The 144,179-nt window shown below is 43.9% G+C and overlaps 2 protein-coding genes across 2 annotated transcripts; both read left to right on the top strand.

Moving 5' to 3' along the window:
* Window positions 1-7,207: 7,207 nt before the first annotated feature.
* LOC121447220 (E3 ubiquitin-protein ligase RNF183-like) lies at window positions 7,208-9,937 on the top strand. The gene has a single exon (XM_041650350.1). The coding sequence runs from the start codon at window positions 7,340-7,342 to the stop codon at window positions 8,354-8,356; it is 1,017 nt and encodes a 338-aa protein (XP_041506284.1). The 5' UTR covers window positions 7,208-7,339; the 3' UTR covers window positions 8,357-9,937.
* An 18,660-nt stretch (window positions 9,938-28,597) lies between these two features.
* On the top strand, window positions 28,598-121,482 carry Pax3 (paired box 3). Its single transcript, XM_041650555.1, has 9 exons — window positions 28,598-28,691; window positions 29,818-30,053; window positions 31,288-31,417; window positions 32,535-32,669; window positions 90,195-90,400; window positions 101,281-101,446; window positions 102,243-102,457; window positions 120,508-120,754; window positions 121,245-121,482. Exons 1-9 carry the CDS (start codon window positions 28,607-28,609, stop codon window positions 121,277-121,279), a joined length of 1,455 nt encoding a protein of 484 aa, XP_041506489.1. The 5' UTR covers window positions 28,598-28,606; the 3' UTR covers window positions 121,280-121,482.
* Window positions 121,483-144,179: the final 22,697 nt, after the last annotated feature.

The following is a 144,179-nucleotide window of genomic DNA, read 5'->3' as shown; positions in this document are numbered from 1 at the left end:
TAATTATGGGAAACAAAGCTGTAAAAGGTTTCTGCCATCATTGTGAGTACTAAATTAGCATTTTTGATTGTATTTTGTTTTAATGTTTATTTTAAAACTTGCTGTTTGAGTTGCTGATGATGTTTTTCATGGGTTTGATAGGTGCGGTGGTGCCCTCCTTTAATCCCAGCCCTGGAGAGGCAGAGGCAGGTTGATCTCTGAGCTCAAGGCTAACCTGGTCTGCAAAATGAGTTCCAGGACAGCCAGGGGTACACAGGAAAGTCCTGTCTTGAAACCTCCTCCTTAAAAAAAAAATATCCATGGGGGGAGAGGGAGAGGAGTGGGGAGACGGAGAGAGGAGGGGGGGGGAGGAGTGGGAGGCTGGGAGGAGGCGGAAATTGTTTTTTTCTCAATAAAACAAAAAGAAAGTTAAAAAAAATATATCCATTAAATGGGGGTTGGAGAGATGGATCAGTGGCTAAGAGCACTGGCTGCTCTTGGAGAAGACCCAGGTTCAATTCCCAGCAGCCACAAGACAACAACTGAATCTTCAGTTCCAAGAGATCACGCCTGTTTTGGGTCTTCACAGGCCCCGGGTACACGACATACATATGGTACACAGACATACACGTGGAGGAAACACCCATGCACATAAAATATAACAAGGGTTTTTAAATTTATTTTTATTTAAAATTTTTTAACGTATAAGTATTTTCCTGGTATATAGCATGCATATGTATGTATGTGTGTCTGGAGCTCTCAGGAACTAGAAGATGGTGTCAGGACCCCTGGGACTGGAGTTACAGATGGTTATGAGCTACCATGTCAGTGCTGGGAACCGAACCCGGATCTTCAGCAAGGGCAGCAAATGCTCTAAACTGCTGAGCCATCTCTCCAGGCTGAAATAAAATAAATTGAGTTTGGATTTGAATGCAGGCAGAATTTTCAGCAATTTTTGAAATGGTCCTAAACATGCCTCTGAGATTTTGTGGTGCCTATTTATGAAAATGGGTTTCTCAGCAGCGAGTGGGATACAATCAAAGATGATCAGTCCTGGGAAAAAAATGGAAGATGTTCTACATCCTGCAGTGTCTAATACTTAACTACACTTAAGTTCTTTATCTAAAATTAAACAAACATATTCATATCATCAATTTACAAATTTGCTTTTGACAAACATATATATATATAACGATATTTGTCATTTGCTAGATGAAAAACCTATATATATAAAACAATAATCTTGTATGCAATTCTTTAGAAGTCGTGGTACACACCTTTAAGCCAGCACTCGGGAGGCAGAGGCAGGCAGATCTCTGTGAGTTTTAGGTCAGCCTGGTCTACAAAGTGAGTTCCAGGACAGTCATGGCTACACAGAGAAAGCCTGTCTTTAAAAAACCCACATATGTATTCTTTATGATTATTCATAGATGATTGGTTCCTATTCCTCTTTTGTGCACGTACATACACAGGGTTGGGGGTAGGTTGTAGGTGGAACAAGTGTAAGAAGTCCTCCTCTAAGCAGAGGGACGCGAGGGAGTGACTCAGTGTTGAAGCAGCAAACATGAGGAAATAGGATGTACTTATTGAATAAGTGATAAAATCCATCTGCTCTGTCTTTACTAAGAACTTACTGAGAGAAAATGAAAAATAATCGATAGGAAAAGAAATGACCTGACCACTTATGTATACATGAAGAAAAGGAAACAATACTTCCCGCTTTATGTAAGAAAGTATTTTCCCACAAACTTGAATGTTAACACATTAAAGGCTTGTTAAATAAATGAATGAATGAATGAATGAATGAATAAATAAATAAATAAAACATTTACATTTTTGCTTGTTTTTTGAGATAGAGTTTCTCTGTGTAACTCTGACTGTCCTGGAACTATTTCTGTAGACCTGGCTAGCTTTGAACTCACATAGATCCACCTGTATCTGCTTCCCAAGTGCTAGGACTAATTATAATTTTTTAACTAAATAAAAAGCTTGAATTGTCCAAGAAAGTCCACTGTGGCTGTGCACACCTTTAATCCCCTCACATCTCCCCTAAGGCTGGGCTGGCGGGGAGTAGGGTGGGGGACATGAATCGCCTGGGGCTCTAACTCCTAATCCCCTCTCTAGAGACCCACTCCTTCCAGCTGGGAGCCCAGACACAGCTTTCTAAACCAGCGCTAGGAGCTGGGGACCAAGCATGGTGTCAGGAGCTGGGGACCAAGCGTGGTGTTAGGAGCTGGGGACCAAGCGTGGTGCTAGGAGCTGGGGACCAAGCATGGTGCTAGGAGCTGGGGACCAAGCGTGGTGCTAGGAGCTGGGGACCAAGCTTGGAGCACATGTGCACTCAGATCACAGCAAAAACTCTGGTCTTTGGAGCATCCTTGAAAACCACCCTCACCACACAAGTGAGTCTTGTCAGCTTCACCTCAGATGGCTTGCAGAATCTCAGTGACCTCATGGATGCTCTGCTCCCTTGGTCCTAGGCACCAACCTCATGTATTCGTCAGCAATGATGGGGACAGACAGTGGGTGCTGAGGACTGAACATATGGAGGCAGACATTCTAAGCAGAGGCTGAGTGATATAGCCTCAGTCTTTTTTTACATTTTATTTTGAAACAGAGTCATATTCAGTTTCAAGCTGGCCTTGGACTTCTCATCCTCCTGCTTCAGCCTCCCAAGTAGTTGGGTGTTTCCGTAGGCTTTTCTTTTGCTGTGATAGATCACCCCGACAAGAAGCAACGGGGGGAATGAAAGGGTTTACTTGGCTTGTACTCCCAGGTCACAATCCATCACTGAGAGAAGCCGGGGCCGGGACTCAAGCAGGAACTGAAGCAGAAACCATGGGGAAATGTTGCTTACTGGCTCACTTAGCTTGCTCACCTAGCTTTCTTAAATGGTCCAGACCCACCTGCATAGGGATGGCGCCACCCACAGTGGGCTTGGCCTTCCCACATGAATCAAGACTTGGCATGACCATAGGTCAATCTGATGGGAACAGTTATTCATATGAAGTCCCCAGATAACTCTGGTTGTGTCAAGTTGACAGCAAAAATAACAGGCACAGTTTGACCATAGCAGGCAACATCAGGACCAGGAGTTTTTAAGTTTATTGAGACAGCATCTCACTTTCTAATCAAGGCTGTTTTCAAACTGAAGACAATCCTCCTGTCTTTGTTTCCTGGGAGCTTGGTTCACAGGTGTGAATCACCTCAGCCAGAGTGGTTGTCCTTTTAAAACCTAAATCAGATTCTGTACTTCTCAAAACCCTTTAATGGTTTTCTTTCATTCTAATTTAGACTAAAAATCATTAAAAGGATTTGTAAATCTCTACATGATTGTCCTGATTCCTGTGTGGCTCTCCTGTGCTTTCTTCTAATTTACTCTGTTCCTGCCATTAGCTCCAGTGCTGTGTCTACAACACGAGAACATTCACCTCAGGACCTTTGTGTGTGCTGTCCGCTGTGCTCAGGACCATCTCCCCTCAGTCACATGGGTCTGCCCCTCACTTCCTTAAGGACTTGTTCACTTTATTAGATGGGATGTCCTGACTACCTAAAATCAAGGCCTTAAGACAGACTGTTCTGTCATATCTTGAACAACTTTCTTTTTTCTTTTTTTTTTTTCTTTTTGGTTTTTCAAGACAAGGTTTCTCTGGGAAACAGTCCGGGCTGTCCTGGAACTCGCTTTGTCCATCAGGCTGGCCTTGAACTCACAGAGGTCCGGCAGCCTCTGGGTGCTGGGATTAAAGGTGTTCACCACCACCTCTCCCCTCCCCTGCCCCGCCTCTTGCTCTACTTTTTAAAAAATAGTATCTTTGATTTAGTTGTTGACAATTTCATACTCTCTCTTTCTCTTTCTCTATTTTATACACACACACACGCACATTGTATCTTGATCATATCCATTACACACACATTACACACACACACACACACACACACACACACACACACACACACTTCCCTTTCTTCCTTCAAGCTTGTTCCCACCGCTGATCCATTGGGTTCAGTGATGCTGACTGGCCCTGTCGACTCCATCCTGCACAGAGGACCATAGCTCTGTGAGTGCAGTGGCCAAGTCAAGTCCAGAGGACAGCATTTCCTAGCTCTGCTCCCTCATCCTCTGGCTCTTACAGTCTTTCTGCCCCTTCGTCTGTGATGTTTCCTGAGCTGGACAGGCAGGACTGTTGATGCGGATGTCCCTTCTGGGGATGAGCCCTCAACTGTCTCAGCACTCTGACCAGTTATGAGACCAGCATTAATGCCACCCACTGCAGAGAGAAGAGTCAACACAGGCTCAAAAAAAGCAACAGGCCAGTGACCCAAAGTCTCCCATACTAAAAACCAAGGCAAACCTTTTTCCTTTATAATTTGCTTATCTCAGGAATTTTGTTACAGTACTGTAAAGCCAACAAACACAATTCTAGAAATATATATGATGAAAATTAAACTTACATTTATAATAGTTTTAGATTTACAGAAACTTGCAGAGATTCCTAGGTATGGTCAAAATCACCACATCTAGTTTCTGGTTATTTGTACCTTACATTAATGTTCTACATTTATCATAATCAAAAGCCCAGTATTGATACATTATTGCTCACTAAAATCGACACTTTATTCAAAAATTCCTAGTTTTGTTACCCGTGCCCCTTTTCTGTCTTAGTGTCTCCTCTAGGATAGTCACAGCACAGTCGGCTGTCCTGTTTTCTTGGACTCTTCCATTGAATTCTTGGTTGCCAGAGGCCAGGCATCCTCACCAGTTCCAGTGTCTTCTGAAACAGGACCTGGGCAAATGCTGAATCCAATCGGCCCAATTTCTATTTTAAAATGTCAGCTATTTGATGGAATGATTTAATACTTGCTTCTGAGTAGCTTTATCTACCTAGACATCTATCCCTCTGATGTGAACAGTGAGATTCCACTTGGCCCTGAGGTTTTATGAAGGGCTTTGTTTATTACAGCTGACAGATCTGTAGGGCAGGGCTGACTTCATAGGAACCGCTGCTACCTGTGTCTCATCTTCGAGTGTCAGAAGAGCTGGGTGACAACTGCCTCATCTCCTTTGGCTGCTCCACCTTGGTCTGGATCCCAGGGACATCTGTGAGGATCCCTAGATCAGATACTGGAACCCGAACATAAATAACGATAAGTGCTACCGGAGGCTGGAGCCTACGATTTTATGTTACATATATAGCACATCTGATCCTTACAATGTGCAATAAATAAGGATGCAGTGATGTACTTTCATCCTAATTTTGGTTTAGGAAACCAAGGCACAGAAAAGGTAGCCTGGAAATACACTAAGGGTGAAAGACAGACCTGGAACCTGGGCTCAGAACTGCCAAGGCACCTGTTCTGTGAATGAACATCCCTAATCTTTTGTCAAGACAGAGACTTCTCAAACTAGAAGATTGTTTGGATGGCCGAGGGAGGGACCATAGACAAAACATCATTGGAGAGCATGACTGTTTCCCATTTACTTGGTCCTCAAAACTTAAGTAATCCAGCATCCAGTATCTGATATGTTCAAGATATGAGCAGGGTTCCGGTAAAGGCCATTCAAATCCCAGAATGAATACTGAGCTACTCCTGGCCAACTTAAGGCCCAATTCACAGAGGCAGGAAGATCTCTGTGAGTTCAAGGCCAGCCTGGTCTACAGAGAGAGTTCTAGGACAGGCTCCAAAGCTACACAGAAAAATTTTGTCTTGAAAAATGAACAAACAATTACTCAATTCAACACATTTTTCCTTCTAGGGAAAGTCAGGTTCCCAGAATGACCAAGTTTCCATGTTTACTCTTGCAGGTAGCATGGCTGGTCGCTGGGTATTGTGGTCCACTAGATCTAGTGTCTATGGCCTACCTAACACTCTCCAGGTATCGCCAACCCTCTTTGTGGCACCAAGGAAATCCTTATAAGACATTTTATGAGTCCTAGGAATTAACATCTGTCCCCAAGTTATAAAATAATTGAGGTGTTGGGTTCCTTTGAAAACATTATCCAGACTGGTTGTGTTGACTCATGCCTGTGATTCCAATACTTGGGAAACTGAAACAGGAGAATTGCTGTGTTTGCCACCTATGAGTTCTAGGATAGCCTGAGTTAGAATGTGGGATACTGTCTGCCCAAATCAAAACAAAAATATTAGCTATCCAAGCACAATATATTTAGTTATTGTTAACCAAAATCTGTAACTATTTATAGAAAGCATTGGCAAAAAGTTATAACCGTGTCTTTCAAAGACTGCTCCATTTTGGGACCTAAACTACCATGACCTACACAAGAAACATGGGCACAATGTGATAAATACCTTGGGGATGTCATTTGCATACTCTAGATAAGAGCTGGAAGATCTGCTTCAGATCTCACTTAGAGCAAATCTGTTTCAAATCTCACTTAGAGATGTGTCTGAAGGTCCACAGCCAGGGATGGTTTCGTCCTCAGGGGATTGTTATGGTTGTCACAATCTGGGTGCTTCGCTATTGACTTCAGATGGGTAGAGCTGCACTCTGCTCGGAATCAGTCTCCTCTCCTTAAACTCAAGAAGCAACCTTTCGGAAGAGGAAAGGGGTATTGCCCGGTTCCCAAATTTCCTCCAAACGGTGGAGGGAAAATGCCCTTCTCCTCTTCCACTCTGAGATGAACACGTCTGCCTGGGCCCTGCTAATAAAAGCGCAAAGCGTAAATGGCTTGGGGATTATTGGCTTTCGCCCTTGGACTGAGACGTGAGATCACGATTTTCAGCTGGGGGAAGGAACCGCCTCTACCAGGCTGAGAGGCCGCCGCTTCCCCTTCCTGTGCGGGTCCTGCATGACATCACGGTGAGCTCTTGCTGGTAGGGGGAGAGGCGACTTCTCCCGGGACCTAACCCCAGACTGGTTTTTAAAACCAGGTTTTAAAAAAAGGAGAGGTGGGAGGAGTAATGTCGAGGAAGAGGAAAACAGAAAAAGCGGGTCCCGGTACCACAGCATCTTTAGCGGCTGTGTGTACAGGCAAAAAGGAACAGCCTTAAGCAACTGCATCCCCAAATGTTTTTCTGCAACATCCCCCAAACCCATCTTTACCTTACTTTTAAGTCCAACATAAATCGATACAGAAAGCTGTCTGGAGACCTGGGTGGAGAGGATTAGGGGTACCTCGGTCAGGGACCGGGAAGGACCAGAGCATCCACACTGGGGTGGGGTGGGGTGGGTGGACCGGAGGGCCGGGCGGGGGCGCAGCAGCCAGCGGTTACCTCCCCCGCCAGGCGACAGCAGTCAGAGGGGGGAGGCAGAAGCGCCTCCTCCCCGCCCGGAGCCGGGGCTGCAACGCAGGGGGAGGAAGACGCCTGACCTAGCCCCCAATGAGGGGCGGATCATGCCATGGCAGCGCTTGCGAACGACAGCGGCGGCAGCACCCAGAGCCGGAGCAGCAGCCCCGGGAGCCGGGAGGGAGTTGGGGGTACTACGGCGGGAGCTCGCGACGATGGGGACCTCGCAGTCCGGGACACCTCGGCGACCGCCCCCAGCCTCCCTCTTCTCGAGGACTACGAGTGCAAAATCTGCTACAACTACTTCGACGCGGACAGGCGCGCCCCCAAGCTGCTGGCATGCCTGCACACCTTCTGCCAGGAGTGCTTGAGCCAGCTGCAGCTCCGCGCCGCCGCCTCCAGCGCGGCCCCTGAGCGCGCGCCGCGCCCGCCACCCTGGCAGGGCCCGCCCGGCGCCATCGCGTGCCCAGTGTGCCGCCACCGCACGCCGCTGCCGGACAGCCGCGTGCACGGCCTGCCCAACAACACCAAGCTCGCAGAGGCCTTCCCGCTGGCTTTGCGCGCCGCGCACGATCCGCTACCCCAGGACCGGCTCCCGCCTCTGGCCTCCCGCCGCCCCGCGCCCACCGCTGCCTCGCCGCCAGCCCCCACCCCGCAGCCGCAGCAGCTGGCGCCACCACCCGCGGAGGACACCGCCCCCGGGCCTCGCGGCCGCCCAGGCCTCCGCGCCCCGGGAGCCTACGAGAGCTGTCAGAACTGCAAGCGTGCAGCGCTCACCGCCGGCTGCGTCTGCGTGGTCTTCTCCTTCCTTTCCATGGTGGTGCTGCTGTTCACCGGTCTCATCTTCGTCAACCACTACGGCGGCGGCGGCGGGGGTGGGGGACCCCCGGGCAGCGGTTCGTCCTCTGGTCCCGCCCCAGCTCCCGGAGGATCGCCCTCGCCCTCGCCCGTAGGACCCATCTGTCTGTCAGTGGCTAGCATCCTGGCACTCTTCTCGGTGGTGGTCACCTGGATCATCTGCTGGCTCAAGTATCGGCCCGAGGGGGCGGCCGCGGGCCCGGCAGCAAGCGGCGGGAGTGGCTCCAGGGCACGGGCAGCTGCAGCTCCCGGCAGGAGGAGCGACAGGTAGAGGGGGCGACACGCCCGGCTCCCCGTGCATTGCCTACCCTGAGAGGCCCCAGAGGACCTTGCTTCTGGTCTCAGAGGACCTCAGTGCGCTGGGGTTTCTGCTCCCCACCAACTTCGTCTGTGACCATGGGCCAATACCGAGCCTCAGCTTCCCGCCTCAGTTTCCCATCTTTCTGTTCCCTACTTCACTGGGCAAGAGGGATGCCGGTGTGTGTATGGGAGGGCGGGTCTTTTACCCAGATCTCTGCTTTATGTGCCAGCTCACCCTGACCAGAGTGTGTGGCTGTCCCTTCCCAAAATCTGGGAAGGTGCCGAAAGCGGATTGCCTCTAGCGCCATTGGACTTGAATTGCCTAATGGAAGACTGACTGCATTGTAAATGCAAATGACCTTTCTGCGTCTCAAAGATCCCCGGAGGGGAGAAACTGTCGAACAGCCGACTCTGCACACAGAGGGGTGAACGTCTGGACCGACTTAGCACTAGTCGGCTTCTGAGCTATGCTGGGCAGGTGCTCAGCGCGCGTGCGTGTGCGGTCCAGGCCATCTCTGTTCTCCCTCAAGCTGGCACGTACTAGTTGGTGATCCGTTGCTTTCCGCCTGGTGGCTGGAGCCGAGCCCAGAAGTCCCATCTCCTGGAGGCTTGCGGTTGTTTTATTCACATTGCTACTGCCAGGAAAGTCATTTTCATCTTCTGTAACCGGACTCGACTCAGGGAGCTTAAAGAACTTGACCTCCTTTCTCTCAAAACTGACTGACTGTTGCCCCCACCTGGAAGATAATGAAAGCTATTTGCTCAGAGTATAAACTATAGGTTTTCCCTTTTCCTGTGACCCTCCTCCCCCCATTTCACTTAAAAATAATTTATTTTTGAATATGTAGATTTGGAAGTTTTGCACATTGAGATCTCTGGAAGCCGTTTTGAACGGCTTCATTTCTCTGTTACCTCTCATTCAAATGCATTTCAGAACCAGAAGCCGAAAAATCAAGGAGTGTTAGTAATTCATTCAAGATTTTATACTGTGAAACAACTTTCAACTCTATGAAAACACAGACTAATGCCCAAAGATGAAACTCAAAAGAGCCTCTGTCTCTAATGATTATCGAGATATTGTACATTTATCATATCTTGAGTTTGGCTTTTTGCTGTCATGGAAATCATTGAAATGTCCACACCTGATGGGGGAATATACATGTCTACCTGATTCTGAGACTAACGGGAATGATTTGTGAGTGCGTACTTGACATGGTATAGCTGCCTTTTCCAAAGAAAAACATGGATCTAAGTGTATTTTGTATGGAAACAAATGTTCCTTCTTTTGGAAATTGGAAGGAGATAGTTTTCATGGTTTGAAAAAAATCAGAGATGTCTCTTGGGGGTGTGTCATTTTTCCTTGTGTATTGTGTAGTCTGCATGATGCCCTGACACCATGTTATTAACTGAAATCGAATGAAGCATTTATATCTATCACATGAACAAAGTAATTTATTGGCCATCCCTAAGTAGCGCGGCTACAATTTAGGAACCACAATATGGTGTGTTAGATGTCTATGTTGTCTTAATAAAAATAGGAAGTGTTTGTAGAAAATCAGCCACACTGGTTTTGGTGCAATTTTATTTCATGGTGGAAATGCTCCAAGCTATTCGCACAGCCTTTCTTTGCCTTGCATGCACATTCCCAGCCAGGTCCCAGCTGCATGTTTTGAATGAGAAGTAACTCATACTTGAGAGTGTGGTTGCTTAAGATGAGCACTTTGTGTACTTCTGGGCTTCTTTTCTTTTAAAGGAATGTTCCTATTTTGTAAAAGATGTGTGTGGATGCATGTATGTCTCTGCAGCCTGTGTGATCCTGGTGCCTATGGAGGTGTGAGAAGCCATTGGGGGTCACCATGGGGACAGTGGGAGTCTAACACTGGTCCTCTGCTGCTCTAACCATTGAGCCTCTTTCCCAACCTCTGTTTCTGAGCTTTTTAATAAGACTCCCCAAAGACTCACTGAGGACTGTTGCAATCCTTTGGAGAGAGAAGACTTTAGTCCCTATGGCTATGACACCCCCAAAAAACTAGATTTTGATGCCACACTGCTTTTGGTTTCTGTGAGCTATGTCAAGTCCCAAATAGGAGTCACACTTCAGAGATGACTTGTGATTTATTTATACCACAAACAGCTTGTGCTGCTTTTATATTTACTTATATTTTATTCACCTCTCTTTACTGCGGTGCAGTCATTCTGCTTGTAATCGCTGTGACCGAGGTTTATCCACACATGTATGTTGTGTGTATGTGGATATACACGCATGGCACATGCGCACTAGTAACAGACCTTGGCTTTGCAGATGTGCCCGTGAGTACACACACCAAACACAAACATGTGTTTGCTATTTCATTCCCTTCAGCAGGCAGCCAGTGCCTAGAGTGTCTTGGGGACTGGCTTGCTTCTTAGAGTTTATGCCCCACAGAAGTGAGCCAGCGATGTAGGCTGAACCGTTCCTCGTTCCTCCGTTCCTCCGATGGCAGGAACGCGCCTTTGAGGTGCCTCCATCACAATGAGAGCCACATTTTGCCTCTTTCACGGATTACACATGTAAATGTCTTGTGAAAATTGAGTTAAAACTGTTGAAAATCAAATAGATATCATTAGAGAATCAGTACTTAGAGATATTTTTCACCTCGGCTGGCCCTTGCTTTGGTTACTAATTTCTAACTTTGTCACCAGAAATGGAATAGTGACGAAAATGTGTGTATGCTCCTCTTGCCTTCAGATGTGTGAGCCCCCTCCCATTTGGCAGATTCAACTTAACCATACACCTTTTGCTACTTTTATATTTATACACATCCTTTATCCATCTTTTTTTTTTATTTCCCTCCAGTGCAGGGATTGTAATTGCTATAGCAAATTGCATCTCCACCTGTGTATAAGTTGTGAATATGAAAACATATGTATTTATTTATTTGGTTGGTTTTGGTTTTTCAAGACGGGGTTTCCCTGCAGAACAGTCCTGGCTGTTCTGGAACTTCCTTTGTGGACTAGACTGGCCTCAAACTCACAGAGATACAGCCTCTCAAGTGCTGGAATCAACGGTGTATACCACTATGGCTGACTTGGGTGTGTCTTAAATATGCAAACTAGTAACAGAACTTGGATTCCATATATTTTAAGATCTGACAGAACATCATCTTAGACAAAGCAAGAGTTTCGAAAGACATTAAAATCATATCTGAATTGTCTAGAAGGCTTCTGGGATAATGGGAAGCACCTTCAGATTGTCCCATGACAATTCTCCCCTAGATCTATCTTCCTTCCTTCCTTCCTTCCTTCCTTCCTTCCTTCCTTCCTTCTTTCCTCCCTCCCTCCTTCCCTCTGCCTCTCTTTCTTTCTTTCTTTCTTTCTTTCTTTCTTTCCTTCTCAGGTTTTCTAAGACACAGTTTCCCTATGTAGCCTTGATGGTCCTAGAACCTGCTGTATAGACCATGGTGGCCTCAAATTCAGAAAGATTCACCTGCCTCTGCCTCCCCAGTACTGGGATTAAAGGCATATACCATCATCTGGAGTCCCCTCACCATTTTAGAAGAGAGTGACTCAATCCTGGACACAGGTCCATCTTAAGAGTAAGAAGGTCCGGTAAAATTCTATCTGGTCTGCCTTGCACAGCCTCTCAAGAACTTGGAGATCTCAGCATCCACTTGTGCTTGAGTTTAAGGCTGCAGGTTATTCTAAATTTCAAGGAAAAGCTTTTATCCTTGGCCCCTGAAGGCTTCCTGATTTGATGAACAGGATCCTCCTCCCAGAAAGTGCATTTGCACCTGCAGTCAGGAGAGGCATTCAGAGGATTGCTTTCTCCTTACTTGGAAAGACCTCAGGCTCTTCATCTGTAAAAAGTGAGGCTAAGTTCATCAGTGACCCACCTCTGCATCAAGATATTGGCAGGAGGATTTGTACTCTTAGGAGGACTAACAGTTAAAATGTCCCGGAAATTGAAGCTTCCTGAACCCCATGTTGCTGCTTTCATTCAAGAATTTAATGTCCCTTTCACAGAGAGTTCTGTCATGTCTACTATCTGTCCCCAGACACTGGTACACTGTCTATCTTTCCTGATGTTTAAAACTGCCTACAGAACTTTTGCTTACTTGCCCTGTTGGGTGAGGAGAGAGTACTATGATTTGTAACCAGAATGTAAAGTCGAGGACAGAAATCCTGCTTTTCTGGTCTTCTCATAAAGCGTGTGTGAGTTCTCAGTACAAAGTAAGTGACTAATAAATACAATGGTGAATTGACAGAAGGAAAACTCTGAAATAAATGTTGGGCAGCTTGGTTCTTCCCTGACTCACTCTGCCAGTCAGTAACTCCCTCCTGAGATCTGAGGGCCAAAGGTGAGAGGGAGAGGAGAGAGAGAGAAGGGAGGGGGCTTCTCTACTTCATAAGGATTTTTTTAAGGGCCAAGGATTAGCAAAGAAGGCCCAGGTCTAATCCCCAGCCTAAAACCCGAGCACAGTGGCACATGGTGCCCTCCTGTGGTGCCAGCCCTGGGGAGGTGGAGGCAGAAAGATCCGAAGTTCAAGTCATCCTCAGCTCTTACGTAACCCAGGCTATATGAGAAAATCGGTCTAAAAACAAAACAAATGCATAAGAAATAGATTTACAAAAAGCACTCTGGGTCCTGAGGGAAAATGAGACCCTGCAGGGGAACTAACACTGCATATTCAACAACAGAACCATCAAGAGCATTTTGGCTTTTGTTTCTAAGCATTTCTGCATTGTGACATTAGGATATGTTTGTACCGTGTGTTCTATAGCGAGTGGCATCTATAAGCTTGAAGGCTTCCCACAACACCAAGAATCGGTTCTGTTATGTTCCCCTTTATCCGGTACTCCCTGTTTTATTATCAGTCCCGTTCACTAACCTGCTAAGTTTATAGATCTCAGGAGTTCCACCGTCTGATTACTCTGGTTACCAGCCGGTATTCTCCCACACAACTTACTTCCTAATTGTTAATGTCTTTTTTTTTTTTTTGCTAATAAACAGATTGTTACTATCCTTACATTTCTGCTTTCACACAAACATGAGTAAATTCAAATCGCAGGCAGGCATCCTCGTTGAGTATACACCTCTTTCTCCCTTTGAAGTCATGTTTTACTGAGAATGTTAGAGTGTGCCTTAAAAGACCTTTTATTTGAGCTGCTACTGTCTCATCTCTTAGATGAGTGCTAGAAGCAACTGGAGTCGACCTTAGCTTGAAGTTATGTAGCTGAATCAAGCGCAGGGAAGATTGTATCTATAATTCACTAGGTCTCTTGATTGTCTGTGGAAGATAAAGTTGATGAGGATTACCCCATCACTATTCCCTTCCATCAATTTTGATCCTGAGGTTTCGGCTCTCTTAAGCAGACCTAAAACTTGTCAAAGAGAAGCAATTTTGTTTCCGTGATAAATTTGCAGCCATTCCTGATCATAAGACATTTGGGGAAGTGAGTGTTTATAATCCAATCACCAAGAATATTCCTAGGATCCTCGGAAGAATGCGCACATTTCCTTTACAAAAACAGTTGTCTTTGCATGTAAAATTGGATTATCTTTGGTTTAGAAATGCCAATTTCCAGGGGGTCCAGTGTGCGCGGGAGGGGCTGCAATGAGAAGAGAAAGGGTGGAAAAGTCTTCCTAATCTATAATATTTCAAAACAAACCCCAACATAAACTTAAGAAAGTGTCTAATCTACGCGGAAAGACATTGATTTCAACAGCTATTTCAGAAACCATGAATTGTGGTCCCCTCCGGCACCGAGTAGTCTCCATCACATATAAATGAATATTTCTTTTTGTTTGTTTGTTTTCCCGAGACAGGGCTTCTCTGTACATAAATTAATATTTCTATTGTGTGCTCGTTGACAAAATAATTTTTCAGTCGAACTTGAAGGATCCAGAAAGGGTATTGCATCTGCCCTGACGGTTTGGGGGAAGGAATTACAATTTCCAGTGAGAATTATAAAGCTTTTGGCTGAAGGAAAATCTGGGAGGAGCAACCCCGACAAGGAAAATGATTTGTCTTCAAAAGCCTATTTTTTATGAGACACACAGAGCGAACTTACTTCTTGCTGGGAGTCTTCTCTTGCAGATTCAGAGTTACCTGGCGGGCTGGGAGAAGTATGCGGAAGCTCCCGCCCCCAGAGGCTGCTGTTGATTGGCCAGTACCAGGAGGGGCGGCGCGGTGGTATTTCTAAAAGGCGCCCCAGGTGATTTTCTAAGCTGCTAAAATTGGGAGCCACATATTTCACACCTTATTGAAACGCCACTGTCTCCCTAATCTCACTTTAATGAACTCGACCCTGCCACTTTTGTTTTGTGTTTTGGTTTAAACAGAAATTTCTTAAAGGAGAGGGGCAGACCTTGGATTAAGTGGTTATACTTTGGAACCAGAAGGGGACCACTTCACAGTTGGACTGTTGCTTTAGCGCGCGCTCTTTCTCCCTCTCTCTCCCTCTCTCTCTCTCTCCGTGTGTGTGTGTGTGTGTGTGTGTGTGTGTGTGTGTGTGTGTCTCGGGGTGTGCTGTGATTATTGTAACCTCGGTTCAGTGCCTTCTAAATTGAGACTTTTCCATGAACTTTTCCGCCGTCGTCAGTGTCCGTGGTCTTAGATACTTAGAAAAGAAACGGAGGCAGGAGAATCTCTTGAGACCAGGAGTTGGCGACAAGCCCCAGCAACATGGTGAGACCTCATCCATAAACAAGCAAAGATTTGGGGACAATTTCTGAATAATCAGGAAAGTCTTGCGGGTAAGTGAACAGACTCCAACGGACGCGTGCAGCCGTCCAGCCGAGGCCAGCGACAGCCACGGGCTACATCTAGCTCCTCTGGTGCTGGGGACAGGTGCGGATTTTGGCTCCAGTTTGGGTGTCAGAGCTAGCTAGCTGAGTCTTTGAAACAATCACCGGGAGAGCGGTTAGGTTCCTTTAGGAAGTTCCGCCTGCACATTAATTCCATGCCCTTGGAACCACGTGTGAATAGATTTGCCCTGACACAGACCCGCCTCCAGTCCTGTGAAGCAAGTCAAGCCTTGGTTCTTCAGTTTGAGTAGTCTCCTGTGGTGGCTCCCGCTGGACCTATAGACTAGGGAGAGCGAGTAGAGGCTGGCTCCCTGATGCGCACAGGAGTCTTCTGGAAGACCCCGGACAGCCAGCCCTTGCAATGAGGACGGCTGGAGTGAGGAGTGGGAGGAGAGGGCGGTTGCTGCTGTAGAGTCAGTAGAGAAGAATCCGGTACCCTGGGCCTAGGGTCTTCTCTAGCCTCCCACCGGCCTTCTAAGCAGACATAATCCCTGATGTAATAGGAGCGCAGACTGGAATCTGCAAAGCCCCTATTTCTAGCCCAGGTACACGTGCGTTTGAGATCCGGAAAGGAGAGGACCAGGACAACTCCAAGGCTCCGAGGTACAGTCCAGAAATGTGTCTCAAAGCCCCGCCTTTTCTGCAAGAGATAAAAAGGGAAGGGAGAGGAGAGGGGGAGGGGAGGAAAGAGAGGGAGAAGAGAGAGAGGAAAGAGAGAGACAGAGACAGAGACAGAGAGTCTCATGTACTAATGTACTTGCCTTGCTTGTATTTTTTATTCGGTGCTGAGGGTAGAATCCAGGTCTTCCTACCTGCCAAGCAGGCGGTTTACCAATTAGGCCACACCCCTTGCCCTGTTTCTGTGTATTATCCACTAACCCATTCAGATCCCCGGTTAGCTACAACATTGCTTTCGCCTCTCCCTGCCTCCATGGCTGTAGCCCAGGCCTTCCGCCGCTAAGCGAGAGCTCTCCCACAACCACCCCCATACCCTCTTTGGATAAACTTGGTTTTTAGCCCCAGATCTCTTTGGTGACATTTCCCGACTTCAGGTTCTGAAGAGTATTATTATTACGAATGATTAGAACTTTTAAACCCAGGAATCCAACTAACCACCCCTACATCTCGCCAGAAAGTTCACGTCTGTTAGAACTGGCAGAAACATCCAAAGCAGGAGTGCGGCGGCGCGGGGAGTTGCTTTCCTTGGGTTCTCCTGCTAGCGCGGAGATCTAGGGTTGTGGAATTGCTATCACCAGTGGCTGGGAAATCAGCCTTTGGTGAGTGCCCAGCTTCAGTTTTGTGTCTGCCGCCTGACAACTGACCACGAAAGAAGGACTGCGGGGGCACACCGGTAGTTCTAGGGCTCGGGAAACACGGGCAGAAGGATGGTATACAAGTTCACAAGGTGGAGTGTCAGACTGAGGTCCAGTGTTTGTCAAACGGGAGCGCAGTGGGGAGATGCGGATGGGACTCTTAGGATTTCCGTTTATAAATTACTCCTCAATCCCCAAAAGGGTCGCGTCTTCCCGCTGGTGCCTAAGGGCATGGTCCTCTGAGTGCCTCAATCCTAAAGTGCCACCCTTGCTGGACAGTGATGCAGAAGTAGGCAAGGAGGTGGCGGCTAGCAGGAAGGCCTCAGGTGATCAGCGCCAATGAGGACCCACCGCTCCCTTTCCACACCCAGTGCTGTTTGCTTCAGAGAGGCGAGAAGCCTTCGAAGTCTTTCTTTCTGCAAATAGATTTGTGCCTATTATGTGTCTCGCCTGCCTACCATGCATCTGGCTAGAATTCTCAAGTCCGTCTTGGAGTCCCCAGAGAAGTAGAAATGCTTGAGTAAACTTAACAAAAAGTTTGTAGTGGCTATATATCGGGAGATGTGTTTTAGAAGATCACCAAGACTAGATAAATTTGTGAATTCTTTTCTATTGAAACGGAGCTAGCTTCATGCTTTCTCGAAGTATCAAATGCAACCTTTGGCTGAGGGTTCTGTGCTACCTTTGGAATCCTAGGAGTAAAGACAGAGACAGGAAGTTGCTGAGTTCAATGCCAGCTTGGGCTACAAAGCGAGTCCCTCCCCCCCCTCTAAACAAACAAACAAATAAGCAAACAAACACCCAAATAAATGTGTTGAGAATTGTTTACAGCCAGAACAAAGCAAACAAGGAAAAGTAACAATTTTAGGTAGCTTCCTTATCTCAGTTCTTATAGATTTGATTGGGTTGAAAATTGGGGATTTCTGGCTACAGAGATCAGCAACTAATTGTTATTCTGAGTTCAAAATACTGCCTGAACTTTCTAGTTGTGTAGTTTTGGGCAGACCTATTAGCATCTCTGTGCTTTTTCTTTTTCTTTCCAGACAGGGTTTCTCTGCGAAACAGTCTTGTCTCTCCTGGAACTCGCTTTGTAGACCAGGCTGGCCTTGAACTCACAGATATCCACCTGCCTCTGGGATTAAAGGCGTTCACCACCACCACCTGGCTCACTCTTATAAGTGAAGTAAGGTTGTCAGCACGCATGGATTCTCCTAATTCTACTGCAATGGTTAATTAGTTTGCTAGAGGAGGGAGATTAGGCAGCTGGACCATGGAAAGTTCAGGCTGTCTGAGCTCTTAGGCTGTTAATGCCGAGACTGCAGACATATCCTTTGAGTCTTATTAGAATAAGACAGAGGCTAAGACTGGTTGACAGAGAAGAAGGCAGAAGAGGTGGCTTATCAGGTTGTGGTTTTGAAAAGAAAGTGGTGGTCATTTTCTTCTGGAGTCTCCTCTCTGACACGTCCTTAATGCCTATTTTGTTACTTATTTTTAAAAATAAAAAAGACTCGACTTTTGTTGTTGAGACAAGATTCCATGGAGCCCAGGTTAACCTCAAACCTAGCTCCCAATCACACCTGCTCAGCCTCCCTGGTGCTGGGAATACAGGTATGTGCCACTACCCTGGGCTCTATAACCTCTCCAAGAACAGACGCCATCCACAAGTTCTGTACAGTCATTCACATGCGCTCATTTCCCCCAAGAGCCTTGGATTTCATGATTTGAGATGGCACCACCCGACCTCTATCTATCCTTCAACTTTTTTTTGAAAGGAATTTCACAACCTTGAGAATGAAACAAATTGAATTATTAAGTCAATGCTAAGTGAAGAATCTGAAGGCACAGTAAGGGTATCTGTCATGTTTTCCTTCTAGAAGGCCCTGTCACCTCAGAGTTCTTACCATTCCCAGCTGCGCATTTCTTGGGCTTGCAGGAGTGGTACTGGGACTCAGTTCCTATCTCCAGATACTCGTGTGTTCTTCCAGCCATTAATTGTCAAGCCATTCTGTCCTGCTGAGTGTGATCCTTCCAGGATCTTCCCCTCTCGGGTGAGAATGGTCTTCTTCTTCTTCTTCTTCTTCTTCTTCTTCTTCTTCCTCCTCCTCCTCCTCCTCCTCCTCCTCCTCCTCCTCCTCCTCGTCTTCCTTCTCGTCCTCCTCCTCTTCTTCTTCTTCTTCTTCTTCTTCTTCTTCTTCTTCCTCCTCCTCCTCCTCCTCCTCCTCCTCGTCCTCCTTCTCATCCTCCTCCTCCTCCTCCTATTATTATTATTATTATTCAGCTTTGAACTAAGAAAGATCTTGCTTTCTTTTTCTCAGTCTGATCTGGCACTCTGCTTCTGAGAGCCCCGGATCTGTCTCCTGTTTTCCTGGGTTCCCTTGAGTGGTTCTGACTCCTGTTTTCCTGGGTCCCCCTAGTGAAGCCATACAGTTTGCTGGGCTCTTCTTACGTTTGGATCTCTAAGCTCCACCCCCTAGTATGATCTTGTTCAGTGCCACAGAGAAGTCCCTTTCCATGACAAGCGGTGACACTTGTGTGCTTGTTGTGACAGGGCTGCTGATCCCTTGAGACTATGTCCAGTTTTGGAGATCTTACAGTGATTACCTTTCCACAGGGACTGCTACAGCTCTCTGTTCTTCCTTCCGATATAGGACCCAGATATTGAGACATTTTCCTTAGTTAACTTAATTAACTGTTGGGGACAGGTGAGACTGCTGGTCTTTAGGTGAACTGTGACAGTTCTGAGAACTTGTGAGCCACTTTCCAAGCTCCCAGTGTTGTCACCTTTACTTCCTCTTCCTTGGTCCCAAACTCCCAAGGCTTTTAAAATATGATCTGGCCAGGAGGTGGTGGCACACACCTTTAATCCCAGCACTCAGGAGGAAGGCAGAGGCAGGTGGATCTCTGTGAGTTCGAGGCCAGCCTGGTCTACAAGAGCTAGTTCCAGAACAGGCTCCAAAGCTACAGAGAAACGTGTCTTAAAAAAAAAAAAGAACACCGAAGAAAGGGACTGGAAAGATGGCTCAGAGGTTAAGAGCACTGACTGCTCTTCCAGAGGCCCTGAGTTCAAGTCCCAGCAACCACATGGTAGCTCACAGCCATCTATAATGAGATCTGGTGTCCGCTTCTGGTATGCAGGCATATATGGAAGGAATGTTGTATACATAACAAATAAATAAATATTTAAAAAGATGATCTGATGCCAAAGTCTTTCTGTTAATAACTGGTAGAGCTCTGTGTGCAGTGTTCCTCCTCCCACAGCTCTCCTTGGGTCTTTTCTGCTTGCCTCAAAAATCCACAATCCAGGGGAGGCTGGCTAGCTCTTTAGAAAATCTATCTCCTCTGCTTTTCTGGAGAAAATTTTCTGCAGCTTAGTGGATGAGAGCAACAGGTCCAGGGGAGTGAGGACCTGAACACAGTATTTTGTTTTCTGTCAAATAAAAACTCCATTTACAGTCAGTGGTGGCCGAGATGAAGGATGAAGATACCCAACTGCCTGTGGTTCTGGAGGTGACCTGTGAATGAACGGGATCCCTTCTTAAGAGCTTGCCAAGGAAGTAAAAGAAGGGACAACAGCCCAAGCGTGACCTGGGCGGTGAAGTGACTGGGAAGAGGAAGGGAGGGTAGTGCTAGCTCTGGCTACTGCCCCCACCCTCTATCCTGCCCCATTCTTCTCCCTCCTCCCCAGCTTTTCCAGCTAGTGTCTACTGAAAGCAGACCACAGGGTATGTTTCTCCACAAGACACCGAAGACTGTGGGCCAGGGTGGGGCAGCCCCCTGCAGCCCCTCTAAAGAAAGCCAGACTTTTCCACTTCTGAGAAAAACTCCAAAAGGAACATTGGGCTAAACGGGCACAAGGAAAGATGTAAGGGCCCTTAAGCAATCCTTTAAGGCGGGGGATACACTGCAGGCTGTACTTCCAAAGCTGAGCTTCATATAGTGTTTACAACTGGGTTGTGAAGCCAGGTGGCCAACTAGGAACAGATGAAGTGTCCCTCTAGGTTCAGGAAGAGGGATTTGCAGGTCATGCACCACCAGTTGGGATCTGGGAGGTCATTACTGTGGATTTGGGCACTGCCACCCTACACGCCCTTTAATTCTTACAGACATAGGGAACTTTCAGACTCTACTGTCTAGACTCAAGGAACCAGGAGGGAGGTGTTGGACAGATGGGGTTCCAGTGGGAGTAGGCAAGGATAGGCCAAGGGGCGAATTCTGGTCAGGTCAGGAGGCATGTTCACACCAACTACTTGCCAGAGCATCCTTCCATAAACACCTAGAGTCTCTGCTTTCCCAAGAACAGAGAACCATAGGGGTAAAGAACCTGAAATTATCCCCCAACCTCCAATCCAACCCCACTTCTCCACCCCCACCCCCAGCCCACCCCACTTCCAGCCAGCTTTGCACTGAATGCCTGGAAGCTGAGACCTTTCTCTCTGCCAAGACCTTGAGTGCCTCTGCTTCTGCCCAGGCACCTGGCCCAGGCGCTATGTCCTTAGGGGACCAGAAGGCACTGGATCCTTGCACATCTAAAAATCTCACCACCTCACTATTTATGGAAGATCGTATAGATGTCATGGAGAGGCAGGCTGGGCTAGGCTTCTACTTCCTTTTCCTACCACGAGGGCCGAGAGATGACCGGAATCTGGCAGGATTGAGCCTTGGAAGAATTGGACTGCTGTCAGGCTCTTCTTTGCACACCCCTAGTTGGAAAGACAACCGGGAGTTGCGGGAGCCAAGAGAGGACACACACGGGTGAGGGGTATGGGCAGGAATGTTCCTGAACTAGTTGTGCGTGCAAACAAGCGCACCCATGTAAGGGATGTTCTTGGGCGGCGGCTTTTCCCCAGCCGGGTTTAGGCAGCGGGAGCCAGGCGCAAAGAGGATTTGGATGTGTAGAAAAGGCCTTCTCACCAGAGCTGTGTCCCTCTGACTGCCGCTGCGGGGACAGCCCAGAAGGATGAAAGCAGTGGTGACATTTCGGCTCCTCCAAAAGCGCTCTGGGAAAGGGATCTGGCGTACGCGGTACTTTCGCTTTGGGCATGATTGATGCGAGCTGCGCTCTGAGGACTGAGTAATTAATAAAGATTACACTCGTTTTGTCGGAATGTCTCTCTTAATTAATGGAGAAGGGGGGTTGCCGAGGGTGATTTATTTGCATTGGGAATGTTCTCTAGGCAGGGCGAGCTCGAGTTCCTGGTGGAGGAGGCCAGTAGCTCTCAAGACTAATTGGCAATCAGTAGGTGGAGGGGTTCTTGTAGGGACTGACGTCCTCCACCTTCTTGCTGTCTAGGAGGTTCCTCCAACTCTCACCCGGGCCCTCTATTCTGATGGAGCCTCCCTTTCTTCAAAAGAGGAGGCCTGCCTGGAGGGCACTCGCCAGCTTCCAGTGGAGGACACTAGCCTTTTGAGCTGCCTCCGACCCACCCAGAAGGCACGAGCTGGATCCCTACTCCCCAACCCGGATCACCCACTCCTGGCTCTTCTCAGGTCTTTAGTAGGTGTTCTGGGAGCCTAGGCCGAGGTGGGCAAGCGCTGGTTCCCTGTTGTTCTTAACATTAAGGTTTATACGGAAACCCACCCCCTATATGTTAGCCGCCTGTGTTTCTAGGTTTCCTGGTGTGATGAGCTCACCGCTGACCCCCTCCACTACAGTCAATTTTCAGACCAGCCCAGGAGAAAAATAAAATGTCCTCCTCCCGCCTATAACCCTGCTGCTTAAAAATCCTCTCCAGCTCTAAATGTTGACTCTTCTTGACGTCCTCACTGGCTCTGCAGTGGAACAAGCCAGGACTTTCAGTTCTGCCTAAGGTGTGTGTGTGTGTGTGTGTGTGTGTGTGTGTGTGTGTGACGGAGTGGCCCCTGGAAGGGCGGCAGAGCCAGGAAGCAGCTTCAAAGGTTTCAGTAACGACTCTTCGGCCTTTATTTATGTCCCTATTAATACAATATCCATCATATGCAGATATCGATCTTTATCCTTTAAACTGATACGCTGGGAATCAATTAGCCATGCAGATTACATTTCCTACGTATCCGAATGTTAATCTTTCAGACTCAGAGCTGGTGATATATATTTTTGCAGCCAGATCGTATTAGATTTCGTTTGGAAAAGAAAAGAAGAAAGAAGAAAGGCTCTCTGACGCGCTTTCCTCTTGGGGCTACTTGTCTTGACTCTTGACTCTGTGCAGGGAATTGGAATACCCCCTCGTGAAGCTTTTTTGTTTGTTTGTTTGTTTGCTTGCTTTTCCTCTAGAAGGGGCAACCCTTCCACAGTGACTTCAGTGAGTTGCCACTGTGCGGACCAGGACAGCTATCTGCGAGATGACTTTGAGAGGGCCTTGCCAGCGGCGAGAGTCTGCTCTGCAAATTGCGCGGGCTAAATTCTGGCGTCTCTCTGGCTGCTTCTTCCTTTCGTTTGTCCAAGATGGTCAGTTTTCATCTGTTTGGAGTTACCCTCGTGATTCTCCTGTTCCCAAGCTTGGGATTCAAAATAATCCTGCTCCCACTCTCGTCTAGAGAAAAGAAAATCGTATTTTTAAAGCGGACGGACATTTTCCTCTGACCGCGGCATGGGTGAGGGTGTGGAGAGAAGGTTAGAGATAGAGAAATGGTTTAGAGTCTAGGAAGGAACTTAACACTTAGTCATGTCTAGCGATTCCATCACGGCAGGGTGATTCTGGTTTGCTTCTTTTTGTTGTTGTTTATTTGTTTGTTTGTTTTTTTCTAGTTCCATTTTTCCTTTTCTCCGCCTTTTTCCGTTTTTCTCAGTATTCCCTCACCTTATTTTTTCTTATTTTTCCTTCTATCCACCCTCTTCACTATAGAAAGTCTTAGGATCCTGAAAACAGCAGCCCCTCCCTGCTTAGCCAAGTTGCCTACTCTGTGCACTGAGCGCACTTTCCCACTGAGTCTCTTCCAGGCAGGTGCACAAGGCAACTTCCGGTTGTCCACCCCTGGCTCCAGGCTGGCTCCCCGCAGGGCTTTGGTCAGTTGATTCAGCGTGGAGGACAGGAATCTTGTCTCCTCCACCTGTTGAGATTTCTCTGCTCAGCGCGCTGCTGTGTCTCCTGCTCCACTCCTGCCTTTAAAGTCCCCAGTCGCAGAGCTGGGGGCACACTCGCGGCCCGTGATCTCCAGCTGCTGCCACGACTCCCAGGTAACTAGCGTCCAGGCTCGGTGAGGGGCACCCTGCAATTGAACACTGGCTTTCTCCCTTTTTGTTCCTATTAATTAACTGACCCTCATCCCTCCGATAGAAATCATCACAAAAATCTCCCGGAAGTCGAAGGGCTCGGATCCAGAGGAGTGGTGTCACCTATTGCTCTGACGCCTGCACCGGGATGACTCAGAAACAGGTCTGCACTCATTCCAGCGACAGGCCTGTCGCCTCGCCAGCCACGTCACCACTGCCTTGCTACTCCACCATTTTGTCAGCCCCTAGAGCAGGATTCACAGTCTCCCTGGAACAGGAGCTCCTGGGAGGGTCATTTTTCTACCTTTTTGTTCTAGTCAGCAGTCCATAGAAAGTTTGTAGACCTTGCTTCTCTTACTCACTCCTCTTAATCACTGTTGGGGCGCCCGAGACTCAGCTTCTCTGCCTGCCTCTGCACAAAGGCAGCCCAGACTGCTCCCGGTACCAGTCAGTCAGTCCTCAGGCTAAGGAAAGCCCTTTCACCTTAGCCCCTAACCACAGATACACCAGAGTCAGATCTATGAGCACAGGCAGTCACGAAATTGGCTCTTTTAGAGATCAAGTTCTCCTCTTCCTCCTCCTCCTCCTCCTCCTCCTCCTCCTCCTCCTCCTCCTCCTCCTCCTCAGTTTACTCCCATTGATGCGTGCAGAGGATTAATATATTATTATTGTTATTATTACTATTATTACTGTTACTGTTATTATTATTATCGTCATCATATTTTGTAAGACTCCTCCGGCTGTGGCAGATGACCATCTGTGTTTATTTAAAAATAAATCTTGCAAATGAACTTCTGTAAGACTACAGAGATGCAGTTTCTGCCTATTCTGTTTTGTTTTTAAAAGATTTCTCTTTGTCTCTTTTCCTTTCCTTTTTCCTTTTCCTTTACCCTTTCTTTTCCACAAACCATATGTTCTTTATTGCGAACCCGCTCTCAGCTCCCCAAGGACCCCTCTGCTACAGGGGCATGACAAGGACAAACCCGCTGTGGCTCACCCAGACATTTCAAGATCCGCATCTTGTTCCTAAATCCGAGCTCACTCTGCCTGATTTTTTTTTTTTTTTATGAAGAGAAGAGCGGCGCCAACGCTTTTGACAAGCGACTGTGGAGCTGGGGTGCAAAATGACCGTCATTGATGCTGTGGTGGGCGTGCTGCTCCACGGGTTTAACCCACACATTCACCAGTAGGAAACTAACACTGTTGGTTGGGAAGCTCACGACCTGGAATCTAGAGTTTCATTAGACTTCTTTTTGTAGAACTGAAGATTCTTACGCAGTTGTCCCACTGTATCCTGCCGCCCAGCGGCGCAGTCAAGCAACCTCTACCTCCCACCCCCGTGGGCTGCCGGTCCCTGTCTCAGCGTCTCTCCCACCAGCCCCAACAGAGAGAGCCCTGGGGGCCTTCACCACCACTATACTTCCCTCCCTCTTAACATTATTTTGCATTAATTATAATTCCGGGTTGAGACTTCGGTAACGAGGTCATCTCCGAGGATCCTGGAGAAGCCCATGCATGAACCGCCCCGCGCCAAGTGAAGAGGATACATAGAGAAATGTCCCAGCAGAAGCCACTTCAGGCCTTTGCGATGTAGAGTCCCAGATCCATATCCACTTGGGAACTAAGAACTAAGCACAGTTCGCTCAGGCTTGGATTGTCAGTTTTATCTACAATACCCGAAAGACCTCTAAAGTGTGTGGGTGTGAGGGGTGGATACAGGAGTCAACCGCAATGTTCTCTTCTTCAATCCTCATTTGTCACGTGGGCTAGATAATACTATTTTTGTCCTCAAGACTCAAATTTCATTTTACAAATATGTGAACTTCAGGAATGGGTGCCAGGGTTATTCACGGGATGGTTGCAGGCACTTCTCTGGACACGTTTGAGGTTCACCCTGGGCCCCAAGGAGGAGTGCTGCTGTCCAAACCTGGGTTCTCCAATTAGTGACCGTACTGTGGCTAGATTGAACGCCTTGTCTTGGTAGCCCAGTGGCTCCTAGCTGGGACAAGCCATATGGGTGGAGACTCCCCTGTGCAGGCTGTTGGGATAGGGTGGTTTCAGCTTCCAGACACATTTGGTGAAAAAGGAAGACCCCAACAAATTTTCTTCGGGAAACCAGGGCTTGTCAGACCGGGCAGTAACCTGTTGTGTGCTTCTTCCAAGTTGGCTTTGCCTGATTTGGTTTGGCACTGGGTGCCACTCTCAGGAGACCCTCAGCCTTGGCCTTCACCAGGGGTTTTAGAAATGGCCCATCTGCTTAATCCACTCAGTGCCCTCAGGACCCTGGGGACTTCTGCGCAGACATGAGTTGGCCTTTGGTGGCATGTGGACCGGAGAGCGCTGGGCAGGGGAGGGAAATAGCACAGTCCTTGACTCTTCCCTTACCCCATCTCCTCTGCCTGGACATTTTCCTAGCAGGTGGCAAGTATGAATGTACCATTGAACTGGCACCCAGGAGCTGTTCAACTGGCAATACCTCGGTGGAAGTGTCCCAGAGGACTTTCTTAACCCAGAAAGGAATCTGCAGCCACCCATTACAAAGAGGTCACCATTGCTGGCTCTTCAGCAGGGACAGTCCTCTGGAAAACTGGAGACACACCACTGAAGTCTTGAATTAAAGGCTCGGCCCCAGCGGGGCTCTAACCCTCAAAAATGGACCCCTTTTCACTGAGTATACAGCCTTAGTTTACCCTCTTGAAGTTCACCTTGGGTCCTTCGTCCTCCCATGGATTAAAGTTGACCTTACAAAGTGGGAAACCCGGCTATGCTCAGCTATGGGGAGACAAAAACTTGGGAAAGTCTGGCTCCTCGGTTGCTCTGGATGTGCCAAGGTTTAGAAAAAAAATACCCAGACTTTGAAGGACCCCGATTCTGAAAAAAGAAGTGAGAAAGTTTTGTCCCTTGACAACTTGAATCATTTAGTATAAAACTTGGTTAAGCAGAACTCCAGGCAAAGAGCTTTTCGGCTTTCCACTGGGAACTCAAATGCTCCTCCCTCAAGTGTGGGTGGGTGGGGGTGGGGTGTCCAGACATTTTCTGGAGTCCCCAGAGGCCTCTCTCGCCTGCTCCCAGGGTCAAGGAAGCCTTTTGACTTCAGGGGGGGCACAGAACTACCCAGCTTTTCCCACTGGGAGTAAACTCTTAAAGGGCCAGCTCCTGGACATTGAACAGTTACCCGCACCCTCCCCACCACCAATCTTGCCTCTTGAGTTTGCCTTAATTAGGGCTGGGCAAGTGGGATTGGGGGCCTGAGTTCACGTCAAAACTGTCAAAGGAGATGCGGGTAGAGGGATGTAGAGAGGGGTGGAGGACTCAGGGGCAGGAAAAATTCAAATATCATAAAAGGAAAAAGGGGAACTTGAAGCCCAGAAGTCATTGTTTCCTTTATTTCAAAGGGAAAAAACCTGCCCGATTCTCATCCTTTTGATTGATTAAGGCCCTGAATACCTCTCGGCCCCAGAGTGACAGTCCCTGAATAGACTTGAGGGAATAAAGAGCGGTGCAGAACGCGGGGCTGGCACTCGGGGGTGTAAAGGAGGCGAGTTCGCTGGCACTTACCAAGTTATAAATAAAAGGCTATGCACAATGGTACCTTCTCTAAGGACAGACAGTCTTTACAACACTCCTGGCGTCATATCCTGCTGGGGACACTTCAGCTCCTAGCCAAGACTTTGCTCCTTTTATTTTTCCAGCAGTTTAGTCTGAATGCCATAATAAATTCCTGAGAACAAACGCTGCAGCCGAGCAAAACCTCAACATATAGATGCATGAGCATCAGGGATCGATTTGTATGTGTGATTTAGAGTCCCCGACTTCCCAGAAGGACTTTTAAACGGGGGTGGAGGAGGGGGCATAAGAGTTGAATTCCCTCGTCCCAGTTTGCAACTTGTAGTTCGGAGGCCTAGTCATGGCTGTCTATGTCTAAGGCTACTCCACCTATCAGTCCCAGACTAAGGAAGACAAAGGGACCTTCTGGGCACATCCAGGACTCTTCCCGAGAGGAGCCACTCTTGGAGACTCCCATAGCGAGCCCTGGCCCAGGGCAGACCAGAGAAAGGAACACTAAACACATCCGGGACTCCTTCAGCCCCTCCCCACCCCCATGTTAGTAACCCCGAAGAGAAACCCACAGGTGAAAAGTAGAGACAGTAAGAGAGAATAGGAGACAGATAAGAGCAAGCCTCTCCGAGAGAGACACAGAAGACTTAACAGACAGACAGGAATGGAAAACCAAAGAGATCAGAGGGACAAACACGTGGAGTGACCGACAGACACAGCGAGCCCTTCTCCAGCCTCAGCCGCTCTCATCACCCAGGCTGCCTCTTTCAATTTCAACCTGTCTATCCTTTTCTCTTGGGGAAAGGGGCACAGAGCTGGTCCCACTCCGGGTCGGTGGAGGCCTGGGCACCGTCAGGGATGGGAAGAGAAAGTAGCCTCTGTCGCCCAATCAGCGCGAGTCTTCGCCACCCGGGACGGTCTCCTCATCGGCCAATCGCAGCTCAGGGCTCCTGACCAAGCTTTGGGCGAAAGAACTAATAAATGCTCCCTAGTCCGGATCCGTGCACTCGGTGTCACGACGGGAGGAGACTCGGGGCCGTGCTCCCACCTCGTCACCACCCTCCCGCCCCCATTTTCGTGGCGCCTTGAGCACCCTTGCCAGTGGCCCCAGTTGAGGGGCCTATCTGCCAGACTCGCACCAAACTTGTTCGCTTTGGGATTAGGATCTTTCATCTGGGGACTCCTCTAGAGCGGGTGGACTAGGAGCTAGCAGCCCCCCTTCCCCGCGCCCCGCCTCTCTCTCCTCTCCAGTCTTCTTTTTGGGGAGGAGCTCTCCGCGATCTGGAGAGTTCCCGAGGGTCACCCGCCTCATTGCGCTCGCTTTTCCGTCTCGCCTTCACCTGGATATAATTTGCGAGTGAAGCTGCCCCCAGGATGACCACGCTGGCCGGCGCTGTGCCCAGGATGATGCGGCCCGGCCCGGGGCAGAATTACCCACGCAGCGGCTTCCCGCTGGAAGGTACGTTAGGGCCTCAGCCCATCCGGATCCCGGGGCCTGGGATTGGCTGCCGCACCCCATTCCAGGTTTCCTGGGCCTTGAGTCGTGCGTTCCCGGGAGCCTCTTCCTCTTTACTTCCCATCCTAAGAAGCAATAGTGGGGAGGGGTTCTCGTGGAGGGGAGAGAAGCCCCATTTCACTTTCTGGGGGCACAGACAGCTTCACACTCTCTACAAACCTTCGGAACTTGCCTGACCTATTCCCGCCTGCTCCACTTGGCTCTGTTGTTTGGGAGTTGCTACGGTGAGGAAGGTGGACAAGCTTCGCAGCAGCGGAAGCAAATTCTCAGTCTGTTCGCCCAAAGTTGCTAGGAAAGTGTCCCAACTGCGTCCACTTTTGATAAATTCCTGCTAGTTCGGCAAGAATTTTCCTGCTGTCATAATAGGAAGTTTTATTATTGATTAGTTAAATTCCATTCAACTCAAGAGGCATCTCGAAGTTTCCTAACATGTTTAGAAATGCCTTTTGGTTTGCTTGGAGAGGCAGACATTACTGCAAACCCGAACCCTACCAAACAATTTGGGCCGTAAAAGCACAGCCCTTAGACCTCGGTCCAGAGTAGACAGTAGAGCAGTAACCTGGGCTGTGGTGGCCACAGCCAGGCTCACCGCCGGTTTCATTTATAAGGCGTAACAGGTGATGCATGCTATCACCTGTGTCTCCTTTCCGCAACTTTGCCTACTACTCCCTGGTTCGGAAACACTAAAGGCTCTCTGCTTGCTCCAGACCCGGCCAGATTCTGTGGCAGTTATTGCAAGACAGTCTAGGCACCAGCCCTGGTTCTTTCTCCGACTTGCACTACCCCCTTTCTCTCAAAAAGAGAAAATACAGTTTCTTCTGCAGGAAGTTATCTTGCGGCAATTACTCAATTTCCGAAAGATTATATGCCCCTGCAGTGCGTAATTATTTAAACAATCATAACCGTAAGGGTCCCGGACTGGGAGTCCAAAGCTTCGTAGCTGGTGTTTGAGTGACATAGGAGGGCTGGCCGGAACGAAGCAGAGTTAGATTCTTTCGTCTTTCTGCTGCTTTCTTTCTATTCTAAAATGACTTGAGCCTGGGCTCTGTCTTTTGCATTCTCTTTCCAGTGTCCACCCCCCTTGGCCAGGGACGGGTCAACCAGCTCGGAGGAGTATTTATCAACGGCAGGCCTCTGCCCAACCACATCCGCCACAAGATCGTGGAGATGGCCCACCATGGCATTCGGCCTTGCGTCATCTCTCGCCAGCTGCGCGTATCCCACGGTTGTGTCTCTAAGATCCTGTGCAGGTACCAGGAGACAGGCTCCATCCGTCCTGGTGCCATTGGAGGCAGCAAGCCCAAGGTGAGTCTGGGGCCTAGTTTCATGGAGGCAGGGCCCGTGGTCCAGCGGGTGGGGAGGAGACACTCTCTAGCTCGGAGTTAGGGACTTTCCAAGAGAGGTATACCTCATATCTAGGAAGAAGTGTTTTTGTGCGTGTAGAACTCGGTTGTTATGGCTGCTGGTGGTCCTTGAACACTGGAGAAAGGCTAGCATTTTTAGCAAAGGGAGGTAACATTAGTTTTTGATGCCTAAGAACCTTGAAAACCTTATCAAATTATTTCGATAAACACCTAAAGCAAGCCCACCCATTGTTGATTTTCCCCAACAGTCTTCCCAGCCCCCTCTCATGGCAGCATCCTAGAACGAAGCTAAACATTCCAATTTGGTTCTTGAACAGTTTCTTTCCCAGCTTTGGACCGCACCCCCCTCAACCTCCAGTCGAATTGTTTTCAAGAAGCCAGAACTATTAGTTTTCTTTATAATAAGCCTCTTGACTCCATTTTTGAAAGGTAGTTTTGTGAGATCCTTAAATTATGTTATTTTTTTTAAAATAAGCAATAAAGTCCTGCAGGCTAGAGAGTGGGAGGAGATAATATGGGGTGCTGCCTTCTCTTTGAGTTATGCAGAGAAGCCAGTATGATTTTCTGGTTGTCAGAGGTGGGTGTTAAAAATCAAGCGGACGCTGAAGACTCCCAAACACAGTTCCTCTCTCGCCCCGTTTTCTCACTTAACCTGAGAATCTAAGGAGACAGTTTTATTTGAGTGGGTGAAAGAGTCATTCTTTCAAGTTATCTATGTTTGTTTAATTAAAAGCAACAACACTAACACAACCTAGATACATGGCCTTGGAAATCTCATTTTACTCCTTCCATGGCTCAGCTCTGACCTCTTCGGAACTGACATAATTTGATTTTTCTGTGGCTCTTTTCAGCATTCTCCTTTTAGTTTCGTTTTTGTGTGGATTCCCCGCAGTTTCTGGTGATCAGAATGTACAGCCCTTATGTCCAAACTTAGTTTTTTTTTCTTAATTTAATCTGGTTGCTCTAGCGTCTTTGGGCAGGTGGAGGGTCTCCAGGCTGCCCCAATGGGATAATTTCCTGTCTGCTTCTATCTAAACTGAATTAAAGTCATTTGGCTAAGCAGAGGGACACTCCCAGAGACTACATGAAGGGGCATCCAAAAGACCCTGAGGTGGGGGCACCCCATCGGGCTCACAATACTGGGTACCAACGCACCACCCGCCTATCTCTTAAAGCAGGTGACAACGCCTGACGTGGAGAAGAAAATTGAGGAATACAAAAGAGAAAACCCGGGCATGTTCAGCTGGGAAATTCGAGACAAATTACTCAAGGACGCTGTCTGTGATCGGAACACTGTACCCTCAGGTACTGGGTCCATTAACTTTTCCCGGAGGCGCGACCGTAAGTCTCGTACTCCAATGGGACACACCAGCCATAAAAATCGCCCCAGTTATCTATCGTGGCTATTAAGAGACTGCCCTGAAATATTTACAAGCCAGACATTCTTGATGTTTTATGGAGCATTGGGTGAACTGCTGGTCCCCAGGGTGGCGGCTTGGGGGACGACCTGATGTTTCCCCGCAAACGGATTTCTACTAAGGGGCGGAAATGCAGATACGCGGCGCACAGGCCAAATGATTATTAGTATTGATGTTCCCTTCTAAAGAGAAACCAATGTTTTGGTAACCTCCACTGAAGGGAGATCCAAGCCGCACCGGTGGAGAGTTGGCTGGGGCAGTAAAGGGGGTGAAAATTCGTTTGGACGCGATTTCCCCAGGAGTTCCAGAGTCGGTCCAGCATCCTGGCAGCTTGGGAGAGGTGGGGGATGTGGGAGGGGGGCGGAGAAGGGCCAGCGCTGGCCCTCCGCGCGGGAAGAGTTTGTTTTTAATTAAAAGGAAACTCCCTTTTTCCCTCTGTGAGAACGATATATTTCAGAGCATGGATTTGTTTACCAGACTGGAATCTGGAAAAAATAAATCGTAGAGAGTGCGTTTTCTTTTGATTTTTACAATAGGGAAATATTCTGCTGTTGAAATTTAAACCCTTTCTATCCTGAAAACAAGTTGATCTGCAGGCGGCAGGCCCTCCCAGGTTCTTCTTACCAGGACTTTGGGACCCAGTGTGGGGAGGGGTGAAGGGTGAGCTAGTGGAAGGATCCTCTTAGGGTGTTCAGAGGCAAGTAGCCAACCTCTTCTAGGAGAGGGACAGAGGTAACACTTCTAGGTTCTAAATTGGAGGTGCTTGGAGATTTCTAGTTTCCAGTTCCAATCTAAGCAATTAAAACTTCACGGAAGTGTGAGGGGTTTTTTTAAGACCGGAGAGAATGGAAAAGGACTGGGATGCCACCAGAGGCAGGACACAGAAATGATGGTCCCTGCCCAGGAGGGGTTGAGTGCCTGGGCTGGGCCTTTGAGGTCTCTCCTTAGGGACCGTTCCCTAAGTTTCTCAAATTTGTACGCTCCCCTCCTCCTCTTATTCCCAGTGAGTTCCATCAGCCGGATCCTGAGGAGTAAATTTGGAAAAGGAGAAGAGGAGGAGGTGGATCTAGACAGGAAGGAAGCAGAGGAAAGCGAGAAAAAGAGTAAGCACAGCATCGACGGCATCCTGAGTGAGCGAGGTAAGGGGCCCCACTGGGCCGTGCCCACCGACTAGCAAGCGCTGGTTCTAAGACTTGTGGGTCTGCGCAACCGCAAACCGGCCCTGGCTCTTCTCAGAGCCCACCTCCTGCCTCGGTCACAGCTACTGCTCTTGGGAAGGACATTTACGTGAAAGACCAGCAAGGTACTTGGTATTAAACAAATATCTTCTCTATTCTAATTTTTATTTTATTTTCCTGGAGTTCGAATCCGGGACCTCATGCATACTCAGCACGTGCCACCTCCAGTAATACTAACGCTAAGCTATTGTGAGTTTTACTCTCCACCATTTCTAGCTCCTTGGAGTCGAGAAGTCGGAAATGTGTTGCAGGTGGACGCTTTCTAGATGGCAACTAAGCTTCTCTGAAAATAACTTATATGGGCTAATAATGCGGGGGTTGTTAATTAAGTCTTCGGAGCTTGAAGTAGATTTTACACTCTGGAAAATACTGTGGTGTGGGTGAGAATTAATGAGAATATGACTCTTCTGGGCAGTGGGAGCCTAAAGATGCCCCACCCCTGCTGCCTCATACACGTGTGAGACATGCATGTGTGTACGTAAACTGGCTACGTTTCAATTCTTTTCAAGTAGGATGAGGGATATATAACCTGTATGTGCTTGACAACTGACGGTGCCCAAGTCATAGCACTGTAGGGATCTGGGTCAAAGGGATCTGTGTTCTTGAGCCCCTGGTGTCGTCACCCTCCGTCCCCCAGGGGTACAGACCACCCACTCCATGTTGGCTGTGGCCTGTCAGCACCAAAAAGAAAAATCTCCCACCGGGGCATCGAGAATTACAGGCTGTTTCACTATTACCTGCTTGGAGTCATTCAAAAATAAAGGTTTACAGAAAGGAAGAACCGTTTTCTACCAGGGCTTTATGGGATGAACTGGAAGATGGCTCTAGCAGACAGATTGCTGTTGGGACAAATGCTGGCTATCCAGGAAAGCTGCCTTCAAACCAATACAAAAGGCACCGTCGATATTTAGAGTTAGATGTTAGCAACCAAGTGCCTGACTTCTAATATATGGATGTTTTTAGGGCACACATATAATCAAGAAAAGGCACCCAGAATGGAAGGAAGTTGAGCAGGGAGATGGGCATGCGGTTACTTCTGTGTTTACAGCAGGGGCTTCTCTGAAATCTGTGTAAGCCTGGACAAATGTATTTCTTGTCCCCTCTGGTTTATTTTCCAGCCCTAGCTGCAGTCTAGAGGTACTAGGGTGAAAGAAGGAAGAGGGCTGAGGACCCAGACTTCTCCCAGACCCAATGCGCTCCTTGAGCAGAGGCTAGAAGAGAGGCTCTACTTTAGCATAGCTATGGGAGAGGCCTTGCCAGGATCCATGGCTTTACTACTTGTTGATCCGAGCTCGAAGTGGCAGCCAGGCAGAGCAGCCGCTCCCTCACAGCCGCAACAACCGAGGCCCAGGAGACAAAACGTCCCAAATGAGCTGGTCAAACATTTGTACAACTTTTCCAGCGTTTACAAAGAAGGCCTTCTCTACACAATCTACACTTGGAGATGAACTTGGGAGACAAAGCCTGGAGAGTCCATTGAAACTCACACTTTAGCTTGGCCCAGACAAAGCTCCAGCTCCGAGCAGCTTGGTGTGAACAAAGGAAGGCAGCCTTTTTATAATTCAAGGAGAAAAGAAGAGAAAACAGCCCCACAAAGGGCCCAGAATAGACATTATGGGCTTGCAATGAGGGATGAATTATTCAATGAGCCCCAGTAGCTGCTGAGCCAGGAAGTTTTATGGACTCTCCAGCGTGGAAAACGTGGCCATTTCACCTACAAAATGTTCCGAATCTTTTGGGTCGCCTCACTGGGCCGGCTGCCATTCAAGGGCAATTGCTACCATTTTTAAAAATCAGAGTGTTCCCCCAGTGGGGGCTGTGTCCTTGAAACACACACACACACACACACACACACACACACACACCCCTCAGAGGCTGAAGTCTAATTTAATTTGGGGTTGTCAAGGAAGGCGTAGCCTGGGTCCCTTCAGTGCCTCCAGCTTCCTTTCCGGATGAACCCTGCAGGGCAAGGGGGCCCAGAAAGAGGAGAGAGGGAGATGCAGTTTGAAGTCTAGAAACCTCAAATATCCCGCTCCGTTGTTTGGCCATCAAAAGTCTCAGGCGGTCCCACTTGTAAAATAGAATGGATGTTGAGAAAAAGCTCTCTGAGTCCTGGCAAAGGGGAGGGAAAAGCTGGCGGAGGAGGGACTTTCGGGAGTCCCCACCACTGCTGTGTGCTCTTGCCAGATGGGCCTGGTACCTGCTACTGAGACTGACTTTGCTGGACACAAATTTGGCTTGGGGTCTGCTTGACAGACGCTTGGATGCGGGGAGAAAGGAACCCAGACAGAGGTCAGAGCCACCCCACCCCCAAGATCTTGTCCTTTTTCCTAAACTGTCCCTTTTGTCTTGTCCAATTTTCCTTCTTCCTTGTCCAATCCAAGAGTTGTTCACCAAATACAGCGGGTGCGTCCTGCCCTGTGCTCCAAGGGAACCCTAGGCTCTCTGCACTCCTGCTGAGACCATCCTTCCTGCTTCAACACATTGGTGAAAGAAGAGCAATGAACGGCCAAGGACCTTCCACCCTGTCCCTGGCCAGCAGTGCGGACGGAGCAGGCGCAGCCGGACCTGCGGAGTCCTAACTCAGGCACCCCGGGCTGCGGCATCTCAATGGGCGCCTCTGTTCCTCCCCCGGCGCAGCAGAGCGGGCCCGCGGGCGCCGCCACAATAGCCAGGGCCCCCGCTGCTGCGCCCTGCGCCAAAGCGCCGCGCCGCCCCTCCCCGCGCTCCGGCCGGCCCGCAGCTTAGCTCGCCGGGCTGCAGCCGACTCAATTGCCTCCTTTATGTCCCTCTCACTTTCATCTAGACACAGCCCGCCTCCCCCTTCTTCTCCTCTTTTTTTTCCCTCCCTAGCCTGAGGCTCACATTAGTGAAATTTCTGCAACCTCCCCCATTTTTTTTTCTAATTTTAAAGAAAGCCCTTAACACAAAAGCGGTGACTAATCGATAGAAAGTGCTCCTTCATCATCCTCTCCTTCTCCACCTCCTCCCCTCCTTCTTTTCCTCCTCCCTCTGCCTCTTCCTCCTCTTCCTCCTCCTCCCAACCCCCTCCCTTTCTCTCAGCAGGGTGACGCTTTTCCTGTTTGTGAGTTTTGGGCAACATTTTTGCTTTGTGCCGTAATGGAATTACCGGACAGACGGGGACTGTAGATGGACACGCGACGGAAAGACTTTCCGCTTAAATATTTAGATGTAACGTTACAATTACGGACTTGTTGCCGCGTCTTTGAAGTGGCCGTGCGGGAGCGCAAGGCGAAAGAGGCCAGATTGCCAAATTGATGTTTTGAATGGGACTGGAGACACACTTTCACAGGACTCCCCCCCCCCCTTTAAAAATAAAATTTCAAATAAGCGTGGGAGGTTTGCAACAATTGCAGGGATGAAACTGAGAGGATTCGGACACAGGATCGCTGAGAGCCTGTATTCTCTTCACATTTCTTCAATTTGCGGAGAAAAAGGCCCTTTTTTTTTATTTTCAGAAAATGCGAGTGTTTTCCCCGGCCCTTTTTGTGTATAAGCGCATACTCTTTTCTAAAATTAATGACAAATGACGTCAGATTAAAAATGTGTGTCTATAAAGATCAAAAAAAGGGGGGGATAAAGTTCTTGGGATATTTCGTTTGCAGTGGATGGTTTGGAAAACTCTTTCGAATGGAGGGGTCCCGCTGTGAAGAGGAAAGGCTTTTGCTTCTTCCGTGTCGGTGAGGAAGGGAATTGCTGGTGTCGGCTTGATGTGGTGTGGAGGCACAGGCTGAGCCGTCCCACATATTAAAATAACGGGGTGTAGGATCACAGATTTCTGGACCCAGATCTTTTATTACTGGTCGCTTCCTGACCGTTTTCAAGTCCACTCGCCAGGACAGGAGTCTGCCCTCAATCGTATTTGGACTTGGAGATTAATTTTAAAGTTTTGTGATTCTACTCAAGAAAAGTGTCGCATTTAAAGGAAGAAAATGGTTATGACAGTGGGCCACCACACTGCAGTAACATTCTCTAGACAGGACAATGAAGAGGTTGGGGAGGGGGTTTCTGTCCCTTGGCACTTTCTTTTTCCTCTTGTTTGACTGGGGTAACTGCTGTATGCTTACTCTGTAGCTTTATTGAAAACATGCAGATTTTCTAATTAATGCTTGAAATCATATGTTTATTTTGGGGTTTGATGTGATTGTTGATAGCACCGGAACAGGAGGTAGGGGCTTCCAGTGTGTAATAATTACTGAAGGGTCATTTAAGAGTCCCGAGGGCTGAGTCATAAAACCCACCCAGGCGGTGATGCGGAACCAGAAAGTGTGCCTCGGTTCAGGCAAGTGAAATATACAGAAATCAATCAAGTGAACAGGACCGTTGCACCAAACCCTCGTGGTTTCCAGATCCATGAATATTCTGAGGACCAAAAAAAAATGTTCCTAATCGTGAGATTAAACATTTATGTTATGCAGAAATAAGTGGGCAGCAGAATGAGATGCTCAGTGATGAGTTGCCTGGCCTGGGACCCAGAAAGTTGCAGTTCAGTGGGACCCTATGACAGGTAACTTATTCATTCGCTCCAGTAAATGAAGATTAAGGAACTATTAAGAACAAGAACCGACCACATAACTCGCTAGCCACTAAACGGCAATTAAGCAGTCAGCTTGGTGCCTTATCTCATTGGCTGCTCTCGGGGTGTTTTACAACCAGGAATTAAAATCTGAAAGGAGCGTTTTCTGCAGCTCTGGCCAAATATTGATTAAGTAGCCGGTTGTTGATACCATTGTCATCCATTAAAAGGCCAGGAGCTCAGCCCCTCGGTGGCCACCTACTTTTGTGAGGGCTTCGTAAGCACAGAGATCAATGCAGGATCATTTCAATTTATCTGTCTTGGAAAAAAAAATCCTCCTTTTCCTCTGAAATCTCTAAGGAGGAACTGACCAAATTCCCCTTCAAGGAATAGGAACTGAAACCAGTTCCGTGTTGTCATCTCAGAGAGAAGGCTCATGGGGTGTTTTTTCAATTATCCTGTGGCGAGTTTATGTTCAAAACTGAGGCTGAGATAGTGATTTTTATCAAGTTGATTCACTCTTTGGGCTGGGGCAGAGGAGGGCTGAGGGCGGGGGGGGGGAGGCTGGGGGTGCAACTGTCTGTTATGGCAAATTTTCTAAATCTGAATTTGTCACTATAATTGCCTCCCAGGCTGGAATGTTATGTGGAAAAGATATCAGATTTTTATGTCGAATTAGACGGAGAATAAATTACACAGAAGACTGTGCGGTAGAGTGGCCACATCTCTCTATAGGTGGCATTTCCATAATTTGGTGTTTGTTTTTAAATCCCTGTAATAGAGGAGTAGATATGTGTTTGTGTGCACAATGTGTGCCATGAGGGTTTGTTTACAAACTGGTCTTCAGGAATTAAGTTGGCCCTGGTGTATTGTAAAGGTGTGTTATCCTGCAAACTGTCCTAGAGGTCTCAGAGTTGGAGGCAGCAGTGCAGATCTTAGTCCGTTCCCACATGGTGACTGCTGGAGAAAACACCTGAATCCCATCATGGCTTCTGCTGTTGTTGATTTTTAGGTCAACTATTAGATTTTTGTTTGTTTAAGAATTTGCTATATTTGTATTGGTTTTTCCTTTCTTTATGACGGTAAAAAAAATCTTTCAAGGGCTCCTCTGGAAACAGAGCATTTCTGTGCTTAATTTCCAAATTCCAGCAAATTACTCTGAGGTTCCCCTCTTTGTGCCAGAGTCAGGCTTGGGATAGTTCCTTGTACACCATGTATGTGCTGCTGTATGGAACTTTGCGAGCGCCCTTGCAGTGTGCATTTTGATTCTAAATAATGATTTTATAAGGGTTTATATTTTTTATTATTTACTTTTTCTTTTTCATTCTTAAACAAGAAATAAGTCATTGCTGGTTGTATTTTCCTTATAAGTATTTCTAAAAATTTCATGCAATAATCCCTTATATTAACTCATAATTAATGAGCTCATTGATGATTCATCTATGTTCAAATACCTACTAATATAACATAGCGCTAATAAATCATTGCAATATAGCATGACTGCCCAAAATAGATTAGGCTGTAAGTTAGAGTCTGCTTGCATGTGTGAATATGCCTTAGCTGGGTCAGGTACAGCATTATTTTATCCTTTCTTGCATATTTTACATGTACATATATTTTTATACACGTACATAGTCAAAGCAGCTTTCTCCTCTTGAATGTGTGCTCAAACATTGCCAGGGAGACAGTAGATCCCAGTTCCAAGTTGGGCCAGATTTTCGTCCCAAGGCCAGTTTGCTAAGCTAAGAATGAAAGCCTCTGTCTGGGGAGTTGTGGCCTCAAAGGAGGAACGCTCCTACATTATGCTTTATTTAAAATCCTGCAGCAAAATTCAAAATGCCGCAAACTTTGCGATTTGTTACATGAAGAGAGAGAAAGCAAAAGGGAACTTGGACTTTGCCGTTCTTCCTGGAAATGAACACCAGGCTGAAAGTGGGTGCTGTCCTATGGCTCCCCATGTCCTACAGGAGTGCTTCTCAACCTTCCTAACACTATGACCCTCTCATGTAGCTCTTTCTAAGGTGATGGCCCCCAACCACAAAATTATTTTTGTCACTACTTCATAATTTTTGCTGCTGTTATGAATTATAATGTAAACATCTGATATGCAGGATACCTGATATGGAACCCCTGTGAAAAGGTTGTTCCACCCCGAAAGGGTCATGACCCACAGGTTGAGGGCCACTGCATTAGGAAGTTGACCTTGGTGAAGGGAGACATGAAAATGGGGCCGAAGGCAATCACACAGGTTTATGAATTCTTACCTTCGATTTCCTGCTTTCCTATTGTTCCTGGTAAAAAGGAACAGATCGCTATGTAAATGGCCACTTCTCTTTTGATAAAAGAAGAAATTGTATTTGCGATAAGGAGCATCTGTGCAAAATTTAGAATTTGATTTGTTACACTTTTCTCCCAAAGGGGAAAATGTTGAGAAGGCAAATTAGTTTACAGGGCAAATAGCAAAATAGTTTTCCAGCATTTACAGTTCTGCTGTAGGTAAAGCAAAAGAAAGGAACACACATCCCCTTCAGGACAAAGCAACTTGATGTAAGTCATCTGAAGTTTTATGTCCTCCATCTATGCACTGACAAACGGCCTTTTCTGCAGCAGCTAGAAATCATGACAGTCAAAAACCAAACTACTCTCTGTCTATGTCCTTAGACATATTCGGTAGTTTACTGGCTAAAGTTTCCTGTGGACTTTTAGTGGTCTAGTTTTGTTGGGTCTATACTAGCATGTTAACACCAATTCTCAATTCTTGGGGCCAATTCTTCTTGTTCTGGATCCAATCCAACAGATTCCATTCAGAAATAGTTGATTAAAATGCTTCACAATGAGCAAGGGAACCCCTTCAGCACTGACCAACAAGGTGGAGGGAGGGGGCTTGCAACTGTATCTTCAGCGTGCACCACTCATAATATCATAGTAAAAATTAAAAAGTATAAATTTGTGGAAACTTAAATGTAGATATTTAAAAAATAAAATCAAGAAGTATGGCTCTAGAAAGAGCTGCAACATTAAATCTGCTTGGTCTTATACCATTAGATAGACACCACAAGCAAATTAGGGTAGAATAGCTAAGTAAAAAAAGTTAATTACTTTTCATTTTGTATCAGAACATAGAATTGACTTCATTTATTTTTGTTATTATAGTGAATGTTGATGCAGTCACACACTAGCATTTTAGTAGACAGTCAGCATTTTTCTCTTATGATTTTTTTAATGAATGACATAGGTATACCATACCCCTCTTATTTCTTAGTGAAAAGTTCTGGAATAAACACGCAGCTTGTTTGTTTAATTCCTCTGATGCTAGGCACAGAACCCAGGGATCAACATGCCAGGCATGCATTCTCTTATTCGGGGCATCTCCCTGGAGTCTCAAACATGTATCCTAGAATTTAATATTTAAGTGTATTGTTATCATTAAGAAAAACTGTGTCCAAAGGGCAAGTGTGTTTGTCTCTCTGAATTTTCATAGCTGAGCTTAATTTGAACTAAAGAAAACTAATTGGTGTCATTTATTTTATTGTAAAGAAAGTGGAAGAGTGGACTGGACAGCTTCCCGGTTGAAGGTTGTTGGGGCATTGAGTGTGTTTGTCCTGTCTGCTTTAATACTTTCCTACATGTTTTTGTGCTCCAAAAGAACACAGTGCCCAAAGTAAAAGTAGCCCGTGCTTACCTTACCCATGAGGCTCTGAAACGGTGACCAAGCACACTGTTCAGATGTGACCTCCTGAACTCCATTTTTGGCACTTTTAAGATGAAGTAGGTAAATACTAGTTTCCAGGGTTCCTGTGAGACTACCATGAGAAGCTGCTTGTGTGTAAATTATATCCATCCTAGCAAAACTCACAGTCCTGGTGGAGTAGGGGGCACAAACTCTGAGCATGCTGAGAAAGTGACCAGCCTACAGACTAGCAGATGGGCTCAGCCCAAGGGCAGATAAAAGCTTAATTCAGGGCTTAGCAGCAACAATGAAGACCAAACACACACTCAGCCTTCACACACACACACACACACACACACACACACACACACACACACACGCTGCACTCCACATCCCTCATGTCAGAAATGTGAGTTCACAAGCAGTTATTTCAAGACTGATTTCATGGATAAGAAAAATGATAAAATTCTCAAACTTTCACCAAATGTCAAAGGATGTGTCTTCACTCCTTTCCTTCCCAGGCTCTTGGTTTTCTCTGCTAGATGAACTTGCTGTTTGCATACTTTTGTTTGTTTGTTTAGTTTGCCGGTCAATGATGAGCACACTACTTGGTGAAAACTGATCTCAAACTTTGGATCCAGCAACTCTGGAACTTGCTCGTTTGGTGGAGTTCTCACCATTTCTCAGTATGCCCCGTCTTCAGCCCGCCCATCCTTAAATATCCTTGCAGTTCTGCATGTGGGATTACATGCATTCTCCGTTTTTTTGTGGTGTGCGGGATTCTTCTTAAGACTGCAGCTTAGACTTGTTGAGGAAACCTAAAGTAGCCATCCTAAGCGGGAGGATAAATTACAATGACCTTTTAATTTGATTTCCTTCTATTCAACCCCACCTCACCCAAAAGTGGTGGTGAGGCTGTGTGTGTGCCCTTGTGTGTCCTGTTTTATCATCAAGTGCTGTGAATGAAGCAAGTACTTGCTCCCGAGGCCCTGGGGACACAGAACTCCTGATCCTGTCTCTGGCTTGAGCTGCTTGCCAGTGCAGGCCCTGGCTGCAGGGACGCTTGTTTTCTTATCCCCACATGTGCAGATCTGACCTGTCTCAGAGATAGGTCAAGCTGGGGCATGGCCGGTTTATGCAGCTGTTAAGGCTTAGGCAGCACAGCAGGCAGTCTCTGCTCCTTGGCTGCCAGGCCCCAGGAAACTGATAAAAACTTATTGGAGAGCATGCCACTTTCCTTCTGGATGCCCCCAGCCCCCTGAAGGCTTTCAGATGTGAAGGGACTTCTAGATTCTGTGAGCCAGCGCTCAGTTCCGTGGTCATACTGAGGATCACGTGCTCAACAAGTCAACCCTTCAAATGACATAGACTCCCAGTTAATTGTAGTTTTTGAATTTTTCTTTTATTTCAAATTTGGGGTGGATAAAACACTTGATTTGCACAAAAGTGAAAAGCTATGATTAGGAGCGGGGTAACAGGTTTTTCCCCTGTATTCTAGTTATCAGTCAGTACCTTGTCTTTTTAGGAAACTATACACAAACATGCAATTAACTCCTATGCCCCCAGCCTATCTCTCATGTGTGTAGGTATGTATACAATCTTTTCACCTCTTGTAGATATGGTAATCTTCTATATCAGCTTTTCCGTTCCCCGTTTGTTTTTTCATTTTAAACTCTACATTATGTCCCAGCAATCCCTCTTTGCCAGAGAAGGCTTTTTCAGCCCTGTTCCTGTAGCCACGGAGTGTTCTGCTATATTGGCAGAGGGTGGTTTATTTTACATTTAGAATGTTTCTAATGTAACAGCACCATTTGGCACAGATGTGAGTTTATTTATAAAATAAAGGGGATGGCATTTGTGATTTTTGAGAGCTTTGCTGGAATTTGGGTTCTGCATGGAGAGCAAATGGTGGAGGAGCTGAGCAATTGAAAGGCAGGGCCCTGTTTGCCTTGTGGGGGGGGGGCCCTGTGGCACGCAGACAGGGCGCTTTCCTCTATCACAGTTTGTGAGGGGGAGCTTTGAAATCACTGCTAAGAGTTGTTCCATTAACAGTGACTGCCTTCTAGAATCTTCTCCAATGTTCTATTCTTTCTCCAGGTGGAACATCTTCTAACTCTAAGCCAATTTTTTCCCATCTAGTTACTGGTTCCTCTAAAAATTTCTTTTTTGGTTTAATTTTTATTTAATTTCACGCCTATTCAAAACAGTCTCCTGCTGTAAAAGTAAGCAAAAAAATGCTTTTTTGCTTACTTTTATTTTGTGCTTGCGATATTATGGGTAGTTTGTATAATTTAGAAGCAACTTATTCTTACCATTAAGCTATAAAAGAGATATTATCTTCCAAGTACCCCAAGGTGGGTTCGAACTAGTAAGTCATAGAATATCCTGTTGTATTCTGACTCTGAGCCATGCTGATGTGGGGTTTCTGTGTCCGGTAATGGCTGACTTGTAACGCTGCACATTTTAAGGGAGTTTGTATTCATTCCCTTCTACTGCACAAAAGACTGGTTATATTTTTCCACATACCTTACCTCTTGCTACACATTTTGGCCTATTTCCCCTTAAATCTGATGCTTGGGAACACAGTTTCTAAGACCCAGCTTATCTAAATTGGGAGATAGAATCCGAACTAAACCAGAAAGAACTGTGCTCCAACTATCCCAGAAAGACAAGCCACTTCCAAGCCCCAGAGATGGGGAGCAATGATAGGAGTTCATAGGTACAGAGTATGAAGCAGATATTTCAAGCCACCATTCCTTAGAAGCAGGCCTTCCGGTGGTGGGAGAAATGAGGCTAGGAATTGACTTCTGAATATTAAAGCCTTAGCTGGTGAAAACAAAAACTGAAAAAGAAAAGCAAGACTTGTCTCTTGACCATTCTCGTTGCCATCCCGAGATGCTCAACAGCACGATGTGTCGGTGCAGACGGGAAGGTGCCTGTTCTGTAAGCTGAGAGAGGTGCTGCTGACTTCTTGGATCCCCTTTCAGCTTTTCTTTTGCCTTGCCTGTGACATCCGAAGTGGTCAGTGAGGCGATGTAAACAGGCTTGGTGTTAAGAGCAGCTGCTGAGAGCTGGGAACAATCCAAGCAGCCTTTCCCCCTCTCCTGCCCCGTGTATAATTTGGACTGAATCAGGTCCCTAAAGTGTGGCATCTCATTCTTACCTGTTAGAGGATCTGGTTCCCTAGGTAGGAGGGAAAGTCTAGGGGTGGTTAATCCCAAAGGAAGATCCTGATATGTTTTCACGTTGCTGCGAGGTTGTTCTCAGCGGAAACTTACACCATATATTGTAAATTGTTTCAGGGCTACTATGTACAGAGTAATGGAACCCTGGATATATGACGTAGCCTCATAGTGCTTTATTTGTAGGGAAAGAAATGGCAAATAGAGTCAGTATCTAGGGGACTAGATTCATAGCCCTGAGCAGATGCCTTTTGGAAGTGCTTCTTCTTCTTCTTCTTCTTCTTCTTCTTCTTCTTCTTCTTCTTCTTCTTCTTCTTCTTCTTCTCCTCTTCCTCCTCCTCCTCCTCCTCCTCCTCCTCCTCCTCTTCTTTGATTCTATTATTATTTTATGTATCTAAGTGTTTTACCCGCGTGCATGTATGCACACTGCATATTTGCCTGACGCTTACAGAGGCCAGAAATGTGCTCTTGATGATCTGGGGCTGGAGCTGAGGATGGCTGTGAAGCCACATGTAGCTGCCGGGAACAGAAGCCATGTCCTCTGCAAGAACAAGTGCTCTTAAGCACCGAGCCATCTCTCCAGCTCTGGGGATCTGGGGAGAAATACTCTTTCACTTTCAGTGTGTGTGTGTGTTGTTTTACATGTTGCATATATGCAAATATTCTGGTACATGCTCCCATGCATATGCACTCAGAAGCCAGAGCACAACATATGTGTCTTCTATTATGCTTTACCTATTCCCTTGAGACAGAGTCTCTCATTCAACCAGAAGCTTACCATTCAGGGAGGTCAATGAGCTCTTAGGGTCCACCTGTCTCTGTCCTTCAGTGCTAGGGTTATAGGCATACATAGCCACATCTGACTTTTAAAACTGGGGATTCAAGTTCAGGTCCTCATGCTTACAAGGAAGAGCTCTTACTCACTGAGCCATCTCCACACCCCATTCCCAGAAATTCTTGAAACTAGTAAGGGACTCCTGAACCCATTTGGGGGGAGGTGCATTTCATGATTCCTCTGTAGGTGAGATCTCAGTGCCTGGAAACTGCCGTTTTGGAATGTTTAGGGCCTTCTGACATCCTGTCGGACTGTTTCTAAAAGGCCTGGGAATCCATTCCAGGAAGGAGAGCAGTTGAAATGGCTGGATCCTCACAATGCCTGGGGTAGACTAGTAATCTGCCAAGGCAAAATAGGACTTGGGAGCTCATCTGGTGTGGATGCTTTCCGGGTGGTGAATTGCTCGGTTTTGTGCAGACAGGACACTCCATAGCACACGTCTGTGTGCAACACACGTTTATTACAAAGCGGCAGAAAGGCAACTTCTATAGTTTCTTACTTGAAGCCAATGTCTGCTTGTGGTCACCGGTCCTGCCAAAGTCTGAATACTTGCTGAGTGTTTGTCTGGGAGAAGAGGGCAAATGGATGACTTGGGATAGTGTCAGGTCAGAAAGCCCAAAGAAGCCGACTCCAGTGTGCCTGAACTAACTAGAGAAACGCCCCAGAGCTGGGAGAGCTGCCGTCAGAGGGTGGACATCGCTCCAGCAGAAGGTCAGGATGGCAACTCTCACCTATTGGCCATCAGTTTTGAGTTACTCAGCAAAGGTTTGCTTCTGTGTCTTCCCCTTGCCTATGCTGGTCTTTTTTGGGGATCCTTGAGGACAAAGCCAGTGGATACTTGGGATGTAGGAGGTACTACAAATGTTCAGTGGAGTGGGGGGTGGGTGGGTGGGATACAGGTTCTTTTTTAAAGATATATATATATATATATATATATATATATATACATATATATGTGTATATATATATTCTATCTGCATGTATGGCTTTATGATAAAAGATGGCATCATACAGGGAATACAGTTTTTACATGCATCAGACAAGGCTTTTATCCCTTACCCTGCATCTCCTGGTCTCCTGTTGTCTATCTTTCTCCAACCTAAGCCAGGCATAGTTTGTAATGGAGAGCCAGCATATATTTCGGTCAGGAGAGAGAGGAGTCGTTTCCTTGTTACAAAATACACAGGACTGAATTTTCTGCACCTTTGTTGGATCATTTTCATTATTTTATTCAATTACTATAATTTAATGTCACCCAATTTAATGATTTCCTCCCCCCCCCCCCCCGAAATGAATCCCTTCTGTTTTCTAAAAGGGAAACCAAGAGGAAAGACAATGCCTATCTTTCACACTGACATTTCTGTACATGGAAAATTCTTTTGGAAAAACCTTAGGGAAAAGGAATGAGCTGTCACTCAGACAGGTCTTTATAGAAAATGATGTCTCCATAACAAGCTTAGCTTTTTCACTGATGGTTTTGAGAATCTCCCTGTCCTCTAACCTCATCCCCAAAGACGTTTGAAAATGCCTTCTTTCCTCCATTGGCTTGTGGGTTGACCTTGGATAGGGGGAGTGGTCATTTCCTGGGCTTTTCCCTTCTCTTCACTCTCTTCCTTGACTTCTCCCTGCTGCTCCTGTGAAGCCCTGTCACACACACAAACACTTCCACACAGCTTGCCCTTATTCATATAGAAACTCAACAGCTTCGTCTGTCAAGGGCACTGTCATTTTGCAAAGGGATTTTGGGACTGGTCAATTTAGTATGGAGGAAAGGTGAGATTACAGGTGTCCATGGAGACAAGCCGCTGGAAGAGGCAAGGAACAGGCTTCTGTTGCTCCTCCATTAGCCCTTAGCAGATCCGGTCTTGAATGTGTGCATACAGGATCAGCCAGGAAAGTCCTCCTTGTTGACAGAGAGAACCAGAAGGCAGGGTGTCCCGCTGAGCTATCCAAGAGGAGGTGAAGCCAAGTTGGCCTCAAAGAATTCTCCACTTCACACACTCCATCTCCCACTTCTGCAGCAAGGAAGGGCCTTGGTTTTGGTGTTCTGGGTTCCTTGGCAAATACCGAACCAGAGAAGAGCATGCAGGTTCTTTTTGGTTCAGAACCATAGATGAGGAATGCATGTGTGGGCTCATCTTGTCTCTAAACTGAAAGCTTTTCCATGGCAGCCAAAGTGACCTCTGGGACATTTGTCAAAGATCTGAGGAAACGCATCTGCCCTCCTCCAGAGGACTCTAAGATGTGAGGGGTATTCTTCTTGGGTGCACCAGCTGAAGGGGCTCCAATGCCCAGTGCATCTAGAATCTAGAGTCTGGTTGTTGGGTCATGTGGTGCTGGGGACTGAACCCATTGCTTCATGCGTATTAGGTAGTCATTTTATCAACTAAACCACGACCTCAGGTTCTGGAAGCCTTGAGAACCTCAGAAGTTCATCACTTTGAAAGACATAAGCCAAGAGGCTCGAACTGAACAACTGGGCTTTATTTTGTGTAATTTTAATTTTTGTACTATTAAATTTATCATAGTCCCCTATTGGATCTTAGAGTTGGTACTTAGATTCTGTTGATAGTATATGAATAGTGAGTTACATCATTGGATATAAGACTTTAAAAGGAATCCACTTCTGTTAGGAGGGACGCTTGTCAAAAGTGGGTTCTTTCTATTTGTTGTTGTTGTTGGTTGCTTGTTTGTTTGAGACACGGTTTTATGTAGATTAGGTTAGCCTCAAGTTTGCTGTACAGCTAAGAATGACCATGAAAACCTGATTCTCCTGTACTTCCAGAGTGTGGGGGTTACAGATATGCACAACCTGGCTTATGAGGTGCTGTGGACTGAACCCCGGATTTCGTGCACTCTAGGCAAACACTCTACCAACTGAGCCACATCCCCAGCCCCCAGAGGGGGTGAGTCGGCCAGCATCTGTATGTGACATGGGAAAATGGCCCAGTTGAGAACAGATAAACCTCAGTGCTGATGTTCTGGTCCCCTCCGTGTGTCCTTCGGACCTTTGAATTTCCTATGATCCTTTCTGTTGCATGCCTTGTGTTGTTAACTCAGGGGGGCAAAGTGTGAATCAGCCTGCTTCCCCACCTGACTTTCCACTATGTAGCATCCTTGGCACTCACAGAGAACTCCTCTAAAATATCTGGGACTGACACCTCACAAGTAGAGGAAAGAGGGTTCGCTCACTGGAGAACAGGTAGGCAGAAGCCTACTTTGCCAGGATCTTAGTCCCCTCGGTTGTCAAGGTGGCACGAAGCACTATGTAGATGCGTCTAGGAAGTCTCGGGAGATATTTCTGTGACTCTCTGGCCCTTAATCTCTTGTCCTTTGGAGCACACAAATACAAGGCAAAGTGAAAGTCAAAGCCTTTAACTTGGGCAGGCAGTGGTGGCTGTCGCAGTGTTCCTCCACCAGTAATTCTGGCACCCCCAGGCAGCTTCTCTAGGAAACAGTGGGGCCACAAGGAGTCCCAGCATTCAGGACAAGAGTGGGCAGACTCTGGTTTGTTTTTGGGGTAGGGGCAAGATCGCTTTAGGTACCAGAGGATGGTGGGTAGGACCAGAAACCTAGAAGGTACATCTGTGTATGCTCCTACAGGTGGTCAGGCAACACTGCCTTCTCCACACAAGGAATGCATGTTTTCTTGGTTCTTACTGACAAAGCTTTGGCTTATAGAAGAAGCTGGGAAAGTATGGGGTGTTCCTTTGAGACTGCATACAATTCTGCATTTCTATAAAAATGTTACTGCCTTCTGTAGAATGGTAGTGATTTTTTCATGTTTCCAGAAAGGGAAATAGAGCTGTCTGAGCACTGACCAAATAAGCATTTGAAATGATCTTGAAAGCAAGAAAGGGAAAGAAGGAGAGAGGGAGGGAGGAAAGGAAGGAGGAAGGGAGGCAGAGAGGCAGAGAGAAAGGGAAGGAGGGAGGGAGAATATTAGACAAGGGTGTACTTCATTTACTCTGATTCCACACACTGTTTTAAGTGTAGGTTAAGTAAGTGACTAACTTTCTCACATCTGGTACTGAACAGTTGTCAGAATTAGAATTGGCCAAGGAAATTTTTTTCCTGGTTTTTTTTTTTCCGTATTTTTTTTTCTTTTCTTATTTTGCCTTGAGGTGACATACAAATATACATCCAAAAATTCTTTGAAAATCTTGTTTGGGTCAATGAATGTTTTTTTAATACAAAACAATTTGAGAATTTTTTGTAAAGATTAAACAAGAAATCACTTAAAATCTGGAAACTATTCTTTTCTCTCCTCTCTCTCTCTCTCTCTCTCTCTCTCTCTCCTTTTCTTGAGACTTGCTGTGAGCATTTTAGAAGCTTGGAAAGAATGTAAGACCTTTTCCTTTTAGACTGAAAACAACACAAGGCACAATGTCATGGTCTATCAAGAGGAGATTTTATTAAGTATTTTTCCCCCTCTACCTTTTTACTGTTTTGTTTTTATGGAAATTTATTTCAACAGTTGACATTTAACATATGGACTTTTAAGCTGTATATTTTGAAAATGGACAGAAATTCATTCATGTATTTCAATCCTTCACTGTGAAGGCTGAGTGATAAAATTAACAACACACGGTGCATTCTGAAATTTTAATATTTACGTGCAAAACTTTTTAATGTATCGAATATCTCTGGTTCAAATTTTGTCGTAGATTTCTTTATCTTAAGTAGGTTTGTGGAAACACATGTAAGCGAATGTTGCCGTATTTACTAATCTTTTGAAATCGAGGCTGAATGCTATAAAATGAGACTACTAGGAGAAGAAAATATACCCTTGTACAACCAGAATAATAAGCACTACCGTTTACCATATGAAAGAGTTTATTTCTATTTTTCTTACTGATTATCCCATACTAAGATCAAATATATTGCAATTTTGAGCTCTGAATTGCAAATTAAAAAAAATTTTATTTGATAAGAGTGAAAGGCAGTGCTCGACCTTTAGATTAAAGAAGAAATCTGATCTTAGCCACTTCTAGCCAACGCTTGACTCTTTTTTTTTTAAAGTAACTCCATACAAATCAAAACAATCAAATGTATTGAACTTTTTTTTCTGATTCACAAGCAAGGCCCTGCCTTACACCGATACAGGGAGCAGCTTCCAACAAGTTGTTGGGGGTTACATTTGTGAGAGTTAGGCATAAATTTTTTTTAATATAGTTTGAGTAGCAAGATAACCATAGAACCTTTAAAACGGCAGCCTTCATAACGCGGTGCCAAGTCTGGGGTGGCGCACCATACTTGATCTGAGTATTTGATTTCCTTGACTTAATATTTTTCTTTCTTTTTTTTCCCCTATGTTTTCTTAGGGAAGTGCTAGTTGAGCTTCGAAGAAGAGTTGTTATTCTGTTTAACGATATAAAAATACTAAAACATTTTAGGGAATGCAAAAATACATATGTTTCAAATTAAAATATTGAGACATCTTGGATATTTTAATAACGTTTCCACTCTAAAGTAGCAAAAACAGACCTTTTCTTTCATTCCTTCTTCTCGTTTTCCCCCTCCCTTTAGACAGGAGGTACATTCTGACTAAGGCAATTGGAACACCTGGGGGGAGCACTTTGACGACACTTTTTTTTAAAACTTTATTGGGAAGATGCACTTTGAATGTTAATTTTTGCTCTCAATTATAAATGCAGATATAAATTTTTACCCACTAAAGAAGTCAGCAAATGTTAAAGTGAGACTGTAGGATGATGTGTTCGGAGAAATATATCTATATTTGTATCTGTTTCCCCAAGGTCATTCGTAGTTTGTTCAACAACTCATTTTGAATATTAGAGACCTGAAGAAAACTTACGAGCAGAGCAGAACCCAGGGTGGCCAACACTTGCTTCTAAACGTTCTCTACACACTGAGGGGCTCTGTATATTTTTGTCTCATGAGCCTTTTTGTGAAATAGATTTCTCACATCAGATTTAAAAGGCCTTCTCCACAGGAACCAAATAAATACTTTGAATTTCCTTGCAGGGCAAGTAGCAGTTTCGATAGGCTTCTGAAGTCAGCGTGGTGGGGACTGCTCAGTGAGGGGAAATGAAGCAAGCAGCAACATTTTAAGATATCCCAGCACCTGCTTTGATTTACTGAAGTTGTGTTTCTTCTTCTGCTGTAGTCCTGAGACTTGTTAAATTACCTGAAGAGCATAATAGTTTTCTCAAGAGACACCCAAGTAAACGAACAAATAAGGAAAGAAAAGGAAATTAGCCCCAAATGCTAGAACCACACACCAGCCTTCTCTGCTAGGCTTTGCATGCCTTTGACTATGAAGGAATATTAATTTTATGCGAATGAGCTGCCTTAAAAGCGCGGGTGGACCGGGAGCTGATTTTGGCATGCCTTCATTTTCTGCCCCCACATTCTTTTGTTCACTTGACACCCAGCTTTTCCTAGGCCCCTCTGAAGCAGCAGCGATCACTGGACAGTCTGTGAAAGCAGGCTTGGGGAGTTTCTCTAACCAGCAGCCAGAGCTTTAGTTACATAGTACCCTGCCCACCTCAAGCAGCCGAAGAAACAGTTGTTGCCATCAAGGGACTGATGAACTTAGGTTCTCTGGTGTTAATCAGGCAAGGGATGTTCTTGCTGGTTAAAGAGAAAGACCAAAACAAAACAAAAAAAAAGAAGGGAAGAAAAAAAGAAAGAGAAAGAAAGAAGAAAGAAAAACCCCTCCCCACAAAACGCCAGTCATGTGGTTATTATTACTGTTCGAAATGAAAAAGAATCATAACCCAACAGTTATGTGCCTTTCGTCTCGTGCAGAGGATGCGGAGGTTGAAGAAATTATTTTGTCTGTTAATTCCGCTTCCATGTCCTGCTCGGCTGGCTCAAGAGAAAGGAAAGAAAGGTGTAATTTTAAGCACACCCTGATTTGTTCTTATTACATAACAAAGGTCCATTTCTTTATCATGTTATCATTCCGTTAATAAAAATTAGCTACAATAACAGCATCAACTTTAAAACCCCTCCAAGTCCAGGGGATTTTCTTTCACAATGAACATGAATACTGTTCAGAAATACAAACAGTCAGAGGATAACTTTAGGTCTGAAAGAGAAACCCGGCGAGGGTAATTGAATAAGCCTGGGTCCCCTGACCGTGTCATGGTGAGGGCAGTCAACATGTCATAATTAGGTTTATTGAGGGCCATTCTGACAATCTGCTCCTATTCTCCCTTCCTTATTGTCCACAGCTAGGCAAATAGCCAAGGGACAAAGGAATCAAGTGCTGACAAAACATGAAAGAGGAAAAAGGTTTAGCTGCTTTTATCAAAGAAACTGAGAAGGACTTTGTGTAAATAAAATAAGTGGCCGGCCATCCTGCATTTAGGCAATGCCGTTTTCATTAGAATTAATTCTTGACATATTGGAATAGTTCCAAGGAAGGATTTCTACTTCTGACAAGTTTAATTTGTAAATTAAAAACAGTTGGTTAAACATGAGCCTCCATCAACAAAACTTAACCAAAGCCATACACGGTAGAGGCCTAAGCAGGTGAAAGAGAGAATGGCTTTGAAAACAGTCTTCCCCCAAATTATGCAAATTCTTACTATTTCATAGCAAATGTTGCCCATTGAAGCCTACAGCAGGATACCTGCTCCTGGAGCTCTGCAGAGACTCGGGGTTTCTTCCCCTTTAAACCTCTTGAGTTGATGTAACACTGATTCCAGTGCTTGGATGATGTGGTAGAGAGGAAGACTTAGGTTTTAAAAGGAACAGGCCAGTAGAGCTTCGGTTAGTGTACAGACTACTGATAGTTCTGTCATTTTCAACAGAAGTGGAGGGGATTGTTCTGAGTGTACCTTTAAATCCTAACTGGAACAAACCCTGGGCAATCGTTGCATAGTCCTTGATCCCAGGTCAGTGTTGACCACTAGGCACATGCAAGAGCTGAGACACAGGGATGTGGAGAGAGCCGAGTCCATTATGAGAGGTCCAGCAGGGCCCGGACAAGGCTCGCACTGAAGTTTCAAAGTCTTTTATTCCAATGGCAGCTGCTTGTGAAGTCCACACCGTTCCGCTGCATGCTTCCCGGCTTGCAGGTTGAGTTCGGTGGGCTGGGGGAGTATTTTCTGTGGGGCTTCAGAAGCCCTTTCCATACTGCAAACTGGGAGCCCAGCTGGAGAAGACACAGCCATCACCAGGAATGATTTGCACTTTGGAAGAATAAAGTTTACTTGGCTATCAAATGCCCCTCAATTTTATTGATAGTCACATCGGAGATAAATGCATGATGAGGGTAGCTTCCCTGAGTAGGTTATTCAGATTTACAGACTTTAAATGGTTATTTCATTTGACATTAAGTTCTATCACCCCATCCTTCTGCACTTGAAATTAAAGTGAAAAAAATTATTTTCTCAACTCAAGGAATCAAAATGATGTCAGATACTGGGTATGAGACTTTTAAGTAATGCAGAGCTCCCCAGGGCTGAGGATGTAACTCAGCTGGTAAAGTGCTTGCCTAACCTGGAGCATGGGTTTGGTCCCTAGCATGAAATAAAAGGGATGGGTGGTGTGTGGCTGTAATCCCAGCACTTGGGAGGTGGATGCAAGGTCACCAGGAGGTCAAGGTTATCTTTAGTTACGTACTCAGTTTAGGGCCAGCCTGAGCTGCATGATGCCCTGTCTCAAAAAAAAAAATATGATGATGGCAACAGCAATGAAGATGATGATGATGAAGATGATGACGATGAAAAAGAAAAGAAGAAGAAGAAGGAAAAGCAGCAGCAGCAAGTGCCTAGACAGACAGATGTAAGTTCTAATCAGCAGCAATTCAGAATCACCATTATCAACAGCCATGTCATGTATACATGGCTGCAGTGTTCCGGGTAAGCATTAAATATGTGGTCCAAATACTTTTCTTGTGTCTCATTAAGCCGGATTTGCAGTGCTTTTGAGTGTGCGCCACTTGTGGATTTTGGTAGAGAAACCACAGAGCATCGGCTGCCAGCGTTTACTTTTGCGTTAGTGGAACTCTGACTGTGAGCCGCTGGGCTGGAGACTGGCCTGTGTCCTCCTCCATCCTCGGACTCCCTGCCCCTTCTGAGCTGGACTCCCCGAGGAGAAGGATGACAGTGTCCGCGCCCCCGCCAGACATGGTTGTGATGTGTTCATGACCGCAGACATGTGATAAACTCTGAACAAATAGAGTTGCTATTTACTTGAGACCTTCTGTTTCTTTTTTTTTTTTTTTTTTTTTTTTTTTTTTTTTTTTGGTTTTTCGAGACAGGGTTTCTCTGTGGCTTTGGAGCCTGTCCTGGAATTAGCTCTGTAGACCAGGCTGGCCTCGAACTCACAGAGATCCGCCTACCTCTGCCTCCCGAGTGCTGGGATTAAAGGCGTGCGCCACCACCGCCCGGCCGAGACCTTCTGTTTCTTTTGGCATGTACTGAAATAAGATTTGTTCCCTGACTGATTGATTTACCTTCATACTTTTCTCAGAGTCCAGTTTAACCAAGGTTAAGTAGCTTTTCTCCTGGTTAGTTCAAAATACACCGAACTAATTCTCTATGCTGTAAGGATGGGAGCTTGCAGCTATTTTATTACTGCATTCTAAAGCAATAAGCTGGTGTTCAGCCTGCAGAACACTGAAATGGGAAAAGCAGCCATTGAGAGTCTAGATTTGGGCAAAATAAGTCTTTTGCTTTGTACCGTGTTTTGATGTTTGTTGGCCCTTGTCAAAAGATTGGAAGGCCCAGCAGGGCAGGAAGGAGTTTCTTGGGATAAAGTTGGAAACTTCAAGAGATTGGCTGGCTGACTTGCTGACATTCATTTGCTGTCCTTTCTGACTCTCTTTTGGCAACTCTGAACCAGATAGACAAACTCATGGAAAATAGAGCCACTGAGGAAGAGGTGCCTTTGATTTCCTCTAAGATAAGGGAGCTCTTTCTCCCTCTCTCTTCTATCCTTTAGTATAACACTGGCAAGCTGGTGTGCCAGAATTTAAAATTGGCAATATACTTTTGGGGAGGAATTGAAGCATTGGAACAAGGTTTTTCCTTGTGCAGCATTGAGAGTCACATAAACTCTTTTCCCAAGGCATCCAGGAGGAGACAAAGGTCTAGGCCTTGGTCAGTCTCAGTGTTATATCTACAAGAGGCCAACTTGGGTGTAGCTGGGTCCCCGGAATGCTGGTTCAAGCTATGGCTAAGACGGTAATTCCCCAGGACTGGATTTCTTCCTTAATCACCAATGCCTTTAGAAGGAGGAGGAGGGAGAGGAAGGCTGGCTTACTGTTTCACTCTGTAATCATGATGATTTGAGCTGAATTTTACCTTACATTGACCTCTGCTGCTGTGGGTTTGTGCATGCCTTGTATAGTTGGGACTGCAGTGCTACCCGGGGAAACCATGACAGTGGCCACTAATTGTTGATTTCTGGGAAAGAAATGTAAAGTATGGGCCAGGTAGACAGTCAGACAGACATAAGTTTTAGTATTTTAGGCTCAAATTGAGTTCTCTGTATAAAAGAATCAAATATGAACTATTTAAGCACAATTGCTCATATCAAAAGTCACTCTATCTTGAACTTTGGGATATTTTTTACAAGAAAAATTACATTTTCTCAAGTTCTTAAGGCAATAAATTTATTTTTACCCTGTGTTACTCATGGCCCCGGCTTTCAGAATGACAGTACTCTCAGGCCTGTTTTTTGGATTTCAATGTTGATATATGGGATTGAAAATGTGGATGGATTTGCTTATCAACTGTAGCTTTTCTTTCTTTTGAATGGATCTGTGAGAGGGGATTGCAGTTTGGGATTTCAGCTTATATTTATTTTATGTTGTCTCTGTTTGTAGACTTTTTTTTTTAAATTTGTTTACTCTTGTTTGTTTGAACTAATCACTACTTAAGGAAAAATCCTCTCAACCTCCCCTTCACCGAGCCTTTAGCCGTGGTGACCATTCAGGCATAAAAACGTGCTTATCTGCAAGTGAATGGCAGTTCTTTGCTTCATTAAAGCCCCTTTCTCTTTTGGCACTCGCATTGTGACCCTTTGATATTAATTCAAAGGCCAATTAAAGAATGCGGCCCATCTTTGAAGTAAGGCATTCAGGGCAAGGGTAGGGACGAACCTGGGCCTCTGATGGACTGCACATTCAACAGGCCCTTTTCAAGGCAGTTTGAAGAGAGTCAAAGAAAATGGGCAGGAGAAGGTCAAAGAGAAAAAAGGGGCTAAAGAAACAGTCTGTATTTGTTCGGAGTATTAGCCAAGCAAACTGCAAATAGCAACAAAATGAAACAGTTAATAGAGCAGCTAGACAGAGCCATGTCAATCACTTAACTTGAACAGCCTTAGGCTTACGAGCTCCTTCCACTGCCTTACCTAATTATCTTGGGAAAGGCAGTAGCTGGAAGTAATGGTATTGTGTGTCTTTCTGCTTACTGCCCAGAAGAGGTGATAAATACCCACTACTCTATAATTATGCAACATATATACATAAAGGAGTGGGAGGGGGTGGGAGGGCGCTGAGGCTGAGGAGGCATTGAAGTCCCTAGTCATAGGTCCGAGGATGGCACATTCAAATGTTAGCAGGCTGGAGGAGAGCTTAACTCATCGCATCTGGAGCTGGCTGAAATGTGCACAATCTCTGCTGGAACAATTCTTAAAGGCAAACACCTTTATCCTTCTAGAAAAGTTCCTTCTGGGGAAACAAAAAGCCATGCTCCAATCATAGAATGGACTTGGTGAATACATCCTTTCTGCCATGGTGGCAAAGAGATAGCGAGGGAAGTAGAAGACTCAGTTCTGAGTGTTGCTCACTGTGGCTGGCTTTGGGGACAGGCAGCTGGAGAACCCTGCTGGCAAGTGAACAAGGTGGCCTACGTGATTTACAGATAGCGGTGGGGAGAAGGAGGGCCAGGGGCCCTGATTGAGATCTGATTGGTTAGGATGGACATTTTTGCATTCCATTTTTATTGGTCATTAGGATAGAGCAAAAGAACAGCGCCAACCCAGCATTGCCTTGAAAGTGTGAGCAAACAGATTTGCAAAAATGATTTCCAGACTTCCCCAGGGGCGTCTGGGTAAGACAGAGGCAAACACTGGAGTGTCCCTATGAATGTCTGCAGATAAGTCGAGTGTGTTTCTGTAATTGCAGACCGCAGTCTTCTGAAAAGGCCCCTGCAGACTCTGCTCAGATGACTTGCCGCCCGGCTGGTGAGGAATTGCTGTTTGATGTCACATGTGTGCATAATGAGAGGGACAGTAATAGAACACAGGGGTCTGTTATGCAGCTTTTGACAGGCTGTACCAGAGTGCAGCTATTAATACGAAAGGCGGTCTTTGCAAACATGTATGTCACTGAAGTATATATAACAAGATGGTCTGCGTGTTCACCCACCTACTGTATACAAGAGTCTGAGATGTTCTTTTTCTTATTTTAGGGTGAAAATATTTTGATTTTAGGGTCATTCATGTACATTGACTATTAAGTAATGAAAACAAGTTATATAGTTATACCTCAGTTGCTCAGTAGGATTGGCCAATACATGATTCCTCCCTCCCAGTTTAGCAGAGCAATCAACCAGGGCTAGACGGTGTGGCTGTTAGGGAAACAGGTCACAGACCTGTAGTGGGGGAAACAGTATCACAAAATTAGCCCAGGTAATTACAAATGCTGAACAAGGAGGTGTAAGACAAGGGGAAATAAAGCTGGAAGACATAGGATGAGGTAGGGTATTTTCATTACCAGTGAGCATGGAAACCTCCTTGTTTAGAAGAATACATCTATTTATTTATTTATTTTTATTTTTTTATTTGAGTCAGGGTCTCATTAAGTAGCCCTGACTGTCCTGGACCTCACTATCATAGACCAGACTGGCCTCAAATTCACAGAGATCTACCTACCGAGTGCAGGAACTAAAGGCATATGCCACCATGCCTGGCTTACTTTTAGAATAGTAATTTGGATTTATTTATTTATTTTCTGTATCCAGCAAAGCTGTGGATTAGACTCAGGACCACGAGCATGTAAGCATTTCCTCTACCACAGAGCCATATACTCCCCATGTTGTCCTCCCACCTCCTCTCTTCTCCCCGTTTTAAAGGATGACCGAGGATCATAATCTCTGGGAAGATCAGAAGTGCCCCAGTCAGCAATGTGGGAAGCAAGGTGCAGCTTCTGCAGAGTCACCTTCTGGTCTTCCGCAGGGAAGAACTGCCAGCTGCCGTCACCTTTTAGGCCTCTGTCTCAGTTCCCCACACAAACCAACATTGTTTGCTGTAAGGAGGGGAAGCTAGGAAGAACACTTGGCTCTTCTCTGTTCCCTGTTGTTTTTACCCTCCTCCCCCAACTGCTGTCTGAGAGGACAAACGCTCTTTGGGAGAGACTGAGGTCAAACAGCCTAGCTGTTTGTTCTGTTGGTGGTTTGGTGAGTTTGGGAGAAAGTGGCTACCTCTGGCTCACAGAAGACACTTGTGATCACTGCACACGCAATTTCTGCCATCTTCAGCTTCAGCGTCATGTGTTTTCAGGGGTTTTAAACAAGACAAGCCAATTCTCCCTTTCTGTAAATGGCTCGTTTACAGAATGGAAGTGCATGAGAAAGTATGTCCTTGGCGGGGGGTTATGGTTTTAGTGGGTCTCTCAGATCGGAGTGGGATAGAGTTTTCTCTATCTCCTACCTTCTTTGGATGTAAGTTTATCATTAGATCTGTCTGGTAACCCTTCTATTGCCAAGCGATAACAGTAACAATGCAGGTTCTTGTTCACAGCCAAGGAAGCAGAAGACAGACAGGCTGATGATCACACCTAGTGAACTCAGAGTGAGATGGGAGGCAGAAGGCAGAGGTGCCTGAAGATAGCGCGTGCGCCACTCACTGCCACATGATATAATTGCCTGGTGGCTTCTGGGAAGATAGTTGGCCTTAAGACAGCTCTTTGGAGGGACTGTAGGAGGGAGTATCCCTGAAGCCTTCATAGCTGGTACACAAAGAGCAGAAATTACTGGCATTCGTCTGAAAAGTTACGCAAAAGACCCTGAGACAGTTGGCAGAGCCCTGGAGAGCCGCTCTGCAATGCCAGGTTAACTTTTCAAGGAAAGGCCTCGGGGGTGAGTTGATTTCTCGGGAAGCTAAAAAAGCTTTGACTCGGAGGCTCCTGCACACGTGAGTCCCGGAGAGCGCTGAGAGTTTGCTTGGTGCTGTGGAATGTTCTAGATGGGAAGGAGAGGCCAGGATGTGGACAGGAGATGTTTCAGAGGAACAGTCCCTGTTTGTTTGTCTCAAGAGATGCACAAAAGCCACTAAAAAGCTTTGCTGTGCTTTTACTCCCATTGTAAACAAATATTCAATTTTCTTTTTTAGAAACACGAGAGAGAAGGGGGGTGAAGGGGGGGGGGAGAGCCGGGGGTGGGGGTGGGGGTGGGCATACGTGTTTATCTGGAGGTCAGAGGACAGCTTGTGGGAATCAGTTCTTCCTTTCCACCATGTCAGTTCTTGGGATCGAACTCTGGTACTCAGGTTTGACAGCAAGCACCTTTTCCTGCCAAACCGTCTTGCAGGCTCCAAATACTCACTTTTTGAACGTGGCTTGTGTTTTTGAATCTATATTAATTTTAGAGTTCCCCCAAATTTTACAAGTTTCTAGACAAATAACTCTTTGATCTCCTAGGAGCTGCCCCTAGCACTTCGAGGTTGGCCCTGCTGGGAATACTGAGGCTGCTTCTGATGGTGACTAAGTGGTTGGTTAAGTGTGGTTTTCTCAAAGGCATTAGTGGAGAGTTCTCTAACGAGGGTGTTGGATTCTGCGTGTATGTGAATGACTCAAATCTACCACAGTCTTTGGGAGCTACTTGCAGCTTCATTTGCTGAGCGTTGTAACATTCAGTATTTTTTTTTTTCCAAGACAGGGTTTCTCTGTAGTTTTGAAGCCTGTCTTGAAAGTCAGTTTGTAGACCAGGCTGGCCTTGAACTAAGGGAGATCCACCTGTGTCTGCCTCCCAAGTGCTGGGGTTAAAGGTGTGTGCCACCACCACCACTACACTTAGAATCTTGAAAGAAGGCGAAACCTTACTGTGAGTTTTAGATGGAGATCCATAGCAGGCGAACTTAGAATCGCTGAGAAAGCCCAGAACCTGGGTAGCCAGGGTTTAGCTTAAAGCAATGGTAGTGGAAGTTGTGAATCAAGGAGAGACTGGGCCCAGATGCCAGCACCTGCTGTTTTAACGAAGGTGTAGGGCAGTCCACAAACCCACTGGATGTTCTGAAAGCCTATGCCATGCCAGTTGCGGGAGAGAATAAGGATGAATGAGCTTTGTTTCCTCCCAGGGTCTGTAGCCTGGAGGGAGGGAGAGGCAATCACATGAGCATCTCATGGCAGCTTCCACGGTTCAGTACTTTCAGAGCCTGAGGCACCATGGGAGTTCAGGGTAACCTCCCATCTCCACCCCAAGCTGGGTCCAGAAAACTGAGAAGAGATGTTGGAGAAAGGCCGCTTGTTGGTTCCCGGCTGCTCAGCAGCTCAGACCCGAAATAATCACACAGAAACTATATTATTTAAAACACTGCTTGTCCCATTAGTGGCTAACTCTTACATATAAATTTAACTCATCTCCATTAATCTGTGTTTTGCCATGTGGCAGTGGTTTACCAGGTAAATTTCCGACTGGCTCTGGTGGGGCTCCATGGCTTCTCTCTCATTTTACCCTTCTTTCTCCCAGCATTCAGTTTAGTTTTCCCACCTAACTAAGTTCTACCCTATCACAGGTTCAAGACGGTTTCTTTATTAACCAATGGTATTCACAGCATACAGAGGGGAATCCCACATCTAAGAGATCTCAGACCTCAGTGTGAAGAGGATGGCCAGGAATTACCCAGCCCAAGAAAGGCTAAGGAGGAAAGATTTACAGGCTGAGGGAATAGGATGGGGAAAGGCCTAGAGCCATGTTCTCCTGTACTGTGGGAAATGTGTGAAACTAAAGACAGCAAGGGGGCTTGCCCTCAGGTTTCTTAATTTTTACAGACAAAATAAGTCCCTCCTTTTGGGCCATGTTCTACTCTGTAATGCATTCTAAAGCATGCTTTCAAAAAACTGTACCTGCAGCTCTAAACACTTGCCATTAGCCAAGGGCTGTTTGAAAAGAAAATAGAGCTCACAGGCATACACACAGACAATTGAATTTATATTTCACGGTGCTGAGACTCGAACCCAAGGGAGTGTCAGGCTATGGCTCTATGACCGACTGAGCTGCCTTCCAATGCTCCTTCGACTCTTCTTACTGTGGACAGGGCTTTTCTAAGTTGCCCGGGCTAGCCTTCACCTTGAGATTTTCCCATTTCAGCCTCTAGGGTGGCTTAGATTACAGGTCCACACCACCAGACTTAGTTCTTTAAGTTTTTAGAAACTTGGGACAGGAACCTCTCATGCTGTAAGGATCCTGTGACATTTTTGGGTGGGAAATCCTCTGGAATTTGACAATTTAACTCCCGGTCTTGACTTGTGCTGTGTTTAAGGTGATAATCCGACCATGGGGGTCACAAACTATTACTCATTTTTGTTAACTATTGGCTTCTCATGACTTTAAATTGATCTTTGGAAATGATCATTGTGAAACTGACTTTTTGGATTATATTGTATTATAGTGAGATTTGTGTAACATTAAGCATTTTAAAGCCAACAGTGGGCTTCAGATATAGTTCTGGTGGTAAAGGGCTTGCCTGGCGTTAACAGAGCCCTGGTTCAGGCTCCAGCACTGTGCTTGGGGTCACATACCTGCAATCTCACACCAAGCAGGTGGAGGCCAGAAAATTATGAGTTTGAGGTCAGCCTGGGCCACAAGACTATGTCTCAAGAAATAAAACAAAACACGAACCTCAACTCTTTCTAGCCATTTTGTATATTCATGGTGCTGTACACCATGAGTTCTAAGTCCAAAAGTATTTTCATTGTTCTTAAACAAAGCCTCGTACATTTAATCAGCTGTTTCCTAAGCCTCCGCTGGTCTCAGACAAGTGCCAGTCTGTGTTGTTCCTAGGAACTTAACTACCCCGAGGAGCTCAGAGAAATAGACCCAGAGAGCATGTGATCCTTCCTGATCAACAAGATCATCCTTCTGCAGGCACTCACGTTGGGGCCTAGATCGGTCCTTCATTTCTTCCTATGGCTGAGTGCTATTCCATTGGATACTATTTATGGATTCTAAATTGATCACCCATGTATCTGTTAGAGGATATTTGAGTTGTTTTAAAATATTAATATTTATGAATTCCAGGAGTCATTGTCATAATGACATAGTGTCACATTGACCTAAGACAGAGGACAATTCCATCACATCGCACACATCCTTAGCCCTGAGGAATGGCTTATTTTGTTCTGAGAGTATGGTACGGAGTCAGTCATGGTGTACACATGACTGTCCAAGACCCGCTGCTGTCTTCAGTGTAAGTGCCTTGAGATTTGTCTACCTTCTGACTGTCCTAACAGTCTATCTTTTTGATTGGTGGCTAGTATTCTGTGTGTTGGGGATGTGTCCCGTCATTTTCTTCTCTGCTGAAGAACAAGCGAGTTATCTCCAGTTTGAGGTCATTGAGGGAAAAGTCACTGCGCACATCTCTGAGGAGGTTCTGTGTGAACACACGCCTTAGGAGTGAAAGCTTCAAGTCACATGTTAACTGTGAAAAACTTGTGAATGTTTTTTTTTTTTTTTTTTTTTTTATCTAACTGGGCCATTTGTTTTATACGGGTAACACACGAGGGCCAGGAGTTCACGATGTCAGTCCCAATCCCTGCTCTTCTCAGTAGTTTTCACTGTGACCAGTCTGACCTACATATGGCTGTGTGTGGTGGTGGCTGTCATTCGTGGTTCCCAGTGGGTCCCAGTGCAAAGCATCTCCTGTGCTGTGCTACCATCTCCTGCATCTTCTTTGGTGAAACACATGCTTTATGATTTTGTTTTCTGGTGTGTTTTATTTTTATTTTCTGAGATGCAGTCTCATGGTACCCATTCTGCCATCAGACTCACTATGTTTGCAAGGCTGACCTTGAACTCATGATTCTCTGGCCTCTCCCTTCCAAGTGTCGGGGTTACAGCTGTGCACTCGTGTGCCCAGCTCTTTTGCTCATCTAAAAACTGTCTGTGTTGCTGAGTTCCGAGAATTCTTGTGTTCTTACTACCAGTTCTTCCTTAGAATACATGCTTTGCAAATGTTTTTCTTAGTCTCTACCTTGTTTTTACATCCTTTGAACAGAAAGAATGAATCTGAGGGCCATCGAGAGGGCTCAGTGGGTTAAGGTGCTTGCCGCACAGGCAAACTGACCTGGGTTTGATCCTTAAAGCCCATGTAAGGGTAGGAGGAGAGAACTAACTCCACCAAGCTGTCCATTGCACCACACAAGTTTTGTGGCATGCGTCTTCCCTGCATTATGTACATACATAATAATAATAGTCATTAAACTCTAGAAAGCAAATGTGAATGTGACTTTCCCTTTGATAAAGTCTAACTTGTTGAGATTTGACATATGCGCCGTGGTTTTGTGTCTCAGCGTTTCTCCCAGCCCTGGCTCCGAAGGCTTTTCCTGCACAGCACAGACTTCGGGTCTACGATGCACTGCAGTTGACTGCTGTCTGCAGTTAGGCGGATGGCGGAGTCTGTCCATGCATTTTCGTGTATGACTGTTTAGTTTCTCCAACACCGTGTACAGAAAATGATTTCCCTGCCTCACGGATTCATTCCTGCGTTTTTTGTTCAAATTAACCGGTCTTGCTTGTGTGAGTTTGCTTCTGAGTTCTGTGTTCTGTTTCATTGTTCACTTCTGTCTGTCTCTGGAAATATGAGTTTTCTCATTTTATTCTTGTTTGAAAGTGTGTGTGCGCTCGCACGCGCGCGCGCGCACACACACACACACACACACACACACATTGTTCATGCACGTAAGTGCCTGTGGAAACCAGAGAACTTCCACTACTGTTCCCTAAGAATGATGTCCACATCATTATTATTATTGTTGTTACTATTATTTATTTATTTTGATAGTAATGACTTGAAGCTTCCCAAGTGGGCTAGGATGGGCAGTCATGGTGCCCCCAGGGTTCCTGCTACCTCCGGCTCCCAGCACTGAGATTACAGGAAAATGCCACCACCTCCAGCTTTTTTGCATGAGTTCTGCCAGTGGAACTAAGGTCCTCTTGTTTGCACAGCGAACTTTTTCCTAACTGAGTCATCTTTCCGGCCCCTGTATTCACCTTCTTCAATTTTTTTTAGCTATTTGTAGTGCTTTTGCTTTTCTGCATGTGTTTTAGAGTTAGTTTGTTGATGTTTACGAAAGATCTTCTGTGCACAATTTCCTTAGTTAATGTTCCAGTGCTGGGGAATCAAACCCAGGGCCTTGCATATGCAGGCAGTGCTCTCCCACAGAGCCCCAGTATGTTCACTGACTTTTAATTGATGTGCATGTGTTGTGGGGGGGCGGGGCTGTTTGTGCTACAGTGCACGTGTGGAGGTCAGAGGAAAACTTTTCCAGACTTGGTTCTCTCCTACTATGTGGGGTTCTGGGGATCAAACTCAGGTCATCAGACTGGCAGCAAATGTCTTTACCCGCTGATCCATCTCCTTGGCCTCACCGTTTGCTTTTCAAAAAACTGTGTTATTCTGCTTTCAAAGAGATTGGAAAGCTTTGAATTTGTGTTCTGATAAAACGAATCCATTTCTATCATCTACAGAATTAATAAAATTATCTACCAAATTAGGGGTGTCATTCTATTACAAATGTTTCCCCGATGTAACTGTTCTCTTTTAGTAAAATGTTTGGCTGTAAGTCCCAGAGGCGGAGCGAAGCCGTGATATCTACACCAGAGAGAAACCTTGGATTACCACGCGTGTTTAACCCTCTTTGCTCATTGGTCATGCAGTACCCAAAGTCACTCTCCGAGAACAAGGAAGGCATACACCAAACGTTTAATGTGCATTCATAAAGAACAGGCCAGCTTGCTCATGGCTTTTATACCGTTTATTTAATTTATAAAGTTTTAAGCACTTGGACCCTCAAAAGCCTTTGCAAATGTGCAGTGTTCTAGGGTTTCAGGGCAGCGTTCTGACCTAGGATGGAAAAACTAGCCTATCGGAACTTACAGAAGGAGTGGGAAGGTAGGATGTTTTGGTTTCTTTCTGCTAAAGTCAAGGAAGAAATCCAGCTGCTGTTCTGCCTCAGAGAGGAGCAGTTAGAGAGATGGTCCGGTCATCCTTTTCCTGTGTCTGGAGCATCAAGCCCAACATTCTGCGCAAATGACACACATGCTAGATAAGATTCCTTTTTGCAGGGCGGTGGTGGTGCACGCCTTTAATCCCAGCATTCGGGAGGCAGAGGCAGGCGAATCTCAGTGAGTTCCAGGCCAACCCGGTCTACAGAGCGAGTTCCAGGACAGGCTCCAAAGCTACTGAGAATCCCTATCTTGAAAACAAAACCAACAGAACAAACGAACAAAAACCAAAACCCAAAACAAAACAAAACAAATCTCCAAAAGCAAACAAGCAAAAAGATTCCTTTTTTCCACCTCTGCCCAATGAATTTGCTAGATTTGACCAATTACTAAAGTTCAAAAAGACAAAAATCAGTGTGAGGGTTAAGAAAAGAAGCTTAAATTATTACCAAGAATTCAATGGGTTAGTCTCAAATTTGGCAAAGGTCCCCAGAGGACACTCCCTGCCTTCAAAAGCAGGGTGTTTGTTGCTGTAAACACACCTTGGCAGGCTGCTGTGTGCAGGCTGGCTCTGGCAAAATGATGGCTTGTTGCTATCATTTTGGAAACTCCTTTGAAACTGTACATAGAAATGAGCATCAAAGGCTAAAACTGATTTGTTATAATGTAAGAATTCTGGCCTGAAAGTGTTCTACATTAGAAAAAATGCAATACTGAATATATCTGACTAAAACTTAAATTCTTAATTATTTATACCAAGTCTTGATGATGTGTGTGGGGTTTTAGTATTGCTTTGCTAAAAATAAATTTTTCATTCCTCGACCATGACCTTGGGGTGTTGAAATAAAGGTACGTGCAAATGAGAAATGATTGTTTCCTCTCTCTGCCCCTCCCTTTCCCTCCACCTTTCTTTTTTTAAGATAGAGTTTCTTTTTATAGCCTTGGCTGTCCTGGAACTCACTCTGTAGACCAGGCTGGCCTTGAACTCAGACATTCTCCTGCCTCTGCTTACACTTACCCTGTATGATTTTTTTTTTATTGGAAGTTATGTAGAAAAATTATTCATATTCTGTTGCGAACTGGCATGTTTTTTTTTTTTTTTTTTTTTTTTTTGAAACAGGGCTTCTTTGTAGCTTTGGAGCCTATCCTGCAACTCGCTCTTATAGATCAGGTTGGCCTCAAGCTCACAGAGATCCACCTGGCTCTGCCTCCCAAGTGCTGAGATTAAAGGTGCCACCACCACCTGGCTTGTTTTGCTTCTTCTTCTTCTTCTTCTTTTTTTTTTTGGTTTTTCGAGACAGGGTTTCTCTGTGGTTTTGGGGCCTGTCCTGGATCTAGCTCTTGTAGACCAGGCTGGTCTCGAACTCACAGAGATTCGCCTGCTTCTGCCTCCCAAGAGTTGGGATTAAAGGTGTGCGCCACCACCCGGCTCTTTGTTTTGCTTCTTAAAGCGTGGTGTGGTCCTTCATTCCTATGTAAATCTGCCAACAGAATGCAGAAGGCTGCTGCTCTCCCTAGTTTAAACTCAAGAAAGTGAGGATGAGAGAGGTTGGTGACCTGCCCGAGTTTGGGTAGGAGCTGGCAGGGACAGAGCACAGAAGAGCCTCACACTCCACTCTGTAGCAGAAGTGACTCTCCACAAAGAAAGAGAATGGACGGCTTCCAACCTCTGCCCTTCATATGCTAAATCAAAACTCAGTGGAGTAAAATAAAACAGAAAAATTAAGATAAAATTGCCAACACCTATGGGCTCAGTGCTGGGTTTGCAATGTTCCAAAAAATATAACTACTTGGGATTTTTCTTCTTTCTCAATTTAATTTCTCTGTTTGGACCAATAGTTCTAAGCATTTACTTTTGATGCTCTTAACAGCTGTTGATTGGTATAGCACAGTATTTGGTCTTTAGTTGCTCGATCACCTTATTACCTGCGACGTACTTATTTATGCTTTGCACAAACTCCCAGTTTTACCTTTCCATCTGGATATAAAACAGGCAGAAACAATGTGATCTCTGCCGCTAAAGAAACACGAGTCCAGGAACTAGGATTTTCCACCTAAGACTGTATCAGGAAGTGGGGAATGGGCTTATTCAAACAATGGTGTTCTGTTGGCCAAGTTAAGTTCATTGCTTCCAGGTACTGCGTGTGCTTGCCACGTGTATGTGTGTGCACGTGTGTATGTGTGTGCGCGTGCATATTTGTCTCTAAATAGTCAGAACAGACTTTTCCTGTTACAAGAAGCCTTTCTTGGAAGTTAGATCTGAGCTGCTGTAAATGAGGTAAAGTATAGAACACATTTTATATAGGAAACTTGACATATTAAGACTGATTAGAACCCAAACAGGATCCACAGATCTCAAACTTGAGAATCCTCAATTGGAGACTTTATAGCTGTGGGCCATGCAGTCAGTCTCAGATGTGATTTAACTCCAGAATGTGAGTGAGTGGTGTGTGTGTGTGTGTGTGTGTGTGTGTGTGTGTGTGTGTGTGTGGTGTGTGTGTGTGTGTTGGGGGGTAAATATCAGTGTTACTAGAAAGGCGATAATTTAAAAATAACTGAGTTTCAGATTCACAAATTTAGAAAAATGTGTTTAGTGCCTGGTCAAACTCATATTAAAGAAATTCTTCATCTCCTCAAGTACCCTCTCACTGCAGACGATACACAAGGTTAAGGAATCAAGTCCAGAGGGGGAAGGCTTGCTGGCTAGCCAGCGAAGGAGGGGCGAGAGAGATACTCTGAAGCATGTCAGTTTCCTGATTCCGGGGTCAAGCTGTTCTTCAAAGGAACAAGGCTCCATCACAAAAAGTGCGATTATCAAACACCCGGGTCAAAGTTTATCTCTAGGTCAATGAGAAGGAGTGTGCACATATGGAAGGGAGGGGGTGGGGTGGGATCATTCCAGCTCTGAATATAAGCTCTGTATTGAAATAAATTTGCAGCCAAGTATTCAGGTTAGAAAAACCCAAATTCCCCTATCAGGCTTATTAAATATTATTTAATAATATTCAGATAGAAACACAAATTACCTTATGAGGTTTGTTAAATATTATTTAATAATAAAAACAAAAATGTTCTCATGTATAATAATCTAATAAGAGGCAATAAAAATAAAATTTCACATGCATTATATAATTTAACCCTCACCACAAGGCTGAAGTAAATAGTATTCCTATTTTACAGATGAAATTATTCAGACTTGGAAGCATGACCGCCTCTTCTAAGGTTGCAGTAAAAAGGAAAAAAGTATACTGGTATATTGTTCTTTCCAACATGATAGCTCCCTCCTAAAAAATTCCCCCTGAACCAAAAGCTGAGTGGTGTGTTATGAATTAATCCTAATGTGGATTTTATTTCTACAAGAGCTGTGCTTGACAGCACTCCCAAAAATCAAGTCAGGTTTAGCACGGAAGAGAGATTTCTCTAATATTCTTCATCTTTTCTACAGTTTGGACTTTTCTCTTGGCTCTGTCCCCTCATCTGTTCATCCCCTACCACAAAGGTAGGTCCCACTGTGAGTGGCAGTGAGTGATAAAACTATGGCCAGGGACCAGACAGCTCCTCCTGCCCTGCACAAAATGGCCCATTCCCAGAGCCTTGGCCACACCCGTCCCACCCCGGACATCTGATATCTGTGCTGTGTCCAGAATCAGAGGGCCTGCCAAGCCTCGGGTTCTCTTGTTTTCCTTAACTTTGCTGTTTATTATTTTACTATCATGAGAGGTTGCTTTAGATTATTCGTCTCTACACAAAATGAAAGAGGCTTTTGAAGCACCGTGTGGAAAATGGGCGCTTCCTTAGTGGGTGCCATAGACAAGAAAAGCCTCTGTAATGAATATGATGAAAAACAAAAACATTTATTTTCAAAACATGTTGTGAATTGCTGAGTCCTAAATTTTTCAGTCACTGTTTAGAAGGCAAAGTAATAATAATAACATGAAGAAGGATAATTTTTCAGTTTTTTTTGAGACGTAGTCTCTCTGTGTAGCCATTGCTGTCCTAGAACTCACTCTGTAGACCAGGCTGGCTTCGAACTCACAGAGATCCCCCTGTCTCTACCTCCCGAATGCTGGGATTAAAGGTGTGGACTGCCATACCACACCTGGCCAAGGAAGATAATTATTTTCACACAGAACCACGCATAAAATGTATTGAGCATTTGTGTCCAATTCTAGGAATTAAAAGCAAAAGACAAAGAGACGACTTGGTGAGTAGCCATGGTAATTTCAGCTCCACGTTTCAAGAATTTCTTGTGTGCCCAGAGTGAGCTGGTCACTTAGAGACATTTAAACAAGTGCGGGCAGTTTAAAAAGACACTAAAGAGAAAGTCATCCCCACCTTACCATGTTTCCTCACACAGCCCATGACACGGCATGCCTGGGAGACTGTCTTCTGTTGTCTCCTTTGTATTTACTATCTCAAGCTAGTTCTAGTCAACAAAATTATTTTACAACTGCAGGGTGCACTTGAGTGCTGTAGGCTGAGCGGAAGTTTAGAGTCATGTGGGGTGGCCATATGTGTCCTTTGAGGGGTGAAATAGGTTTGGGGGTAGCCTGTGAAATTGCAAAGCAGGAAAGCATTTCTTCAATGACTTCTTTTCCCCTCAAAGTCAGGTTAGTCTTCTTAAAGCCAGCTGCGTGGGAAGCAGCGTAGCATTCGATAGACCACATTCATTGCCGTTTGAAGATTTCTTTTTTTCTCTTAGCAAAAGGAAATTTAAAAAACATTGTTAGTTTAAAAATTGCTGTTAAACAGTATTTAATTTTATATTCATGAGAAAATGAGACTTTCGGGCTACCAGTAAAGAAAAGTTAATTCCTTGCAGTAGAAAAATCAAAGAGTCTCTGGGGCTGAAGGAGCTGGAGGAGGTTAGGGGGTCTTTGTGCCAGAGGGATTGTCTCTGTGGGAGTGGAGAGGGAGAGGGAAGGATTAGGAAGAGCCAGGCCTTCTCAGTGTGAGCCAGGGATGAGGAAGGAACTGTAGGGGCCTCTAGCTAGAAGCTGAAGGCAATCCCGCTCTGCATCAAGGAAGGATGGAGTGGCCTGTGAGAGAGCCACAGAGCCTCACTGGGGTGAATAATGCTTTATTTGAACTCACAAGCCTTCTCAGGAAACCCTGAAAACCCTTCCGTGGATCTGATGGCCAGCGGCGTACCTCCTTGGAATGTGACAAGGACAGGGTCTGTTACATGCCAAAGTAGGCCGCACCTACTAAAAGTAGGCACTAACAACCACAGGTAAGGAATGTACTTGGCATGCTACTGTTGTTACAGTACAAATTTTCTAAGTGCGTACTGGTGCCCGCTGGAAGATAGCTTCAGCTGACCATGGCCAGACAGCCACGGACTACACTCAAGTGTTCTTAGGTAGCCTCTGACGGGTGACCACTAGTCTGACACCTTCCAGCCCTGATCCAGAATTTGGCCCTACATGCAACTTAATACAAAGTCTAGATAGGCCTGTGCCCCAAGAATTGCAGGGACCTATGAGTTGTACAAGAGACCACGAGGGTGTGTGTGTGTGTGTGTGTGTGTGTGTGTATGTGTGTGTGTGTATAAGATGCTCAGAACACCATCATGATAGATACTAGGTAAGCACTAAGAGCAGCATATATTCTTCTCTGGGGTCCTTTTTTAAAAATGCTATTTCTAGGGGGCAGGGAGGGAGGGAGGGAGGATGCGGATCACTCAGTTGATTAAGTCCCTTTCCTCCAAACCCAATGACCTGCATTCCATCCCCAGGATCCACATGGTGGAAGGAGATCACCTTCTCCCACAAGTTGCCCTCTGACCTCTACATATATGTGATGTGTCACATGTGCCCCATTTACTCTAACACACAAGATAAAGGACCAGTAAATAGATATTACATAGAAGTAGCATATCAACAGTGCTCTGAAGTTCACCGTTTAGCAGTCCCGTTGAACCGCAGTGTTCTCTTGCGTCATGAGTTGAAATGGTAGAGATGTCAGTTTAGGGGAAGATCCAAGAAGAGGCAGAACGGATGACTGTGGAAAAGTTATGTTTCCAAAGGCCTTCCTGGTCAGCCAAGAGATGTGGAGTTCCAGCCCCTAGCTTGACTTTATATGTCTGAAACATTGGACGATACTGGTCGCAGGAGAAGCATGTGTGGACACATGCCACAAAGCTAACATAAATGCCAGGTTAGAAATGAGTGTCATAGCAAGCCCCCACTCTCTTTGAGACAAATAATATCTACATGTGCAAGATGAGATCAGAAATCTAAGGACTTTCTGGCTTTCTATTGAACAGGTCTGGCTGAAAATTCAAAACTCCCCATTAGGGAGAAAAACCATGTACAAACAATTGTCATTTCCTGGAAATTGGCTACTGGAATTTAACAACGGATATTGACAATACTGTGGGCCTTTCTTTGCTCAGCTAATTTTAGGCCACTGCTCTGCACAGTACTGGATATGAAATAGGAATGAAGTGATAAAATTGGGGACTAGATGATTCTGAATTCAAAGAAACCATGCATAATGGATTCAACGAACAGCTAGCCCAACCCTTTCCCGCTCCAGTCTTTTGGGGATGAAAACATATTCTTTAAGTAGCTGTGTCTGATAGATGCTGCTGTGTTCCACTCCCCAGACTCTGGGTAGAGTGTGGAAAGCTTGTTTTATTGGCATCTTGATCATGTCTCATCTTGGTCATTCACGTATGTAGAATCCTGGTGAGCGCAACATGGCAGATCCTAAATCATACCCTAAAATGTCTGCAGGGTTCAACAAAGTTAAATTACTAACGTCAACCCAGAATGTATACTTGATACTTCAATTCTATAATTTACTTTTATTTTATATCTGTGGTGCTCAGCATTTTTCAAAGGCTATTCCTAACCCAGGAAAGCAATTTCTCACGATTACCAGTGGGTTGTTATTACTCCTCAGAGCCGGGGAATCTGGGAGCCATGTAGTTTAGGCAACTTGCCCAGCTTACTGTCTGGGTTGAGAATAGAATCCTGGGAAGAGAGTTCTTCCTCCTTCCTCTTGCTTTCTTGTTTACTGAAGAGGTAACTCTGCTGGCCTGATGGTGGCTGTTTGGTTAGAAAGGATAGAAGTACCGCATGGAACATCCGGGTATATATAGGGTTAAGGAGAGAGGTGACAACTCTGACAATTCTGGGGATGTGGCTTATGGTTTACGCCAAAGGTCAGTGAGTTTATGGCCTTGAACTCCAAGATGGCCGAAGCTTTAGATGCGAAGAAGCTAGGGTGAAGTTGAAGGAACCACGGTACCACTCCGCCTAGAGAGCACCTGATGTTCATCCTCCTTGTGAACAGAATCATCGTACTAATCTCGGCTATAATTAATTCAACAATTAAGTGTTGCATTTGCTTAATTAACCCACAGAGACTTAACCCTTCATGGGAGAAAAAATCCAAGCTGACTCTAATTTCATTTCTGCTAGACATAGCTGTAGCAAGGCCAGGGATACTTACCCTCTCTGCCTACTGGAGAAAGTATAGGGCCTGCATTATGTCATTGACGAGGGGAGAACAAGCCCACGCCTTTCCCTGCTCTGCGATGGGCGTCTGCAGTGACAGGGAGTATGAATGACTCTGGGATTTATAAATATCAAAAGAGAGATTTAATATCAATTTTGCCTCCATTATATACAAACTGTATAACTATATAAGTCTTATTGTTTACATCTCTAAAAATGAGGAATGTTCATAATGCTGGCTTGAGGACTATGTGCAGGCAGGTAGTGAAGGGGTGTGGCGTGATTCATGGAGCTTAGTAAGCACTCAAAATATTGTCATCCTAGAGACTAAGCAAGTGTCTTCCATCAAGGCCTATGGAGTGACTATTTCTGGACACTCTAGCCTCTGGTCTCTTAGAACTACATAGCTCTACTGCTATAGCTCATGACCATGAAAATGCACGTATGAGCAGTGTGGCTATTTGTTAATGGACTTTTTTTTTAATGGACGCTAAGATTTGGTAGATTAATGTTATCCTTTCTTGACAGTTTAAATATGTAAGAACCATCCTTGGGTGACTTGTCATAACAGGAAGCAGGTCATGTTTGTTTAACTTGTTTAGCTAGCTTTAACCCGTTTAACTCTAAATATTATTTGGTTTTCCATGGCGTATTCATGTTCAGAATGATAACTGTCAGAGTTCTGTTAGTCACCTCTGCCTTCCTACTACAGCAACCTCAGAAAGCCGCTGGGAGTCCATCTGGGCACCCACGGCCTTCCTCCTTCCTGCCGTGCTCCACAAGGGATACCTCAGAGGACTGTGAAAGGGGTTGGAGTAAATGGCTGGAATGGAGCATTCTCAAGGTGGCCAGGCACCTCAGGAGTCTTCGGTACATGTATTTGATTCAGGGAGTAACATATTAGAACTGCGAGAGTTTGTGAAAATGGGTTCTGTGACAGTTTAGAGGGTGAGGAGCGTGGACACTGCTCCAGTCAGTCATCTGGGGCCAACCTGTGCGAGGTGCCTGACACCTAATCTCAGGGACAAGAATAAAGTCACACACCTTCAGATGCAAGTCAAGGAGACACAGAAGGAATAAGTCTAATTCTTAAGCCCCCATGCTAGAATCAAGAACAATGTTTTCTCTTGTAACTTTCCAATTGCTCCATTTCCTCTTTGTCAGTTTCTAGGGTATTATGTCTGGCTTATCTCTGATGGTAATTTTTTTCATAATAACTTCCTGAGTTCATGTAAGACGGTTGTGAAGGGCTTGGCATTCACAGAATTTTCACTAGTGTTGGCCGCAGTTGCTTTCGTACCCAGGGCATCGGGCATGCCGAGTACCTGCTCTACCAGTGAAGAGCATCCCCAGTCTTAATTTATTTTCAACATTTTGCTTTTAGATATAAAAAAATTATATGTACTGGCTAACATGGTGAATCTCCTCTCTTATTACAAAAGTAACACATATTCATTACAGAAAAAAATACAACAGAAAAACACAAACCAGAATTTTCCATGAGTTATTTCAGCTTTCTCGCACCCTCCCACCCTCCCACCCTCCAGAGCTCTCTATTTCTTCTCTCCTTCAGAGAAAGGAGATGTTATATAGCTATATCATTCATGGTAGCTGTGAGCCCCTGAAGTCAAACAACCCTCTTGCCTCTGCCTGGTTAGTTGCTATGGCTGTAGGGACATGCCAGATTGCCTGGCTGAACTGCATTTCCAGGGAGGCCCTCAACCTCTTCTGGGATAGGAGAAGAAATATATCTTTGTTAACGGATACGTAGGGTACTAGAGATTGAAATCAACACTGTCCTTAAGACCAAACCTGAAAACGAGAATGTAACAAAGAGCAACTTACTCACAGGAAGAGTTGCTAGTGTGGGGAAGATCTGCTTCTGTTGCTGCCTTCCTGTATTAGAGGAAAGAAACAAGAAGCCTTAATTTAGTTGGAAGATTTCGTTCACTCCAGTGATTAAAACAACAACAACAACAAAACAGGGTCTCATAGCCCAGGCTGGCCTCAACCCGCGAGGTAGTTGAACTCCTGATTCTTCTTTTTTTGCCTCCTGGATACTGAGATTACAGGTATGCGTGACCGACCACATTCGGCCTCTCGTGTTTGTATTTTCTCTCCTGTACAAAGGTTCCTGTCACTCTGCTTTAGGACTAAATGACGACTGTTGATTTGTTCTCCCAGGGCCGACTGTTATCACTAATAGCAATCTGGTTGTGGTAGTGATGGGGAAGCATCTTTCTTGAATGTTACAGTTTAGGATGTTACAGTTACCCTCCTGTTTGTCCCTTATTGCTAACTACTGAAACGGAGAGGACAGTCTTTATCTATGACCTGGGCTGGTCTCTCTTCTGGGAACTCATGGGCACTGTACAGCCGAAACAACCAGGGGACTCTGTTCTGCATAGCCATTTTTCTCAGAATGGCCTCGGATTTCTCTTTCTTGTTCACAAAACTCTTCAACTGGCAAGCAAGGAACCAAGTTCCCTCCAAACCTGCTCTTAGGAAAGCAGTGTTCTTTCCCTCATTCCGATTTGTCTCTAAATCTCTGAATTACTTTGACTGTTTGACTCTTGAAAATGAAACTGGTACCTGTGGGACACACAGCCAAGTTTGTACAAATTCAAGGAAGTGGCCAATCAGAGAAACGAACCTGGTCGCATCCAGAGTTGACATGTCGGTTTTAGTGACAGTTCGATAAGGAAGGAAAGTTGGCAGACACATGGGCAGTACTAATGTTCTTGGCAGAGCCAGGAAAGGAGACAAGGAGAACATGGAGAGAGGGCAGAAGGGATGGAAAGAGGGGAGGAGGGGAGAGGAAGGATGCGGGCAGGCCTTTGAATGGCTGGTTGGTTCAGGTATGACTGTGGATCTAGGCTTTCAGGGCTACATATGGTGCTGTGTAAAGATAGGTAAAAAGAAATTCTGGTTTAGGGAGGCAGTGAAGCAGGTTAGGAACCAAGATGTAGCCAAGCCTTGGTCTTTTGGACAGTCACACAAGGGCTTCTGGAAATCGGTTAGTTCACTGATAAATTAAAACCCTACCCAAGGTTTTTTTCTACATGTTTGATTTTTATAGTAATTACAAGTCCTCTATATTTTGAAGTTTATATACTCATATATTCATTTTCAGTCCTTATAAAATTGGTTATCAATGGTTATTATTTGATTCTAGGTGGGATTTGAATGAAAAATAGAACAAAACAAAACACCTGTGGCTGATACAAAGTAATAAATGGATCTCATATCATTTCTGGCTGTGTGCTGAGTGAAGGTAGTTTATCTTTGTAACTTTAGCATCTAGCTGACTTGCTGAGCAAATCTTTTTAAAGCCCACCAAGTATCAACTTCATTTTAAAGACCAAGGTGAGAATTTCTAGCTCGCAAAGCTCTATGGAAATCTAATGGGGAATGAAACTTTAGATACCAGAAACAGAAAACAGCCTCATACAGAAAGGCTATCTCACAATGATTGCAATGCTAGCAATTAGGGGCCCAGTGGAGTGCGATGGACTTTGGTTAATTTCCTTAAGTTTTGCGGTGTGTATGTGTGATTGTGTGGGAGAAGGGGAGTGTGGATGCTTTGGTGGGAGGAGCTAGTTACCACCGCGGACTGGGAAACACAAGTCAATCACCGACAGGTCCACGGGAAAATACTGATTTGACTGTGAGGCAAGGTGGAAAGAGCTAGAGATTCCAACCAGAAGGTCTACGTGGGAGACTTCACTCTGCCACCGACAAGCCAGGAGGGAGGAAATTTCTTTCAATCCACCAAACCTCCACATAGTGGTTTTATTATACTTTCTGAAGAGCTCGTGACACTCCTTGAAGTGATTTTTAAAGTTCTAAGACCAGCAGCCTTCGGGATGAAACAGGAGTGTCTTGAGAAAACAGTGGAAAGCAATTTTCAACAGTGGCCATCCGGGGGCTTTCCTCCTGCCGTTTAATTATGTTGCTAATTATCGGGGCTGCCGTCTTCTTTCACCTCAGCTGGCGTTCCTGACCAGCCAGTGGGCACGGGCTCCCACACGGGCATTCACAGGCTCTTCCTGTCCTGGCTCCTTCCATTCTGAAGAAGCTAACATCTGAAGAGCCACCCCTCCCACTTAATTGCAGCCTGCTAGAGCTGGGGGGTGGGGAAGGATGGCCATTCTTAACAGCCAGCTCTGATGACTCAGGCCTTTGGCAAGTGTTTTCAAGGCTGCAGCCTCTGTGTAGGGAGGGTGGAAGGAGGGGTGAGCGAGAAGTGGCTCAATACTGGCTTTTGTGGAGTCCCATACCTGCGCTGTATAAAAGCATTTATTATCGTGGTCCTCGTAAGGGGACGATGACATGGTCCATTGGGACTTTAGCTGAAGCTGTAGGTGATGGGAGACCAGTACCTCACAGCCTCAACACTCAGGTTAAAATTTCAATATTAACAGCCACCGGACGCTTCTTCGGTTATTACTAAAACAACAAAGGCAACTTCTTTGGTTGGGTGCTGGAAGACTTTTATTTTTTTCGTAAGGTGTGCCCTTGTCAAGAAAGTTTTAAAAATTTGAGTTATTAATATTATACACAAAACAGAAGAGTCAGGTGAAACACAGTAGCTTAGCCTGACCCATCTAAATGTGGGTCTGTTATCCCCCCACTCACGCACCCATTTTGATGATAATTTAGTCATCTAGTTTAAAATCAATGCTAGTTGTTTTAGATGCTGCTACCGCACTGGGACTGACTCCTTTTCTTAGCTTCATTAGTATTGGAGTGCAGATGTCTGGTCCAGGCCAGGAGAATTTGAGAAACATGGCTTTGGATTTGTGAATGGATTCGGTCTGCGATGAGCTGGGCTTTAAGTGGACACACAGATTGGTTGGTTACGGCCAGGTCTTCAGAAAAAGAAATGGCACCAGATTGAACAATATGCTTATTTCACAAACTTGGGAACTCCTAATGTGCTGTCAAAGTTCTGTTCTCCTTTTCTCTGCATTGGGACATAGGGAAGGTCTTTCTTCATGCTGTCTTTCCACCCCTGGAGGAAGGAAGAGAAGGCATCTGGAAGTGGGTGAGGGAAGGGGGTGGGGGGACAGGGATGGGCTGAGGAGTCCACGTGGGAACCTTGGTTCTGTGTATGTTTTGTTTGTGTTTTCAAGAACTCTCCATTCTTGATAGCCAGCCTTTGAAACTGGAACTCTAAACCCTATCTTATTGATAAGAAAACTAGTTCAGAGAGCTAAGAAGCTGCCGGGCATGTCAGACCAGCAGAGGCTCAGGGAATGTTTGAGCTACCCTGGCTGTGTCCTGAGTGCTAAGTTTGCCACCACAACATGGAGCCTGCCTTACTAGGAGCTTTGGCATCACCTTGCCTGTTGCCTAGAGACAAAGGGGAAGGCAGTGTTTCCAGGCAGCCATTCCGACTTTGAACTGGTAACAAGTCCTTCACTTTATCCATTTAGTAGTCTGCCTGGTTTGCCTAATCTTCTAAAGAGCCCTTTGGTGGACCATGGCACCAGTCTGGAAACCCACCTCCCAACTGGAACAGGACACTTTCCGGAGATGCAGGAGGGGACTTCTCTCTTTTTGACTGTGTTATCCCTTCCTCCCCGCTTCTCTTACAGTGCAGAGCCCAGGCATGATTTCGGATGATGACCTGGATGTTGTTATTAATTCCTCTGCCATCGAGTATTAAGCTGAGCCGTCTCTGTTTCCTCCAGGAAAAAAAAAATAAAAGTTTCCCTTTTCATTTATGTTCGACTGTTGACTCTAGCTATCTTCCAACAAGCAGTCATTGACCCAGATAAGACTCGAATTTTCAAAACAAGCTTCCTGTGCCTATTGCCCTTTCTTCTTTACAGAACCCAAGAGAAAACGAAAAGCCAAGAAGCCAATCTTAAAATGCCATATGGGATGTGTCAGTTACAGCAAGGGCACATTATTTTGATCTCTGTATTAAAGATCTTAGGCTCCCAAAATCTAAAGCTCTGTTATTTAATAAACAATGTATCTAAGTCTTTCAGTCTTGAGAGGACCGTTTCATCTCTGTTGCCCTAGGGCATGGCTCGGCTTTCTCTTCTATGGACTCTTTCTTCAGCTCTGGGGAAGGGAGTTAGGAAAAGGTATTCCACTTTTTGAGTTTAGATTCCATAAATTATTCATATCCACATCCCTGGTACTAAGGCTATCAGCCACATCGTAAACATCCAATGAATGTTTGTGGAGTGATGTGTGATTTGGGGGTGACCCTGTTTGCTCGGCCAAGGGATGGCCCAGGGGCTTCTTATAAGGCTGATAAGTTCTGTGAAAGCAGCGCTTCGCTGTGGAGTTGGCTGACTTATTATCTCCTTACTTTGCACAGCTCTCTGGCACACAAAGCTCGAGTAGTATTTAACTTTCTTCTTAAGTCTGTCTTTCTTCTGGTTTTCAAACATCTTGTGTCATGCTAATCCTGGCCGAGCTTACGTGTGGATCAGGCTGAGGGTTTTTGTGTGCCCTTGGGTAGTCTTGTCTTAATAAGGGTTGGCAAAAGCATTCTTTTGTTTTCTACCCCGTGAAAGGTTCTCTGTGTAACTTGGTACCTAGTTTATATATGGAGCCTTCGTTTATTTGTTGACTTTGAAGCAATTTAGGCACACAACGGCAAAAGTATTTGATAGTGGAAAATACGAATGAAGGCCAGGCTCTTGTTTGTCAGTTTGCCCTTGGCCATATTGAGCACACTGTCTTATTTAAAGTTCTGCAAACATAGCTTAGGTTTAATTTTCAGAGTCAGAGTTCTTTCTTAATAACTGTACTTAACACAGTTTACACACACACACACACACACACACACACACACACACACCCCAACCCCTCACCTTTCCTGTTCACATTTTTCACCACAGATTTCCATTAAGTTCTGTGTCAAGATCCATGGAGCAGGAAGGGAGAAAAATGATGACTTTGGCCCCAGTCTTTTTTTTTGTTCAACTCCTTTCTGACTCAAATGACAAGGCTACACAGGTCTTACATTAGGGTGGCTCAGGTTCTCATTCCCTGTAGCTTGGGGAAGACAGAGAGGAAGGAAGGTGTGCCTGGAGGATCTGGCTGTGGGCACGACAGGCTGGAACCAGAGATCGAGGAACCAGTTTGCCCACCTATGTGGAGAAACAGTCACCAAAAAGCTTTTGAGAGCCATGCTCTGCCTTTAGTTAACCAGATTTTAGTGATCCACGGCTTCAGATGTAAACTGGCCTACATGGCAAGGAATGAACCTCACTTGGACAGAAAAAAAAATTGTGGTTTCAATTCGGCCGCAGTAACAAAAACAAAAGCTACATTTCCCTTTTAAACCAGTCCTTTGCAACATGGCTTTTCTTTTTCTGTGGTAGGGAAATATCTATCTGTCTGTCTATCTATCTATCTATCTATCTATCTAAATCTAAAGGAAGATGGTACCCTTGGGAAATGCATCTCGAAGTGTTTCCTCTTCTATCGTCAAAGAAGTTAATGGTTTTCAATCTGAAATGAGAACATTGCTATTATCCAGCAGTTTTGGAAAAGGAAGGTGTAAGTGGATTCCAGGTTCAAAGCAACTGGATGGAGCATGGGTTTATGTTTACCAAGGAGTTTACTATTTCATTTGTGACACCTTCGAAATTCCTGTTTATTTGCGAGAGATTAAGAATGCCTGCCATTCCAATGATTTGTAGTGTGTGCTTTCCCCCCTCCCCAAATAAATTCTGTTGAATATCTCCGGGTTGTCACATTTTAGTCAGCAATAACAGCATCAAGCTGTGCTGACAAAATGTCCCAACATAATTGTTAATAAGCATTATCATTTTAAGCATGAAACAGTTTAGCTAATGATTTATCTCTTACAACACAGCACTTGGGGCAGCTGTACGAGTCGTCTCTTTAGCAAATCAAGTAATTTCTTTAACAAAATGCTAAGCACAGATGGGCCATAAGCTGTCGGTTAACTATTCTTGTGCCTGCATCTGCCGGCTTTCAATGCACTGTTTTACGCATCCAGCCAGTCACTTAGCTGCGGCTCACTGAAAAGCTGAACCTACTCTGATTGGCAAATAAAATGTTCATTTGTCTCTTCTTCCTATTGTTTTGTTTTGGTAACACATGTCAGCAGCTCAATTACCCAGTTCATTAACAGCTCCCAAAGGACACGATGGCCAGCCTGTGATAAGAGGGCAATTGTGGCCCATATGGCCAATAATGGCGTCTTTCTTGGCAATTGCAAACAGAAGTCTCTTGGCCCTTTGCCTTTCAGAAGTACTGTTTTCCTGTTCCCCCTGTCAGCGTGCAAATTACCTTTCTTAGCTGGACCCAGCTTGCTGTGCTTAGGGAGCCTGCATACCCATTGCAGCCCCAGCTCTCAGTTTTAATTATGACTGACTTTAAGCTCTTGAGGGGAAAGTTCTTATCGTGGGAGACTATTCTTAGAAAGCTGTTAGCCGATTAATTGGTTAACTAATCAGTTTTCCTAATTGAATAGCAACACATTTTCTTGGGGGATTTAGTCTCGTTTTCTCTCCGAAAGGCTCGGGTGGCAGTTACCATGGAGTTTAAAAAGCTATTTTTTCTATTTTTTTTAAAGCATATAGAAGTCATTTGTGGGTGTGTGTGGAGGGACTAATCTTCCGTGAGATGGTTGAATCATATTGCTAATGGAATTCTTTACACCATACACACACACACACACACACACACACACACACACACACACACCATATCTCTCAAGTCAAAGGATTTCAGAAATCACTGGGCTGATTTTGGTCAGTGTTTGCCTCTCCTAAATCAGTAAAGAAACTTTTCTTGCTTTGAACCCTTGAGAAGAAATGCTTACACAGGTACGGGTTGACCAGTTGTCCCTACCCTCAGCCAAATGCCACTTGAAGAGCATTTCTAGTGATTAAAAAAAAAAAAAAAACTACTGAGAGAGACCCACAGATGCATGAGTGAATGGAGGGGGACATAAATCTTTCCAACAGTGCTGCCAAGGAGGAAGCCCTTGAGAGTGGCTAGTGGGCAGGTGTTAGCTGATGGTGGAGACTGTCACCTAGAGAAAAGTGTCTCAGGTCCCTCAGATGAAAATCATGCCAGGAAACCTTGGGATACAGGTGCATTTGGAGTTGGGTGTCACGGGCCATCCTGCTGGTCTATTTGCTAGCCCTTATCTTAAATAAACACCCAAGGGCTCCTGTTGAGCATTTGAAATCTCTCCCTGTGAGGAGAGCAGAAGCACGCCTGGACCCTTACGCATCCGGCCATATTCATAACCAATCTGTAGTCTCTTCCCAGGGCAGCAGGCACTGAGGGAGTTGTCGAATGTCAGGGTCTATTTGTGTTATTTTGATTAGCCCCAACCTGGCAGGAGCTTATTTTCTTTCTAATGACCTCATGCTGTGAGGCGACAGCTTCGGAGGGAAGTGCTTGGGTCTGAAAGGGACCGGGAAAGCCAGGAACACTTCTGCAAGCCAAAAGACCAGGGACGGGGCAGGACCTGGGTAGGTAAGGAAATGAAGGATCTTAATTAGATTTAGTGGTCTTGAAAGTGTCTTTCCTTGAGAAAGCCCTGCATAGCCTTGTCAGAAACCGCCCAGACTCAGCACCTGCCTGCCCCCACGTACAATTTTGCCAAGGATCCCTTTGTTATCATATTTGGGATGGAAGTAATAGATGACGTTAAAAACAAAACAGTCATTCCCTACGCCTAAACCACTGGTTAGATTATTAAATCATCTCTCTTTGTCTGTTTGTTGGGAAAACTGTAGTTACTCATGAAGCGTGACTGGCTGGGGAGAGGAAAGGGGCTATGGGGGGCGGTGGTCAAGAGGATAACAGTGAGAGAAAATATTCAAAATGCATTATATTAATAAGTGGAAATATATTCAAACCCATTATGGTGTATCATTAATATAAGCCAGGAAAAACTTTGGAAAATCAGTTATTTGAATCTCAGTCTGGGATAAGAATTCTGAAAAGAATCATTTGTTACTTGGTAGCTTGTTAAATCATCTATCAGTCCTAACTCTATCTTAGGGTTTTATGGCAAATCTTTGGTTTGTTTCTGTCAGAGGTATGATTCTTTCATTTTCTTGACATATGTACAGTTTAAAAACAACATCCTGGTTTACTTTGTAGCTTGGGAATTAGTGTGGAAGAGATGCCTGCAGGTGCCTGCCAAAGTCTCTGAACTGGCTTGGATTAACCCCTACTGTGCATCCATTTCAAACTCCCCCTCCTCCCTTCTCTAGGAAAAAAAAATAAAAAAAAGAAAAACACCCATCCTCCTCTTTCTCATCCACTCTGGCTTTCTTTGTGTCTCCTGCACCCTGCTAGGCAGGTGTCAGAACCCTGAATGAGGGTAAATGCCCCGTTGATGGATTCCACAGATGGAGCGTGGAAATTGCTAGAATAGGACTCAGCCACAGGCCATTTCTTGGGATCCAACAAAAGCCTCCGAATAAGTCAACAAAAATCTCAAAGATCACAAAGGGAAAATGTCATTTGTCATTTACTCTGGGTCCGTGAGGGAGTATCAGTCTTGATTCGTTCCTGACTTTCACCCGAGGAAACACGGGAGAGGTCATTCACGTCTTTTTCAGTGTAGAGGGGCTACTTCAGATCTGAAAACGGCTTGCTGGTCCGCTGAGCGGTAAACCTCACAGGCATCGGAGACTCTGCAATCAGTCAAACGGTTTCAGCAAAGTGAGAGCCAGGCTGCTAAAGACTGCAGAATATGCAGTAGTTTCCTTCAGACGCAGTGCGAAATGATTCAGGAGGAGCCTTGTTTTTTATCTTGTCCTTTATCAGTAGAGTAAAAAGGAAACAAGTTTCGCCCTGAGAGGAAGACTGCTGGGGTCTGTTCTGGGGCCATCTTAGGAAGTTGGTCCCCCAGAGATGCCCCCACCGTCTCCCTTGTCTGTAAATCCCATTGTATTGTATCTAGGGCAAACCTAGAGTTTAAATGGCTGTCATGTTTGAGTCTTTAATTATTCAAATAGAAGGGCTTGCTGGGAAGAATGACAGTGTGCCAAATGCATGCCTGTGAATTACTTTGTTTCTTCATTTTTCCCCCCTGTCTCCCATCTCTGAATTATATTTGTCTGGAAACCAATAATTACAGAATTCCACGTGACTAAATCCCTATAAAATTGAGGCAAGATTTCATGTATAATAGTGTTAACTAGGGTGAAATATTTCCCGAGGCTACAGAAGAGGTCACAAGGGGCTAAGGGACAAAGACACACACTCTAATTCTCTAATTCCATCTTTAATTAAACTTCATGGTTAGGCCACTGGTGGTATATACTTTCGCCTTCTCTTCCCGGTTTGATTTGTCTCTGAAGGAAGGATTTGTCTTCCTGTGGGGTGTGACAGTTGTCTTATTCTTTTATTCTTTTTAGTAAGGACACTCATTCCTCCAAGTTCAGTCTTACCGAGGTCAGGGGAAATGAACAGGATAACGGAAACTTCGCCTCTGAAAATGGAGAATTAGAGGGAGAAAGACAAAGACACACCGGATTTATAGAAATACCGAGTTGCAGTACCCAGTTGCCTATAGAGCTGTTATGCTTTTCAAACGTCCTGCTATTTGTTTGTTTATTTTATTGACTGACTTAGAGCCATCCCTATGTATTTCAACTTTCTTATTCTTTCACTTTTCTCTTGAAGGACTGTACAGCTCTTGATGGCCTTTCACCAAGTGTGTTGTCATGACAACAACAACAACAAACCTTCCCGAAGACTGTAATAAAGATATAAAATGAAACAATGCCTTCAGCTGGTTATGGCTAGTGCGGGGTTCCAACCTGCCTCTGGAGGTAGGCCCAGGAGATGACTTTGACAGCTCTGAGAGGAGGCTGCAAAGTTAAATGTTTTTAATCTTACCTCTATTCAGTATCTTGGCAAGACAGGCTTGCTTCTTAAGAATTTTATGGCTTAAAAAAAAATTAGACCTTGACCTTTTACAGAACTCAACAAAGTTCCACTGAACTGAATCCCACCAGGCTTTGGTTTGGTGGAGAATATCAGGGCAGCAGTCAGTCCCTTTTCTGTAAACTTTTGTTTGTTTCGGGCAGTGTTTGAAAATTTGAGAGAAAGGGTAACAAAAGTGGCCATCAGCTAGATGATTGACATCTGAATTCCTAGTTTGGTTCTCTTTTCTGCTATGCCTCTTCAAAAGGACAGTGTGTGTGTGCTATTTAGCACACACCAAGGGATAAGAGATAGAACGTGTATCTTCTGAAGTCAAACAGGCCTTGGTCAAATCTTTAACTGTGTGAGCTGAATAACCCTGGTTGTCTCAGTTTCTTTTGCTGTATTCAAGGTGGGTTGGCCTTTGCTTGCAACGAGAGAGAGAGAGAGAGAGAGAGAGAGAGAGAGAGACATTGCACTGAAGTGATGTGGGAGTCAGAGGATAGATTGTGTTGGGATACTGAAAACAGAGGTAACAAAAACAATCACAATAACATTCAGGGTTGGAATAAAAAAATCTGTGAGTTGTGATCCAGTTCAAATCATAGCATTTCCATTTTAAGCTATGCAAAGCATACTGATGTGCATATTTTTAATGAGAACTATTCTGAAATTTGAACTTTGAAAACAATCTCTATGATGAGTCATAGAGCAAATTTTGTATATGAGAATACCAGTGAGATCATATAGAATCTAATTTCTACAGCCTAGCAATATTTTCTTCTTATTATTTTTTTAAAAAGAAAACAATCTTTTTTTTTTTTCATTTTACCTACCAATCCCAGTTCCCACTCCCTCTCCTCCTCCCATTTCCTCCACCTACCCCTTCTACCCCCATCCACTTCTCAGAGAATATGGTAAGGCGCATTGCTTTGGGGAAGTTCCAAGGCCCTCCCTACTATATCTAGGCTGAGCAAGGTATCCATTCAAGGAGAATAGGTTTCAAAAAAGCCAGTACAAGCAGTCAGGATAAATCCTGGTGCCACTGCCAGTGGCCCACAGTCTGTCCCAGCCATATGACACCCACATTCAGAGGGACTAGTTTGGACCTGTCTGCCTGGAGTTGGTGAAGTTGGTGAGCTCCCATTAGCTCAGGTAAACTGTTTCAGTGGGTGTCCCCATCATGGTCTTGACCTCTTTGCTCATATTCTCACTCCTCCCATTCTTCAGCTAGACCTTATGAGCTCAGCCTAGCATTTTTTTTGGGGGGGGGGCATCTATCTGTCTAGTCCCGAAGAAAAAACAAAAAACCTATAATTTCTTTCTATCAAACTGCAATGAAAAGGTTTGTTTTCCTTTTTATATTGTATTTAGGACCCACTATCCAGTTTGTTCTACTAGCCCGAGTAATGCAGAATGTGGATAATGAATGAACTACAAGGAAATGGTCTCTGTGTGCTGAAAGACTTGAAATTGAGATTTGCTCTATTCACTCAATTATTGGGAATTAGGTTCTGTACAAATATTAAGTTTCACTTCTATTGAGAGATTGAAGAAATAGTAGTATTTCCATGTTAGAAAGAGCTGGATTTTCCTAGCTGGTCAATTAATCTTGGATTGCTGACTATACATATTTTAAAGCCCACATCCTTTTGGGGTTTACATATGGGGAGAAGTTACAATTAGCTTGTAAAATTGCGGCTTTGTATTGCCAAAAATCATCAGTTGGTTCAAATAATTTTCCAGTAGAGAAATCAAGGAAATAATTTCCTCCCAGTCTTCTGAATTGCTGCTTCTAGAACTTTCCACTGCTTTGGGGTGTTCAGTTTAGGAAAAAAAAATAGTGATTTGTTAGCTCGTTAGAGAATTTTATTTGTGGTAGAGAAGATTGTCCTATTGAATTAAAAAATTCTGAGTCTTTTTATTTGCTTACTTGAGATGGTTCCTCAACACACACACACACACACACACACAAACACACACACACACATTCATACAGACACATACATAAATACACATACACACACATCTTCTTTTGAGAAAAAAATAATATTATTCCCAAGACACATACAAGTATACAAATGGTTAGAAAACTTTGAAAATAACTTTTAAGAACCCGGAGGCCCACCCAAACAACTCTAAATAGATATTGGGAGGCTAACAGAAAGTAGATTAGCAGAGACATCAGTGTTAGAAAAAAATTGAAATTTTGCCATGTGCTTTCATTCATTCAACACCTACTGTGTGCCCAAACCCCAGCAAGTCAAGGAGAAGGCCCTGACCACACAGAGTTTATTTTCTGGGGATATTGATCATTAGGTTAAACATGGTAGCCTTGACCCTCAGGATTAATTCTTGCTGGTCCTTGCCAACCCAACCAGGCTTTTCCTTCAGAAACCAGAGATGCTTTTGATGAATTGACCTGACAGTGCATGACACATCATATTTACTTGGGAGAATTTAATAACCCTAGAGAGTCCCCAAGGAAACATGAAAATTTCTGCATACTTTTGTCCTAATGGGATCATAGTAACAGAATGTGGCCATGAGGATTTAGGGTTCTCACAGGCAGAGGTTCTGGAAAGGTCTTTATCTCTGTTGAACCTTCCACCTACATTCACCGTGGAAAGAGAAATCAGAGCAACAGAAATCTGGAGTGGGGATGGAAAGGGATCTGTGGAAATGAATGGTTTCTTTGGGGGAATGGGTGATTTGTTCCTCTAGGAGTGTAGTAGTTACAATTTAAACACACATGTGAAAAGTAACAGCTGTGGACAAAGTGCGGCAGAAAGTATGCTTGGGAATTATGGGAGGGAAAAGAAATAAAATGGACTAGTTTCTAGAACTTGTTCCTTGGTTGTCATCCAACATCTGCCACGCTATCACCTGAGACTGTCAGAGATGCACATCTGAAGGGCTCAGACCCAGCTACTGGATCCTGAAATGCCAGCCTGTGTTTCCCTGATGCCTGTGAGTGATTCTGCTAGACTTCTGAGAACCACTGTTCTAAAACTGTGTGCAAATCAGTGCTTCGTTATTTGGCTCACTTTTATCAAATAGATGTTCTTATGGGGTGTACTGCGAGCTGTTGAACTTTATAATGTAACACATGGTGTATTTCATTTTGAATCTTCCTTTAAAATATCCTCGCAGTTAAAGAAAGCCAGGTTTTAAAATTAATACCTAAAATAGGATCTATCTCAATGAGATAATGTTATATTAAATTAGGTGAGGGTAAGTTGAAAAAAACATGTGCATGACATTAACACACACTAAATATACTGTATGTAATTTTTACTTTTATGTGAAGTGCTTTTGTTTCCAGGTGTGTTTTCCTTAATTTGTCAGATGAGGTGGCTAACTTACTGTTTCCTCATTTCAGTCTGTGGGTGTGCATCAAATATAGAAGTATTGAAATGAGAGAACACTTATAACCACACCTAGGAATTCACTTTACCTTTTGGGAAGTTTATAATTTGTACTAAAATACAGTGACATTTTCATTTCTATGGGACAAAATTAGGCTTGATCTTGAGAAGTTATGGGGACAGGGAGAAGGCTCCCAGGCCTGACAACCTGAGTTTGGTGTCCCAGACCCACATGGTGGAAGGAGAGAACCAATTCTCGGAAGTAATCCTCTAACTTCCTTATGTTTGTTGTCACTCCAGCGCCTTTATTCCCACCCCCAAATATGTAAATAATAAAATTAAAAAAAAGCTTAGATCAATAGCTTGGAAGGATAGCATACACTTATGATTCCAACTGTCTAGAGGCTGAGGCAGGAAGATTATGAATTTGATTGGAGCTTGGACTCCACATTGAGTTTGAAGCTAGCCTTGGCTAAGTAGTTGACCCTTGTGCCAAAACAATATCCACAGCAAATTAGAATCATAGAACACATTGTGTCTTTTGGTGCTTGTCTGCTCCTACCAGCCTGAGTTGGAAAACAATTACTTTGATGCTTACAGAAGTTATTAATTTTTGTTGTTTGTATAAATGGTGTGTGTGTGTGCGCGCGCGCATTGGCACACTTACATGCCAGGTGCATATGTGGAAAACAACTGTGTAGAAGTCAGTCCTCTCCTTTCAAGTTTATGTGGGTCCTGGGGGATCAAACTCAGGTTGTCAGGTTTATGTGGCAAGTAACTTTAGCCACTGAGCCATCTCGACACCACTACCTTGATGGTGACACGAAGAACTTCAGTTTTCTGGCTGGTGTGCCTATTTGCTACAACACATCTCAATCCCTCCTCTGAAGGTTCCCTAGTTCTTTGGGCAGAGGTTTTAGGGTGCATTTGAATGTGCTCAGGAGTGAAGACACTGTGGTTCCTCCTCCTGTCTCGGACTCTGCCCCTAATAGCCATGGACAGCATGCTGTCCCTTACCCCAGTGTTTGGTAAGGGCAGCTCTCCTGCTCAGTGCCCAGGCCTTGTGTGTCTTCCATTCACAGACAACACTCGTTACAGATTATATAGGTTATCAGATGCTCTCTTATGGGACAGACTTGCTGTGAAGGCACTAATACTTTTGACAGAAACAAGGCGAATCATGTACCAACTCTTTCCTTATGAAATGATGGCTTAGAAATGGCATCACTGGTGTCCCAAGCTCTTTAAGCCCTTCTTACAGTTTCTTTCTTTAAGAATCCAGATCTCGCTTTTATGGGAGAAGTGGATTGTTCATTCCATTTCTCTCATTCCTTGGTTCCCACTTCTTTTTCTAGTCACCCGCATATTAAGTGATAAAGCTCACCCCCTCCCTATTAATCTAAAAAAGATGCAGACTGCTTGAAATCTGCAGTAACTTTTGAACAAGGGGCCTGCCCTTCCCTTTTTGCCCTGGGCTCCTGCAGTCAGGCAGCTAAACCAGACTGCTACCCTGCCTCAACCGAGATGCAGACTTTGAACTTCACTTTAGGGATGGTTCACCGAACAACGTCTCCCTTCTGGATTAGTTCTTGAGATTACCATTAATAAAGCAGGAGTTCTCCTTAAAGCACATCCCAATCTCTGGAGATGAGAGATAATGGTATTTTTATAGGACTAGAAAAGCATATGAGAATCCTGCAATAGCTTACTATTGCCCATTCTTTTTAGACACCAAGTCAAGTTTAAAATGTTTTTAGTAACAACCTTTCTAGCATAAAGGTTAATGGTGTATTGTTTTAAAATTAAAATTTAAAGTGAGCATACAAAATAATGAGTTTCATTTTGGCATTTTCATACATGTATGTTGTTAACTCTCATTTGTCTTCTCCCATCATTGGTAAACAAATTAAAAGCTGGGTGTAGCGGCACACATCTGAAATCCCAGCATTTGGGAGAATGAGGCAAGATTTTTGAGTTCTAGGCCAGCCTGGGCTATGTAAGGAGACCGTGTTTCATTTATCACATGGGCAAACACTAAGCACAAGGCTGTGGAAATGGAATAAGACTAATCCTTGTTTTCTAAGAGCTCAAAATAGCAAATAACCAGGGCAAATTTTTCAGGGGGCGGGAGGGGAATTGCTGCAGGAAGACAGAGTGCAGGGGGATCATAAATATTATTTAATAGCCCTATAGAGGTATATGGAGGGGCTTGGTGTCTAGAGAAGACATTGAGAAAGTACTTTAGACTTTCAGTCACGGTAGCTGGGGAGACTAGCTTTTTGATTTAACTTTACTACGGTTTTCTTCCCCACTCCTGTGTTTTTAGCCTCAGCGCCTCAGTCAGATGAAGGCTCCGACATCGATTCTGAACCCGACCTACCGCTGAAGAGGAAGCAGCGCAGAAGTCGGACCACCTTCACGGCCGAGCAGCTGGAGGAGCTGGAGCGTGCTTTCGAGAGAACCCACTACCCAGACATCTACACCAGGGAGGAGCTGGCCCAGCGGGCGAAGCTTACAGAAGCCCGAGTACAGGTACTGATGCCCAGACACTGGAGACATCTAGGAAGACACCCCCACCACCGTGGGGAGGGGGGGGGTCTCCTCTTGGGAAATATTTTTTTGTTATTGGTTTGGTGGTGAAGTTTCACTAAGTACCAGGCTAGTGGGGGCTCATAAGCCTCCTGCCTCAGCCTCCTGAGTACTGTGCTTATAGATGTACAATACCCAACTGAAAAGTGTTCGAAACCAAGAAAACCACATTAGCAATAGTGCTTAGTGAATGCATATCTGTAGGCTTTGGTTATTGCTATGAAAGTTACGTTTATGACACACACAAGTTCATTTCATTTTGTGCATCCTAGTGGTGTACCAGAAACTATATGGCTGCTGAGGGTGGTTCCCAGATTAATAGCAAACATATTTTGAGTGGTCATTTTGCACCAGGAACTATATTAAATCTTGTGTTTCACATGGGTTAACTCATGAATTATCACTAAAACCCTTGGCTAACATAGTTAGTTACTATCCCCAATCGATAAATAAGGAAATAGAAACTTCAGCTTGTTAAAAAATTATCTAAGCTAACATTGCTCCCTGATAGTAAAAAAAAACCTCTGGATTCCACGTGCTTTGTCTGTGGCCTTTCCATTAGAAAAATGTGGAAAGTGCGTACGGTAGTCCTTTCATTTACAGATTGTAGACGCTGGAAGCAATTATATTACTTTAACAATATAATTATGATATCTGATTTTGGTTGTCAATTTGACACACCTAGGCAGAGAAAGTGTCCAATTGAGGAACTGCCTCCATCAGATTGGCCTATGCGTATGTCTGTGGGGCATTTTCTTTGATTGCCAATTGCTGCAGGAGGGTCTAGCCACTGTGGGTGGCACCACCTCTAGGTACCATCCTTAGGTGGTCTAAGAGTGTTCAAGAAAACGGGTTGAGCATGAGCCAGAGGAATCAAGGCAGTAAGCAAGATTCCTCCGTAGTCTCTGCTGTGGCTCCTGCCTCCACATTCATGTCTTGGCTTCCTTGGCAGATAATGAACTGTAAAACATAAAATGAAATAAATCCTTTCCTCCCCAAGTTGCTTTTGACAGTGTTTATCACGGCAACAGAAAAAAAAAAAAAAACTAGGTCAATCAGGTTTGCTTCTCTTTTACCTTTTTACATGACTGTATATGTGGTGTGTGTGTGTGTGTGTGTGTGTGTGTGTGTATGTGATGTATGTGTGGGGTGTGTTTGTGTGTGTGGACTGTGTATGTAGTGTGTGTGTATGTGGTGTGTGATTTGTGTATGTTGTACTCATGTATGTGGTATATGTATGGGGTGTATGTGGTGTGTATGTGGTGTGTGTGTGTATGTTGTGTGTGTGTGGTACATGTGGAGGTCAGAGAACAACTTGTGGGAGTCAGTTTATCCTTCCTCCACACGGCTTCTAGGGATTGAACTCCGATCAAGCTTGGTTTCATGCATCTTTAACCAGCCGAGTCATTTCTACAGCCCTGAGTTGTCTTCTGAACTCTTAGGAGGACTCCTAGAAAAGGCTATTTAAGTTAACAAGTCTCTCTCGAGTGTACAATAATGTTCTCTTAACCAGTGGTGCACTTTCACTTCAAGTTTTGGGCACATTGCATAAGACTAAGGGATTCCCAGCACTCTTTACTGCCCCAGAAGTTGACTTTTTCTATCTGGAAATGCCACTTGACACACCCAGCATTTCATAATCAAAGTCAGGCTGGTACTTTGGCAGGGAGCTACTCAGTTGTTGATGTGGTCCCTTATCAACACTTTTACCTGTCCATCACACGACCTTGTCTTGTCTATTGATACAGCTTCTTCCAGCTGTAGAGTCTAGGGAGAAAAATGGCTTTATTCAGCCTTCTGCGTGATCTGTCATACCAGAACAGTCAAGAGGTGAAGAGAGGGACTAGCAGTTCCCTCCAGGAGAGAATAATGATCACTATATGAATAACCACAAGCAAATGGACAGAGCAGATGTGTCAAGCGTCAATAGGATTGCATCATGTGGGTGGAGAAAAAGAAAAATTGAAATTTTGGAGCAAAATGTTAGCCAAATATTTATTGGTCAGAGATGGGGAGGGGAGCACACTCATCCACAGCAGAACAAAGGGACAAGCTGGGAGTGCCTGGGTTCTGTGAGATGACCACTCAGTTTTCCACCTAGGCATTCTGGAGAGATCAGGAACTAGTTCTTTTCTGGTTGGAGTACGGAAAGGTAGGAGAAGGATGGGTGCAGAGCAAGGCACAGGACATCCTGTGAAAGCTTAGATATGATGCTACCTGGTTCACATTTGTAAAGAGCACTGGGAATGTGGTAAGAAATAGATCATGGCGCTGGCAAAGATGGGATGATGGAGAAAGGGTTCTGAGGTCGCAGGTAGGCAGCTGTTGTGTAAACAGGAGGTAGGATGGAAGGGTAAGGAGAAGGGCCACAGACATGCCAGGCTTCTCAAGACTGATTATTTAACATTGGAAGTATTGAGGTGGGGAGATTGCTCAGTGCTTAAGGCACTTGCTGAGCAAGCATGAGGCCCACAGCCAGGATCCCCAGAACTCAAGTAGATGCTGTTGGGCATGGTGGCATGTCTGTAATTCCAGCCTCAGAGCGAAGAGACAGGGCATCACCAGAGAAAGCTGGCTAGACTCAGACTAGCCCTGTTGGCCAGCTTTGGGTTCAACTGCAAGACTCTGCTCAAAGAGATAAGGTGGAAGAGATTGAAACTGATTCCCAACATCAGTCTTCAATTTCACATGTACACGAACATAAATTCTTATCCATGTGAAAACACACACACACACACACACACACACACACACACACACACACAGAACAAAAATGGGACAGTTGAATTTGTCTACCCATTTCATTGGGACAGAGTGCTCTGCTTCTCACAGGACAGAAACCATCTTCTTTAGCCATGGACCAGGATGCTTTTCCTCTGTATCCCAGTGGACTGGGTTGAGGGCATCAATAGTTCTTATATGCTGTAATACTGTAACCACAGGTATAGCATCTATCTTGCTTCTGCTAGAGTTCAGTGAGTGCCCAGTTTAAACGCAAGGTGAGGTCCAATGATTTCCCATTGAATGTCCACTCTATTTCCACTCTTAGCTCTTGTACTTCATGGGTGGCCCAGCCAGTGTACTGAAAGGCTGGTCCATAATCAGTTCTGAATGCAGTGTGAATGAAAACTAAACTTCAGAATGATGAGACAAAGAAAGAGTGAGAATCTGAAAATCCTCACTCTCTTATTCTTGCCTTCATCAAAAATGAAGGAGGGGACAGAATACATTTCAAACCCACATGGTTTGCACAGTCCCCAACATTCTCGTCTGGCTCAGTGGAGGCCAGAGCACAATAATAACAGCCTATTAACTTTCAGAGGACATGGGATCAAACCAATAAAGAGCGGTTTATATTTTTCTATATGGTTACCTCCCTACGAAAGCAGGGCCCTCATTAATGTAACAGCTGTCTTAATGTGGCTTTAACCCGGTGACTCTTTACATTCCGTATGGCTTCTTTAGCTCCCTTGAGACACATCATGTCTTGCACCGGGCTATGATCTACAGCCTAACAAATTCCCTAGAACAGCCAGCACATGGATCTTTTACTTAACCCAGCAGGAAAAAGAAGAGGGCAGTTAATCACTGATTAAAATGCCAGCCGAAAATGCTGGGGTCCTTGGGAAGAGCTGGGAAAGCAGTAGCTAAATTCAACTCACTTTGAATGATAGCCAGAGTGTGTGAGTTACTTTAATTTGGGGGCACCTGGGAAAAACCAAACCTCAAACACTCAAAGCCCAAACCATGTCTACATTCCACGTTTTACCCCTCAGAGGAAAAATATTTCCAGTCTCTTCTGGATGGAGATGAAACTAAAGCTATAATAACTTGGGCCTTTGTCAGCGTTGCGTAGAAATTTGTTTGGACACTTGTGTTTCTTGCTGCCAAATCTGAGTGCGCAGCAAGCTAAGGTTCTCTGTTGTGCAGCAAAGGATCCATCTAGAAATAGTGTCAAAAGAAGAGGAAGAAGGAAAGAGAAATCAGTAAAAGAAAAGAGACAGAGACAGACTAGTTGCTGAATTCTTTGGGTAGCTGCTCAAAAGCAAACAACGGGAGCATGAAGGTTCTATCGAGACAGAATTACTTGCAGATATTTGTGGCATGCGAACGTTTTAGTATTTCATCTCAGAATGAAGTAGGCGAGTTTCTTACTGTCAAGAGGAAAGAAGACACAAAGAACAGCTACCTGTGGAAACAGCATTTGGTCAAGACATAGGAAGTGCAGCTTTTGGTTCCAGTTTTCTAAGATGTTTTGTTGAGCTTGGGTTAGTTTTATCTATTTAAGTATGGGGTGATTATATCAGGTGAATCTCACCCTGGTTTCAAGGATCTCCATGGTAATCATAAGTAGATTTCAGGAGATCTGGGCAACATACAACGTGCGTGCACGTGAGCATGTGTGTATGCGTGTATGTGTGTATGTGTGTGTGTGTGTGTGTGTGTCTGTCTGTCTGTCTCTCTGCGTGTGTCTGTGTGTGTATGCACATGTGTCTATTTGTACAAGTTTTAACTAAAGACAGTGTCTTTGGTTTTCATATTTTCAAACATTAGCTCTCCTCTATCGCCAAAACTGAAAGTTACTAGGGAGACTTGGAGAGATGGCTATGAACACTTGGTACCCATGCAGAGGTCCCTGGTGCAATTCTCAGCACCTACATGGCAACTCACAACCATCTATAACACCAGTCCCAGATGATTTAGTGCTCTCTTTTGGCTTCCTTTGGCACCAGGCATACACCGGCAGGCAAAACACCATACACATAAATAAAAAAATAAGAAAAAGGAAAAAAAATTCTATTAGGTGGCACAATCTCTCAAGATGTTCTGTACTAGAAATTTGGGGTTCTCAGGAAAGCCCAAAGGAGTCTTAAAGTTACTTGACATACCTCTACTGTTTAGAAGGTAGGGTAGGCATAGAAAACCCTGACTCCAGAATGGAATGAAATGATGGTCACCTGCCACTCTCCACCCCACCTTGCTCTTGATGTGTCAGGATGCAGATGACTGGGCTTGCGCGTGTCCATGGACCTGTGACACATTTGAGAATATGGCTGTCCTCCTCCTCTGCCTGTTCTCCCTCCACCCATAGCCTAAAGCTGGGGAGCAGCAATGATGGGAGGGAGGCTGGGGAGAGCAGGGCAGCGGAAGAGGAAGGAGATAGGGATGAATGAGAGGGTCTGGAGAGGTTACCTACTTGGCTTGCAGCAACTCTCCTTGACGTGGTAGCCGCACAAGTCACAGAAGCTAGCGCTCAGCCTTTTACAACCCTGCGGCATTGCCTTTCAAAGGATGGGTATTATGCTTTCCTTCCCATTTGTCAAATTGCATTTGAAATAACCCATCTGGAACAATGTAGGTTACACTGCCTTTGAGGACAATCCAAAAATGTGAACAAGTAATTTATTGATGGGTAAAATTAGGCTCACACCATGGTACAATTAGCACTAATCCATGAAACTTGGAAGCAAATTTGACCTAAGCCACCATTCAAGTCAAACTGGCTCTCAATTATTTGAGGTGTTCTGTGGGCACTTCTCTGTTTACTCATTGGCACAAAAGGTTTTGGCTGTTGACTGCAGAGGAAAGGACAGCAAGCCAGGCTTTAATTAGGTTTTCTCAGAAGCGCCCATGTGAGCTTTTAATTTAGCAGTTAGTATTTATTGAGCATTTAATATCTCCTAAGCACCCTTGTAAGTGTTTTGCCTTATTGTCCTCTTAAATTATTTCAACAGTGTCCTGCAGAAGTTCTATGCATCTCTCATTTAGCAAAGGAGAGGTCAGAACTCCCCAAACACTGAGCAAAGTGGTCAAGGTCAAAGTGGTGTCAAGTGGGAGCTAGGGCTTGACTTTTGACTGGCTTAGTGGTGTAAAAAGCTTTCCTGAATTTTCCCTATGGAAGTACTAATCCCCCCTCCCCAAAGTTATTCAGGGTTGAGTTGGAACAAGTTGGTCACTTTCCTCAGGGAGGGAAATTTAAAAAACAAAACAAAACTATCTTTTCTCATTTTACATAGGAATCCCAGTTCCCACTCTTCCCGCCCCCATTCCCTCCACCTCCCCTGCACCCCATCTATTCCTCAGAGAAGGAAAAGCTTCCCATGGGCAGTCAACAAAGTCTAGCACATTGTTTTGAGCAAGGACCAAGGTCCTTCATAGAGGGAAATTTTATGAAAATTTTATTCTTATTTTGAAACCCGTTATCCTTTTCCCCTCATGGTTATCAGGATGTTATAGAGAACTTTCAATGATTTGAATTTTACCATTCAATGGTTGGATATTATTTATTATATTGTGGAAATGCACATGAAGAGCATTTTTAAAGAAATATAGCTGTATTTTATTGGCGGACTCCATGGCAAGATAAAAAAGGCTTGGGACAGGTAAAAATGAGCCAGGGGGTTATACTTAATGTATTTGATATTACACAGACAACCACAAGCAATTCACTATATATGACAGTAGACTATCAAGTAATGGAAGTCTCTTTCCCTCACTTGCTTATCTTGTTAGCAGTTATGGGAAAGCCAGAAGAGGTAATGTGGAGAGAGTAAAGTTACATGGACTCCTAGATCACAGAATTACACTTAACAGATAGATAGCTGACTTTGAAAACCTTGTTCTTTCTACCTTATTGGCAAAGACCTTCTTAGAATAGCAAGAGCCAGTTTGTTTCTGCTGCTATTGTTACTCTTTTCAAAATATGGAGAAATTTCTTCAAAAACATATATTTTTTAAATGTGTGTGAGTGTTTTGACTGCATGAATGTCTGTGTACCACACGAGTATCTAGTGCACGAGGAGCCCAGAAAAGGGATTCTTATTCCCTACAACTGGAGCTGGAGATGGTTGTGAGTCATCACATGGGTACTGGGGAATTAAACCCAGGTCTTCTGGTACTCTTAACTGCTTAGCCACCCCTTCAGCCCCTAAGAAGGAGACATTTCTAACCAATGTAACCAAGTCATAAATTCTCTTGACCTGTTGGAACCATCCTGGATTATGTGTTCACAGTAGATTATGTGTCGATTGCCTGTTAAGAATTGATAATTCACTGCTGAGTTATGGAAGGCGCCTGCCTGAATAGCGGGATTACTTTTCTCCTTCAGTTATGTATAGGGTGATGACAACATTACAGTATCCCATGCTCGCTCTGTCGGCAAAGGTATTGAAAACAAAGGTCATTTCAAGGGCAACTTCTTTTTCCTGCTGGAAATTAAAGATGCTGCCTGAGTTTCAAAACACGAGGCAGGGCTGGAGAGATGGCTCAGTGGTTAAGAGCACCGGCTGCTCTTCCAAAGGTCCTGAGTTCAATTCTCAGCAACCACATGGTGGCTCACAACCATCTATAATGAGATCTGGTGCCCTCTTCTGGCATGCGGGCATACATGGGAGGAATGTTGTATACATAATAAATAAATAAAATCTTTAAAAAAATAAATTAAAAAAAAACACGAGGCAAAGACTGAGTCCTGTTTTCAGCATTAGTCTGTTTTCCCTTTAAGTGATGTGTCTGGCAGGCATGGGTGGGTTGAGAAACACAGAAGTTAGCATTGGCTGGATGATTAAAAACCTCTAAATAAACACCCAGAGGAGACAGGCAGGCCGGTCCTCACTTTTTTCAGGCTCAGTTTTTCTCTCCATATATAGGGAGCCTCAGCTTGAATGTTAGAATTATTTCCTTTGGGAATCCTGAACTTCCAGTTGAAAGTTTGTTTTTCAGTAAAGCTTTGCTTCTCAGCTATTTTTCTTGACTATATATATATATATAATATATATATATATATATAATGCTTGAGTTTGAACCTGAGACATTTTTGGTCTAGGAAAATTCTTTATCATTGAGGTATACATCTACATATAGCTCCTTCCTGTCATTTTTTAAATCGTAGCTATAACAGGTACTATGCAATAAACATTTAAAAATAACCCCTGGTGGGCTTGTTCTATACCTCCAGTAATTACTAGTGTCAGTTTGGAAACATAAAATGAGCGCAAACTTCAAATCCATAACCACTTAGTTTGTTTGGATTCTGTCTTTTGAAGGTAATTGTGGAAAGTGATGATAATTGTTCATCATTACTTGGGCAAAGATGACCCTTTCTTTCCTTCCTTCCTTCCTTCTTTCCTTTCTCGCTCTTTTTTGTTGTTTTTTTTTCAATACAGGGTTTCTCTGTGTAACAGTTTTGACTGTCCTGTAACTCACTTTGTAGACCAAGCTGGCTTTGAACTCATAGAGATTCACCTGCCTCTTCCTTCTGAGAGCTGGGATTAAAGGCATGTGCCACCATGCCTGACTTTAGACCTCTACTTTTTGACATTGGTCTATGACATTGGTAGAATGCTCTTTGATGCGGTGGAATGCTGAGCTTCATGGGAGCTCAGGCATAGCCAGTCCTGGTCAATCCAAGCTGTTTTATTAATCTGAAGGTTCTAGAAGGCAGAGGGTAGAGGATTGAACAGCCTGCTTCAGCAATAGCCAAGCACAGGGTTTTGAGTGCCTCATGGAGGGGTGCACCGGAATTCAGAATGGTGACCACGTGAATGAAATCGCCTCAGGGCATCTCTAGGAGTTCATTTCTCCAGTATAGCATGGAAATTTGGAACTCTGTGGCATGTAGTTGATTTTAAATTCCAGAAGGGTCTTTTGAACTTGTCGCTTTATCATGTAATGTTTGGTAGGGTATATGGTATATGGTAGGGTAAGTACCTTCAGGCAGGAATTCTCACCCCTAGACTCTTCCACTAACATGAATGATGCCAAGCCCTTCCTTGGTTTTCTTCCCATGATACCTCTGGGAGTCATTAATAGTTTAGACTTGCAGAGAGAAAACACAACCAAATGCCAGCTTGAAATAGAGCATTCATGGTACCATTATACCAGGTGGCAATTTATCAAGCCAAGTGATGCTCTTATTCAATTATTTATCCACATGGGAAAATACTAGATAACATTATTTTCACCTTGGAAACATAAGGGGTATGAAAAGGTAATATTTGGGGCTGGTGAGAAGGCTCAGTGGGCAAAGGTGCTTGCCACCAAGCATGATGACCTGAGCTCAAGCCCTGGTGCATACAGTGGAGGGAATGGACTCTTGCAAGCTATCTCCCAATTATATTCCTGGCAAGGGCATTCCCTGCTGAATTCTCTTTCCTTAGCCAGGCTTGCTCACATCTTTCTACTCTCTACTGTGACCTCTATCTAGAAGGATAATCCTTGTGATAATTACATCCAACTTTTAAAATGCTTTTAAAATGAGCAGAAATTTTGTCCCCACTCTGAAGTCTTCCTGATTCCTTGACTTCCTAACACAGAGCTTCAGTGTCCTGTGAGCAATTCTTCTGGGCTCTGTGAAGAAGGCCACCTGAACGTGACCTCCCCATTGCATCCCTTCCAATCCCTTCAGCCTCAAATGCGATGTGCTTCTTTGTGTTAACTTTCTATACACATGCTAATACTTTTGGTTAATAGGAGTCTCTTTTTGTGGTATGGTAAATACTATGTGTACACCCTGAAAAATCTACTCCAAGTTTTACATTTTTTTTTTTTTTTTTTGAGGCAGGGTTTCTCTGTGTAACAGTCCTGGCTGTCCTGGAACTGGCTTTGTAGACCAGGCTGGCCTCGAACTCACTGAGCTCCGCCTGCCTCTACCACTCAAGTGCTGGGATTAAAGGTGTGCGCCACCACTGCCTGGTTGTTTTACATCTTTCTTACGCAGATTTAAATCATAGTTGGTCAACATCTTGAAGTATAGTAAAACTCCTTTTAACACCATTCAACATGTTAGACATTTAATTATATTTCTGGTTGATAGCTTTTCCTCTTCTCCATCGACACACAAGAAGACTGGAGCTTTGAATTACTGGAAGACAAATTATTTTCCAACAGATTTTTTCTGAACATAGGTGATTAGTACAGTGTTCCACACAGATTATTACACTGCATAAACACAGGCACCAAAAGAAACTAATTCCATTGCAAATACTGCCTTTTTTCTTTGAAACTCTTCATCAGCATCCATTCTAATTGAGATCAGAATGATGGTCCAGACCTTGAAGAAAGGTGGTAAAATGGTTCTACTTGCATGAAGTTCTGTTTAATTCATGTGACGATCTAGAACAGTGGTTCTCAGCATGTGGGTCGCGACTGCTTTGGGGGTCAAATGACCCTTTCCTAGGGTTTACCTAAGACCATTGGATAGCACAGATATTTACATTAAGATCATAACAGTAGAAAAATTACAGTTATGAAATAGCAATGAAAGTAATTTTATGTGTGGGGGTGTCCCACCCGTAAGGAACTGTATTAAAGGATTGCAGCATTAGGAAGGTTGAGAACCACTAACTAGGACTTATACTTACACTGATTATAGACATACAGAAATAGACTGATATGAACACAAAGCCTAAGGCGTGGTGTCTGTAATTGGCAAGGTCAAACTTAGGACACGTGCCATATGTGTGACTGTTGGTGTGTGGGGGTGTCCAAGTGACTCAAGATTTCCTGGAAGGCTGTGAGATGAGGGCAAATGACATTGATGGCAGCTGTAAAGAATGCTTACTGTTGTGACCCTTCCTACCAGGACCTGCCCAAGGTCCTTATCAGCTTTACTGATGCAAGTCCACACAGGGTCCCTGCAGCCCCCTTCCTGACCCCTGATATTTAACTTTCCTTTCACCCCAACATACTAGAGAAGACAGAGGGCTCTTGCTTCTATTTGCCCTGTCAGTAGGGGCCTTTAATCTGTTTTAGCATGAAAAATTCATTAAGAATGTACTATTATTTCATCAGTGAAATCCTCAAATTTTAAATTAAATCCATAGGTCTGGTTTAGCAACCGCCGTGCAAGATGGAGGAAGCAAGCTGGGGCCAATCAACTGATGGCTTTCAACCATCTCATTCCGGGGGGATTCCCTCCCACCGCCATGCCGACCCTGCCAACATACCAGCTGTCGGAGACCTCTTACCAGCCCACGTCTATTCCACAAGGTATCGGAAGAGAAACAGGGTGATAAGGATGGAACTCCCAATAGCTTCCCATTGGCTGCTTCCCACAGTGATTCCTGCCTGTGATTCTGACAGTGACGCTGTTAGTGTGCCTATCATCTGACATCACCTGTCCCTATACATACCTACCTTGTCTCAGAAGTAGTTTGAGCTATATTTGATGCTCTTCAGATAAAACGTGCTATGCTGTAGCACTATTTCCATGTTTAAAAACAACGCAACTTTCCCAAACTTACATGGGATTCTCCACACCCCCCCTTCTTTTGTTAAAACCTGAGCACTGTATTTATATTGCTAATTGCATTCAACTGAGGATCTAGGATTATAACTAGTTGCAATAATAATTCAGAGAATGTGAGTGTTGGTAAGAAATTATGATTTGTTAGGTCAAGAGGGAAATGGGGTCATGTTAAATTGTAAGACTATTGTTTCGGGGTTGTGAAAGTGTGTTCCTAACAGTTGGAACTCTGATGGTCTATTCATGCATTGTGTTCACTACCCAAATTGGCTTGTTAGTGTTGCCAGTGTGGTATCTGAGAGTATCTGGGTATCTAGATGAGTGTGGCCTGGGAGTTTCTACACAGTCATGAGCTTGGAGACATGCCACGATAGACGTTAACTGTATTTGTTGTGTGATTTCACAACTGAGCTGTAAGAAATGCACTTGGAGTTTTCACAGTATCTGATCAAATGGTAATTCCTATTGGGAACTTTCGCGTTGAACCCCCTCCGCTTGTCTACCTGAGAGCATCATGGTTGATCCTCTTCTTCCTTTCAGCTGTGTCAGATCCCAGCAGCACCGTTCATAGACCTCAGCCGCTTCCTCCGAGCACCGTCCACCAAAGCACAATTCCTTCGAACCCAGACAGCAGCTCTGCCTACTGCCTCCCCAGCACCAGGCACGGATTTTCAAGCTATACAGACACCTTTGTGCCTCCGTCGGGGCCCTCCAACCCCATGAACCCCGCCATTGGCAATGGCCTTTCACCTCAGGTCAGTCCTGTGTTTCTAGACAGATGATTTGCTGTTACCAGAACCAAATAGTCAATTCCCCGAGGCAGGGCTATAATGAATTGCCAAATGTAAACCATAATGTATTCTTTATACAAGCCACATGATTTCAGTTTTCGAGTTTCCTTTCTTTCTTCCCTTTCTACTGGAGGCTTCAAAAGTTGTAGCTTAGACTTAAAATTCAAGTGATTTCTAATGCAATCATGGGGACGCTGTGTTTATACTTAGTTGTCAAGGCGTTTGTCATATGTCTTGCCTGTCCTTAGCTCTGAGCTTTGGTGGAAAGCCTTACAGAATGCCAGGGTTTCTTTTCTTTTGGTTTTTGTTTGTTTGTCTGTTTCAAATGATATTTGGTCAGTTGACAGAATTTTGAGGAAAAACCCTCATCAGAAAACACCAAAGCTCTGACATGACAATTGGAGGAGAAGCAGTAGGTAGAGGGAAGGGGAAGTAAAGAGGATGAGGGGGAGGGGAAAAAGGCAAAGGGGGTGGGAAAGTAGAAGAGGGAGGAGGAAAGGAAGAAAGAAAGGGAGAAGGAAGGAGGGAGTGAGGGAGGGAGGGAAGGATGGAGAGAAAGAGAGAGAGGGAAGAGAGAGAGGGAAAGAGAGAGAGGGAGAGAGAGAGAAGGGAGAGGGAGAGAGAGAGAGAGACCCAGCTGAGGACTGCAGAACCTGGAATGAATGAGTTATAAGAACACAAATTAGGGAAATTGCTAGTCTTTGGGTCTGTATAAATATTTGGACGTTGTAATTGTTTTTGTAATTTGCATTGGCCTATGAGTTTTTCTTGAAGGATTGTATTAATAAATTGCCCTGATAATTGCATGTCAGAAGGATGGTTAAATTTTCTACATGTGGCATCTGTCTGGACTTGACATTATTAGCAGTTGTTTAAATACAGATAGCTTGATTTTATTAGAGAGAGAGAGAGAGAGAGAGAGAGAGAGAGAGAGAGAGAGACCAGTTGGCCCAGGTGGCGAGGAGAGCCACCCACTAAATTTGGAGAAATGTCACAAAGGGATTGCAATCTATAATTGCAATCGAGGATCTCTTTGGGGCTGAGAGCGAGAGTTTTTAACAGCTTTATCTTTTCTCTTCCTCCCTTTTCCTCTTGGTGGTTAGAAAAACAGAGAGAAGCTCAGAATGACACAAATGAAAAGTGAAAAGACAATTATACTCAATTACACACTAATCACGGGCTATCACCGCTGCCTAAGCACCGAGAGGGTATTCTAATAGGCAGAAAATGAGATTTTAATGGCACAAAGGGTGGCCAAAATAACGACTCATATATCTTCGCCTTCCCTGGCTTCTTCAACTTGTGGTGTGCGTCTTCGGAGTGGAGCTCTTGCGCTCTGTGTAACGGTGATAACTCCGAGCAGCTGAGAAGTTCAAAGCCATGGGAGTTGAAAAGACTGGATGGCAAAGGCAATGAAATAAACATTTCCGCCTCAAGGCAAAAGTTCATAAATCCTTTTTTGTAAGAGTAAATGTAATTAAGTTTTATAGATTCCTATAGCACATCCTGGGCTTAAAAAAAAAAAGAAAGAAAGAAAGAAAGAAAAGAAAAGTAAGAGGCTGCTTTTTCAACCTCAGCAGGAAAATAACAACATGAAAACAATGGAAGCCTCTTACAGGACTTTCGGCTCCTTTGATTTCTAAGTACTGGCATTTGGGGATGCCATTTCACATGACAATGACAGGCTTCTGCCAAAAGAGCCAGCTTTGCAACACTCGGATTTCTCCTGTGGAAACTCCTTCCAGAGATTAGGAGCAGCAGCGTGGAAAGGGTCTGTAAGCTTTAACATCACCACTCGAAGGCCAGAAAACATCAAACTAGTTTTTGCTCATTTATTTATTTTCATGTGTCCTGGTGTTTTGTCTGCAGGTATGTCTATGCAAGGGTGTCAGATCCCCTGGAACTGGAGTTCCAGGCAGGTGTGAGCTGCTATGTGGGTGCTGGGAATTGAACCTGGGTCCTGTGGAAGATCAGCCCGCTCTTAACTGCTGAGCCGTTTTTCCGGCCCCCTTTTTGATGGTTGGATTTGGATGAAAGTTTCCAAGGGAGTAATGTGTGACCAGAGCTGCTTCTGTGAGAGGCAGGATTCCATCAGGGGGTCTTGTAAACTTCAGTCGTAATGAAAATAACACGAACTTGAACTCTGTATGCAAACTGGTTAGTCTCTTGTGCGCAGTGGTCTGGGAACAATGTTATAGCAGTATTACTTAAGTGGATGTGTTAGCAATTGGTTTCTGGCCATTAAAGCTCACCTTTAAGAATATTGCAGGTTTTCAACTGTCAGTGACTTCAGACCTGGTGCCAGGATAGGGTCACTTCATCTCGAGCAGTGGAAAAATCTCACAGGCAATTCCACTCCTGTATTTCTTTATTTCATCTTCTATACTACATCAGCTCCGTACTCACATTTGTGATTAACTAGTGTGCCCTATGTCTCTGCCGTAGATGATCAGTAGGGTTCCATGCTGACTTAGTTCTTACAACATTCCCAAAGAGTCAGGAAAGAAAGAACAACGTCCCTCAGTTCAAGTTGAGGACGAGACAGGGAGTGAGCGGATCTGCACCATCCAGACATATTTACAAAAAAATGGAGAAAAAGACTAGACCTCAGATTTCGACAGCCCTTGGGACTCATTGCTTCTTAACAATGCTTTTGTGGAGGTAAAAGATGCCTACAGTGGTGTTGGTTGTCTGGCTTTATTAGACATTAGTCTAAAGAAAGTTAGGACAAACCCAATTCTAACAACTTGGTTTAGTTGCACCTGAGAGGAAAATAAGAAGAAAGCAGTGGATGGTGCTATGGTTTCTGCGTTACAGAGACCCCATTACTGACGCATTGGCTGGATCATGTGATCCTAAGAACAGAACTGGTGTGACTCTCACTCCTCTTATTCACCACCTCTATCTTGTCACCTACTTAGCAGGTAATTCAATGGCAGAACCAAAGGTTGTAATCCACTGTTAGTATAAGGGGGTTGGAACTAGATTCTGGGATTTCTGACTGCTGGTTTAGGATCTAGTTTATTATGAATGGAAAAGAAGTACTCTTCAAAACAAAACAGAGACAGGATTTTAGTCACATTTAAAAACATTAACAGAGAGACTGGTTTCCTAAGTTTGTTTGTTTGTTTTTTTTTTCAGTGCTGGAGATGAATTTAGTTTTTTTAATTTTAGATTTATTCATTTTATTTTACGTGTCTGTGTGTTTGGTCTGCATGGATGTTTGTGCACCACATGCATTCCTGGTGCCTGCAGAGGCCAGAAGAGGGTGTTGGATCCCCTGGAACAGGAGTAACATTTGTGAGTCACCATGTGGATGCTGGAAACCGAACCCAGGTTCTCTGCAAGAGCAGTTAGTGCTTACAATTGCTGAGCCTTTTCTCCAGCCCCTGAATTTATGTTTTTAGTTTAGGTTAATTTAGAGGTTTTTTTTTTTTTGTTAAGTCTGATTGATTTTCATTTATCTTTTAATTTCCACAAGTAATAAAAGTATTCCATGCTGACTGTATAGAAGTTCTTTCAGGAAAACCACTCATGATATTTTTGTACCTTGAATCTGGGTTCTTTTTATATCTTAGGCCTTTCTAAAAACCGAGATAGATGGTAGTGTATAGATTTTCCATCTGTTGGAATGTTCTTTTGAATTATTGTGGCCAGTTCATTGTAGCTCTTGTGGGTGGAATCTATTCAGCATATCTAAACTATTTGTGTATTCTATTTGACATTTTCTCCAGGATCACCAGTGTTGGCATCTTGTTCCCTACTAAAACTGGCAGGAAATAGAATGTGTGAGAACCAATGTGCAATGGATTTTTTAGTATTTTGTTTATTTTTCATTTCGTTCCTTTTTTCCCCTCTTGACAAAGGTCTCTATAGCAGGTGAGCCTGGGACTTGCGGTGTTCTTTCTGCCTCAGGCTTCCGTTGCTGGAAATACAGGTGTGAGCTACTCTGGTTGATCGAGTTCTAGTTTTTTGATAAGGAATTGGTGGACACATCATTTTCCGAATGATACCTCCCCTCTCTCTATCTGCCCTCCCTTGTTATTCTTCTTGGAACACGAGTCACACGGTTTTGTTTCTCTGCCTCTGCCTGCTTGTCCTGTGAGCCTGGTTGAATGTTTTCACAAATGGAGGATCTGGCCTCCCATTTGCTAGTAAAGGCTGGATCTGTCAGGACACTTGAGGCCAGATTCTCAGAGATGGACAGGGGCAGGGCAGGTTAAAACTTCAATATTTCCTACCTTCTGACTAGTTGTCTGACATATTTAACCTTTCCAGAAGATGGGGCTCAGAATGAGGATTCGGTATGCCCTGTGGAGACCACCCAACTCACCCTAGTGAGAACTTCCCCTGGTAGCAGCAATCTTCTTTGGAAAGGTTATATTCTCTTGCTGCAAGGACCATACAGAACCCGCACGCACACTGATCATTGATATCTTTTTCTGCTCCCTGAAACTGATTTGAGTATCTTGTACACATGTGGTCAAGACAGGGGACACTGACTTGGAAGTAGGATTACAAGGAAATATCGCCACACACTCAAGACATGAGGCTCATTAACATGTGGGCCATGTTCTTTTAATTAACTTTCCTTTGCATGAAATACTACCCTGGGTGCTTCCCCACCCCCAAAACACACATAGCCAACACCCCCAACATGGGCAATTAGATTAACAAGCTTGCATAATTTCATGCCCCACCTCTACCTATTTCTATAAACTTTGCAGTATTTGTCGACAGCTTCCCACAAGCTCTTGAGTAAAATGCACTCTCACTGGGTTACAGGGTTCTGGGGAAATTCTCTGTTGCTCTGTCATCTATGAAAATGGTCAGTTTGGCAGCATTTAGAGTTCATCATCAATTGCAAATGATTCTTCAAATTTTCTGGGTTTGGTCAAATCTAAAACACATTTTTTTTTTTTTTTTTTTTGTCAAGCACTTTTTCGCCTTAATTTTTCAAACTGTGTATTTTAGGGAACATTTGATCCATATGGTTTTCATTCATTTACTCTTATATTATTGAGGGTTTTTTTTTTTTTTTGGTTTAAAGCGCCCTCCTTTTTAAAGGGAGGAAGTCCTCTTTGCAACTTCAGAGGCCATAAATTCTGAGATCCAGTCAATCCAGCAACACTTAAAACTACATTTGGTATAATCTGGGTCATTATGAGCACATTTTATGTTTAGAGCAGACACGGTTTCATTCTCACTTATGAGTGAAACCAATGACAAAATAAGAAAATAGGCTTAAATTACAAAAAAAAAATGTTTTAGAGAGCATTTAACTGTTACTAACCAATCCTGAGGTCAAAGCTACACCCACAGGCCGTCTTTCAAATTTTGTCCAGGTCTTAGGTAAGATGAAATAAAATAACCCGTACACCTATCCTGTTTTATGGCTAATCTACCAAAGGGGAACATTTCTCATGAAGAATTGTATAACAGCTTGAAAATGCTTGACTGTCCCCTTGGCACTCAGCACATCCGGAAGACAGGGTCGGTCTGTGGATCTCATCAGATTTGTTGTTCATCCATCTAATCTGGTTAAGCTGTCACACACTTGTAGTGTTGAGATCCCAGGCCTGGAGCCTAACCAGAAAAAAAAATGGAAGGGTCTTTGTACTAACAAGATGGCGATTGATGATGTAAGATGCCAGGATCGACTTCTGTCCTTATTCACACTTCACAAAAGAAAGCCTTTACCTCAAACACCCACCCAGTTGCTTTTAAAGAAGAATGTTAAAATTGAGATTATTAGTGTGTAATGTATGTAAATTGCATATTTGGTGTCAGTTATGCTTATTAGGCAGTTTCTCTGTTTCATGCATATATGTATTAGGCTATCGTGCCTGGTCCCATTTCAGATTAGATTCCAATCGCTCACTGCAGTTGCTTTTGATAAACATTTGCTAGTAGTGCTGAAACTTATCAAGGTGAAGCAGCTAAGTGTCAATATATACATTAAAGTCAAGACTGCTTTGGATTTTTCTTGCATTTTTCTTTGGACACAGAGTTAATCATGATCCCACATTCTTTAGCAGTGAGGCAGGATGGTGGTGGCTTGTTCTCAAGATCTAAAGATGAAGAACTCACCCCAGGCCAGCTTATTATATGGATAGACTATGGCCATTAAAATAAACTATTAAAGATAGTTACAGTGGCTGCTTTTCTGTTTCATAAGTTTTAATGAAAATCTTACAACCATGTATGGGAATTTCTTTGTGCCCCCCTCCCACTTCGCCTTTGTGCTATTTCAGGTAAACACAGTAAGGTTGGATTTGCTGGGACAGCCAGCTCTCATTTCAAGAGAGCTGTTTTTTTTTTGTTTTTTTTTTTTCTGGACATTTTTGGGGATACATTCCAAAGCTATTTGAGGCTACTATTATTGAGAAGCCATTTGTTTGGCACACTGGACACACAGATTGCTGATCTGATTCTGTACCCTCGGCTTACCTTTTATTGCTTAGAAGAACCAGACAAGCAGGTGGTGGGCCACACTAACCCAGTCCCCAAAGGAGCCACTTCCTTCCTTCACACTTTCCAGAAACTCATCCGTGGAGGAAAGAGGGGTGATTTTGATTAAAGAGATTTGTTGGGTGTCAAACAAAGCTGGGATGGAGACACGTTCCGTATGAAAGTGGCTGGCTCTCCAAAGCCCTCACATCTTTCTGGTTCTTTTCTAAACTGGCCCAAGAGCTCATTCCCAGGGCCTGAGAAGCCCTGTGTGTTTACAAAGACTCGAGGCTGTTTACGATCATAAAATGAGCCTGTTTCAGCTACATCAGAAGAGCTCCTGGTCATTTGTGTATTCCCAGCAGGCCATATTCTGCTGGGGGGTGAGGGGCATCAGCTCCGCAGTAAATATGCTGCCTTTAAAGCCTTTGCTGAATACATACAGGCTGCCACTGACCTGGTGCCTTGAATTTTGCTCTACAGGCTGAGGTCCCTACCTTCAAAAACAGGAAGAGGACCCTGGCTTCTGCTGACTTTCGTTGTAGCCTCTAGACTTATGTAGATTTGGATAGTTGTGAGAATAACAGTGAGTTGATCCAACTCTCCTTTTCATAGACAGAGAGGAAATGGCAGCCAGTGACAGCTTCAGGAATCAACGATCACAGAGAGCCACAGGCAAACCTTTTCTGCTGAGTTCATTTTTGTATATCTGCTGAGTTGATTTCAACAGCAATTCTGTCGGTTCTGTCCTTCTGTACATTAGACAAATCAGACAATGGCCTATGGTCTTTTAGACTCATTTGAATTCCTCTAGCCACTGAAGAGCAGAAGAAAAATTGAGGGTGATTGCTTAGCTTATGACTAAGTTACTAGGATGAAAAGTTTGTCTTTGTAGTGAGCAGTTTACAGAAGAGCCGTGCTAGGTCCTCGCACGAGGACTATGGTCTGAATCAATCCTTTATACGCGGTTGGAATGCTATGTAAAGCTTTTAATTTATTACTGCATTTGCGAAATGGCAATATCTAGAGAAATCTGAATACTTGCATATTTATTCAATTACGGGCTGAATGTATGCTCTGTGTTGGGAGCACAGAAGACTTGATTCAGTCATTAGTTGTGTACTGTTTTTTGTTTTTGTTTTTTTTCCCCCCCTTCCCTTAAAGAATCTGTCTGGGTTTCATCAGAGGTGTATACTTTCCAGTGTTTAGTACAATATTTAAAAATTGCTCCAGGCATTCAGCTTGAGGATAGTAAACCGGTTTTGCTGAGACTAGTGATTGCAATGTCCCAATGACCAACGGAAGAGGTATCAAGCTGGGAGACTTTTTAAGATTGCACCATTGGAAAAACATCTCTCTCTCTCTCTCTCTCTCTCTCTCTCTCTCTCTCTTTCTCTCGCCCTTCAATACACGTAGAAAATGTGTAGTGCTGGATTAGGGTAATTGGCTTTCTGATACTCCCTTTTCTTTGAATTGACAACACCCAGCTTTGAAATATTCAGTTATTTGTTGACAACTGTAACTATCCTACCATGCCCTAATGTTCTGTTACTTTTTATATCCAATTGGACCTGTGAACCCATGATCCATCCTCTCTGTACCCTTCTGTCCTCCTGGCCTTTCTCCCATACCTTTCTGGAAATGCTATTCTGTTTTTTTTTTGTTGTTGTTGTTTGTTTTGTTTCTTTACTTTTTAGTTGGAATTTTGAGCTTACACATGTAATTGAGAATGTGGGAACCTGGGCTTCTTTCACTTAGCATAGGAGACTATGCATATTTTGGAGATGGGCAGATGGCTCAGTGGTCTTGCTGTCCAAGCCTGTGGATCTGAGTCAAGAGTATATACCTTCAGTCCTGGGGCTTGCAGGCCATCCAGACTACCTAGTTGAATCTGCGAGCTTCAGCTTCCAGGTGTGACCATGTCTCAAAAATAAGGTGAAGAGTGATGGAGGAAGACATCAACCTCAACCTCTGGTCCTTACATGTATGAAAATACACAAGTATACCTATGTGCATTCATATGCACATTCATATACAGTGTGCGTTGTGGAATCACATGTTGGTATTTCTAGACTGAAGGGATTTTTTTTTTTTTTTTTTTTTTTTGGTCACGAGACACTATATAGCCAGTCCTTAGTGCTGAACTAACAGGTATCTTTTACAGAAACAATGGTTCTATTTTTTTCTTCTCACAAAATGCTTGTGTGTCATTGAAACATCTTGCACTTAGAAAGTTCTAGTTAACCTAGTATAATCTGCTCTGAGATTCATGCTTGGCTGGCCGCTGTGGAACTGATCCCCAGTCTGTGTGCCTCTGTAGACCACCCTCCCAACCCTCAGGGTCAACTCTCCCCTAACTCTCGGGCAGGATTTCTCATTTTCGCCTCTGTGAAGGCTACATGGCTATATTTATAACTTGTTGAAGAGTGAACTATCAAGGTTTAAAGGAATATTTCCTAGGAAGTAATGGGTGATTGATAACACAGGTGGAGACCAACTCACGGTCCATTCATATTTAAAATGGTTGGCTTTTGCACAGGTGAATAAGTGATTTTAGTTAATGTCAGATGTGTCCCCTGTCCTCTGCCTCCACATGGTCTCAGTCCTCTAAGAACTTGGGTGTTTGTGGGAGGATGGCTAATTTTAAAGAGAAGGCTAAAAACTGTCTGCTAACATTTAGTTAGGGCAGATAAAGAGACAATGGAAGAAAGAGGTCCTTGCTAGTCACTTGGCTGTGGTCTGGGTGTAATTCCCTGATCTAAACAGAGCCCCACGGTTAAAGCCGCTGGATTTCAAACCATCTTCCATCTGATCGGAACTCTGGGTATAGGGAGAAGAAAATGACCATATCCCACTTCCTTTCTTCAGGAAGCCGGAGTTGAACTCATTGCAAGAAGGCCGTGTGGGTTTCCCGTTTATTGGAAGCTATTTGTGAGTCTCAGATTGAGCTATGTATGCACTTAGAGCTCAGCGAAGTGAAGTTTGCTTGGGTAGATGCTTATCAGGGTGGATCTGCTCTGCATTTCCTTAAATGCACGTTTAGTTTATAGGAAATTAGAGAGAAATTCCAAAATACCATCTCATTAAAGCACTGAAGGACGCCCAAGCATAGAGACTTTCCTTTCTATAGTTAGACTCCTCAGTCCCAAAGGGTCAATTAGCGTTTAGCAAACATATCCTGAAGCAGTCACGGACCAAAGCTGGTGTATGCTTGATTTTCCACAGTTGTGTTCTCAGACAGGTTGCTGAAGTGGTCACGGGTTTGAGGGCACACTCTTTAGAGGGCTACTTTGATTGTGAGAAAGTTCCTGAAATGAGAAGAGCCAACAGCAGGTAATGCCATTCCGTGGGGAAAGAGTTTGCGACTCAGCGTTAGGTGATGAATGAGGTTGCTTGACCCACATCTGTTTTGCATTAGAATGGAACATTGCCCTGACATCCTCAGGAACATTTGTCAAGATTCCCTGGACAGAGCTTCTGTAAATTACATGCTGCGAATGTGTCAGGGTCAGATAAGAGGATATCATTAACTTCCCAAGTTTACTCAGGACTCTCTCAGTTCCCCGTAATACGCTATGGGCCAACAATTTTTTTTCTTGAGGTATTTTGTTATATTTTTCATTCATAGAAGGAAAAAAAATATGTGTCTTATCCCCCAGTATTGAAGTATTCCTTTCTCATAAATCATATTAATTATAGACATGGTCCCAAAGCATATTAAATGCAGGCATGCGTAAATGAATTAAAACATATGAGAATTTTATTATGTCCATGGTGAGTCCAACATAGCCCGGGATCTGTTGTGTTTAACAAGCAGACTTTTTCATCTGGGTAGACGGAACTTCTTAATGGAATTTATTTGCTCATTTTTTGATGATAGGTAGATATGACAGAATAGTTCATCATTGATTAGAAGTAAACTAGAATCACACACATGCACATACGTGTGTTCGCACCGCTGGCATTTCTAGGCTATTTGCCTTGATTTATATTTCATTCATTAGTCCTTAGAAAAATTCTCTTGACTGAGGATGTAGCTCAGTGGTTGAATGCTTGCCTAGCATATATGAGGCTTCAGGGTTGATCCCTAGCTCTTCAAAATAAAAACAACAAAACAAAGATAATAATCATGATGATACGATGATGATGATGATGATGATAAAATCACTAAAAAGTGCATGGCTGTCAACTTAATCACTTAGTGCTACTGAGAAACAGACACTGGAAAGACTTTAGAAACTGGATTTGATCTCTGTGCTCGGTCTCGGGACAGAAGTTAGAGTTTAGTCAGGCTACTTCTCACTGTGCACTTTGCAAATGTAACTTGGAAGTGTGCGTGGCACGAGAGACCCACGTGTCTGGTACTCATTCTCCTTTTCAACCAGCATTAAGCATTGCTACTTGTAACATGTGAGCTAAAATTAAAAAAAATAATAAAAAAAACCCGAGACTTCCTTAGCTAGGCAGGTTGCATATTTCTTTCTCTGGGTATGTAAAAGCATACCTGGTCCTTTGCCTAACACTCATGATGGGTGAGAAGGTCACCACAGACCCCAAGGGAAACTCCTGCCTATAGGCAACTTCCCTTTTTCTTACAGCTTTTCAAACAGACAGGACCCAAATCTAATTATTTAGATGCTAATCAACTGCAGAATAATTCCTAAGGCATTTGAATCTGAAGATGTTTTCAGAGAAGCAGTGCCTCCTTTAAAATTGAGGTTTTTCAGCCTCAAAGGTACACTTGTTAAGATTCAACCATTAATGGACCCCCAGGAAACCTGCATTGATATTCAATAGAAAGTTGATTTTTTTCTTTTTGGTTTGATTTTGGAAATAAATCATATCTAAAATAAGTTTGTTGTCTATAGGCTTCTGGAGGGAAGGGTAGAGGATTAACAAACTCAGCAACTGAACAACACTGTATATCACACACAACTACGTCACTGAAGCTTTCTTAAAATTAACTAAATGTGTGTTGTTAAATGCTAAATCAAAGGAACATCTGACTACTTGAGAACAAGGAGAATGAAGACAGGAACACGGATTCCTCCTAAGGCAAAAAGAAGTGCCTATGCTCACCCCTAATTTGCTGAGTCATTTTGATTTCTGATAAGCTTTGAGCAAAGCCATGATGTTTGTGCCAAGGCAAATATTTTCCAGACACATCGTTTTAAATGTAAACCTTAATTTGGCCCATAGTTTTTTTTATCTTTTATATTTAATCTTACAATAGGGAAATTAATTCAAGAGAAATGTGGCATGAAGCAGTTGCTAAGAGTTGGTCTCTCCTGAACCATGTAATCTCCCAATCAAGATGTAAACAACCCATTCAGAATCCTGCAACATGAGACTGAGCTGAAAGGGATCTTCAGAAAATGTCTCTAATATGCGATGGGAGAGTGAGAGGAGGAAGTGTGAGCACAGAGCTGCAAGGTTTGGGGTCTGTTTGTAAAGACCACCCTGTAACACAGGGCGGAGGGAGAGTCCAGGCAACACGGCAGGGGCATTCAGAAATGCGCTTCATAGAGTGTTTTGTTCAGATACCTTGATTAAGCGTTTTGTGCAACTGGACTTAAAAATAAAAGAGGCTTGGGCCTGTGGGATGGCTCAATGCGTAAAGGCGCTTGCAATGGAGACTGAGTTTCACCCCCAGGATGGACATGGTGCAAGGAGATAACTGCCTCCTGAAAGTTGTCCTCTAGTCTCCGTAGCCATGTGGCGTACCCCCAACACCCCACACCATACCTATGCATGTTCTTGCGTGCACATGTGCACACACACACACATGTACACACGTACACACACACACGCATTTGTATATATAGATTTCCCAAACAGTCAAAGAGACCCTCATCTTTTCACACACACACACACACACGCACGCACACGCACACACATGCATTTGTATATATAGATTTCCCAGTCAAAGAGACCCTCTTCTTTTCACACACACACACACACACACACGCACACACACGCATTTGTATATATAGATTTCCCAACAGTCAAAGAGACCCTCTTCTTTTCACACACACACACACACACACACACGCACACACACACGCACACGCACACACATGCATTTGTATATATAGATTTCCCAAACAGTCAAAGAGACCCTCATCTTTTCACACACACACACACGCACACGCACACACACGCATTTGTATATATAGATTTCCCAAACAGTCAAAGAGACCCTCATCTTTTCCCAATAGGAGAAAACCTTTATTTAAGAAAACCCCTCTTCCTCCTTGTTAATCTCCCTGGGTTACCTGCCATTTCCTAAAAATGTGGTCGGCATCTGGGAGGCAGAGTGGAGTCACTTTGAAATCGTTTTCTTTGAAATTATTTTTGAAAACAAAGCAATTGTGCTCTCCCATTTTTTTTTGAAAAAAAGCTAGTGTGGTAGTAGACATAGATTATTCATGGTATAAAGGAGGAGTCCAGGGATTCATTTTACAAGTGCAGGTTTTATTTTAGGCTTCGAACAACCAGTTGCTGAAGGGAAAGCATGATGGGAGAGTCGAGGGTGAGTGCGTGGCATTCCAAGACCATGTGGGGGAGGGCTAGGAGGCTTATTTACTAACTTCTTGTTCATGAGAAGATGCTTCTACAGTTTCCTTTGAACCACACGAAGCATAAAATAGCTCTTAAAGAAACATACTTAAAAGTGTAACTGGACCCTTCCACAGAGATTTGAGGTTTTTGAATTATGTCAAGGGAAAGTAAAGCCGTTTCTAGTGATCTATGCACTACTCTCACAGATTTCTTTTTTAATTTTTAAATGACAAGTGATTAAAATGGCATATTCGCATTCTTCAGTATGAATTATTGAGACAATCGGGTGGTGATGGCTCATGCCTTTAATCCTAACACTCAGGAGGCAGAAGCAGGCGAATCTTTGTGATTTTGAGGCCAGTCTGGTCGACAGAGCAAGTTCCAGGACAGCCAAGACTACCCAGAGAAATTGTCTCAAAAAAGTAATGGAGGATGGTCATATGTCTATCTGTTGCTTTCATTGGTTAATTAATAAAGAAACTGCTTGGCCTGATAGGTCAGAACATACATAGGTGGATGAAGTAGACAGAATAGAATGCTGGGAAGAAGGGAAGTGAGGTCAGATGCTATGGAGCCAGCCGCCAGGTCAGACATGCTGAATCTTCCCTGGTAAGCCACCACATCGTGGTGCTACACAGATTATTAGAAATGGGTTAATCAAGATGTGAGAGTTAGCCAATAAGAGGCTGAAACTAATGGGCCAGGCAGTGTTTAAAAAGAAAAAAAAAGTAACACACACACACAATGCAAACTACTGAGACAAATAACATGATAATTATTTATTAGGCTTTCTTCCCTTCTCCTCCACTCCTCCGTCTCTTCGTTTTCTTCCTCCTCTTTTGAGAATGGGTTTCTCTATGTAGCTCAGGCTGATTTTAATTTTTCAGTTTTCCTGCCTTAGCCTTCTGAGAGCAGGGACTTTAGGCCTGTGCCTGCGATCCCTGCTTTCCAGTCCTTAAGATGTGAGGATCACCATGAGAACAGACATTTGTGTCCCAGTGCCACCCTGTTGGGCTGTGGCAGGAAATGAAAGGGACCAGGGACAACGGGTTTCAAGTTCTCTTTCTTCCTTCACATTGGTCACAGGGTTGTGGAGCTAACGCCATTCCTAAGGGGGAAGCAGTTACTTCAGTCATTGTTTCTTCATTTGTTTGTTTAAGACAAGATTTCTCTCTCTATAGCCTTGGCTCTCCTCAAACTTCCTATGTAAACTAGGCTGGTCTTGAACTCATAGAGATCTACTTGCCTCTGCCTCCAGAGTACAGGGATTAGAGGTATGTACTTCTACACTTTGCAAATATTTAAGATCTTAAAGACTGTCTATCCATCGTCCTGAATACAGCTGTATTTTCTCTTCTTCCAATTTTGTTCTATTTTTTTCTCCGTTACACAAATGCTGCAAAAAGTTGCTGCATGAACAGGCTCATAAGCTGAACCTTTGGTTAATGTCTGTTTCCCATCGTTTAAGACTCTCAGTAGGCAAGCCTTAAATCCAAACATGTGGGAGGCAGAGGAAGGTAGAGGCTCCGGACCAGCCTGGTCTACCTAGTGAATTTCAGGACAGCCAAGCTATATATGGAGATCCTGTCTCAAAAAATAAACAACAAACAAAAGAAAAAGAAAAAAAAACCCTCCCATTTTGTTTCCTCCTCCTTTTGGAAAAAGTTACTACTGTTTCCTTCAAAGTTATACAGCAAGAACTGTGTGGCAGGGGATTTGAAAATATTTATTACAAAAGTATATTTGTATAGCACATGGAAAAGCCACAAGCGCCTCGGCTCTGGAACTGTGACTGTATCTAAGTATCCCACATCTCCTTTAAAGTCACATATGCTAAACTGAGTTTTAGATAAATATCTTCCTGAAGCACCCTGTTCATTTAAGATTTGATTCCTTTTTACCCAATACCAATGGGTATTTTCTTTTCGGGATGGATAGAGTCAAAATTGCCCTCCGTGTGTGTTGTTTAACTTACACCTTATTTACAGCACATACATGTCCCTCCCCTACCCTTTCCTGTGCCATTACCCTCGTTTATAAGGAAAACCACAGTTCCCATTTTTTTGTTTGTCCTGTCTGCCCCTTTAAACAGGCCAGTGCATCAAGATGTACTTCTTGAGCTGAAAGGACTGTGCTTGCTCAGTACTGAGAGGTGCCTACCTCTCTTTCTTTGAGACAAGTTTCACATAGCCCAGATGGGTCTCAAACTCACTGTGTGGCTGAGAACAGCCTTAAACTCCAGATTCTTCTGTCCCCACCTCTCAAGTGCTAGGGTTACAAACTTGGGTCGACGACACCCACCTATAAATGTATTTTAAAGACTTTAAAGATAGACACTCCTTATTTGAATTGAAATAAGGTATTTTGTAAATTAGTGTGTCAACAAAAGGAGACAAATTTTCCAGGCACACACAGTACATTTATCTATACAAGCTCAAAGGAAGGAGAGGAAAGGGGAGGAGGGGGAGGGGAGGAGTAAGAGGAAGAGGGGGACAAGGAGGAAGAGGAGGAAGAAGAAAAGGAGGGGGAAGAAGAGGAGGGAGAGTCCTGAAGGTGTCAGGCATCTAGGAAATAATTCAAATACATTCTTAGTTACATTTGAAAATTTCAAATGAAATGAAGTTAGTAACAGTGTTGGGCAGGATCCCACTAGAAGCCATGTTTTAGTGATTGCCTTCCTGTAGCTGTGAACCTATTGATTGTCTCTTCATTTTGTTAAGGCCACTTGCTTGCAATCTCCAAGAAAACTATGCTTGGCTACCTGATGATTAAACTTTCGATTTTATTTTATTTTATTTGCACACTTATTATATAGCTTACTGTGCTGCTTTGCCTGCTCTTGCCTGCCTTCTATGAGTTCCTATCAGTAATTAAAAGGGAGAACAGGGAAGAGAGTGGCTTTTGGATGGAGAAAGGCTTCCTGAAGATGGGTCAGTTTAAAACTTTATCAAGATTTTGTTTACTTCTAAGGTTATGCAAACTCTCCCCAAAGGAAGTTATGGGACCTTGTCTTCTAATTGGAGTACGAAGGCTCTGTGGGGTGTATGACTGCCTTCCTACATCACTGCGATACAGGCCTCTGACCCGGGAGTCTGTTGCCCAGATTGCCTGCCTATAAACCTAACTTTGTGCTTAGCACAGGGGACTGTGGTCTGGGTTGGTTTTTATTTCGGCAAGACCTTGACAGACGGTTGAGCAGCTACAGTGAGCCTCATTTCTAATCATTCTTAGTAGGACCTTTTTTGGGGGAAGGATTCTTCACCCACTGGTAGATTTCTTCTGCAGTTGCTTTTTTGAGAAAAGTCGCTTTCTCTCTTATGTGGATGTTTTCTAGTTTTGAATTAATTGCCCACTGCCATTTCATGATGAAAGGGTTGGAAGGGTAACATGTGCATGAGTTTGTGAAAAACTTCCTGGGTCTGATCTGATTGTTTCTGTTCTGTGATTACTGCTTCTTAAGGTGCCGTTCTCTGGAGTCATTTAGAGCCCCCCCCCCCCCCCCCCCGTGTGTCTTTAAAAACAAACAAGAACAAAAACACAACACTTATCTGTAAACTGTGACTCTGTGGAGGAAGAAATGAACAGCTGTTAGATGTTAAGTGCTAGGAGAATCTTCAGATTTGCTTGGGCTTTTTGAGAGAAATTCTCACATTACAGAACATGTCAGTCTCCAACTCAGGTCAATCCTCCTGTCTCCACTTCTGAGGGCTTGGACTGTGGTCCTTAGCCACTGTGCCTGCCTGAAGAATCCTTGACCTTTTGTTTGATGCCCAGCTTCCGGGCAGTGCTGGGCAGGAACGCAGCAAGCGTCACAGCTCTCGGTTGACTTTTCTCACAAATCAACGTGGAAAAGTGAGACTGTAGTGTGGATATGATGAGGGAACCACAAGGGAACGCTGGGGTGGGGGAGTGACTTCTAGTTGCTCACCCATAGACCAGAGAAGCTGTTTGGAGAGGCAACATGGTGATGTCTCAGGATACATACACAAAAACTTGACTCCAGGGTGTGTGTGTGTGTGGGGGGGGTGTTCAAACTCAGGGATTTCTCCATATCAGGAAAGCACTTTGTCATAGAGGTACATCTTCAGCCCCAACTTCTAATTCACACACACACACACACACACAAACACACACACAGATATTATATATATGTGCATGCACACATATACACATGAACACACACATATATGTGCATACACATATACACATGAACACACACATATATGTGCATACACATGTACACATATACATATATAGATGCACACCTATATATGCACACACATATACACATGAACACAAATATATAAATATATGTACACATATGTATGTATAACACATACGCACGTACATATGCACATATGTGCACACACATATACATGTACACATACACAAACACACCTATTAATACATACATATATAGCACACATATGTGCATGCACACACACAAGTGTATGTGCAAGTGACTTTTTAATTGCCTGGCTGGGATTAAAACTGAGTGATAGAGTACTTAGCATGTATAAGTCCCTGAGTCCAATCCCCGGAAGCACACATGCACACGTACATACAGAAATGCACACACAAACACACACATGCACACACACAATCACTTGGGTGTCCAGATGTATGATATTAGGAGTTTTTCTGTATAGACTGATCTAATGTCTCTGTCTCTCTGTCGTTCTTGTCTTTACTTTTCTTTGAAATTCCAGGCTGATGTTATCACAGTGGACGGACGTTGGTGTAATCTCTTTTTCTCTGTCTTCCTCTACTCCTTCCTTCTTGTCCTTCTCCCTCCCCTTCCTTTTTCTGAAACTGCAGTCAGATGTTATCATTGGGTGAGGTCATGTGGCTGCCACTTTGAATCGAGGTCAAAGTCCTCAGAACCGTTCCTCAACAGATTTCTGAAGGCATAAAAGTTGGCCTCTCAAGATCTTTCGATGGGTCTGGGCCGCCATCTGTTTCTGCCCATACTTTAACTTCTTCCAATCTGCCTGTTATTGCAGGTAATGGGACTTCTGACCAACCACGGCGGGGTACCGCACCAGCCTCAGACCGACTATGCTCTCTCCCCTCTCACTGGGGGCCTGGAACCCACGACCACGGTGTCAGCCAGCTGCAGTCAGAGACTGGAACATATGAAGAATGTGGACAGTCTGCCCACATCTCAGCCCTACTGCCCCCCAACCTATAGCACCACAGGCTACAGTATGGACCCTGTCACAGGCTACCAGTATGGGCAGTATGGACAAAGTAAGCCTTGGACGTTCTAGGGGGTAATTCCTCCTGGAAGGGAGGCAGATCACCTCTTGTCTGAGAAAGGGGAACTGGACGCATGATTAAGTCTTTCATCCCAATATCAGTCTGGTGGCAAAGCCAGCTGATTGCTCCAGCATGGGCTCCCGTGTGTAATTATTTTCTTAACTGATGTCAATAACATCTTGCAGTTATTAATTGCTAGGACATAAAGCCGGATTGTCAGTAGGCAAAACACAGAGGTTGACCAAAATGAAATAACCTCTGGCATTAGAAACACATGTTCTTAATGAGGTCAGCGCCAGGATCATGTGGGGATAAGCCCAGGACACAGAGTTGTGTCAAACTTGTCTCAGGAATAAAAATATTAGTCTCCATCCTTTGATACCGTGGTATTAAATATGACATTGTCAGCCTGTAGCTGATCTTGCCCCTAACTGTGAATTGTCCCAGCGTGACCTAAAAAGCTGCGTGTGTTTCCTTACAGGTGCCTTTCATTATCTCAAGCCAGATATTGCGTAAGTGAGCTGTTCATTGGAGCAAAGCTGGCCCTGTTTCCGGCCTCCACAGACTAGACATGAAGAATCTTCTCAAAAAAAAAAAAACCCACAAAAAAACAAAAATAAATAAAATAAAAAAATATCAGCCTTTGGGGGAGGTGGAGACAAAAGAAAGTGATTGATTTTCTTTCTCCAGTAGTCGGTTTCAGATGCTTTGAACACATTGAAAACATGGCAGTAGAGATGAGGAAGACACACAGCTAGGAAATGCTACATGGCTAAATGTCCCCAACTCCTTGTTGTTGATCAAGGACCTAAAACATTCCATGTGGGTGCGTGCATGCGTGTGTGTGTGTGTGTGTGTGTGTGTGTGTGTGTGTGTGACAGAGAGAGTAACGTGAACTGGTCTGAGCAAGCAGAATGTTCTCATATATCATAGTTGAATTCTTGAACTAGAACAGGTTTGATGACCAAGGCTGACCAGGTTTATGACACTCATACTGCTTACATAAGGAATCAGGAATGTGGGAATCCTTGACTTCGACACACTGGAAACTGATAGGAAAATCAACACCACTGTTTCCTAGGAAGCTAGGCTAGAGGTGAAGGATCTCCCCGATAAATTATTGCCATTCCCTCATTTGTAATCTAGTTGTCAATCAGTGTCCCAGATATGTCTCATAAAAGGATGTAGGATAATGAGAATAAGTGTGTTCTGCTGTGGGGATAGATTGATGGTGTTTCATTCCCAAGACGCAGTCATCAGGATCCAGTCTGGCTGGGTGGGGGGAAGGGCAAGATGGAGAGGAAGTGACATCTATCACGTATCTGCTTCTCAGCGTGCAATACTGTGTACCTCACAGACACTTTGGCCGTGGCCAAGGTGATAGAAATGAAATCAGAACTCTATTTTTGCAGGTGTTTTTATTTTTGCAGCCTGTAACTCATTGTGGTAGAATGCAGTGATGTTTGCTCTTTGCCAAACCGCCAATGCCCCAACCTGCTTGCTCCTTTTGCTCAAAGACCATGTCAGAGAATTAAGCTTCCCACAGTGATGCCGTTTACATTCGTCTCTTTTCTACGAAAGGCAGGGTGAGAACAGAAATGCCCATGTGGCTCTCATGTGCTTTTAAATTATACAACGATACCCAATCTTAAAGGATGATAGGGAACAGAGGTTTACATACATTTATGTGGTGACATTTAGGATGTCAATAAATCTGTGTTTGGAAACGATAAGAGGAAGAAGGTGGGAGGTGCTGTTATTTATTTCTTTCTGTTCTTGGAACCACGAATGAGGTAGGCACAAATACATTCCCTTTAGACTTAAGAACAATGAGGTAGTATGTTAGTGGGACTAGATATAGAACTGAGTTATTTTATACGTTGGGCAAGGGTGATGGAACAGGAGACATAGTATCTTTGTGTTGCAGCCTCAACCAACAATGATGTGTTGTAAAAATGTCTTTCATGTAAAAAGTGCAGTAAATATTTACTATTTATAATGAATAAACAGTTAATGAAAATAAGCCCAACACTGTTTGTTTTTTTTTGGGGGGGGGTGGGGAACTGGTGACTATAGAATGAATAACAAGGTGACCAAGGGACGTACCACAGATCAATCCTCCTGTTGGTCTCTTGCACATGGGACTGTGACATGGACAAAAGAGTTCCATATAAACACAAGATGCTGGCTTCAACATATTCTGCAGGACCTATTTTACAATGTCAGGGATGTGGAATCTTGAACCTACCCCTCTCCCGTCTACTCTCTTTGGCTCTCTCAGAGATGTCAAATCCCTTTGGTATCATTTGGAAGTATGTCCCCCATTGCACCAGGTTCTATCCCCCAAATTCCTCTGTATTGAACATTTTATTTAAAAGACTTTTAGCAGCTCCTTTCAGCCTTAGAATGAAATGGTACTGCCTACTTCATTATTTCCCTTCCCTTCTCCTTCCTTAGCATTTTCCCTCCTTCCTCACTTTTTCTCACACTTAGTTCATAACACTCTAGATATGTCAGGCATAATACTAGACGCTGCTATTGTGACGAGACAAAGTGATGAGGCAGAGGTGTGAATTGTAGTTGGAGGCTGCTCATTTGTTCCCAGCTGCTCAGATCCGAAATAATCACACAGAAACCGTATTATTTGCAATACTGTTTGGCCAATAGCTTAAGCGTATTTCTAGCTAGCTCTTATATCCTAAACTAACCCATCTCCATTAATCTGTGCATCACCATGAGGTTGTGGCCTACCAGCAAGGTTTTTGTAGGCTGCAGTGGCGGTATCTGTCTCCTCTGGCTACTACATGGCTTCTCCCTGACTCTGCGTACTCTCTCTCTACATCTCTGTTTGGGTTTCCCACCTGGCTCTACTCTGTTAAGCCATTGGCAGAAAACAGTTTTATTCACTAGCCAATAAAAGGAACACTTAAACAGAAGGACTTCCCATATCATATCTCCTTTTCTGTCTAAATAAAAAAGGTTTTTAAATTTAACATAGTAAAATTACATATAAAAAAGCAGGTATCAAGCAAGAATTACAGTTGAAATATTTATATCTACTTTATCTTATCATAACTAAGGAAAACTATAACTATCATCAAAGACTCCAGAAGGATATAATATTACCTAAGTAAACAGGAAGTGCATTGTAAGCAACCTCTAAAAATGTAGAATTAACAGAGATATCTTGCCACCTGGACAGTCACCCAAAGTTCCTTTGTATTATTGGGGCATCCAATCTTCAGGCCACAGACACATAGTATCCATTAGACTTTTCCATGAAGCAGGAAATTTGAAGATCTTTTCTACCCCATAATGGCAAAGTCTATTAGTTGCTTTCTTCTGTGTCCTGCAGAGTGTTTAGCAGACTCCTTCATAAAGCAGGAATCCTGAAGGACTGTCTCACCTTTAGGTTAAGTACAGCAGTCATTATTCTGTGGGTCCTGCATGTCCAGTTCATACAGCATAGCATCAAGCAGTCCAGGCAAGAGTAGTCTTTTGCCCAAATGGCTAACAAATTCTATAAGGAGCCTCTTTGATACCCATCATCCTGTTGAAGTAATTGGTGCTTCCGGGAGCAGATGTGTCTCAGTGAATGTGTTGTTTCAACACATTCTGACAATTGTTATTATGAGGGAATCAAACACAATATCCATGGATACTTTTGTATTAAATTATTCCTCCTAATGTCTCATGTGATGTCATTTCCTGTGTAAAACAGCCATATATGGCCAGAAATTGCTGTATTGTGGAGCATTGCTATAGAACATTTTGGAACTTTGTTGCAGAAAGTACTGTGAGTCAACTTTCCTAAAACATGCAGGATTTTAGGCATCCTAAAGATTTGTTATATGGTGGGTAAAAGTTTTAAAACTAACAAAATTCCTATTCTCTTTTTAACTTCCACTTGTCCCTCTGATCTTTTTGTCCTGACAATTATCCTTTCAAAAAATAACGCTGTCATAGGAAAGGAAAGTAATTGTCATGGAATGCTTAGATTTTATCATTTCTCACAGAAATTCTGTGAAATAGACGTCATTAGCCCTACTTTACAGATGAGTGGACTCATGCCCAGAGTTGTTAAGTAGTTGGGCCAACACCAAAGAACAGCCAGACACAGCTCAGTGTCTACCAAATATCGCAGTATAAGCCATGTAATTTTATTTCGCCAAATGCTGCCTCCAATACCCATTTCATTACGTCAACCTACTCTTGTGCCAAAATCCAAGTTAAAAACAGGCATCAAAAAAAGCAACTCATTCTCAATGCGCAAGAGACGTGCTGCCAGGACTCGGATTTCACAACAGAAGCTGCTCTTCCCAGTGCCCTCTCCTGTCTGCCTCCTGACCTAAGGACCTGCCATGTGTGGCCCAGCCCTCTCTCTGATATATTTCTTTCTGCCCTTCTCTTATTTCTGAATGTCTTCGAGGTTCTCTGCTGGCAGCTCTCATGTTCAAAGTCACTATAGATCTTTCTTCCTCTGATTTTTGTTTTCATCTAATCAATCTCCTGGCAAACGAACACCTGACTTCTCCTCTGGGTTGGAGTCCCTACTCTTCTTATTTTGGGACAAGTCACAGAGAGGGCTCTGAACCCCTGACGTTAACCAAGTTTGATCCCGCTTATTTGTGAAGTTGCCCCTGGATCACATCACCACTCACATGCCTTTAAAAAGCTAAAAGTGAATACTACAATTCAGACATAAAGATTGTCAAATTGTGGTCATTCTGTGGTTGTCTTGATGAGCCATTCATAAGCAGTTTCACAAAGAATAGACACCATATTTTACAAATATATTATTCCTCTAATTAACAAAATCTGGAGTTGTACTTAAACACACACACACACATGCATACACACATGAATCATTAAGCACAGTTGAAAGGGATGCCTATTTATGCTGGCATACAGAAACAAGGTTATGGTTCATGGTTGTGAGTTTAGAAATGGCAGAGTAGATGGGTGAATGAGTGATCTGTGTGGATAAGGCATAGAAGAATCTGTTCTCACACTGCATCAGTTAGAGTCAAAATCAGTACATAGTACCAGAAACAGGGTCTATAAAAGGATACTCACTCTGGGGATAAAGAATTGGGCCTCAGTTATTATGAGTGAATGTTTTTGATATTCAACTATCAATTAAACATAGTTAACATCACACAAGAAAATGCACTAGTGGTGTATAACTGGAGGTTTCTCTCCTGCCTGCCATTTTCCAGATAACCACTATGAGGATTAATATTAATTGCAAACTGTTTGACCTGTTGGCTCAGGCTTATTATTAACTAGCTCTCACTACTTAACCCATTTCTATTATTTCATATTTTACAACGAGGCTTGTGACTTGTTACCTCACATCTTGCTTCTCTGACAGCTGCTGGCACATCTCCCTTGACCGCACCTTTTTTCTCCCTGTATTTCTGCTTGAATTTCCTATCTGGCTCTATTCTGTCTGGCTATTGGCCAAATCAGTTTCTTTATTAGCTATTCACAACATACGGAAGGGAATCCCACATCAGTGTCAGGAAGCAGTGTTTATGACAGACTCTAGTTGTAGACAAGCATTGAGGGACATGAAGGTTAGCGTTGAATGAGAAGCAAGAGGGAGATGGGAGAGATAGGGTTTGTCTGGGACTTTTCCCTGAACAGTGGGGATCTAAGGCACACTTACCTTTTCTAATGAGCCCTCTCAATATTGTTGAGCACTGCATCCCAGGAGCTCAGCACCAAGTCTCACCCATAACAGGCACCCCAAACCTACTTGTTGAATGAATAAATGAGTAACAAAGAGTGACTCTTCTGTTCTGTCTCTACTCAACCTCTAGACAAGTAGATACTCAGCTCATGCAGGACCAAAGGCTCAAGGTTGGATTGGTACAAAGGCCAAGGGAAACGGAAGAAGACAGGATGTCTAATGAGTCAGTAAATTCCATTTTGTAGCGTTTCTGATGGCCATTGAGGGTTCTAGGGGGGAAATTGTTGAATTTTCCACTGGGAGGTTTAGAGTTTAAGGGGAAAGAGTCTGTTGGTTCAGTTGATTTATTATTTAGAAAAGTGGTTCTGTTCCGACATGGTGGTATAGTAATCTGTGGAACTGAAATACACACACACACACACACACACACACACACACACAGAGAGAGAGAGAGAGAGAGAGAGAGAGAGAGAGGAGAGACAGGGTTACAGAGATAGAGAGCTGTCCTAAGGTTCATCTTTGACCACAGTGAAACCCTGAAGCCTTGCCTGATGTATCTGATCAGGTACATTTACCCTGACACACCTGATATGAGGAAGTCACTTTGGAATATGGAGATACATGAGTCTTACCTTTCCCATTGGGCCTTTATTTTCATTTCTCCTTTTAAGTCAGAGAGCAGAATCTGGAAATTCAAATGGTCCAGTGATGGTGCCTGAATAGAGCTGGATGGCCGAAGGAGCCAATCTCTTTTGTGCTGTGTTTTCACATCTCAGTCTCTTCAACAAGAGGCTTGCAAGGCTTGTTCTTTAGATGTGAATTCTGCTTGGCTTCTTCTCCATGAGGTGTGGGGCATCCTATTCACCAGGTTCTGGAGAACTCTGAGCACACAATTGTTCTGTTCATCTGGCTCCCCAACGTCATGTAGCCCAGCACTCATACAATATCTGAGCCTCAGAAAGGACCCTACCCATGCTGGGTCATTTTATTATTTGAGTGTCATGGGAGACCGACAGTGTTTTCTATTTTCCAATTGTTGATCAGTGCATTGTATGTTTACTGAGCTCCTAGTCAATGCTGGAGGATGGGGCTCAAATACAAACAAGAAAGTTCCTGCTGTTAGAAGACTTCAGGGTAGAATGAGCCAGGTCAACAAAAATAGTCGGGACAAAAAGTAATAAATAAGCAATAGCTTATATGGGGAGCCAAGGAGAATCTAAAACTCCTCCAGACCCTAGATTGCCTTTCAGAGAAACCGGCTCAAGGCTGGATCTCTAAGAGTAAATCAGAAAGAACTTGGGCAGGTGTGATGACAAAGGGCAGGTTCTGTTTTTACATCAAGCCAGTTTCTACATCTCCAGACAAAAGAAGTCAGAGAAATCAGACAGTAAGTAGCTGAGCCTTCCACACTCAGTAGGAAGAGGAGTCTATAACCCAAGTGCCATGAAAATCCATAGTGGCTCAGACTCTGAGGATCTCAGATGAGGTAAAGTGGAGTGCCTCTTTCCTACTGACCACTTGGATCTCAAGGGCAGACAGTGAAACAGGAGGAAGGAACATACATGTACGTGCTGTCATTATTGCCATCCTAAGCTGCGATGTAATAGCAGCTCACTAGCCAGCTGCTCTTTCACTGATGAAGGACTTTGCTGGAGGTCTCCAAGCTGCACCATTCTGCCCCTGGCATTTACATTGAACAGGGCAGTGTCCTTCCTCACCTCTTGCTTCAAACTGACCGGTATAAGCCTATAAGCCATTCTTACCAATTATCTAGTTATTGGAGACTTGCCAGTCAGCCTTTATAACTTGATCTTGCTGTGTTAAGGTAAAGTTTGTCTGTTTTCTTTCTTTCTTTCCTTCCTTCCTCCCTCCCTCCCTCCTTCCTTCCTTCCTTCCTTCCTTCCTTCCTTCTTCTCTCCCTACCCCCCCCCTCATTTTGTTCAACTTTACATTCTTCTCTGGATCATACTGTGAAAGTCCTCACTGCACACACAAGCTAGCAGTCCTTTGATGTGGGATTCCCCTCTGTATATTTGATTATGTTTTATTGCCACTGGTTATTAAAGAAACTGCTTTCAGCCAGTGGCTTAGCAAAGTAAAGCCGGGCAGAAAAATTCAAACAGAGATGTAGAGAGAGAGTAGGTGGGGTTGACAAGACTCCATGTAGACACCACAGGAGACAGATTTACCGGAACCTTACCAGTAAACCATGTGCATTGTGGTAAAATATAAAATAATAGAAATGGGTTAATTTAAGATGTAAAAGCTAGCTAGAAATATGCCTAAGCTATTGGCCAAACAATATTGCAATTAATATAGTTTCTGTGTGATTATTTTGGTTCTGGGCAGTCGGGGAATGAGCACAAGTAGCCTCCGTCTACAGAATGGCACCTGAATGACTGGGACTAACCTGCGTGGCAAGTCACACATATTTGGTCTGGGTACTTGTATGCCTTCTTGGGGTTAGGAGGAAAGTAACTAAGAGTATGCCTGCTGTTCAGCACCCTGGCCTGGAAAAGTGGCTGGATTGGGTGTGCTAGGCATGCATAGACAGAAGAGCATGGTGAATTCTCACTGCCATATACAGAGAGATTTCCAGGTTGCACAGTGGGCTGCATGGCAGATTTAACTTTTTCTCAGATAAAAAGGGTTTATATGCTGCGTGGTGTGACCCAGAGTTGAGATGATGAGGGTAGCTCTCTCCCAGTAGTCCCAGAGCTGGCAATGAATTACCTCAGCCATGTTAAAAGGCTGAGAGAGGCAGAGCCAGCATCCAGGGCTGCAGTGGCCACACTGATTAACATTTTAAAATTGTTTTGTCAGAAAAGCATTTCAGATACACACTAGGACAGATTCAGACATAAAAGACCTCTAAATGAGACACAGTATGTTTAAAGAATGTATGTAGGCTTGGGAAAGAGAGGAAAAAGAGTATAGAGAGTTATAAAAGGAAGTAAATCATTAAAAAAAACAAAATCTTTAAAGGGAGTATAGACAGTCACAGATTAAAGGAGTTAAAGAATAGTTATAGTTTTCCTTAGTTATGATAAAAAATAAAGTAGATATAAATATTTCAACCATAATTCTTGCTTGGTACCTGTTTTATTATATGTAATTTTGCTATGTTATAGTTAAAACCTTCCTTTTTATTTAGACAGAAAAAGGGAGGTGATGTGAGATTCCCCTTTGCATGCTGTGATTATGTTTTATTGCCATTGGTTAATAAAGAACCTTCTTTTGGCCAGTAGCTTAACAGAGTAAAGGCAAGTAGGAAATCCAAATAGAGATGTAGAGAGAAAGTAGGTGGAGTCAATGAGACACTGTGTAGCTGCTGCAGGAGAAAGATATGTTTGAACCTTGCTGGTGAACCATGAGCATCATGGTAAAATATAAAATAATAGAAATGGGTTAATTTAAGATATAAGAGCTAGCTAGAAATATACTTAAGCTATTGGCCAAAGAGTATTGCATTTAATATAGTTTTTGGGTGATTATTTGGGTCTGGGAAGCCAGGAAATGAACAAGCAGTCTCTGCCTATAGTCCCTAGGTTGTATAACAGAAGAGGACAGTCAAGAGCTTGCATTTGTAAATAGAGATGGCAAGACGCAGCTTTGGTTATTGAAAGCTTTATTTCTTCTTTAGGTGTTCATAGTTCAGATTATATTAACTTCAAAGATGTCAATCCCTCCTGTATGGGCTTGAAAGTGTAGACATCCATAGAAGAGTAGGTATCTGTTCATGGGGGCGGGGCTAATCCATTTCTAGAAACACAGGTGTAAGCTGAGAGCCCTGCGGACATATTTGAATCTGGGAACTATGGCTATTAGTTAGAGTCAACTAAAAAATATAGATTTGGGCAAAAACTTGAATTGGGCATCTCAATAAATAAAGGGATTTTTCACACATTTGAAGAAGTACAGGGGAATCATAAAGGGTTGTGTAGCAACCTAGTCACAATAGGAGAGTGACTTTACCTAGGCATGGTGAGCAAGGCAGGGAGGGATGGAGAGAGGAAGCAGTCATCTCTAAAGGAAGGATGCTGACTTCTCAAGGAGGCCTCAAGAAGAGGAATTCAGGGGCTGAAAAGAGGGCTCAGCAGTTAAAAGCACTGGCTACCCTTCTAAAAAGAGGTCCTGGGTTCAATTCCTAGCACTTGTAACTGTCTGTAACTGTAGGCTCATGGAATCGGATGCCCTCTTCTGTTGTACAGACCTACATGCAGACCAAGCATCCACAATCATAATTTCACAACATTAAAAGGAAGAGGAGAAAGAAGATGAAGAGGAGGAGGAGAAGGAGGAGGAGGAGGAGGAGAAGGAGGGATCTAGGGGAAAGAAATACCCACCAAAAGCTCCTGCCCTCTTTTGCTAGGGTCTTTATTGGCTGAATCTGATTAGAACTAGAAAGCACAAGAATCAAACACACCCCATAGCGATATCCTTTGTAGAGAGTGGAGAAGGAAAGGGGAAGGATCTAGTCTTGGATTGAAGTCTTCCACTTTGTAGTCTGAATGTGTTTGCTCCTCTTTCTCCAAATCTATTCATTTTCAGTTTCATTATGGTAATTGTCAAATTGCTGGAATTATTTCTTCAATGGAGTAAAATTGTTGCCATTTACATTTGGCTATTGTGTAGCCCATGTGTAATTATTTAAAACTTATTATTTATTTGTTCTTTTGATTAGCATATGCAATATTTGGGCTTAGGTTTCATTATGGAATTTTTAAATATGCCCTGGTTTTGGATGACTCTTCTCCCCACTTCTCCCCATCTCCCTGCCTTCCATGGCCTTCAACCATGTAGCCTGTATTTCACTTTCATATTCACATTGTATGTTTTCTATTACCCTTTTCTGCTCATGGTTTCATTTCTATTTCCATGACCCATATAACTGCAATCACACCCACAAACATGTATAAACATTATAAAAAGGCTGTACCCATGAGAGAGGACCTCAGACATGGCATAGCATACCTTCACTATAGTAGATAGTTTTTTTTTCCCAATTGCAACCCATCTAGACACTAAGTCCTGTGCTATGTGCTTTAGTTTTTAAGGCTTTCTGATATTGTGATATAAATTGTCTCTTAAAATTGAAAAAAAGAACAAAAGGCATTTATTTAGGACCTTGGTTAATTCACTACATCTGTTTTAGGTTCCAGATGTTGGGGAGAGGAAAAAAAAATCATAATTCCTATATTTAAACAGCTCTGATCTATGAAAGAATTTATAATATAATTTGTAAGACCATTTGATGAAAGCTAAATTTTAGTCTACTTTTGTACTAACAATGAAGAAAGGACTCACTAAAAATAAACGCAGTGAAACATGATTATATATGAAATACTGAGACTGTTCATTAAAATCAAGTTTGTAAAAATCACAAAAGCAATCACTAATAAATGAAGTTGCATAATAATTATATTTCAGAGGAGTGTGTATCTGTCCATAAGGGCACAGAGACACTTCTACTTACCAATGCATCCCTAATTGGTAGCTCAAATTGTTGGAGGGAGGAGGACCACTTGTTCTTTCTGGCCACCTGGCTAGGTTACATCTGAAATAATCACACAAAAGCTATATTAATTAAATCACTGCTTGGCACATTAGCTTTAGCTTCTTATGGGTTAACTCTTACATCTTAATTTATCCCATTTCTAGTAATCTGTGTATCATCATGTGGCAGTGGCTTACTGGCAAAGTTGCTGCATGTCTGACTCTGGGGGTAACTCCATAGCATCTATATGACTCTGCCTGCTTTCTCCCAGCATTCAGCCTAGCTTTTCCTGCCTACCTAAGTTCTGCCTTGCTATAGGTCCAAAGCAGTTTTTTTATTCATTAATGGTGATCACAGCCCACAGAGGGGACTCCCATATCATTAAATTACTTCATATTTGATATTAAGATTTATTTCTTTATAAAATATCTGTCAATTTGATTTTATTTTAATTATAAGAAAACAATGACCACTCATGTGTAGAATCCAGCATGTGGAAGAACAAACTTAGGGAGGGCTTGCTGCATGAGTGAGGCCAGCCTGACCTACTAGAGAGTTCCAAGTCAGTCAGGTGTACACAGTGAGACTCTCTCTCAGAAATGCCAAAACTAAAACAAAAACTAAACAAAGATGATCATCTTACTTTGGGGAAAACATAGCAAATGTTATTCTACTCTTGTAATGGACACCGAAAGGGTTTTTCTTTTCATTCTTTGACAAAGTACTCACGTTTTCAGGAGTGTGTGTACATGTTCATGGACATACATGCTTTTGTATAAGCATGTGTACCTGCACGTGTATGCAGAATCCAGGGGTCAATGTCTTCTTCAGTAACTCTCCACTTTATTTTTCGAGGCAGGGTCTCCTACTGAATCTGGAGCTCACTGTTTGGCTAGACTGATTGGCCAATGAGTTCCAGGGATCTACTTATGTCTGCCTCCCCAGTGTTAGGATTGTAGACATTGAATATCTCATCTCACTTAACTTTTTAGTGGGTTCTTGGAAGTTGAAGTTGGACCTTCATGTTCGCACAGTGAGTACTTTACCTACTGATCCATTTCCCCAGCTCACACTTCAGGTGTTTTGTTTTGTTATAGAAAGGAGCAAAATTGCTTCCTACAACTGTGTTCTTGGATCACACTATCATTTCATTTCTTAATGTATCCACCATAATTTTTAATAGTTTGGTGGCTTTCACAATTTAATCTAAATTAATAGGCTTATTATGTGTTGTGTTTCTTCCAGTTTCTCAAAACTGTGTTCTGTTCACAATGTCTAAGACAGGGAGCAGGAGTTTCTTGAACCCCAAACCCAACATGTGCAAAAGAGTGTGCACGCGTGTGTACACACACACACACACACACACACACACACACACACACACCCTACCATCTGTGTATAAATGTGCATTTTGCTTAGGCTCCCATTTCAGCCGTTTCTCTCTTTCCTTCTGTGTCTTCATCTCACACTGACTGCTAGAAAGGAATGACATCCTGAGATTTGACCACAGCGCAATGTTTCCACAGATTTTCATATTGGCGTCCTCTTTATGAAACCATGCTTTTGTCAGACTGCATCTCTCGCCAGTCAGCTCTAAACAAGTGCTTGCTGTTGTCTGGACTTCACCTCCTTATGCTCACAAAAGAAGCTGGCTTTGTGAGTTTTCTGAGGGACTGTGTACCATCACTTGCTGCTTTAATAGGATGCTGAGTCAGTTCTGAGGACAGCTCCTGCCTGCTGTGATTGCTCAGTCTCAGCATTACCCCTAGCCTCACTGCCGCTGTAGAACAGGGAATGGGGGAGGGGTGGGGATGTAGGGAAGTCCTGATGATGGTAGGAAGGGATGGCCAAACTGCACCGGAATCACTGATGAGTTAGCATCAGTTTTACATTTGACACAGTGGTGGAGGGAGGGACTCTGATGGAGATATTTGGAGGACATCCCCACTTGTCCCTTATATCAAGGGATTTCTCAGCACTATCAACCATGCTACAGGTTCACAGACCAATTCCACATCTGTAATTAGGCCGGCATCTTCTTGGAGTTTTAATATCATTTGATTTTTAATTAACTGTGAGCCTGAAGAGTCCACGATATAGAGGTTAGGAAATGAGCCTGTCCTTTCAATGGGTGACAGAATGGTACACATCCAAGGAAGTCCTATTTAAACCCCACCTGGAGGAATTCTGAGTCTGACCTGGAGAACATGATCCAAAAAGATATGGATTCAGGTTGGATGGTGAGAGGCAAGATGCCATGGCAAGCTACTTATACTTGTTGAACCACCTTTAGGTGAGATTTTGGTAAGACCATGCCAGCACAGAGTACTGGGCCAGGTTGCTATAATTCAATTCCGTTGTAAACGTGAAGGCTTTGCCACTGACACATTCTAAGGAGACTGATGATAGAGTCAGGTTTAGGAAGTGACTCCCATCTTATGCTTCAGCTATAAAATGCTCCCGATGGGCTCATATATCTGACCCCTCAGTCCCAAGTAGATGGATCTGTTTTGGGGGATCAGATAGCCTTTAGAAGGTGTGTTTTAGTTGGAGGAAGGAGGATTATGGGAGTAGAGGAAACTCATGGATTACAGCCCAGTCAGTCCCTCTACTTCTTAGTCTGTGGAGATACAGCCCCTGGCTTCACACTCCTGCCCCTAGGGAGAGGAGCTGCTCCTACCATCATGCCTTCCTCACTGTGATGATGTACCTTCATGTCACCGTTCTGCCAACTGGACACAGAGCTAAGCACACCTGGGGAGAGGGAATTGAGTTGAGGAACGGAGGAATTGTCTGATCTGTGGGGGCATTTTCTTGATTGTTGATAGGTGTGGGAGGCTCCAATGTTGGTTGCAGCACCATCTCTAGGAAGGTGGGCTGGGATCTGTAAGCAAGGTATCTAAACAAGTCAGGAGAAGCAAGCCAGCAAGCGGCACTCCTGTGTGGTTACTGCTTCAAGCTCTTGCCCTGGCTTCCTTAATGACCCATTATAACATGTAAGTAAAACCCTTTCCTCACCGAAGTTGCTTAAACATCACAGCAACAGAAAAGCAAGCTGGGTACCTTAAAAACTGGGAACCCAAATGAACACTTCCTCTCTCTTGAGTTACCTGTCAGGTATTTAGTCATAAAGATGTGAAACCAGTATACTCCAATTACATCATATTTATTATTATTATTACCATTATTATTTTAATTTTATGTACATTGGTGTTTTGCTATGGGTGTTGGTTCTGGAACTGTAGTTACAGACAGTTGTGAGCTGCCATGTGGGTTCTGGGAGTTAAACCCGGGTCCTCTGGAAGAGCAGTCATTACTTTTAACCTCTGAACCATCTCCAGCCCCCAGTAATTACATTACAACATGCTTTTAAAAATAATAACTCCTCAGGCTGCTGTAGGGAGTGTATACATGATCTTTACACCTTCATAGCATCTCAGTCATACAGTAATACTTTACGTTCCTAGAGAGAGTTTCAACAAACTGCCTAAAGCCCCATGACAAGCTTTACTGGCTCAGGAGATAGAATATCATGAGCCCCTTCCCTTCCCCACTATCTTAAAGGCATCTCTTCCTAGATCCCATGTTTATTCCTCTTCTCTAATCCTTAATACATTATAGTTAAGAAAAATAACAAACATGGCCTAAAACCCAGAGCACCCGAGAGATGTCAGTGCACCCTGCTCCACAGGACACAGGTGCCTTTAATGTGGAATTTAAGTCACTGTGGAGAGTGTAATCAGTGGGTTTTACTGAAGGCAGAATCAAGAGAGTCAAGGCAGGGAACTGTTACAGTAGTGCATAGAAAGACAAGGAGGGCACAGACAAGTACCACACGGCAAGCAAAGGGACTTGGGAGAGAGTTAGAGGTAAACAGATGAGTGCCTGTGTTGGTGGATTCCTATGCAGAGTGGGGGCACAGAAGAACCTAGAAAAGTTTTCAGGGTTCTCATCTGGGTGGTGGACTTGATGGCCAATTTACTAATCACATTATAGAAAACAGATCCACAAGAAGACAGAGGGAGGGCATCGTTCCCTTTGTGGGATTACCGCAACTCGGGATCTGGTATAATAGGGGATGATGTAAGCACACCTGAAGTCACGTGTGTTTATCTCATGTCTGATATGAGAAACCCGATGCCTGACCTAAGAGATCTGGTGCCAGTCAGAAGACTGCAGAAGCAAAGCAAGTATTTCTGGATCTTGTTAGATGGCAGAGACTTATCCATATTCTTAAGGAGAAGGGGATGGGCTGATGTATGGGCGACAGCTGCAGTTTGAATTGTGCCATTCAAAAAGATACGTGCAAGTTCTATTTCCTGATATTTGCAACTATGATCTTACTGTGGAAGGAATCCTCATAAATGTCACTAAAGGGTTTTGGCCATAGCGTTGGCGTCTGACTTCTGATGCTGGCATGGATAAAGATAGATACAAGAGAATGCAGAACAAGCCTGTTCCTCAGCAATGAGCAGTGATCCTCAGCAATGGAGAACACTGCTGAGTAACAAAAGGAAAGGAATGGCAGACAAAGGGAGAAATCGAGCTCTGCTTGCTGGACCAAGGAAGGCTTGCAAGGAAGGAGAAGAAAGGAACCTAGGAAACAGATTTCCTCTGTCTGCCTGGTGGCCGGATTTAAGAGGCCGTTTTGCTCATTTGAGTTACTGAACTCAGGACCTTGTTTCTGGTGTGTTTGAACCTGGCCAAACTGAGTTATACCAAGTCGCCCTGGAGGCCACAGCCTGGAGCTTGCATTTGATCTTATAAGAGATGGGAAACTGATATCTCATATAAGATTCTTGAAAATGTTTTATAATAGGAACTTAAATCCTGACAGAAGAGAGGCATCTGTCTTCCATCCTTCATGGGCGATAGAGCTGAGGGAAGGCAGGATTGGAAACGCCAGGCAGTTGGCACTAGAAGACTTGACCTGCACATGTTGGCTTTAGAATCAGCAGACATGGGTTTGCATTCTGATTTATCTGTTGTTAATTGACATATTCTGCTAGCCAGTACCGTCTCTGAGCCACTTTTCAAATCAAGTAGAAAATGAGAGAGTCACCTCATCTCCTAGGATGGTAAGATTAATTGGGATAATTTGGTGTATTTCAAGAGTCCAAAAACATCTGGTGAGATTCCAAAAAATGTTGATTTTCTTTCCTTTATTTTGGTTTTTCAAGACATGGTTTCTCTGTAGCTTTGGAGCCTGTCCTGGAACTAGCTCTTGTAGAACAGGCTGACCTCAAACTCACAGAGATCCGCCTGTCTCTGTCTCCCAAGTCCTCGGATTAAAGGCGTGCACCATCACCACCCAGCGATTTTCGTTTCTTGTTTACTGGGTGAACATTAAAAGCATGATACCATGCCTATTTTTTAATTCATTCATTCATTTTAAATCCCAAACACAGTTTCCCCTCCCTCCTCTCCTTCCATTCCCTTCCCCACCTTCTCTCCCTCCCCCTCAATCCACTCCTTCTCTGTTTCTGTTCAGAAAGGGGCAGGCCTCCCATGGGTATCAACAAAGCAGATACCATACTTCTCAATGAGGAAGAGTGTGGGGCATAGAGGCCAATGTGCTGGTGACAGCAAGAGAAGAAATATCTCTTGACATTCACTCAAAAAATGGTAAAACTTACTTTTTCATAATAATAAAATATTAAGATTGGAAACCATACAAATGTAGAAATATGAAAAAATTCTTAAAAACAAGAACCATGCATGACCCATACATAACTGCTGGAATTCTGACTTTCTCCCCTTCCTTGCACCTGGGATAGTGGTGTCTGGCATTAATGACTTGTTAGGCATACTGAAAGAAAAATGAGGCCCTGTTTGTGAAATGTTTTATAGTAGGAACTTAAAATCCTGGGATCCTCCTTTGGACAGGGCAGCCATTCCAAGTCTCAAACCCTTTGCTCTATTAGGGTAGGTGGAAAAAAGCCAAATTTCCCAGCAGAACTTACATAGCTGAAGAAATGCTGTCTTGGAGTGAAATGTACTCTATGCTAAATTATCACTTGGGTAGATCTGTTCACGTCAGGTCCTGTTGTTATCCACTTGAATAGGTACTGGCTTCTTCTTGTGTAAGTAGTTCAAAGTGGATTGCTGAAGATGGTCAGGCACTGAAGGAGTTAGCTTGGCAATGGCATAGCAGCGTGTAAAACTGCATCATCCAAAGGACTGATATCATCCCACAGGGAATCAACATCTGGACATCAATGTGTTCCAGTCTTTGGAAATACAGAGTACTATCCAGCTTCTCAGTCTGCGCTACAAAATAGGAAGGAAGTTCAGAGAAGACACAGCCCACTTGACCTTTGCAGACCGATTTAATGAAGTTAGCTTCATGCAGAGCTATGAAGGGCCATTGCTGATAAAAACAGACTCGTGGCTTGTCTCTTTCAGATCCTCTGTCCTTCGCAAGTGGTTCGCAGACTTATTAACTCTTTCAAATTTTCATAATTGGTGGTATTTGGCCCTGGGGCCATATTGACAGCTCTGAGGAGTTGGGTTCCGGTACAATGAAGATTCTGAATTGCCTAGGTTTTCACCCCCTTTCACCACCCGTCTTGATATCTTTGTCTGTATAATTAGGCAAATGTGTTTTCAATTGCTTTTGTGTGTGTACACATTTCACCCCTTTTACTGTTATCTTGATGGATGTTTTATGGGATAACTTTTCAATTGTGGGGCCTCCTCTACGTCCAGAGGTGCCAACTTTGGCTTCTGCATCCACTTAGGCCTCTATCGTTTCCATCTGCAGGTGTAACTGAATATGACCCTCCGCTTTCGGGAGGAAGCCCGGGCCTCCTGGGTTTTCTGAGAACTCTATTATCCTACTATTTCACCCACTGTTACTTACCCTTTTCTGCTGTTACTCCGATTTAAGATAAAATATAGACCTACTTGCAGCAATTTGGAATCTACAGGAAAGTTTAAAGAACCCCCTTTGTGGTTTTTAGAGCCGTTTGGAGAGCAGCAGCCATTTGGTGCAGTGATTCTGTCCCAGAAGCCCCTCTGGCCCTCCAGGCCCATCATGCATCTGGCTCCTTCCAGGGATATTAGGAGGCTTGGACTGAGTGAGAGCGGTGCATCCTTACCTGTTATATTCTTACAAATTTATTGGCTTATGTGAGAGTAACATCTCGCCTGACATTTTTATAAAGACTTTGTTTTCAATGTACGTGTGTGTGTATGAACATGTCTGAATGTCTATGTACACGTGTGCATACACACATATGTCAGAAGAAAGCATCAGATCCCCTGGAACTGGAGCTTCAGGAGGTTTTGAGCTACCTTGTGGGTGCTGGGACATGAACCTGGATCTTCTACAAGAACAGTAAGTGCTCTTAGGCACCGAGACATTCTCTCCAACTCCTAGTCTATCATATTTAATGTATTTCCCCATGTTTATAATCTCAAGGAACATATAAGTGCTTGATTGATACTTCTTTAATGGATAAATACATTTATCATTTTAAAGCACATTAAATGTTTAGAAATGTGAACAAGTTTGAATATAATTTCTGTGTTGTTTTTCTCTTTATTTCAGAACTCCTGTGTTCCATTGTCAAGATGTCTGGGCAATGCCATCACAATAAAGAACCCAGCATCACAGTGGTGCCAGACAACAAAGCCTCCTTCACCATTGTCTCTACTTGTGTGACACTTCCAGGGCAGCTATGCTCATCAGAGTGACTCAGTACCCTAGCTTACGAACCTCTATGCTAACATCTCTATTTCAGTGTGACTGGGGCAGGAGGAGGGATGCAGTAAGTTGGGTATGAGTCCTTAAAACATCAGCCCAGACATGCCACAGAGCACATCTGCTTGCCTTTTATAGACCAAAGCGAATCCCACAGGCTAAAAGGGGGGAATGCATCCCCAGCACGCAGCAGAGAGAATCTGGATTTACATGAACAGTAGCACTGGCGACTTCTACGCCACTAAAGAGCACATTTGGAAAATTATGAACTAACTTTATTTTATAGTGTTGACCTGTTTTATCTGTCCACAAGGAGCCCTATACCAGACTCTGCTCACCATGTTCTCCTTATATGCAAACAGATGGGGCATGTGTGTTAGCTATATCTGTATGTACAACCCCCCATTTATTTTTGCTACTCAAACAAAATACTAGTTTATTTGATTTTGGTCTAGTCATTTTGGTTCTGGTTGTTGGACTGTTTTATTTCTGCATAGTGCATGCTGGAGAACTTTCTATAGTTCTTCCGTGAGTGTTCTCTACAAATGCACTACAATTCCCATGACCATTTGCTTTCTGAGAGAGAAGCAGGGTGATCTCTTTCTTTGATGAATAAGGCAGAAAGCACAATACACTTAGATGAAGCTGATGTGCTATAATGTAATGAGAACCAGCTTGGCTTGGCTTCAGAAAGATCTGCTCTGTAATCTGAAATCCCACTGATTAACTGAATAGGTAACTCATTAAGCCTCAGGAGCCTTGGTTTTTCTCAGTGATAAAAATGAGTTATTAATTCATCCCTCCTAGAGCAGTCAGGAGAACTGAAGGGGAATTTTTTTTTATTAAAACCTAATGCCTGTTTAATAAATTTGCTGTGTGAATGTTTCAAGGGATTGAATTTGAATTCAGGGCTTGTCACATGGAGCTTGTTAGGATAGGAAGGAGTATTTAGCAAATACTCACATGTATGGAAGCATAGAGTTTCTTTCATGTCTTCCTGTATTTTCAGGGCTTGCACACATGAGTGCGGTGTGCTCAGAGTTCAAAATGAGGCATATGATTCCCTGGAGCTGAAGTTAAAGGTGGCTAAGGCCACCTGAGATGTATGCTAAAAAACGAACTCAGGTCCTCTGCAAGAGTGTGTGCCCTTAACCACTGAGCGTCTCTCCAGCTTCCTTCCTTCCTTTTTCTATTTTCACTTAATCTGAATTTTAAAGAAAATTGAGCTTTATTAATATCATAATTTAAGGTACAAAGATATATGTAGAGTCATATGGGCATAAAAATATAAAAGTATCTCATTGTGAGGACCTTTGGGTACACACACACACAGACAGAAACACAGACAGACACACAGACAGACACACAGACAGACACACACACAAACATACATACACACACACACACACACACACACACACACACACACACACACAATGTAAGAAGTGGTGTAAAATCTCTGGGCCTAGCATTGGCTCATGACTTATGGTTTAACATGATCATTTCCACTTTCTAATCTGTAACTGAGAATTACCTGCTGGGAAGTCAAATGGGAGACAGATAAGCAAGAATCAAGTATTCTTTGCCAATATTTGTGTTTATCGTATGTTTCTGTCATTTGCATATACATTATGGTAACTAGCTAAACCTAAGTTTTAATTTCTGTAGATTTTGCCAACTGTCTATGGCATCCTTTCCCATGTTTCTTTTCTGTCCTATTCTATATTTTTATTCTATTCTGTTCCACTCCACTAATTCTTCGCTAAAAGAACTATGATCATGAACCTTGTATTAATTTTATGATCCATTAAATGAGCCAAGTCACATGTTTTGAAAAATATTGCCCTAAATTTTTTCTTTTTGTTTTGACCTCTACTAGGTAGCTTTGAAGATGGCATCGCTCACAGTTGAGCATCTGCCAGAATGACCAGGTCTGCATTTGTTTCTACCTCATTGACCAGAGCAAGCTTCATAGTCACTGGGACATGGTCCTTGGACTAGGCAGGAACCAATAAAGCCTTTTAAATTTACTGTATCTCAAACAGAAGCCTTTTCTTCCTATCTCTGTGACAAATTGTCCCTGAGTAGATTACTCCCCATCTGAGCAAATGTTGCCATCACTGGTTCAGCTGAGCCAGTCCCTGACTCTTATGACACTCCCCACACACAAATTACCCTCATGTTCTACTGACTTTGTGTCCAAATGTGTATCCCGACTCTAATAATCTCTTATCACTTCCGCTGCTGACACTCCATTCCGGTCAGAACTGTCTTTCTTAGATGCCCCTTTAGTTCTTCCCCAAAGGAACTGACTTCCACTCTTGTCCCTGCCCTCTCCCGGTCAGTCTCCCATATAGCAGCCAGAGTGATCCTTCTCAATGTATGTGGCATCTGTAAGTCATTGCCTTAGTTGATTTGTATGACTCTGTCACCCAAACTGTGGTCTGTGATCTCTGTGTTTGTTGGGCAGTGGATGCACACACGTCTAGGTACAGGCCGGTCTGTAATGTAACAGGAGTTTTCTTCTTCTATTCTGTGGTATCTGCAAATGCTATTTCGTCTCCTCAGGCCCCTGGCCTCTCTGTCTTCTGTTCTGATCTCTCATGCTGTACAAGGAATAGCTGGGGAGGCAGTCAATATGGCTGAATGTTGAAGGACTGGCTTCTTCACTGTTTCTTAATACTCTAAGCACATTCATCTACCTCAGGGCCTTTGCATACTTTCTTTTGCATTATGGGGAATTGAACCTAAGGCCTCACACGTGGTATGTGTGCTCCACCATGGAGCTGTCTTCCCAACCCTGCACCTTTTACATTTTTTCCAAATGTTTGTCCTTCCTAAAACATTCACTCCCCAGATCTTCTGTGACTTTATTTGTCATGGTTGACATGAAAGCCTTCACTCATGTTGTTCTTTTTGGCAATTGAATGACTCTGGGTTCATTCAAAATATTAAATTCTAGGACAAAAGATTGTTAAAAATATGAAAGGGGAAGGTATATCCTTTTGGTTCTTTATTATACATAGATTATTGATTCAATTCTGCTCTTACCACATCCAAAAGAGGCATTAAGGGAAAAAGATGTGAGTGTTCACATGTCTGTCTAGCCCCCCTGAAGTCTAGGGTATCCATCCGTTCACTTATGCACATATAAGCACATGTCACTCTTTAGTATTTTATTTCTCATGTATGGCATACATCTCGATACATAATATTGCAAAGATTGGCTCGTCATTTCCCCTTGCGCTGTCTCTGGTTGGATATGAACAGATTGCAATCAACTCTTTGTCCTCGCGTGTTTGTGCCTCCATTTCCATAGAACAGGTTTTCCTGGAAGAGGAATCACTGTAGAGAGCATCTTCATTTTCACTGGACTCTTCTTCTTAAGCTGTCTCCTTCCTCCCTTCAACACTCTGCCACCATATTGACTGCCTCCCCCAGCTATTCCGGGTAGGGCCTGTGAGTGGGCACAGCGGGAGGCAAAGTGGCTTTTTGTTTATAGAGACAGTTGCTGAAGCGCACACACCCTGCCCCTTTTGATTGCTGGCAACCAGGAGCAACTGATACAAAATCCATGTGTTTTTTTTTTTTTTTTTTCCTGGATGGTACTTGATTTTCTTTTCAGAGAAATCTGAATAACAATAAAAGCACCCGTGAGTCAGTGCGAAGTTTCACATCTTTTATGGCAGAAGCGGCAAACAAGATGCTGTTTGAGGCTTCTTTAAAGTCTCATGAGACGGAATGGTGGCTTCGTACAGCCCTGGAAGCTCCACAGAGATCATGGTGAGCATCTGTTGGAGCATCTATATGAGCCAGGTGGGTCTTTAAAAAAAATAATTCCAGAAACAATTTAGTATCAAATCCGGCCTTTTGTTGAACTTATTTCAGCTTCCATTCAGTGCTGTGGTTCCTAAGTTTTTCCTATTGTTTTTTCTCTTTCATGAGGTGCTATTTTACTGGTTTTTCTTTTGAGTGTCTCTGAGTGATGTGATTTTTTTAAATTGTATTTTAAGCAGTGAATACTTGGTCATCAAAAATATCAACTGCTAAAAAGAAAACAAAAAAAATTTACTTCTGGATGGACTGGAGTAAAAAACAACAAAGACAAACCCCAAAGAAAATATGTGGATGAGAGACAAAAGCCCATAAAGAAAAAACACAAGAATTGGGACTCTCATTTAGTAGTGGGGCATTTGGCCAGCAGGCATGCAGTCCTGGATTAAAAATTCAGAAGGAAAAGTTGCTGTCAAATCACCACAAATGACCTAAACAACTCACATAGCAGTTAGCAGAGGCTACCTTCCACTCCAGGTTGTGCACACAGCAGTTAGCAGAGGCTACCCTCCACTCCAGGATGTGCACACAGCAGTTAGCAGAGGCTACCTTCCACTCCAGGATGTGCACACAGCAGTTAGCAGAGGCTACCCTCCACTCCAGGTTGTGCACACAGCAGTTAGCAGAGGATACCTTCCACTCCAGGTTGTGCACACAGCAGTTAGCAGAGGCTACCCTCCACTCC

This window comes from Microtus oregoni, unplaced genomic scaffold (assembly GCF_018167655.1).
Source record: "Microtus oregoni isolate MIOR12 unplaced genomic scaffold, Mior012 000004F_ref0000308, whole genome shotgun sequence".
NCBI lineage: Eukaryota > Metazoa > Chordata > Mammalia > Rodentia > Cricetidae > Microtus > Microtus oregoni.
This window is presented reverse-complemented; position numbering and strand designations above follow the sequence as displayed.

What these genes read in the sequence shown, in the direction of transcription:
- LOC121447220 (XM_041650350.1), top strand. Translation starts at nt 7,340, where the DNA reads ATGGCAGCGCTTGCGAACGACAGCGGCGGCAGCACCCAGAGCCGGAGC.
- Pax3 (XM_041650555.1), top strand. Translation starts at nt 28,607, where the DNA reads ATGACCACGCTGGCCGGCGCTGTGCCCAGGATGATGCGGCCCGGCCCG. An exon ending in CAGCGGCTTCCCGCTGGAAG is followed by an intron (nt 28,692 to 29,817) that starts GTACGTTAGGGC and finishes TTCTCTTTCCAG; the next exon opens with TGTCCACCCCCCTTGGCCAG. An exon ending in GCCCACGTCTATTCCACAAG is followed by an intron (nt 101,447 to 102,242) that starts GTATCGGAAGAG and finishes TCTTCCTTTCAG; the next exon opens with CTGTGTCAGATCCCAGCAGC.